Source organism: Patiria miniata, unplaced genomic scaffold (genome assembly GCF_015706575.1).
Source record: "Patiria miniata isolate m_02_andy unplaced genomic scaffold, ASM1570657v1 HiC_scaffold_3, whole genome shotgun sequence".
Taxonomy (NCBI): domain Eukaryota; kingdom Metazoa; phylum Echinodermata; class Asteroidea; order Valvatida; family Asterinidae; genus Patiria; species Patiria miniata.
Genome location: NW_024037069.1, coordinates 33,166,018 through 33,310,196, shown reverse-complemented (window position 1 = coordinate 33,310,196; position 144,179 = coordinate 33,166,018). Strand labels below are relative to the sequence as shown.

General features: G+C 40.1%; 9 protein-coding genes across 9 annotated transcripts; 6 read left to right on the top strand and 3 right to left on the bottom strand.

Moving 5' to 3' along the window:
- The first annotated feature begins 31,441 nt into the window (after positions 1-31,441).
- Positions 31,442-41,750, top strand: LOC119738428 (cytochrome P450 2D3-like). Its single transcript, XM_038213326.1, has 4 exons — positions 31,442-31,914; positions 36,848-36,972; positions 38,406-39,368; positions 40,262-41,750. The coding sequence occupies exons 1-4, from the start codon at positions 31,643-31,645 to the stop codon at positions 40,441-40,443; spliced, it is 1,542 nt and encodes a 513-aa protein (XP_038069254.1). The 5' UTR covers positions 31,442-31,642; the 3' UTR covers positions 40,444-41,750.
- Positions 41,751-44,599: 2,849 nt separating this feature from the next.
- Positions 44,600-55,944, bottom strand: LOC119738465 (tyrosine-protein kinase receptor Tie-2-like). The gene is made up of 19 exons (XM_038213365.1): positions 55,716-55,944; positions 54,902-55,225; positions 54,300-54,584; positions 53,435-53,569; positions 52,608-52,754; positions 52,163-52,300; positions 51,838-51,972; positions 51,077-51,226; positions 50,241-50,573; positions 48,993-49,171; positions 48,412-48,682; positions 48,090-48,203; positions 47,755-47,921; positions 47,532-47,645; positions 47,234-47,304; positions 46,752-46,792; positions 46,260-46,356; positions 46,017-46,122; positions 44,600-45,855 (listed from the first exon to the last, which is right to left on the bottom strand). The coding sequence occupies exons 1-12, from the start codon at positions 55,831-55,833 to the stop codon at positions 48,157-48,159; spliced, it is 2,262 nt and encodes a 753-aa protein (XP_038069293.1). The 5' UTR covers positions 55,834-55,944; the 3' UTR covers positions 44,600-45,855; positions 46,017-46,122; positions 46,260-46,356; positions 46,752-46,792; positions 47,234-47,304; positions 47,532-47,645; positions 47,755-47,921; positions 48,090-48,156.
- Positions 45,781-48,084, bottom strand: LOC119736718 (tyrosine-protein kinase receptor Tie-1-like). Its single transcript, XM_038210730.1, has 6 exons — positions 48,006-48,084; positions 47,755-47,921; positions 47,532-47,645; positions 47,234-47,304; positions 46,017-46,122; positions 45,781-45,855 (listed from the first exon to the last, which is right to left on the bottom strand). The coding sequence occupies exons 1-6, from the start codon at positions 48,082-48,084 to the stop codon at positions 45,781-45,783; spliced, it is 612 nt and encodes a 203-aa protein (XP_038066658.1).
- Positions 55,945-70,232: 14,288 nt separating the features above from the next.
- LOC119736716 lies at positions 70,233-75,693 on the top strand. The gene is made up of 3 exons (XM_038210729.1): positions 70,233-70,527; positions 74,024-74,317; positions 75,378-75,693. Exons 1-3 carry the CDS (start codon positions 70,233-70,235, stop codon positions 75,395-75,397), a joined length of 609 nt encoding a protein of 202 aa, XP_038066657.1. The 3' UTR covers positions 75,398-75,693.
- LOC119736715 lies at positions 75,428-86,669 on the top strand. The gene is made up of 15 exons (XM_038210728.1): positions 75,428-75,512; positions 76,439-76,498; positions 77,090-77,227; positions 77,840-77,974; positions 78,108-78,260; positions 78,423-78,749; positions 79,589-79,933; positions 80,434-80,715; positions 82,300-82,434; positions 82,718-82,864; positions 83,167-83,301; positions 83,824-83,958; positions 84,088-84,237; positions 84,786-85,112; positions 85,982-86,669. Exons 1-15 carry the CDS (start codon positions 75,428-75,430, stop codon positions 86,026-86,028), a joined length of 2,601 nt encoding a protein of 866 aa, XP_038066656.1. The 3' UTR covers positions 86,029-86,669.
- Positions 86,670-91,867: 5,198 nt separating this feature from the next.
- Positions 91,868-104,444, top strand: LOC119736714 (angiopoietin-1 receptor-like). Its single transcript, XM_038210727.1, has 18 exons — positions 91,868-92,165; positions 92,706-92,990; positions 93,510-93,644; positions 94,506-94,655; positions 95,197-95,328; positions 95,795-95,929; positions 97,016-97,165; positions 97,306-97,648; positions 98,379-98,556; positions 98,844-99,105; positions 99,523-99,633; positions 99,837-100,003; positions 100,322-100,435; positions 100,716-100,786; positions 102,189-102,229; positions 102,496-102,592; positions 103,401-103,506; positions 103,646-104,444. The coding sequence occupies exons 1-18, from the start codon at positions 91,868-91,870 to the stop codon at positions 103,718-103,720; spliced, it is 2,850 nt and encodes a 949-aa protein (XP_038066655.1). The 3' UTR covers positions 103,721-104,444.
- Positions 104,445-106,776: 2,332 nt separating this feature from the next.
- LOC119736925 (branched-chain-amino-acid aminotransferase-like protein 1) lies at positions 106,777-108,984 on the bottom strand. The gene has a single exon (XM_038210952.1). The coding sequence runs from the start codon at positions 108,663-108,665 to the stop codon at positions 107,763-107,765; it is 903 nt and encodes a 300-aa protein (XP_038066880.1). The 5' UTR covers positions 108,666-108,984; the 3' UTR covers positions 106,777-107,762.
- A 2,131-nt stretch (positions 108,985-111,115) lies between these two features.
- Positions 111,116-113,912, top strand: LOC119736933 (lactadherin-like). Its single transcript, XM_038210971.1, has 4 exons — positions 111,116-111,357; positions 111,942-112,083; positions 112,875-113,037; positions 113,219-113,912. Exons 1-4 carry the CDS (start codon positions 111,225-111,227, stop codon positions 113,372-113,374), a joined length of 594 nt encoding a protein of 197 aa, XP_038066899.1. The 5' UTR covers positions 111,116-111,224; the 3' UTR covers positions 113,375-113,912.
- A 2,415-nt stretch (positions 113,913-116,327) lies between these two features.
- On the top strand, positions 116,328-126,548 carry LOC119736713 (lactadherin-like). The gene is made up of 5 exons (XM_038210726.1): positions 116,328-116,343; positions 116,937-117,092; positions 117,881-118,016; positions 126,081-126,255; positions 126,396-126,548. The coding sequence occupies exons 1-5, from the start codon at positions 116,328-116,330 to the stop codon at positions 126,546-126,548; spliced, it is 636 nt and encodes a 211-aa protein (XP_038066654.1).
- The last annotated feature ends 17,631 nt before the right edge of the window (positions 126,549-144,179 follow it).

The window sequence follows — 144,179 nt, the reverse complement described above, 5'->3', positions numbered from 1 at the left end:
ATGGTAATAAAAAAAATAATAGACGATTTTGTGACCTCCCCCCTCTTTCTCTTCTGCTTATTTGTAAAGCTTGTCAAACACAACTTATTTCATTCATTGATAAAGCTACCAAACAAACCAACGGTTTGTTCTTACTTCCGCGAGCTTATACATTTGTTATGCTTTTACTTCCGTGATGACTTATCAAGAAAAATGGACCCATCAAAAGAAATACTTTGGATCATCATGAACAAAAAAAGAAAAACAGTCGGACTAAACATGCATCAGGTTTTGAAGAAAAAAACACACACAAGTACACTTATATGAACTGTGCTTATTTCTGAATCTGGCACCGAGAGAGCTGTAACGTCATCATCTTATACAAGCAGAGCGTCAAAGTCTCGCCAGACCACTTTTAGTCAGGTGGCATATTGTCGGAATCGTGACCGACTGGTCCAAGGCACCAAACTTGGCAGATAGATTCTTATAGCCCTAGAGAAGATATTTAGAAGGGGTGACACCTGAAATTCTTTTGGGAAGGGTGCCTAATTTGCATAAATCGTTAATCCATGCCGTGTAATATATTTATTCCCATATTTGGGTATATATTTTTGTTTTTGTTTTTGAAAAGTGTATTTTGGTGATTCTACTTGCATATTCTTACTTCAATAACATTTTGTAAAACATATAAGTGACTGAATAATTAGGAGGACATAGTAAAGAACCTAAATTGCTACTATTTTACCCTAAAGTTACGCGCATTTACCTTTTCCTCAGATATCATCAACTAGTTTCGCCAAACGTGGGTATTGATGAGCTTCAAATTCACAAAGTTACCAGTACTGGCATAGTTACCCTAACAAAAATAAGTGGGAAATCAAGTGAAAATTGATAACATCTTGATGTTTAGCCCAAAAGACCAAAAAAGGGGAGAAAATGTGGTGTCGTAAATTGGGCTAGTAATAATAATAGCATTTATTAGTACTAATTAGTACGGGAAGGGTAACGTGGGGACTTGAACAAGTTCAACGAAATCCCCCTAAATAAGAGATTATTGTTGTTTACAATAATTTTGTCTACGCCAAAACGTTTTCTCAACAATAATTTTGGGAATTTCCTTGAACTTGTTCCAGTGTGTCATGTTAGGCAACCCTTCACCTACTTGTTAGCCTAATTTATGGACACCTCGTTTTTTCCCAGTTTTTGTTTTCTGGGCTAAATATCACAATGTTATCATTGTTCACATGATTTTGCAAAAGGTTTTAATAGGGTAACTGTACCAGTAAGCTACTTGGTGAATTTGAAGTTCATCAATGCTGATGTTTGGCAAGACTAATTGATGATATCTGGAGACAGGGTAAATGCGCGCAATTTTAGGGCATAATAGTAGCCATTTTGGATCGTTACTATGTCCTCATAATTATTCAGTCACTACTATGCTTTGGAAAATGTTATTTAAGTAAAGATATGTAAGTAGAATCCCCAAAATACACTTTTCAAAAAAATAAAAAAATAAAAATATACCCAAATATGGGAATAAATATATTACACGACAGGGATTAACGATTTATGCAAATTAGGCACCCTTCCCAGAAGAATTTCAGGTGTCACTCCTTCTAAATATCTTCTCTAGGTCTAAAAGAATCTATCTGCCAAGTTTGGTGCTTTGGACCAGTCGGTCACGATCTTGACGAAAATTTGATCTAAGCCACCTGACTATTTTATTTTCGAATGTCTTTGTACCAAACACTGACTAGTCTAAACACAGAATTCCGTGTAAGCATGTACCCAATTATTATCCACGTGATCGATTGAACGGAAGCTGAGGTCAACAATTTTTATTTATAATATTTATCAATGTGCAATATAATGCTACTTTCCAAATACTCTTGTGTTGCCTCGATTGGATGCTCAGTCAGGACTTAAAGGAAATGCAAAAATAGGACGCTTCACATGTTGTAGCTCATATACAAGGTCCCCGGATATTCTCGTCAAATCTCGCAGGTTTTCATGTCAACTTACACGCTCTACTGAAGAGTTTAAAAAACGAAGCCTTCTGTTTAAAAAAATTCCAAACTAACAAACATCCCAGATAATCACACGAACACTCAATTTCGAGCCGTTCCATACTTTGTACCGGTATCTTTATCAAAAGTAGAATACCAACTCTCACCTGCTACAGAGTGAACCTTGATGAAGATGAACGTCAAAATAAAAACAATCTGCAAGATGGATCGACGGGGGCCGTTCGATGTCCTTGTCATTTTCCAATGCTCCGGTACAATTTCGTTCAGATTGAGTACTACGCCAAGCGTCCAGACACTTTTTAACAGTACATTAAGCTCAAGTGTGCATCCCTAGACACGAACTGAAACACACCGCGTCGTCAGAAGTATGAAACCCTTGTTCGAGCGCTACAACTGAAAGATATATAATACCACACGCTCCTTTTAAAAGTCGTAGAACACATATGCTACAGCCGATTCGATCAGTTTCGATTCTCGAGTCAGTCACTCAAGCAGGTTAGAGTTGAAGTACAGTGCAACCAAATGACGACATTTGTTTACGTTTAGTGTTCTCACAATGTAGGCGCGCCATTGCGCCCAATTTGGCCAGCCCAGCTTTTGACAAAACCAAATTAAGGTTTGATCGACGTTAGATCTTCCAGGCTTGTGTATTGATAATTTTTATGGCCATGGTTCTACCATACAGGACCCTCTATAATGATACGGATTGCTTGAAGACTACGACAGTGGGGAAATCCGATATGTGAAGGGATGACGCCCTCAAACCCCTGACATTTCAAACATGTTGGAAATCCGACAAGTTGGGGTTATAACATAGGCCTAATTATATATAAAGAGAGCACGGACATGAGTTTTGAGGTGTGCATTTTCCCCTCTGATCACGTGCTTTTGGACGTCATTTTGGGTGAAAGAAATTAGTCGTATTCAATGTTTTAGGCATGATTTACATAAACAAACCCGGGCTGCTGTTAATTGACATGCGGTAATCATTAAGGAGAAAAACAATATGTTGCTGTTGTTGTTGGGGGGGGGGGGTGAGCGAAAGTTAGTCGCTTTAACCCTAAAGGGACCGGGGCCCGCCCCCCCCCCCAACTTTTTCCGCGATAACTTAAAAAAACAAATTCGCGACCCGAATTGTTCTTACTTTTTAGCCTCGAGCCTTGCGCATCTTTTGATACCAAAAAAACCCCATAAAAATCGAACAACGGGTTACCACGCAGCGAAAAAAATTCTGGAATGCGCCCCCCCCCCCCCCCCCCCCCCCCCCCCCCCGGCTGAGAGATGATCAAAATAGCCCGGTTGTCCTTTAAGGGTTTAAGTGGCAATGTCAATCAAGCCTTCTAATGCTGCAATTTAAAATTTATAGTTTAACTTTAAAAGCAGACAACATATTTCATGTGACTACTGCAACATAACCCTGGGCGTCGCTAGAGGGGTGTGAATCCCCTTTAATCGTGTTTTTGTTTCGGGAAAATCATCAAATAATGTGTTTTTTTTGGGGGGGGGGAGGGGGCGGAGCCTGTATCATCTTCAATGGGGGCGCTGTTCAAAGCCGACGATTATGCACAGTAACAGACAATATGTGGTGCTTTTCCGGGCGACACACGCGCGAAAGTAAATCAAAAAAAAAAAAAAAAAAATTCGTAACGGCTGCTGCCAAAAAAAAAAAAGACTCTTTCTTTTAAAGGGACTTGTTCAGAAAAAGGGCACTTCTTAAAAAAATTGAATGAAATTTGAATTGGGCATTTGGGCATTTGAATGGAAAAGGGCAGTCTTGACAACATATTGGGGGGGGGGACCCGCTGACAACGCCTATGTAATCCTATGCTTTCTGCTCTTTTCCACGATGTTCTTCATAACCACATTGATGCATCTAATTACGTGTACAGTTTCGATCAGATGGCAGTTTTTTACTTTAAATTCTATTGAAAATTGTAAACAGTTTGGAGTATTATGTGAGGTGAACTTTTTCCATAAGTTTTCATGTACTTCATGCCCAGCTCTATGACAAGGATTTATATGCTCACACGTGCAATCCCGAGTCAATCTGCAGGCTGTGCTATGCAGAGTTTGCAGTTTTTATTGACATTTATAACACAAAACTTTAAACAGCGCAGTAGAAGAATAATTGCTAGAAAAATGCTCAATCCAAATCCGTTAATTTCTGAAAATCACAGCAAAAACGAATGTTATATATTATCTTCAAACGTATTTCTATGTAAGTTAAACTTATTTCTATTTCATCACCCTAATATATCCCAATCCTACATTCCGAACATTTCTGTCGATTCCCATTCCCTTCCCAAACTATTTAGACTCGCCTTCCCACCCTCCACCATCCATCTCCAACCTCGCCATTTCTGTCTTTTAATGTGTTTTACGTATAAGTGTTAATTATTTTATACACCATTAGGGATTCGTCAATTTTAGCTCCACCAATTCTTAATAGTATATTTTAAATGATACCTTTCTATATTTATAATTTGTGATGTATTAATTTTGTTACAGCTTTTCACAACTCCACTACTGGTGGCGATGAGCCTGATTTAAAGGGAAAATACAACATTTGCAAACATCAAAAAATAAAACTACCAAATCATTTTGAAATACCTGGCTGGACTGTTGGTGAATGACAGTGTAAAGCATCCTGTAAAATCAAGGCCGATCAGCGTTGGGAAAAAATGGCTTTTTTTTTTCAAATACTGGCCCCAATTGACCATCGCACTTGTTTGCAATCGATCACAAACCTATGAACGGGTACGAGCCAGCTAGACTGGTTCCCTGACCTTACAATTCCCCAATATATGTAAACTGCTCTGTTTCTTCTTATATGGAGTCGGGGAACCAGACTACAGGAAAATGATTGTTTTTCTTGGTTTTATAGCATTTTGGAACCCAAAACCTCAAATAAGTCAGTGTAACTATATTTGCTATATATTTCCAACCCCCCAATTCCATCCATTTCTGAAAATTACAGCAAAAGCAAATGATGTATATTCCCTTTAATAAACCCAAAGGCCGTTTTATCTAACATATATATCTAGTAATGAAATATATGCGCAACTGCTATTGAGGCTTGTTGTCAGTTGACCGTGGAAAATATTTTGAAAAGCTTAATCTAGTAAAGCCATGACTGGCCTAGGTTTTAATTTCTACAAAGGTAAATGTCATTGATTAGTACGCAAAATAATCTAAATGTAAATATACGCGCCGAGTATTATGAATGCACCAATTAACAATTAGGACCCCATCTTCAGTAATTCTGTGCGTTAATATTATAATTGTTGGCATTATTTCTAAAACTACATTGACATTTCTTTTATACGTTCCTGTCTTTGCATCTGACTATTTGTTTCGGAATACACAAGGCAATAACTTTCGCCATAATTAATAGAACATCGATAGTCATAGTACAGTGCAGTGAATCAATTCCGGGTGGCAAATGCCCGTATTATGAATAAAATGGAATTGAAAATAAAGTATAAATCCATCAAGGAAACTACATTTTCTCAACGTTACAATAATATTAATAATACTAAAAAAAAGAATTAGTATGCATGCGTCTTGCCACACGATAAATTTGTCACGTGGTCTAATGACGTCAGTAATACAACCCACGTGCACAACTTGCATGATTGCACTCAAGGAACAACACGTATTATTCCTTGCCGCAACAATACTTGAGCGGCAACAATGCCTCTGTTTTAGTAATATGTCACTGTTGAAGTCTCTATCAAATTATATGAAGGTTCTGACGTCGGTGGCGCACCCAGAATTTGGCTTTGGGAGTTCATAATTTCTTTCATAAGTTTGATTCTTTTTCTACAAAAAATTTGTGGCGCTATTTACACCCATATTATACTAATCGAAAATAGGCCACACACAAATCACCACGGTCAAATCGTTGAACTAAAAAAGTTGACAGTGCGCCACTGTTTATCGACGTGTGTGAACATGTTACAATTCCCAATGTAATATGTTACCAGTGTCATTCAGTTTTCACGTACACGAGGACTTTATCATGGCTGTTCATAAAACTGTATAAATCATTTGTACATCTAGAAGAGGAAGCCAAGCTGCTGCCAAATGAAATTCCAAACATTATCTATTCGCCTGTACTATACGAACTGCAATCAATAGAGCAGAAACTTCCAGAAAAAAACCCAGATTTTATAAACATACAAACAATTGGCTACGCTGAATATACTGCTTCTACAAAAGTAAAAACACATTATTCACGAACACAAAACAAATATGCCAATGTTATTGATTTAGATCACATGATGATTGTCAAATGTGCAGCTACCAACAGGCATCTTAACGATGCATGAAGGTTAGCGCTTTCTTGTAATCCATCTCAAGCGACTGAGGTCATCAATCTCATGTACGTCTGTGAAGAAAAAAGTACAAACATTTAAACATTAATCACATATTCTAACCATATTCCTGTGGCCATAAACGAGAAATTGAAAATATATACACCGTCTTTTTGTTTTTAGAAAGTACGATTATGTTGGATTAACGCTTGAACACTACGCAGCGACAAGGCAAAATAATTTCAGATTCTTTTCATTGCGGCAAATTATATTCAGGTTTTTTTTTTGCTGTCAAAGGATTAGTTAAAGCGAAAACACCTACGCTGTCAGTGTGTCTGTCTGCCATCACTTTCAGGGCAGAGGAGAGTTGTTTGAAGGTAGGCCGTGTCTTAGGATCCTCCTGCCAGCATTGTAGCATCAGTTCATGGCTGGAACATGAACACAAATTTAAAGAAGTCTGGATGAAAGTGATAAATACGATATCAAACTATTATTAATCCTTTCACTGATTTACCAAGGTGTGCAGTGAAGGTTTAGGTTGCCGTGCATTGCGCTGACGCATGGAGTTAGTGTGTTATCAGGGGCGGATCCAGGAATTTTCGCAGGGGGGGGGGGGGTTCATCAGCCAAAAAATCTGAAAACGTACACACGTTTTTTTCTCCGGACACTTGGCCGGGGGGGGGGGGGGGCCTGGTACCAATTTCGATAGGGGGCGCTGTTCAAATTCGACGATTATTAACACTCATTACAGAATGGTGTAGGCCCTACTGTATTTTGAACAGGCGGACATTAGACCAAATTATAAATAATTTTACTTTAATGGAGAAGCTGTTGCGAAGTAACTCAACATCGGGCTAATAAATTTCAGTTTCCTCGCCAAAATGTGATTCCTTACCAAAATCTGATTCATTTCAAAATATACAAGTTCTGAAAGAATCCTTTCGTTAATGCCCGTGAGCGAACTTTATTTTCTCACTGACCGCCCTCAGATTATCAGGCATAGAAAAAGTGTTGAAACAAACTTCTTTCCCTAATATGGCTATCTTAATACAAATCAAGAAAACCAGACCAAAACAAACAGAGAAATGAAATTATACTTCAATGTATAAATGTCCTTACATTTCTTTGACACATTTGCTGGGCTTTGGCAATCGATGTCCACTTCTCAATCTGGGTGCGATGTTGTCAGTTCTCAAACCCCCGTACGGAGTTTTCCCTGAATTTTAACAGAAAATGAAAGCGAAGTAACATCCCCACTTAGGTAAAGTGTAGCAATTATGAGAAACTTAGACTTGAACGCGATACAGATTTCCCGAGATAAATTTCGAAGTGACCTCGTTTATCATCCGATCATTCTGGTCCCAAACCCTATATTACCAGATCCTTCATTTTTGTTGTTGGTTAATTCTTGACTAACCATAGACAATGACGGTGAAGACCATTACAAAGATAACTTTTTAAAACAGATCAATCGTCAACAAGAATATCATAAAATTCAAACAAAATATCGTTAGATTCTGTTTTTCTATTTTTTTCCTAATTTGTTTCACTACTTCCTGTGACAAGACGAGCTGGTTCACGTATTGACACAAAGAACTATGCAAAGTCAAAGCTTGATGACATACCAAGGGTCGCGATTTCCCACATGAGAACACCAAAGGACCACCTGATGAAAAAAAGAAAATGGGCACAAGTCTATATTTTAGTAAAATGAAAGCAAACCAATATTTGGGGTTGCTCTTCACTGACGTATTTTATAAACACTGTATACTCAGTGTTGTCCCGAGTGATTATGAGAGGTCTGGGGTTCGAGTCCCACCAGAAGTTTTCCCCCACAATCACTAGGAGGGAACACGTATACGGTGTTTATAAAATACGTCGGTGAAGGGCAAAATCCAATTGAATTTACATCACCCCGACGCAAATTCCATCTTATGAATAAAAAGCAATCCAGTCATGCATTCTCATAATATAATGAGTAGGCCTACTTACACGTCACTCTTGGAGGTGTATCTGTTGATGGTTAAAGATTCAAGGGCCATCCAGCGGGCAGATTGGGACTTCTTCTGAAATTGAATTTTGGGAAAAGCAAAATCTTGTTAACTGTATGTAATGTCCTTATCTACTACAAGAGGAACTGCTTAAGATTGTCCTTCAATTAAATAAAATCGAATATCATTGTTTTCATTTTATGCTACTATACATAGTGAGATCGGAGGTAACACCATTTGGAATGGTCTCTTTTGGGAAGAAGTATGGTTCTGAAAAGAACCGGTTGGTGTGAGACTCTACGTTTCGAGCATACTGACCGGATCGTCAAGTTTTACAACCAACCGATTTTTCTTTAAAAAGAGATTCTTCCACATGGTGTTACCGCAAACCTTATGAACTACTACCATGCAAAGTTTCAAAACTCATTTACCTAGTAACGCATTACATTACTATTAAATTAAATTACCTCAGAAACGTCCACATACACATCTTTCTGACGAGATAGGCCGAAACCAGTAACCTTGGCATCTAGATAGGCGTCAAGGAGAACGTTCTTTGCTGCCAGATCACGATGAATCACCTGTTCCAACCCCCATCCCCCCCAAAAAAAATATATAAAATATTAATTAAAAACATCTTTAATGACTTCAGGAAGGGCCTACGTCTGTTTATAAAACGAAGCCAAAGATGTGTTGACAAAATGAACTAGTTATTTGCAGCATGTATGTAAGCTTCAGTCATCTAATACAATTAGATTTTTTTCAATAATGAGTACATGAGGTTTCGCCTAAGATAGGCAAAAACAGACTCAATAATGTCTATACATCGAGGTTTACCTTTAGGTATCGCCTGTATAATTCTGAGTTCACCCCTACCAAACCGGACTCACATCAAGTCTCCTCGCCATTTCAGCTTTGCTTTTTATGGTTCAACTTTAATCCGGTTCCCAATACCAAATATTTACCCCTGCAGCGGCAACGTATTCCATCCCCTTGGCAATATCCAGTGCGATTTGCACCATCTTGTCCACCGGCAACGACTGGTTTCTGGACTGGATTCCTTTCAGATAGGACAAAAGGTCCCCGTTGGGAAGGTACTCCACGGCCACGTAGAAAACATCTGTTAGTATTAGTTTTGTAAAAAAAGGTTCAGTCTTTTGAATATATCGAGAAAATCGAGATCAAGATTAAGATAAAGAAAAAAAGGGGGATGTGGTAGTGAATTGTGTAACTGTAGCGGTTGAGTGTTCGTATTCGGGGATTGGGAACGAGAAGTAGGGTTAAGTTGGTAAAATTTCAACGCAACAAAGCGTCTAAGGTTTTAGGGAGGCTTGTAGACTGTTGCCGATCAGGTTAGGTGTACACTGTAGAATACAATCCAGATGAAACAGATGACAGGCTTGACGTGTCACATTGGTTGCCTTGTAAAGAGAAAGCACATGGCAGATGGTTTAAGGTATCGCAACACTAGATACAAACAGGTTTCTTTCCACTGCTAGATTATTCTTCCTAGCGCAGTTATTGAGAAATGTTCAAGCCAGGCAAACTATAACATTCATAGTACATGTACCGCCAAGTTCCTAAAACCACCATGTTGCTTTTGCTATTTTCTTTGACCACAAAGTACTCGAAACTGCAAGTTCCTTACCCAGTTCATGTCGGATGACGTGTACACACGCAAATGTTTTGCGGTATTCGGAACGGCTGACGAATAAACACGCAACGTACAAGTCCGGAAATATCTGTCAGCGACCCGCTTGCAGCAAGCGAGGCCACAAATATCAGGGTGTGCCACCCGCAGTTGACGACCTGGACCCGTCTGGCATCGAGGTTCGTGAAAACAACCCTGCACCTTGGTCCGGTCAATGTCAAACACTGTTTTGTCGTTTTACAGTTTTGTAAAACGGCAAACGGTATTACGATAAATACAGTTATTCCGTTTTATCAGTTTCATAAATTTCATTACAGCATAACGATCAATGTTTTTTGTTTTACAGATTTACACAAATAACTTTGCTGAAAAACAGCAAAACGGTCAGTATTCAAAACAGACTGTTTTTTTCTTTTACTTCAGTGTCGTAGTTAACAGTCCGTTGTGCATTTTGTGGCGGTACTTATGGTGGGCAAGGGGATGGAGGGGGACCATGACGGCCACGAAGAAGTGTTACCTCGGCATAATTCGTGCGTGTGTGATTCCTGGCGTGACCCTGACCCCCATCTACTGTAATTCAGTTGGCGGGGCTTGAAGAGTTGCAAACAAAAACATTCAAGGGGGAGGGGGTGGCATTTCACAATGGATACAGGATGGTCCATAAGATGTATGAAGAAGTTTTAGATGTGTTGGAGCAGGGAGCAATTATTGCTCCATGGTTGGAGGAAATTTAAGTCCAGCGCGGCTCTTCAATAGCTAATATTCTCAAATTCTGTTGCGAGAACTAGGACGACATAAAAGTAAGGAGGGCAATTTCACAGCCAGTGACCGTCCCAAGGACACGGTCACATTAACATTCCATGGTGCATTGCTATAATTGCCAACTTAAACCTGAATTTAAAAAAATGGTCGATAAGACTATTGACCGTTTTGACATTGTCATGTTTTTGTAAAGCAACACTCTAAAAATAAAGCAACTAACCGTTTATCGCTTTTTACAATTTACAAAAATAATAAAAAGATAATTGTTTTTTTTTTGTGACTTAAAACCTTTTGACCGTTTTACAAAACTGTAAAACGACAAAACGGTCAATGGTTCGTTGACCGTTTTTGTTTTTGAGGAAATCCAAAACGGTTAAACAAAATAACGGTATGTCCCGGGATTCTCCACCCACCTTCATGCTGGCAAACTGCCAAAATGCTGATGACATTAGGATGCCGCCCAATACATGCCAAGGTTTGGTATTCGTCCATGAAAAGCTGCCGTTCAGCTGAAGATGCATTTACTGTAGTGAAGGAGAGCAATACGTTTCATTGGTGTAAGTTTCATTTCATTATTTATTGTTCATGTTAATGTCAGTCTTTTTTGTATTTAATGAACTTGTCCCGAACATGGAAGGACTGCCTTCTTCAGTCTTTTCTCTTGCTTATCGTCTATTGACATGTACTTTATCCAAATTCACTTCTTCATTGTAGTGAGATACTCAATGTTATTAGAACGTTGTGTTACTTACAGTCAAGTTGTTTGAGGGCAGCCTTCGAGGTAGTGGCATCTCTGATTACTTCACAGAGTCGTACTTTCCCAAATCGACCGTTGCCAAGCACCTCAGTGCTCATCCGCATGTTGTTCCACGGTACGGCCCATGGTGTCGTCCAAGGCGGCAGACCGACTGGCTCGTAGACGCAGGCAGACGCCAAGCTGCTGCGGGCACTCTGAGACACTTGGTCGGTGCCAAACTCCTTACTGTCGAACGCGGCGTTGAAGACTTGTACTTGGTCACCATCAAAACGGCTCTGTTCAAAAGGTGTCAATATCTAAAGTTTCAGCAAAAAGCTGTGTAAACATTTTGAGATACAAATATGAATTCAACTGTAAATCCATCTTGTCCTACACAAATCTATTTTGTGTCACTGTGTGGTTCTAGAAGCACCGATGTGATGACTCGACGTTTTGAACTGCATGCTCTGTCCGTCTGCAGCAAACGTGAGTAGCTGATAGTCGGCTTAGTTAAAGACTGTTGAAGTAGTTAAAGATTGTTAAAGTAGTACTTGTAATTGTTATCAAATGGTTATCTCATTTCATTTTATATTACTGATCTTACTAATCGTATAATCCTCTAATATGGTGAGGGAAAGTCTTCAAAAAGGCTAACTGCTACTGAATCTCAAATGAGTAGGCCTACTCTTTATATTACAAACAGTCCTATTTAGTCAAGAGGTGGCTCGTGAAGTCACACCCCACGATTCCCAACAGTTGTGCAGTTTTTTTGCGACAATATATTCCCCTTCATTTAAGAGATATGTTGGACAAAATAAATAAGGACTCTGTTTACTTTTCGGTAAATCTGGGAAAATGCAAATATGTTTACCTGAAACAAACGGCGCCTTCAATTGTGTCTAAAAAAGGTTAATCGGCGACAGAAGTGTCCTACTTATTACTGAGATAACTCTTAACTATAAGAGGTTACCATTTCTAGTGTATCCTGGTCAGTCTTGTTTCGAAGTTGTCTGTTCAACTTCTGAAATCTCCAATAGTCTAAAGCCACCAGGATGATGATAACAATAACGAGCACGGCAACAGCAGCTATGATGCCACCGTAGAATCCAGCTTGATCTTGTCCTATATTCGACAGTTGTTGTGCTGTGAATAGAAACACATACGATGTACACATACGATGAGCCAACATATCAAATATACAAGCAGAAACAAATCCTTTCAGATGTCTGCTCACAACGGATGTCTTCCAAAATGAATTTCGTGTGAAATGAATCAACATCTTTACGCTTAAAGCAAGGAAAGGACTAACTTCCAAAACATTTTTTTTTATCGTCTCTCAAGGGGTATTGACGTCATCCCTCCACTTCCAATCTTTATCCAATGGGTACTTTCAAATTTCTCAAAGGCCGGTTGTTAACACTCTTTATGAAAGCCGGTATCTGCAGTGGCTGCACTAGCTTTGCGAAATGAGCTCCTCCTGCTCAACCAAACTTCGCTAATTTCGTTCAAAATACAGTCTCAGTTATTCAAACAAAGATAAAAACCAATGCTTTCACCAGGCGAGACAAGAACACGTTTCAAACGTCTTTGGAAAGTGTTACAAGAATCTTTGGTTTTGATTATTATTATTCTGTGAGCACTAAATGAACCTGGCATTAATGCCGATAGTTCACCCAGTTTTGTGTGTGAAGTATTTATCGAAGTACGCTTAGTAGTAATTAATGTACCCACCTCCGGAGGTTGATAGCGACAAGGTGCGGATAGACATCATTGGACTCCTGGGTCCTTCATCCCTTCCTCCCTGTCTGACAGCGGCCACGCTGAACATGTACTGTGTACTCGGCTGCAATGGCTGAACTAAAAAGCTGTAAGCAGCTTGAGTTTGGTCGATCACTGTTGTAGATCCTGCCCAAATCCACGAAGCCGTCGATGAGTGGTAGTAGACTCTGTAGGCAATAATAGGTCCATCGCCTGAGTCATCTGGGTTGATGCCCCATGCTTGCCAACTGACGGTAGCTGAGGTAGATCCTACAGTGACATTAGGTCGTCCCCTCAATGCCGGCACAACTGAAAATGAGTTTGCACAAGTTCACCCAAGGTGTATCAATAGTATAATGTGAGATGAAAGCAAAGGCAAATAAGATGTTAGCCGACTAAATCCAGCTTTGCAAATTACTGTTTTATTTAGTTTTTAACACGCTACCTCGGGTATACAGGATGAGTTAAAAAAAGAAACACAAGTGGCGCCCCCAATTTCTTGAAGAAGGTATGCGTGTAGGGCGTTTAAGATCTAGAATTGTAAAGGCCTAAGAAATAAGCCTTCTAATAGTAAAATAATCTTTCAAATCGCTCATAACTTTGTCCCGGGAGCATAATAAAGGTAAGTAATATTTCAGCAAAATAAGGACAAAATATAAATTAAAAAAACTATGATAATTGTCACTACAATCACAACCTTTATTCAAACACCTTTGCTTCCAATGTCAAAACAACATGCTTTAATGCCAAGAGTTTATAGTCTTGGCCCCACGCCTTCAACTCTGGTAGCCCTGAGACCTATGGGATTATTCTGAAATCGTTTGTATTTCATGGTTTCAGTTTACTGAAATATCACATACCTTAAGTGTGATCCGTGGACAAAAATTAAAATGTGTTATTTGTGTTCGAAACTCCATAACAGCAAAAGTGGGTGATTTGAATGATCATTTTACTAAAAGAAAGTACCTTTTGGGGCTTTTTACATCCTATTGATATGGAAAACGCAACGCGTAGAACCTCCTTAAAAAATAGGGGGCCGCCACTTGGGTTCCTTTTGTAATCATTCTTCAAAACGTAAGATGTCTTTGTTTCCCTCCAAATTCTGTAAATAGTCAAAACGTTCTGATATTGCACATTTATACGGATGTTATGGTTTCGTGTGTGTTTGCGGGGAACATCCTTTGCTCAATTTCTTCAATTAGAAAACAGAGGAGTATATTCATATTCCATGGTTTTCCAATGCAACGAACAATAAATTTACCATGTAGTTTACACCGGACACCGGCGTCATCGGTATGCTGACAGTTTGGGATTCCAAGCCCACCGTGTTGACAGTCCAGCAGCCGCTCCTCGTCCCCATCGCACGCCAGCTCCCAGAGAAGTATGTCCATTGTCTGAGCACCCGAACCAAACGTGCCTCCTGAGATAGCCTCCAAAGCCCTCTTGAAGCCCAGTTCCCGGCAGACCACGGTGGCGTCGTTCATGTCCCAGCCATGATCGCAAACAGTTCCCCAGACCCCATCGGCGTATACCTCCACGCGTCCCTCGGTGAAGTTGGAGCCATCCATCAAACGAACTTGGTGGTAAGATAAAACAAAAACCCAAAATCTCTGTCATGGCTCATTCTACCTTCATGGTTCTGGAGGGACTTCTTTTGTATAAAAAAAAATCATCAAAAAGTCTTCATTAAAATATTTGAGGTGATGTCAAGTGGAGAACATAGAATTGAACACACGATATCATGAAGAAAAAAAACTTACCACCATTGCATAATAGCCTAAGCATGGTATTTCGAAGGCAAAAGAAAATAGGGGAAACAAAACAAAACATATTAGAGGGCCCGTTAAAAAAAGGAAGGAGAAGTAGAAAACTCAGAAATAAGGTCACGGGTAAGGCAGGAGACAGACAGGTTGAACACTGAGTATAGAGGCATTGTGTTACATTTAACAAGTATTGCTAAAATGCGGGATAAATCGAGGAGCCCTTAAGACACCTGTCTCAAAAGAATTTTAAAAAATTGCATTTCTGAGAAGAAAAAAATCCAAGCTGGCGATAAGTCTTCCATTTTAGAACAGATGTGCTCTATCAAAAGACAATTGTGAATAAGATTCTTTAGGAATTTACCGTTATTCACTTTGTCACACACGACCCCGGCATCTTCATGGTGACCGCAGTCGGGCAACCCGACTCCTCTGTAAGAGCATTCCGCCAGTCGATTTTCACTTCCAGTGCAGTTAACATCATCGAGGAAAATGTTGCCAGCCCCCTGGCCAAATCGAGCACTGTGTGTGGCCTCTAGTGCCTTAGTGAAATCCAACTGACGGCAGACAACAGTAGCATCCACTAAGTCCCATTCATCGTCACAGACGGTTCCCCAGACTCCATTCACCAAGATCTCGACCCGCCCCTCAAAGGCACCTGCACCGCCGACGAGTCGGATATTTTCACGGGACCCTTGACAAGTGTAGAGAAAAACACTAGCATGTTTGCATAAAAAATATCCTCTTCAGCTAATTGTTTTCTTAATATTTTTTGGCAAGTTACAGTTTTTCGATTCAGTAATCATTATGCTTCTTTATGAACAAAATAATGTGTGAAAAGATCGGCATTCTGCAAGTGGTAGTGCAATTTATATTATTAATATTTAAACATCTTTTCAACAAATCCGGTATCAGTGAATCAGTTATAAGAAACAGCTCTTTGGTACTAAAACCCCACACTGTTGGCATCCCTGATTTTAGTTTGTGTGCTAAAGCCGACCCTACTGCCACATAAACATTGCTGGCAACATCCACAAATCTCCTATTAAAGGGAATGGGACGGTATAGAATTCCTGAATAGATTGGTTTAGGTAATTTTGAATCTGCTTATTGGTCTGCAACCGTTTCCTCGCACTTACCGAGGCAAATGTCATTATCGAAAGTTTTGTGTGCGCACACTCCATCGGATCCGTGGCAATAGCCTGTCAGTCCATCACATGCAGCATCATTCAGACAATGACATGACCTGCTGCAGTCGTCACTAAAATAGCCAGATGGGCATTGCCCTTCGTAAAAATCACAATAAACAAGAAAACGAATAAATTTAATGTTTTTTTTTTTACATTTGAAATTACAACTGGACATTCAAATGGCTATGATTAACCTTTATAATATTGCACGGCTTGAAGGTTGCTTTTCAAAAGCTTCAGGCCATAATTAAATAGAAGCATAAAGATTTAGCTTCGAGCCGAAACAAAGGAAAAGGAAAAACCAAAGAGTTTTTGTCTTACATGATACACAGGTGATTCCTGGGGCGCATCCTACGCTGCAGTATCCAGTGTCCTTGTCACATGCTGCATCGCCTAGACAACGGCATTTACTCAGGCAGTTCCGACCATAATAATCAACAGGACATACATCTGGAACTGAAATAAATTAGAGGTTTTTTTCTAAATATAAAGAAATTCCGTGTGAACAATTTACTGAATACCAAGGTTTTTTCGATCACAAGATACCGGTTGAGTTTTCAAGGACAACAATTTATTTACGCAGTATTTAGGGAAAATGTTCAAAGTTGCTTCTATTTGAAGGAAGGAGGAAAATGCTATATTATATTCTGTAATAATCAGGTTGGAAAAGGGAGTCATTTTGTTTATAAGGGTGTAAATAGTAGAATGGGCTCTTTAGAAAAAAAAAACGACCTCTTATCCAGAGAAACACGAAACTGTAGATGACCGAGGATTAACATAGAGAGATGAAGGTGCTTTTTAAAGCCGTTTAAGTATGGTGCCTATTGTGATATCCGTAAAGGTCTTCCTGGATTTCCTTAAGGGTTAACTCCCTAGGGGTGTATAAAGTCGTATTGAAATTGGAGAATTCAGGACTGTTAGAGTAAAAAGAACACAAAAGTTATGCACGTACTTTGGCAATTTGTTCCTGTCCATCCTGGGGCACACGCATCATAATTACATACCCCAGTGTAACGATTGCAACCACGAGATGAAAACAAACAGTGACATGTCTCGGTACACCCAGCACCAAACCTCCCAGAGGGACAACCTAGGAAGAAACTCATCAGTCATACATTACAGACACACCACGGTACTTGAAGTATGAATTACGTCTTTCACTGTACTGATTTTTTGATGTCAAAATTAGTAAATTATTATTATTTATTAAGAATTGTATATTAGTTTGTCTTTTTTTCGCCTCCAGCAGCGGGATGGTAAAGAACATTTACAATCTATTAACACTAATAACATAAACTTTACTTTACAGTGGCAGCAAAAGACTAAAATCGTATAAAAACATGAAATGGAGAGGATATGTTGAAGGTAAACTGGGAAGGGGAGGGGTAAGAAATTAAAGGAATATGAACAAACATAAAATCATTTCAAGAACAACGATTGGAATATACATGCATTGACACGAAGTTCGCTGTAGATTTCCCATGGAAAGATGTAGGGGCATGGTGACAGAGTTGGCAAATACGCTGGAAGTGCTGCACGGTCGAGCCGAGGGATGTCCGCTGCAACTGATAGGAATTGATTGTTGATGGCGTCAGCAATCAATTTCTTCTGTGACTGATTGATGCCAGGTACATGGATTGCTGCCTTGCGTGCCTGATTACCAGTCATGACTCTGATTTGTTTATACCACGTTCTGGGGTTGGATTTGTTGCGTGTGTTGTAGAATACGACAACGATAGTAGTTTTTCTTTAGCAGTTAGTATGGATCTTTTCACCGTATTTCTGAACAACTTCCACAATACTGTATTTACCTTGGTGGAGGCCACCTGTCGTTAACGTATGAGTTCTTTGATTTTGGTGGTCATCCACGGTTGATCTTTGTTGTGGAGCTCGATGGTACGGCACAGAATGAACCGTTCAATCATGCAGTGTATTGTTGAAAGTAGTTGATTTCTGGTCAGCCGTGTCTTCTTGAAGCATTTCCCTCCCATTTATGGTTGGTAATCCATTGTCCAAAGTCGCGAATATTTGAGTCGCGAAAAGGTCGAACAACGCGCTTCTGATCAACATTTGGCATTGGTGTGCGTTTTGTTGGTAGCCATTAGTACGCTGTTGTGGTTGCTCATGCCGATCGGGGATGTGATCGTGGGTGTGTCGTAGTATACTTGGACATGTTTCTAATAATCATGTAGAAGATGGTATTGTTGCGAGTTGGAGAGTCAACCACTTTCTTAATTAAGATCATTACCGAATCACAGTTGTGTGATGTAAAGTTTATTGAAATCTCCAAGGAGGGTTATTCCCGCACTCGGATAATGGATTCGTAGTAAGTCTGTAGTATGCACAAGGTGATCAATTAGTGTGTCAGCATGTTGGTTTGCTGGTGGGCTGTATACTGCACCGACTATCACCGAGCTGATAGTGCGAGGGAGTCGCTTCGGTCGTATGTGAATCCAGGTAACTACTAGTTCTGCTGGAATGTTGATATTGTGAACAGGGCAGGCGTTGAGGTCACCGTGGGTGTAGAGCACGACTCCCCCTCCTCTTCTGTCAGCTCTGCTCCGAGTAAACAAGGAGTACCCTTGAATTTGAAGGTGTCCATCAGGTAGGAGTGGAGAAAACCAAGTGTCTGAGACCATGGCAACATGAACCTTTAAGTTCAAAATAAGAAATCTGAACATGTCTATTTTGTTATTGAGGGAGCGATCGAGGGTTATTTAAGACATACTAGTTTCTTATCCAGCTGCTAGTTTACTTACCGTTATTACAATGTCTTCCTGCGAATCCTCTCATGCAGCTGATACCATATGGGTCTGGTAGGCCAACCTGAAGCTGGTGGCATCTATCCATGATGTCTGAGGGGCTTCCACATCGAAATTCACAATTCCGGCCGAAAGCCATATGTGACGAGCAACCTTTTAAATGGTTTGAAAAATAACTATATTGTTTTTTGTTGAAATTAACCTCTTTAATTTCTATACGCATGAACCATCTCCTTGGGGAAATATACTTACACTGTTTCCACTAAAACCATGTTTTTAAAGGTACACAGTCGATCACAGAGGCCACTGTAACTCATCTCTGAGTCACGTAAAGGTAGGCATTTCGGCCTAATAACTGACCTGTTACTTTTACCGACAGTAACCAAGCAATGAGCTTACCTATCAGGCAGTTTGGTCCCATGAATCCTGGTGGGCAGATGCAATATCCTGTCTTATCATCACACTCTCCTCCATTGTAGCACATGTCACAAACACCGTCACAGGCAGGAGGACCCCACCTGCCTGCAACACAGCCTGGAAAAAAAAGCATCAACAACACAAAGTTACCTTTTTTTAGTGGTGGAGGAAATTACTTTGAAAGGTGTGCATTATTGTTACCGATATTTCCCGACATTTAAATATACAGGGATCACTAATACAAAACGAATGATTTATGTAAAAAAGAAGCTTCTCACATCAGGATGTTTTAACGTAGACCGACAGGCCGACAGATGGATGGATACCTATAGAAAAGCACCGCGCGCAGGCTCAACGGTTATAATATAGGGGAAGGAAACTTTTAAGACTATTTTTCTTTTAATTATTTCAATCTTATCGGTTGCTATTATGGTTTCCTAAAAGAAGTCCGAGATGTGCCAGCTGTTCATTTGTTTGTTTCTGGTAACTGTATTCTTTTTTTTTTCATTTATAAAGCTATCACTGTTAATCTAATTCGTTTTTGGCCTAGCGGGCAACTATGCTGAAGTCGTGATTTCGAAAGATCCATCCCAATGCGACGTGACTCCTGAGCCCACCTTCGAACCGTCCATTTTAACGACAATGAATACTATGTTACTATTATACATATTGAAGACCAAACCTCCACACCTAGTCAGGATTTTCTGACGTTATTCCGGATAATTTTCATAAAGTAGCATTGGTTCCTTTCACTCCACTTAAAAGCATTCGAAATTATCTCAAGATATTGATATCTGATACTTTTAGGATGCCGTCATCACGGGATAAATTATCTTAGAAGCTTGACATCAACTTTTAAAACGTATAGTTGATAAAATATATATCTCAGGATATCGACATCGTATTTTCAGGGTTTTGTCATCCAGTGATTTTTTTTTGTCAGGATCGCAACATTTTTGATGGCACTTCTAGCTATTATGCTTCATTATTATTCTTCCATTTTTATGTACATTTGAAAGCTTGCTTACCTCTAACAATGAGTCTAATCAGGGCAAACCTGTTGTCACTGAGTGATTCACTAGAATCCACAACAGCATACACGTCTCCATGCTTAGCCTGGCTGGCAGGTATCGTGATTGAAGTCAGTCCGTAATACTCCGTTATATTGGTAGCAACACCATTGCTGATCCGATGCCAAGAAGCATACTGGGTACTCCCATAATACCTCTGCACAGACAGAGTGGCAATTTCTCCTTTGTTGATTGTCTTCGTCAGTTGTAAGTCATTCCACCCATCGCCCGGGTAATACCATCCTATTTCGAAAAATTGGGTTCTTAAGAATATTTGTTTTTAGGATTAAATGACAAACGTTTTAAATCTCAATGGGTTTTTAATTGTCGACCAATGCCGACATACATGTATTATCACACAGTTTTGTATGAGTTCCATAGCGGACATTGTACACGTATACAACTGTCACGCGTACGTTCGTGATTTATTGTTTTCGTTCATTATCGTTTTCTTGTCCTTTTATTTGTAATCAGAGGTGTGGATGAACACATCTTACGATGTTTTTACTTTTGTCCATTTCTGGACTGCTAACATCTTCTGGTATTCTTGCATGTTATTTTACTATTATACTCTTAAAATAATAAGTAATAAATAAATGAATCAATCAATAACCAATCTCTATAAACAGTTTGACATTTTTTTAAAAGTGTTGCTGGTCGTTTGGAAACATAATTTGGTAACGTTGGATAAACCTTTCAGTCGAAGACGAATACAATCTCGGTCAATACTGAAACATATTAGATACTTCAAAACGGACAGAAACAAAATACTGAAATATACCGAGTTCCCAAAAGGCGGAGGTCAAAACAAAAACCTTTAAAATAGGGAGGTTAAATATGTCAACCCCCCCCCCTTAAAAAGTAAACCGAGGGACCAACTCACTCCTGTAGCTGTAGATACTGCTGTACACCCGAGTCGCCTGGTCTCCCTTAGATCCCTCGCAGTAATATAACCCTGTTGCATTGTCGTTGTTTAGAGGCAACAGCTTGACCTCTTGTCCGCCGAGTTCTCTACTGATTGTACCATCTGGGAATGAGGTAGATGACTCTATCCCAGCTCCTGCTAGACCTAAGGGGAACGGCCTACCGAAGCTCAGAGAAGCGTCTGTATCAGGGTCGCTGCGGTAACACGCAAGGGTGATCGGGGTATAATATGACCCCGCTACATAATAGAATTGTGTAACAATGGTCAGATGTACAGGTTCCTCTGTATATAACAAAGATAAAAAAATGACATCTTATTACATGCTTATGTTACATCTGGTAATATGACAGTACATGTACATTGTTATCATTTGATCACGTTCCAGCTAGCACACAATAGTCCAATAGTGGACCCTATTGAATGAAAATCTGCAAAGATCGTATTGTATTGCCAAAATTACCGGTATTGCCAAATTAAGTCATTTTGGCTCAACATATTCTTTAAGTGTAAAAGAGTGAGAAAAAAAAAATTCATAACAAAAAGAGTTGTTTGCCCTGTAGCTCTTTAAAACAGTAAAAGTTTCAATATATAAAAGTGAAACTTCCACTCTATAAAGAGCCATATGGTGGACAATTATTCTTTTCGGTGCGAGTGATTGTCCGCTCTTTTTAATTTTACAGTTGGTATGAACGTATCAATCCCAAATTTCGGAAGTATCAAGTATCGGGTACCGCCAACAGCCGCAATTTCATGACCTCGAGCCCCGTGCAGCTGAGTCAGGTATAATTGCTGATAAATCTCTGCAAAATCTCCGCCATTTCTGCACAAAGATAATAGAAAAACCAGGTTTTGTGGCTAGGCCAAAAAATAGAGTCTCCGGTATGGAGCTTGCCCCGAAAGTGCTGCGGCGACACGTTTTTTTTTTTTACCGAACGTTTTTTTTTCTCTGCAGATGTCGGCTGATGTGATCCCCTTAAAACTCTTAAAATATCCTTCAGAGTGCAGCTTGAGGTGACTTCAGTAAGGCCATAAGGCTTGAGAAGTGTACTGAGCTAATTAAAAGCGTTTACAAATACAGGTTTCAGATACACGACCATTGCTCCGTCAGTCTGGCTTCCATCAGACGCACAAATACAAATTTACAACACCGTCTGCAAATGGTGCCCGATAGGCCGACTTAATTTAGTTCAAAATATATGGGAGCGCAGATAGGCCACATATAGCTTATACTCGATCGTAACCCCATCTAAAAACACGTTAAAATTGTGCAGCAGCAGGATTCCAGTCAAACCAGTGAGTTTGGCGGTTTTGAGACATCATCTTTCATTGAAAAAACTTTTTCATTTTGCAGACGCGCATGGCTACGGCGACGCGCGCGCATATCAGAAACCGGAGACTTTTTTGGCCTTATAGGCATATAATTATCTGAAATGTATATCGCTCACTTTTTTGCGCAGCAGTAATTCCGTTTTGCCTTATACATGGGCTTTATTTCTACCTTTTTGAAGTACGTACATTGCAAAATTATATCAGCAGAATCCTCATTCGTGTGGGCTAACAACTTTATCTTGTGATGCAGTTTATGACAGTGTAATTTGGACATTTAAAAAGCTGTGATATATAACTCGATAACTAGGACAAAATATATTGTTAGCAATTAGTCAATACTTTTTTTGGGCCTCGTATATGAATATGATCTTTGGCTATGCAATTGTCCAAGAGCAGTAAAAAGGAAAATCATGCCTGCACTTGATTGGTAACTATGGCAATTTCAGCATAACATTGGACCGATGTTGCCATTGTTGTCAGTATATAGGGTCAAGTTAATTGTGCCAATCAGCAAAACGTATACTTGGGCCAATATTGGGTATTATAATTGGCCAATATTGGCCAAGTTCTGCTTAAGATTAGCTTCCAACACTGGATTAGTGCTTTATCCAATATTGGTCCTGTGTGTCTGTGCCGGCTGTTTTTTTTGACTGAATGAACCAGATCGCGATTTCGATCTCGCCACTTTGCTTGGAGTGACAACAATCTGCCAACTTGTATACGAAATCTAAATACATGTAGGCCTTCACATGTACTCGGTATTTCAGAATTCCAGACCGACTTATTTAATAAAAAAACTTTGTTTTATACTGTTTTGAGTGCATGGAAAAGACAGTGTGGACACAGTCCTCACGCTACGTAAGTTTATATAAAGGATTGCACAGGGAACCATTTTTTTATGGGTGATAATGGAAACTGTACGATTCCCGTGGCCATGGTACAGGGATGCGTAGATAGCATAAATCTATTCGGGAAGAGGCAACCTTGCAGTAATAACAGAAGCCAAAATAAAATTAGAACATCTACAGACGCAACAAGATATATCCAAACGTCACACTTCGTCATGGTCATTTTGTCATAGAGCTTCTCACATAAAATTTTGTTGAAGCAGTAATCAGCCGAATACCACCAACAAAAATAAACAATACAATCCATGGGAGCTGTTAAACTAAATCTTATTCGCGAATTTCTGTGCAGCATTATGAAAGGGTCGGTTTTTTTTGCGAGGGATGGTGCCCTTGCAACGTTTGGCATTATTAATTTCTTTTGTTGTTTCCCTCGATACTATTCAATATTTATTAAACAAACACAACATCGCTCCACTTACACCGTGAAAGACTTAGTTGATAAGATGATCAAACAAACCGATGCAATTAGAAACAAAATAAAATAACACGTGGTTTACTTTCAGCTACCTGAACAGGTTTTGAAGTATGTTACTCACATCTCGTGACTGACTGACTGACTGAACACCAGTTGTTCATTATGAATTTCATTTAGTTTCACCCACATTGGATAATTAAAGCAGAAATTAATGTTTACACGCCAGTTTTACGCTCAAAAACTGAAACTTTTTTACGTGCTTAAGCCTCTTAGATGGATTCCTATGTACACAGCAAAAGTTCAGACAAGAGGAAAATGTAACACACCGACGTTTATCAAGCACCATCCAATATTTTCTCAAAGTGGTATTCCACATACTGCCAGTTTTTATTTCCTTGACAAACTATCTCCAAGCGTTGTGTAAAAGCCGCATTGTTTGGTAAAAGTCCCCACGTTATTGCCAAAATAGTTTGTATGCAGTATGCATTTACATGTAGAAGTCTCCTAACTGAGACGTATTCAGACTTACTCGACACTTAGGTTCTACGATATTTTACCTCATCACAACATATTTCTTATAGACCAAGATAGCAACTATAACTTCGAAGTTTTGTTCGTCTAGCTACGATTCCTCCTATATCCCGGCGCACACGAAAGCTACGTGCTGAACAAAAAGTCATTCGAGGCTATTTGCTCAGCACGCAGCTCACAAAATAATCCCGGGGTGCGGTAAATTTTTGATGAGTTTTCTGCCACGCGAGATCGTGAGGCAATTATCTCCCCTTCTCGCAAGGCAAAGAACTCATCGTGTGCGGTCAACCTGAGCTACATGCTGAGCTAAAAAGATTAAATAGCCAATGAAATCACGCAATCTGTAAAGGCGATTTAAAGATATTTTTGTGCAAATGTTTAAAAGCCTGCTGACGTTTGTCCCCATTTTTAAATCATGCGACCGACAAAGAAGGATAATGTGCTTTCATTGGCTAGTTAATCTTTCTAGCTCAGCACGTAGCTCAGGTTAACCTCACATAGGGAGTTTTTCGCCTCGCAAGGCGAAAGGAATCAAATAGGATAGATGTTTTGCCTTATGAATTACTGAAGCGTGACGTCATTAGAACCAGAAAGTGTAGTGCAAGCGAATGGAGTACGCGCGCGTGTTGGTTCACGGGCTGAACTGAATCACGCGCTAAGGGCCCTGTCACACTTATGCGTATCCTAATTCCTTATAAGTTGCGCATTGACATTTGTTTCATACGCAGTCGTACGCACTATACGCACCTCATATCCATCTCTATCGTTTTGTGTAAGTTTTATGTACGCAGGCATACACATGGTATGGCCCAGTACGCTGGATAGTTTTGGGCATGCACAAAACTACGCTGCGTACGCTGTTACGCAAGTCATAAGTTATACATACGCAGCGCATCGGTCCTGCATCGGTCGAGCACGGTACGAGTGCGCTATGTGTTCGTGGGGGATAAGCCTTTTCATACGCAGTAATACGCTGACCTCCCGGCACGCACCCCGTCAGCAAATGAGCCGCCTATATTGGACGTATACATAGCGTACTTGCAGCGCAGATACAACGCACGCTGAACGAACTCATAGCGAATGCCGACGTATTGCGTCAGGCATGCGGTCAGCATAAGTCGGGTGCGTCCGGAATACGCTCAGAATGCGCACTGCATACTGACCTATTCGCAGCCCGAAAAATAATGTGTGCACTGCATACGCAACTCATACGCATCTTAACGCAATGGATGCGCTGAATTCGTTACTTGTACGCTAGATGTGCGTCGCACATAAGTCAAAGTATTCAAAAAATTTCGACGTTTTAAGCGTGCGGCTGCGTATTGAAAATGTTTGATAAGGAACTCATAAGGAATTAGGATACGCGAAAGTGTGACAGGGGCTCACTGATCTCTATATAAAGACTGGATAGCTAATAAAGAGCCGCACAATGTACGAGTTTGACGCCATATTGGTGAGACCGGCTGGTGATCTACAAAGGACAAGTTGCCGTCTTTATAGACAGCATGATTTCTTTTGTAACGTCGCGGTTCACTTGACTTATATTTTGGCCACCACCACTGACCAACTGACCAAGGTTTTATAACTGGAATTTTTCTAACGTCGTGGTTAGTTTTATAATGCCGCAAATCACTTTTTCGGCGTTTTTGAAATAATAATCACTACGGAAATATGTCCCTTTTAGAACATCATAATATGTGTACGTGACCAAAATGCGCGTCAACTGTTGATACAACGCGCGCGTATTTACGCGTAGAACGTTCTTGTTATACGCGGCCATCTTTGTGAGACCGGGGGCGAATTGGTCAATATGCAAAGTCTACTGTGTGAATGTTGTATGCATATCCGCTATCCAGTCTTTATATAGAGATCAGTGCAGGGGCTTAATGACTTATTCTATATCTATGCTTTCACACAAATTGTGTGCGCGTGACGCATAAAAAAAAAACCCGACGGTGGAACTTGTCTTTTTTTGTCCAAGGGGAGGGGTGTTTTGAACCTAAGGGCTGCCTCATCGAAATGGATATACGGTAACAACCTCAAACAAACTGATGTAGGCCCTAAGCTTTAAACAAATATAGAAAGCATGTGAAGTATACTTTAAGCTTCCTAAACAGGTGTTGAAGTATGCGTCTGACAATCTCCTTCCTTTTTTCTTCCTGTTTACTGATTATCTGTATTTCATTTAGTTTCATCCACATTAGATAAATAATTCCAAAGTTAAAGTTTACAAACCAATTGAACTTTGAGGAACTGAAACTTGTAACCTGCTTCAGTCTCGTAGATGGCTTTTCATGTGTTCACATAACAAAAGTTCAGACACCAGGAAAATGTAACACACTGATAATCATCAAGTACCATAATGGTTTTTTTTCATCAAAGTTTCAATTTGCATTTCACATATCGTCAGTTTTTATTTCCTTGACAATATATTTCCAAAACGTCGTGTAAAGCTGCGTTGGTTGGTTTAGTGCCCCCCTAGTTTTGGCCAACAAGTTTATTTGAACACTGTGTGTAGGATGTAACTAAGCTCTCCAATATGTGACTTATTTCAGAATTAAGGTGTGAGTTGCATTTGTTGTTTTACATGGGGGGGGATGAACCTAGAAATTAAACAATGAGGAAGTTGGTAAACGTAGGTCAACCTTTAACTTTACATTAATAGAACAATACGAGCATAGTATACATTTTATGCGACTATCGAATATTTCCTCCACCCCTTCCCCTTTCAAAACTGACAATCCCCACGTCTTAAGTGGGGGCGCCGGGGGGGGGGGGGGGGTTGTCAACCCCCAAGTCTTTGGTGGGGCAGCCCAAGGGAGGGGACAGTGTTGGAAACAATTGATAGGCGCATTACTAGTCAAATAAACCCCCAAAACGCCACAATCATTATGACGAGGGTTGCAAGTTGGTAAGAAGAAAACAGGGACAAGTTTGATATCACATGGGGGGCATAGTATGGATTTGGGTCGGGCCGGAAGGGAATAGTATTTGAAGGAGTTGAGGGCAAGGTTCTACTCGGAGGGGTATATCATACACATATTAAATGCTATGCACACGGAGGGATTATGACAGAACACAAGATGGTCCTCCTAGGGGTAATTCAAAGGCCCGAGATGTTCATTTACTGGAGACCAATTAAAACAGTCAGTATGGATTTTATATAATCACAAATATCACACGAAACAAAAGAGAGATTTGTTCCAAGTCTTAACTAGGTTGCCATACAGTCTGTTAATGCCCTACCCAACCAACATTCCCATCCTTATTTCGATGTCACCTCCCCCGACATTCCGTCTTCTGTCACAAGAGCTGTTAACTCCTTTGTCGAAAAATAAACCGTTGTCCACTATTTCGTCAAAGCAAACCCTGGACATCTTTTTAATGAAGTTTTATTATTTCTTTTTAATAGAAGTAGATAATACATTTATAATACGTATGGAAACGTGAATCTTACCTGTTACACAGTTAACTTTCAACACGATGGTGATGGCCAACAAAAGAGCAATCAGCACAACGGAATGACAGCCGTTATTTCGTATCAGCCCCATTTTGGACTCCGACACTGAACTAAACTGCGTCCCTTCACACGGATCGGACAACGAACGACGTCGTCAGAAGTTGTAAAAGTCTTCTTTGGGCGCCGATAAAATACACACGGTCTGTTTTCGAAATGCACACTGGCTTGAATGAGGATTCGACTCTATGCTCGACTCAGTCATTTGCACAAATCAATCAGTATAGGGAAGTCGAGTTGAAGCACCGCGATTGGTGGATTAAAACACGCGTATTTGTCCATTATATTTTTCATGTAACCTAATTATAAGCTTGCATACATTTGAGTTTGGCGTTCTCACAATGTGAGCGCGCCATTTTGCCAAATTGGGTTAGCCGATATTTGGGCAAAACCCACATTAGTATCTACCTGGCGTTAAATCTCCCAAGCAATCTCTATATAAAATATACACAGGAAGTTCAGAAACTGACTAAAATGCGTTATATTTTTCTTTTTCAATAACCTTGCCATCAATGTGATTTAATGAATTTGCTGAAATTAACGCTTCAGCGGATTGCAATTTACCACCAAAATAATATATCCAAAATATCAAAAATCCTTAAAACACTACCCAAAAACGTTTTTGGTTTAATAAAAGGTGTTTTTTTTTTGGCCCAGCACAAAAAATCGAGGGGGGGGGGGGGCGGCGGAGATTCAATGGCCAATCATCCTGGCTAAAAATGTGGAGGATAAACCCCCATCTACCCATCCTCCGAGGATTTGAGCATGGAGGAATTGTGGAATTAGTAATATTGATAGAATTGTTGCCCTTCGTACAAATTTAAATAAAAACACTTTTTAACATGAAGGCCCAGGGCTGTGGATTTCTCTCAATCCGTCTCTTAGGCCCAAAAAAGTCTCCTGTTTCTGGTATGGAGCTTGCCCAAAAGTGGTGCGGCGACGCGACTTTTTTTTTTCTTCTTCAAAATATGTCGGCTAAAGACTGCAAATGGTGCCCGGCTACATTTAGTGCAAAATATATGGGTGTCCAGATAGGCCACGTAAAGAGTATACTCGATCGTATCCCCATCTAAAAACGCGTTACAATTGTGCAGCAGCAGGATTCCAGTCAAACCAGTGAGTTTGGCAGTTTTTAGACATCATCTTACATTGAAAAAAAAATGCTTTTTCATTATGCCAACGCGCATGGCTACGGCGACGCGCGCGCATACCAGTAACCGGATCTTTTTTGTTTGGGCTTAAAAAGGTGTCAAAATAATGTATCATTATTGAAACGCAAATATAAAACCCAATTAATTAACAAATATGTGGTAGAATAATATCATTTTGTAAGACCAAATAATCTTAGTTTTATTTCGTATTACATGTACTAGCTCTGTACCAACTCTTATTGCTGTACCTGTTCATTATTTACGAACGCAAAACAAAATGCCAATTGTTTTAGTTATAGATCACATGATGTTTGTCAATTTTGCAGCTACCACAAGCGTCTTAACGATACGTGAATGTGAAAGTATTCTTGCAATCCGTCTCAAGCGTCTGAGGTCATCAATCTCATGTTAGTCTGTAACGAAAACAAATACAAGCATTTAATTATTCATATTTTCACCTTATTTCTGTGGCAATAAAGGAGAAGTTTAAAGTTTACGCGGTGTCTTTTTTTGTCTTTACGCGAAAGTACGATTTGGCGGGATAAACTCTTGCACACTATACAGTTGCATGGCAAAATAATTTCAGATTCTTTTCTTTACGACAAATTACTTTCATGTATTTGTTACTGTCAAAGGAATCATTATTTAAGGGCGAAGACACCTACGCTGTTAGTGTGCCTGTCTACCCTTTCTTTCAGGGCGGTAGAGAGTTGCTTGAAGGTAGGGCGTATCCTCCTGCCAGCATTGTAGCATCAGTTCATAGCTGGAACATGAAACATAATTTTAAAGAGGTCTGAATACAAGTGATAAACACGATATCAAAATATTATTGACCCTTTCACTGATTAACAAGGTGTGCAATGAAGGTTTTGGTTGCCGTGCGTTGTGCTGACGCATGAAGATTTTGTATTATACATGTGTCCCACAATGCAACGCAGTTTATTCGCCCGTATACCCCCTCCGCCGGCCTGCAAACAGAACGCTGGGAAGGGCTGATGAATTCACGCTCTGATTGGATAGATTTTGCGTGACCTGTGACCGACAAGAAATCACAACCACGACCTTATGAGGTTTTGAATCACTCTTTTATTCTTATTCATGAATGTCCTTTTATTCGTTAAAAAGCGTAATAATGTAGGAAAATCTGGAAAACTACTTATCTGTTTTGTAAATTTTCAACTCCCGTCAGTTACTCAGGCTCTGTTTCGAATTCACGAAGGGTCGATATGCTTAGTATTTCACGCTCAAAATTTGTCCACATGGTCCGCAATGAAAAAGAATTGACATCCGTTATGGTGTGTGTGCATTTCTATGAGAAAAGTTTCGGATAGCATTTGCGCGCATTGGCTAACCGCGGTCTTAAACAGCTGCAGCCAATTGCTTTATACATAGGTAATGATTAATTACACAGAATGCCATCCCCACTTCCTTCACAAGATTCTGTGAAGCTTATTAGCCCTTCCCAGCACCCTGTTTGCAGGGCGGGGGTACGAGAAAACGCAGTTTACTGTCACTGCACATGGCCATAATAGTCTAACCCTCCCCCCTCCTTAAATGGGTAAATTGTTTTTATTATATTAATGAGTTATTTTTGTTAGGAAATATGTTTTGAGGTAGTTCAGTAGGGGGCGCTGAAATTTAAAATTATTTACCGAATTTCTAATCTGATTCATTTCAAAATGAACAAGTTCTGAGAGAATACTTTCGTGCACTGACCGCCTCCAGATTATCTGGCATGAAAAAGTTGAAACAACATTATTTTCCTTATGTGGCTTTCTGGTTACAAATCAAGAAAACTATACAAAAACAAACAGAGAAATGAAATCAAACTTCAATATAAAATGTCCTTACATTTCTTTGTCACATTTGTTGGGCTTTGAAAGACGATATCCACGTCTCAATCTGGGTGCAACTTTATTTTGAGTAGTCACTGTATCTCGTGGCAAAAGAGGCCTGCAATACTGATGATGTACTGATGTACACATAAACACGCACCCTCCCTCAACATTTTCTTCCCCCATGCGCACACACACAGCGCTTTGCGACAGGCAAAGATCAAAGGTCTAAACCCGAAAATAGCGGGTGTTCTTTTAAAGGCTTATCTCTGGCATAATTCACGAGTCTCGATGTATGATGTTCCGGCCAGCGCAAGAATACCTTCCCAGCAGCATTGGTTTTCTCAAACAGACTTTGCCACGTTTCCATCGTCACATGATCACATTCTTCCCGGCAATATTCTCTTTAATGGGTTAATTTGCATACATTATGGTTACCATAGAGGTGGCCAATCAGGAGACAGTAAAAACCCAACCCGCAGCCTAGCGCCGGGTCTACTACCATAACTTGTATTGAATTGTATACATCGACTCTAGTGCAGACGAAACAAACCACGTACGAACTCAAACTTTGGAATCGAGATATTAGGTGAGTTAGTACAATACTAAAAAATGGCGTTCATCGTGAATATGTTGGCAAACTTGGACTTGTCTGTTGGCCTAGGTACCGTCGTGACACTCGTCGCGTTCGTCTTGACGGCGTTGGTGTACCGACGAGTCGCCTACAACAGGAAATACAACTGGCCACCCGGGCCATGGGGATGGCCTCTCATCGGCTGTAGTCGGTTGATCAGCATCAGCTCCAAACAAACTCCTGCGAATATCACCCGAATGGGAAAACGGTACCACCCGGATTTGTTCACCGTGCCTTTGTTTGCTGGCAAGTAAGTACAACATTAATTTGTGTACGGGAAATGTCTACCTAATGGAAAAGGGGAAAGTTTTCACTTCTTCATGCCCTGACTAAGGCCAGGAAATATGCAATTATTTAATATGTACAATTATTTTATATGGATTTACTTGTCTCATCATACTGAAATAAACACCTCTGCTGTTCAATCCACCGCCATGGGTTAAAAGGGGCATCAGATATAATGTTAATCACAAAACATATAATGTTAAAACAAAACAGATAAACTTGCCATTCCTCATTGTAAATCAGTTGGTCACTAGAAGACAATCATAGACATGATAGAGGACAGCATTCATGATACGGCTCATTTTGTTTTGAAAGCCTCGGCCCGCAAGCTTAGCTCTGAGGTGAAAAATCGGTTTTGTGCTGCCGGCTCGATTTCTGTACAAGTTGTCAAATGTCAAAAAGTCAAAAGCGAGAAATGGTCTTTCTATTTCACATTATTTCGTTTAAAACGCGTTTTGCAGCCCAATTGGGGCGCATTTCAGGATGTAAAGTCCCTTTAATCATGAGCCCGGGGGTCTATTGTTTCATATGCCAGTAGTCTGGACGCGGGTCACCGTCTGTGACCCTCCGTACGTGTAGACACGCATGGGAAAAAACCCCAGGTTTGTTTGCTTGCCAGACTAACTCTTCGCTAAGTGAAATTGCTGACGTCATCTCATGCCCAGCATAGCCGAAGTCGTTTCGGATTACGATAGCCAAAATAGGACAGATGCGCGAAGTAGTCTTGTTCCCATCGGAAATACATTGGCGAAATGAATCTGGCAAGCTTCGTACATTTTCGGAAAAAGGAGGAATTCCTCCCGTTTTAGTCACGTGACGTATATGTGTAATATAATGTATTACTGACGGCTACCTGATCTAAAAATTCATCAGGAATAGTCAGAAACTTTTGGTCTGGGAATCAGACTATACGCGAAGCTGGGGACCAGTAGACTTGTGCAAGTCTCGCGTGCATCTCAACATCCGGGACTGGTTTTGGTCAATTTGAATTTTTTTACGAGGTCCATATTTCAGATTAAAGTCTGTTCTAGCCGCCACTCGTTTCATTAAACTGGACAATTATATATTAAAAGACATTTTCGGTGATTTTTAAGTGGAACAGTTCAAAATTGTAATCTAAATACATGTATTAACGTGGTATACAGTAGTTCCTAGGCCTTACATATAAAATCTGTTCTGTTTTTTAATAATCATCGCTTGCAATTTTAACCACTTTCACCTAATTAAGTACGTTTCTTTCACAAATCGTGATTGCTAGAAATTCACAATAGTATTATGACACATATTGCCCTACTTCACAAGTTTTCCCTATCGAAAATGGCTGTAACTAGCGCTTTGCAGTGTTGTAGGACTCGAGTCCAGGACTTGGACTCGAGTCGGACTCGAGTCACATTTTTCGTGACTCGGACTCGACTTGAGTCACATTTGAAAATGACTCGGAATCGGACTCAGACTCGTCCACGATGACTCGGCTTGGTGACTCGTGACTCGAGTAACGTATTTTTATCAAACGAAAAACATAACTTTACGTGTTTGTGCGACGGACGTAGCATTCGTTTTACTCCATAGACAAAACGAAGCGCCGCAGAAAATCGTACCCAGGGGCCGCGCACACACGCCTGCAATCCAGACCAAATCTCGCTGGGCCCCAACCCCCCAACCCCCGCTCAATGATGTCTCTCATTGCGCGGTGTGTGTTCCATCCGCTGGAGAGAACAACATTGACCGGGGGAGCGGGGGAGTTGGTGACCGTTGGAGGCTAAGGTTATTTCCAAGTGTCCCAACCATTTTGGCCGGGGTTGTATGTAGGAATTACGGTCACCGTCATTTTCTAGGTACCCGTAACTGACCGTCATGTAATAGTTTTTCGATGGTTACCCGTTTTCAACTGAAAAAAAACTTAAGCAACTTAAAGGTAACTATTTTACCTTAAATGTTTTGTGATTTTTTTTTTTACTTGTACTTACGAAAAAATACGTCACACTTTATTAAAAAGCATTGCGTTCAGCAATAGTTTATTTGAAATTGCTTCCATTGGGAAAATACAAACATACAACATTAACTTCCCATAACTGTTGAACGGCCCCTCCTATATTTCATATATTACATTATTTATATTATTCAACGTTTCATCAATAACGATCAACCTGTGAACGCATCCAAATATCTTATCTTTAAAAGGTTCCTTGTTGTCTCTATGCAAGTCTTTGATAGTCCAGTGAGTACACTAAGACGAAACGTAAGAAGTAAATATCTTCTGATGCAAACAGGTAACACAATTCCCCACCTAGGCCCTACCCAACAAGAGACAGATCACGCCACAGTGACTCATAGCACAGACAATGGTTCAAAGATAGCATGATCTAGTTAAAGTGTTTACCACACTGCACAATGATAATTCTGTATGATTAAATAGTGTGTGCCCTACTTCTCTTTTGAAACTTTCAGAGTTTAGCCGACTTCGATCCTTCACACACTTAACCTACTACACGCCTGTGATTTTGCCCCCCAAAATGGGAATATACTATATAGCACCCTCTGGCAGAAACTTCAGGTAAAAAAAAACTGTTTCATTGGATGGATACGGACCTAACCCAGGGCATTTGATATCAAAATATGCAGAAATTATGATGTTGGCCAATCAGAATCAAGATTTCGAGCTCACGCCTCCAACGTTGACAAATCACAATCAACCTTCGCAGCCTGATGGCTGGTTCTTTGCACACACTGAATAAATAGTAAAAAAATAATAGGTAAAAAAGTTGTGTAAGCAAATACACAGTTTAAATAAAAATTGACCAAAAGAATTTAGATTGAAAAAAAATATATAAAAATGTAAATATGTATATTTACACGAGTTGCGTAAACACGTCCGATGTTTTACTTTTCCAATGGTAAACTTTACAAAGTTGCAATGAAAGTTGTCACCCCTTGTGTAAAGATTACCAATTCGAAGGTAAAGCCCGCCATGTAGTTGGGTGTGTTTGCAGTGTGCTATTCGCAAAGGACAAACGCGCTATCCCTCTTCGTACTTTTCGAACAATTATAAAAGCCACCAAGTTCATACGTCGTCGATCTAGCAATCGAGTCGTTGAAAAGTAAGAAATTAACCCAAGCCTAAAATTGACTAACCATGCAGTTGGTGACCGTTGGAGGCTAAGGTTATTTCCAAGTGTCCCAACCATTTTGGCCGGGATTGTAGCGTCTTCACGACGAGCACCAGGACCCGGTGTCATGCCAACAAGTGTACCGTACCAAAGAGTGTCACGTGAACAACTAAAGACAAGTGACTCGTGACTCGGACTCGGACTCGAGGTTTGTGACTCGAGACTCGGACTCGACTCGATGTTGGTGACTCGACTACAATGCTTGCGCTTTGTATGCCGAGCGCGCCCATAAACACATGTCGAGAAGAACCGGCCGGGCCAAAACTGTTTAATGATTAAAATGGCATTACGGCCTTGAATACGCCGAATTGGGCCACAAAACGCGGTTTAAACAAAATGATATTAAAATGGAAAGAGCATTTAAAAGTGGAATATAAACGTCCACGCAACCATCCTTTAAAATCTGGCCGTTTTTGTGTTATTCTTGCGAGAACCATGCAATCTCTGACGAAGAGATTAACCTCCCCAAATACTCCATTGTCAGAAGAGATAGAAACCGTCACGGGGTGGGGTGGCCATGTATATCCGAAATGAAATAACTTTCATCCACCGTGATGACCTAGAAACAGATAATGTAGAATGTTTATGGGTTGAACTCCAATGTAAGCAAAGGCAGCCTGTGGTTATAAGTTCTATTTACAGGCCACCTTCAAGTTCTGTTGAGTTCATAGAAAAACTAAGTGGTATTATAGAATGTAATGTGAATGTAAAGAAATTATTGTAACTTGCGACTTTATTATGATATTGATAATGGTACTTACAGTGTCGCAACCAAGGGGGGGGGGGATCAAATTTTCTCCTTTTTTTGCAATTTTTTTTTAAGTCCTACGATTTGACTTCTCGATAAGATTCGAACAATACCCTACTGAGTGGAAACACGCCTTGGTTACGGCTATTCACAAGGGTGGAGACAAGTGTAATACAACTAACTATCGGCCTATCTCAATACTGCCGATTATCTGTAAGATTCGAGAAAGATGGATACACTCTGCAGTCCATTAATACCTTGATGAATCTGATTCCTTGCTGTCACTCAGGGTTTAGGCCATCACGCTGAACTGAAACTACTTTACATGATTTAACGAACAAATTATATCAGGCTAGGGAGCGCAGGGAAATAACAGGCACTGTTTTTATAGATTTAAGTAAAGCAATTGCCTCTGTTATTTATGACACTCTCCTATATAAACTTGAAAGGCTTAATACGTCAACCTCTGTTATCAACTGGTCCTAAGTGAACGTAGTCAATCTGTGAACATTGAGGGCAACATATCAAAAGCCCTACCAATTAACACCAGCGTACCACAGGGATCAATTTTAGATACACTGTTATTAATTATTTATGCAAGTGACCTACCGCTTTGTATCCTATAGGAGAGTGTAATATTTCCCTGTATGTCGACGACTCGACATTAGCGTGTAGTTCTACCGGTGTTGATGAAAAATTTGAATACAGCACTAGTTATTTGCAAAGATGTACGTGATGGGATTTGCGACATGTCAAACAAGATAGGCCTTCATGTATTAGGAAAGATATCTGTGTTGTTGCAAATGCTATCACATTAGGGGCTAAGGCTAGGTACACCTCCTCCAGTTTTTTCACAGAACCACACTTTTCATCGTAGGCCAAAATGCCCATTAGGCACACCTGTATGTATTTGAGTTTAAAAAGTTGTTAATTCAGCACAGCTACTTTGCTATACATCATATTATTGTGTGGTTCCGTTTCAGACGCATAGTGATACTGAATAGCTTCAAGGCCATTAAAGATGCTCTAATCAGACAGTCAGCCTATACTTCAGGTCGTCCAGAGAACTGGGCATTTAAATATGTCAAAGAGAAACACACAAACCTCGGTGAGTACTCATTAAAAATTACAGGGTGAGTAAAAAATACGCAATTCTGCTAGTAGCACTTTCAAAATCTAGGATATGAAAGCCCAATTCATAAGCCCTTTTTTAGTACAAAAATCATTCAAATCACTTGTGTACTTTTCAGGTTACGGAATTTTAAACGCAAACACCATTTTAAGGTTTTGTCCACGGATCACAAAAAAGGTGAGTGTTCTTTTAGCAAAACGAAAAAAAATATACATTCATCCCTATCTGAATTGTTTACTTTTTGTTAAAACGGTGGTCGTGTTTAATATTTCCGTAACTTTAAAAGTACGTAAGTGATTTGAATAATTCTTGTACTAAAAAAAAGCTTATGAATGGGGCTTTCATATTCTAGATTTTAAAAGTGCTACATGCAGAACTTCACTTAAAAATGGTCCTGACATTTGGGTTTCGTTTTTTTTTACTCACCCTGTTCAATTATAAAGACAGATTTACAAGGGTACACCCAAAGTAAACTTAAACTCAAGAACGACACAGCGATCCGATAAACCTGATAGAAAGAAATTCAAGCAGAATTGCCAATGAAAAATAAAAGCCAGGCAGACACCTTCACCGATTATTAATATAGACTTTCACTGGGCGCTTAAAATACTGTACGGATCTGGAAGAAAAATATTAGGCCAGACAAAACTTTACAAATGACAAAGCTGGTGGCTGATTTGGTTGTGAAATTTAGATTATTCCAAGATTATACCAAGCCCTGAAAAAAATTCATTTTACTCACACTGTGAAAACTCTTTCAAGACAAATTATTTACTACGATTTCCTGGAGAGATTCTCTTCATTTTACGACGGATAAGCCTAACCCCAAAATGTCACTTAACCTGTTTACCAGAGAGGGGGAAACCTTTTGTGGACGTTGGCAAGTCCACACAACGTATCTGAAAACAGGTTTATGTGTACATCCTTTGTTTAGAGGTCCACACAGTGAATGTATTGCTTTTACACACATCCACACATCAACCTACACACACTCATGTGTATTTGCCTGCAATCGGGGACCCCCTATTGTCCCTGTTTTGTTTGTACTAACTTTTTAGGAAGACCTCCCATATGTATTGCACACATCGCCAAATTGGGGACCTTCGTGAATTGGGGACCCTATTGTTCTTTGTTGTTCAACGTCCCCTGTTGAACGCAGAAACAAACTCACGTACAAACAAGTGTGAAAACACCTTCAATCGCGGACCCCCTGTTGTCCCTCTTTTGTTTTGTACGTGATCGTGAATTCTGTACCTTCGGTAATTGTGGACTCAGTTGTTGTTAAACGACCCCAATTAAATGCAAAAGCAAACCCATATTCACTCACCATTGGCCCCAAAATGGGGAAAAAATCATCATCGGTTCACATCGGTTATATTTAGATCCGTGTTCATTTCATCTGTTACCAGGGATGTTCTTTGAGAGATATTCAGCCTCGTGGAAAAGAGAGAAAAGATTCATGGTCCGGACAAGTCGTCATTTTGGCTACGGTATTACCAAGTCTCAAGACTTCGTCCTCCGCGAGGCCAATCATCTCGTTGAATTGATCAAGAAGAGGAAGGGCCAGCCATTTGAATTGCACCCACCTCTCGCTCTCTGCATGTTGAATGTGACCCTCTCTATAGTCTTCAATACCGCTTATGAGGAGGGGGATGAAGACTTTGGAAAGATGTTGTTCAATTTAATGACGTGGTTCGCAGAAATCTTCGCGCTTTACGACCTGGAACCCTTTCTGCCCTTCTTGGAAAGGTTTGGTCTCCACTCCAGCTTGAAGAGAGGCAAGCTAGTTACCAACGCCATAGCTACCTTTGTACGGGACCAAATCGACCAACACAGGGCGACGCTGGATTCAAACCACCCCCGTGATATGGTGGACGAGTTCCTAATCGAAATAGCCAAGAACGACCCGAACGGTGACCTGCGTGATCTTGACGATGAGAAATTCGTGTGGATGTTCATAAACCTGCTTCCTGATCAAGCTGACACTGCCCCGTCGATCTTCAAATTCCTGATGCTCGCTACCTCTGTCTTTCAGGAGATGCAGCAGCGTGTCTTTGAGGAGATCCAGCACGTCATCGGTGATCGGGAGCCTACATTGGATGACAGAGGCAAGCTGCCTTACACCGAAGCGGTCATTTTGGAGGTCCTTCGCATGGACACTCCGTTCTGGCTGTTAGTCCCACACGACACTCAAGAAGACGTGGACATCCTTGGCTTCAAGATTCCAAAAGATACTTCACTCATCCCTAATATCTATGCCGTCCACAACGATCCAGAGCTATGGGGCGATCCTGAAAACTTCAGGCCCGAGAGGTTCCTTGGTGAAGATGGGCAACTCGTCAAGCCAGAGTATCTTATACCGTTCTCAACTGGTAAGTATTGTGTTTTGTTTGCAAAAGATCAATCTCTCGATCAGTATGATTTAAGATACAATCTAGTGAGGTTTGTGGTAGCCCCATGAAAAGAAAATCTTTGTCGTCTCTAGGAAAAAGCTGACTTAAGCTGGCGTTGTCGGCAGCAGAATGTCGGTTCGAATCCCAGTCATGGCACTTGTGTCCTTGAGCAAGACACTTTACCACAATGGTTTGTCCTTGGGATGGGATTAAGCTGTAGGTCATCGGGTTGTTAGTACATGTAACAATACCAAGAATACTTATCCTGGAAAAAGTATAGGGGTTTACCAAAAACAATGTAATCTTACTCTTAATGCTGTCAAAAGGGCGACACTTCCATAGACTTGTTCACAAAATTGTTCAAAATTTATTGACCCCAGCCTATCCCCATTATTCCTTATCCTAACCCACGAATTTTGGCATATTTAATGATTGGACAACAAGCAATCGATCTAACCTATCAGCGACGATAACATTCCTTCTCCCAAATGGTAGTTAAAACAAAAGAGCGACCCCAAATTATCGCCATAATGTGGTGTGTCGCCCTCATGTGGAAAATAAAGCAAAAACAAGCGCCCTTAAAGAGAATTCGTAGGAGTAATAGTACTTAAGAGCATACTGATCAAAATGTCGATTCGTTACACCTCCGGTTCTTTCCAGAACCACCACCGCTCCAAAACGGTATGTCCATGGTGCTACGTTACCGCAAAGCTCACATAAACATTTGATCACTATTTAATTTGTTGTTATTTTATAGCTTTGGTTTATTTTTAATTTTTTTATTTGTTTGATTTTCAATGAGAGTGCATTACACTTTGGAAAGAAAATACAAAAGGCCATCATGAAAAATATGATTATTTTCCCCTATACAGGACAAAGGCAGTGTTTTGGTTCGCAGATGGCACAGAAGGAGTTCTTCATTTTCTACATCTCACTTATCCAGAAGTTCAAGTTCAAGCTGCCAGATGGAGATCCGGTACCTGAATTGAAATCGGTGAGCTTAGTCCATGTGTCCCCTGCTGGATATCGTCTCCACGCAGAGCTCAGAGAATAGACCGCAGTGTCTGTATACATGTATACGTTATGTGACCTGCTATAGGCATAATGAGGAATAACCCCCACAATAGACTTTTCACGTTATGTTCATAATGTCAAAGCGCAAGTCATTGGCTTTCCAATGATACCAAATTTATTTCGGTAGCATCCAAAGATGTGACGCAGGAACTTCAACAGTGTCCTGCCAAGTCTCGCAAAATCCATGTCGAGGAAAAAAGGCTGAAAAAAAAGACACGCATTGCGCCGCCAACGGCAGTAGAAAACGTTCTTTAGCTTTACACTTTTGTGGGAATGTTTTTCCCAACCAAATTGCATGGTTTGAATTTTGGATACCTTGGCTACTAAAAAATGCAAAACTATCAATATCGACTTTGACATGATTTTTCTAGTATATCCTTCTTCATACGTCGTTTACTCAAAACAAGGTTTTTGGGGACATTCCTCATTTTGCCTCAGTTAGTCACATATATGAAGAGGTTGTTACGATTTGTTACGTGTGCGTGCACACGTGAGTGTGCGTGTACAACCACTGCCTTATGGGGGTACTGGAACAATGGGAGGTACCCAACAAAGAATGCCCACCGATTTGCAGGGGAACCGTTTTGGTACCCAACAAGTTGTTCACGAAATAGATATATGGCTTTTACTCAAAAACAAGGAATTTCCAAGATGGGTTGATTTGTTGCAAATGGAGAGTTTTAGAAAAGGGATATTGAGTCCGAATTTCAGCCCAGGAAATTAACTGTGGTTATAATAAAAGCATTCTGACATAAGTGTGCGACGTTGCAAAATGTTAGTACACGAGAACAAAGGAAGTACTCCACTTTGCCTAAAGCGTGTGTGCACGTACTCGTAGCCACACGTACGTACACTTATATTATTTACGTTTACCTTCTACGTTTGCGGTTTATTTGACGTCTACGTGTACGAGTACGTATGGTTTAATTGAGAGATTTGTCGCTTTGTTTTAAGGATGTTTCTAAGCTAAGATGGAAAATAGGAATCATAGTTTGAATTTCAGGTTCTGAATAGGCTAAAAGGACATTCTGGCAATATTTTGAGACTTTCCACATTGACAAAAAAATCAAATAAATCTTCGCCAAACCTTAAAATGGATTGAAATTGAAAGTGCTGAGTTATGATGAATCAACATTTGGTTGATGTTTGTGTTTTTCTGTTTTATATGCTTTTCTTTTTGTTTGTTTTCTGTACAAATAGTTATTGAGGACAATATTCCTCACGAGTTTCACTAATTAATGTAAAGTTTTCATATCTGACTTCGATTAAAAATGTACGATTAGGCCACAAAAAAAAGTCTCCGGTTTCTGTTATGGAGCTTGCCCCAAAAGTGGTGCGGCGACGCGGCTTTTTTTTTTTTTTTACCTGTTTTTTTTTTTTTTTTTGGCTTTAAATGTCGGCTGATGACTGCAAATGGTGCCCGACTAAACTTAGTGCAAATATATGGGAGTCCAGAGAGGCCACATAAATCTTATTCTCGATCATAACCCCATCTAAAAACACGTTAAAATTGTGCAGCAGCAGAATTCCAGTCAAACCAGTGAGTATGGCGGTTTTGAAACATCATCTTGTATTGAAAAAAAACTTTTTCATTTTGCCGACGCGCATGGCTACGGCGACGCGCGCGCATACCAGAAACCGGAGACCTTTTTTGCCTTAAAAAGGTGGCAAATGCATCATTATTGAAACGCAAATATAATATTTTTTTGGCCTTAGTCATTAAGTTAGTTAGTCAGATTAGTCAGTTAAAAAATCCTGGATCCACCATCGTGTATCGTGTCGGTTTGTCAGACCGATAGCAGCTTCTCATCAGATAACATCAAAACAGTCCGTGTTAGCTTGAGTGTAATGTGACTGGTATCAATTGCCTGAAGACACTTGAGAACATGTTATAGAAAGAAACAAAGATTCTGTTATTTCTTGTGGAAATGAGCCACAAAAGCTAGTTATCGCAGCCCGGCAAAATCACAATGCCGAAAAAAAATCTTCTAACTAGCAGTCACCGGTTGAAATCTGACCATCATTGAAACACTCGGCCCGGTATCAGGACATTTGCAATCACAACAACTGTAAGTGTTATATACAATGATCGACATATATTTTTGACTTCATTGTAAAAAGTTTGATTGATATGGGACAAATTCTGGGACAAAGATGTGTTGTAAATCATGTAAGGATGCATGTAAATTGCATGGATGCATGAACTGCGTGTAAATTGCCATGGCTGTGAAATCAAACGAAGAGTGATCTACATGTCTGTCACGAATAACAATAGATTAGATCGATTGTTTAAATATTGCCTTTGTTCAAATTATGAGACGAGACGCTCTTTAGGTTTTGGTTAACATGATTTAACCACTGAACCCGAAAGACCGCCTCATATAAATGAGACCGATTGGCTGGCCTGATACACTTGACTACCTTCGCCTTGTCCAGTGAAGCGCACAGTAAAGTAGTGCTACTTTCATCTGTAAAGGTCGAGTTTGAGCAGTCAAGATCTCCACCGAGAAATTGTACGGTATTTGTTTGGATAAGAATGCATTAACTCCTCGAAGAGCTCGCCGACAAGAAACATTTATGATATTAAAGTAATAAATGTAAAGGATTAAGAACATTAAGTGTCTCTATAGTTGCGTCTTTAGTGTCTTAGGTGTCTTCATTGAGTTTTCAGTCACAAGAGCTGTTATCTCCTGTGTAAAAAAAAAAACAATTAAAGAGGTTGTGGAATGCTCGAAAACATTTCTGTCATTTTTTGGGTATATGTAGCCTAAGGTGTGATGAAATAAAACGACTATTGTTTCCGTCATAAAATGAGTACAAAAGGTACTTTTTGAGAGCTGTTTTTCAAGTCCTGTCATGCCTGTTTCGACCCGAACGTGCAATTTGTGTAAAAGTCGTCGTTGCGGGCAGCAAACAAAACACAGTAAATCGTGACGTAATAAACAGGACTCCCGATGTAGAGTGGCATAAACGAGTCCTATTTATTACGTCACGATCTACTGTGTATTGTTTGCTGCCCACAACGACGACTTTTACACAAATTGTACGTTCAGGTCGAAATAGGACCTGAAAAATAGCTCTCAAAAGTACCCTTTGTACTTATTTCATGACAGAACCAATAGTCAGTTTTATTTCATCACACCTTAGGCTACATATACCCCAAAAATGACGGATATGTTTTCGAGCATTCCACAACCTCTTTAAAACAATATTTGATTGTTTTCTTCAAGTTAATTATAATACACGTGAAAACGTAATACACATAAAAACATGAGTCTCACCTGTTACACAGTGAACCGTGAAGACGATGGCCAACAAAAGAGCAATCTGCACGATGGAAAGACGGGCGTCATTTCGTGTCAGCCCCATTTCGGACTTACCCTTGTACAGCATCGATTTGCTTACTTTCCAAAACGTCAAGTCAGTAGAATGTTTTGTTTTGCTCCGACACTAATGAACTTGAAAACGCACAACGTCGTCAGACGTTATAAAACCCTTATTTGGGTGCCCCAATACTCGTGAACGATAAAAAGCACACGGCCTGTTTACGAAATGCGTAGATCACGAAGGCTTGATAATTCGTATCTGTGCTCGAGTAATGTCATTTGTGCAAATGACACGAGGAAGTTGAGTTGCATTACTGCGATTGGTCGATTAAAACACAATGGTTTAGTCAATTATAATTATTTGCAATGTAACCTATTAAGCACGCATTCATTTGAGTTTGGCTTTCTCGCACGGCAGGCGTGCCACTGCGCCCAAATGGGACAGCCGAGATTTGAGCAAAACCTAAATTAATGTTTACTTGGCGTGAGATCTCCCAAGCAATCTCTCTATAAAGATACACAGGGAGCTCGGAAACTGAGTAAAATGCAGTATTTTTTTTTCGAATAACCTTACCAAAATGTTGATTTAATGCATTTGCTGAAATTAATGCTGCAACGGATTGCAATACAACACTATCCAAGATCCTTTTTTTCAAAATCCTTAAAATACGTTTTTGGTTGAATAAAACTGAGAGGCTTCAACCGTTTGTTTGTTTGTTTTGGTTCGGCACAAAAATCGAGGGGAGGGGCGGAGATTCAATGGCCAATCTTCCTGGTTAAAATGTTGGGGATATTAGCCCCCCCCCCCCCCCCCCCCGCCAATCCTCCCAGGATTTATGCCCGAGTGAAGCATGTTGGATAAATGACATTACTTATATTTATGATACTAATGGTTTTTATTAGCAACGATGTTCCGATCTCGAGTTGGTTTATTATGTCTAGACAGTAAATAACTCGAGGGCGTATGTGTATTTTTTTTTAAATCTACTCTAAACTGCACTACGCGTCCCTCATTTATTTTGGGGATATTTCTATTTGCATTGGAGGGTTAACATGATATCATTGACAAGCGTTAGTTTTACATTGCGTCTGGCTTAATACTCTGCTTAACAGTTAGCAGAAAAGTAGTGCTTCCTATAGCAGAAAACTGTGTTCACCTTAAGCACCGTTTTGTAGATATGCCAATGGTTGCGCGTGCATGCACATTTTTAGTGTTACGTCACTGATTTCTTAAGCAACTTTTTATCCTCGGGGGTCAAGCAAGCTTTGGCTGTGCTCACTGCTTAGTGCTTCGGTTTCCGTGATAATAACCGCGTGCTTGGCAGTGCCGTCAAACTGTGCGTTCAGTGTAATTCATCATTTGGAAAACTTTACAAATGTCTAGATGTTGTCAATATATGGGAAATGCGAAACAATTTTCAAAGTAAGTCTATTCCTGAAATTGTCTTTAGTTTAAAACACTTTTGACTATGCACCTACAAATTTAAGAAAACAAAACGCATAAAAGAACACCTTTCTCAAAGCATTGTCAACATGCAACACTACCACCGATTCAATACAGCAATTGCTTATAAACTACTTTTTAGGCCTACGTTAAAAACCGTGGATAAAAAACAACACATATTACTTTTGACATGATACAAAAAATATACATGTGACCAGTGAATACGTTTTGTAATAGATTTTGTTCTGACCACACGCACTTGTGGTTTTTTACCAACAAACACCATAACAACATGAGTTTAAGAATTTTTAATGATAAAATACAGCAATTAACACCAGATTTATATTAATTTTCTCCAAATGTTAACATCCACCACCTAAAGGTTATATCACATCATATGAAGATGCGTCTAATTATCTGCATTAATGATGGGGAGAACAATAACTTCACGCGTGCTCAATATTTCCGTGAAATACGATTCTTGCCAACAAACATAATTTTGATGGTTAGCGTATTTCTTCATCTCTCCTCGTCTTCAGATTTTATCCTAGTTGTCATCCTGATCAGGTTGGATGGTCAAGTAATGCTTGGACTCAGACATTGGAAGCATCTGCATGTATCTCTGCAAAACAAAATGTTTAAGTTCAATTTAATTAATGTAAATTGAACATATAAGTATTTTTGTTTTACGCCAACAAGTATCACCCACGAGAATCAACATTTTGACGGTGAATAAAGTTTACTTTGTCGATTATTTGCATTTTGTATCAAATTGATACACACTTGCTTGTTGTGGCTGTGATCCATCGTTTTCAGGACCAATGCCAGTTTCTTGAATGGAGGTCGGTCATTGGGATCCTCCTGCCAACACTGCAGCATCAGTTCGTAGCTGTATAAAACACACAAATCACCCACAATGATTGAAGCTAACAAGGTCGGTTTTTGGAGGTATATCAATTTGCATTTACTGCACATATTCAATGATTATATTTTTAAATGCCTGGTTTAATAATTGATAGTTCTTACATTTCGTCATGACAGTTGGTAGGCTTAGGCATGCGGTATCCATTCTCGAACCTTGTCGCCAAGCTAGCAGATTTAATGCCACAGTATGGCGTCGCGCCTGCAACAGTTCACCAAAAAAAAAAAATTATGGAGCTGGTATAACGATACTTCAAAGCACCATATACCTGGTAAAGGGACCCCTTGTTTGGCGTTCTACTTCGATGGATTTAGGAAACAAGTAACTACAAATCAATGCCGACCACTTCCAACTGAAATTATTTTACGACACTGTAACAATCCGATTCCGAAATTCGTCTCACAACAACTGCAGTCAAGGATCACACTGTAAACTTTGTCTTTCTGGTTGTATTTCTGTACGTTTTATTCACAACTAAACTCTGTCAAAATTTCCACAACTACAAAACGCATCTGCTGGCTGAGTGGGACCACCGGTACACCATTAAAATCTCATACTTTTTTATTACTGTCAAAGAAAATATTAACTCAACTTACCCAGACTTGCGATTTCCCATAGGAGAATTCCAAAGGACCACCTGACATTTGTTCACGATGTGAGAAAAAAAAGAGAGTTAACATTTTTTGGCACATTCAATAAAAAAATATTCAAACACTGTATTCATCCACTATCTGTCAAACGAAATCGAGAATAAACATCTTAACTAATTTCATGATGAAATTTAAACCGGACGACAAAGTGTAGTCTGTTCTAGGGTGAAGACGTGGTGATCCATCTAATAACGATAATAAAATTGATTAAGTCATGATCAGATAGTGGTTTTTACTTATTGTACTCATTTTGCGCCTTTACTTGCACACTTCAATCCGACTTCAGCTATAATACAGTCATATCAATTATTACTCTGCATCAATATAATGTTGCTGGGTTGTTTGGGTGGAGAAAACAGCCTGGTCAATTCAAAATTCGATTCAGAATGGTTCATTGTTAATCACCATGATGGCTATGATATACTCACACGTTGCTCTTTGAGGTGTAGGTGTTGGTTTTCAGTGACTCCAAAGACAGCCAGCGTGGAGGAAGAGACACCTTGAGGAGAAGCAGCATACGTTAGTTGAGGACAGTTTTGATTTGATTTTGAAAAAGTGTGATTTTCATTAATCGGTTTATATTACAAAAACTGTTTAAAATTGAGAATAGTAACATGGATGCAATTGTGCGTTAAGAGTTTCAACAGGAAGTCAAAGATGATCGCATACGAACTGGTCCTGCTATTAAGTGTTGAGATCAATAAATGCAACCACTAGTGGGTATACCTTGGATTTCTCGACTATGGCATCCGTGCATCTTGCTTGTCCGAACCCGGATACCTTGGCAACCAGGTTATTATCCAGAAGAATGTTTCGTGCCGACAACTTACGATGGATTACCTAACAACGAAACAAATTGTGTTATTCAAGCGTCAAGAAATATATCTACATTTTCATTCTTATTTGTTTCTTGTGTCAAGAAAGTATTAAATCCTAAACAGAAACTTACTCCAGATGCAGCAACATGCTGCATTCCTTTGGCCACGCCCACAGCAAACTGAAGCAGTATCACAGCCGACAAGGACGAACGACTATCGTCCGCCGGGGATCGTGCATTTCTCAGGTAGGAACGCAGGTCACCATTCGGCTGGTACTCCAGGGCCACATACACAACACCTAGGGTTCAATTAAAAACAATTAAAATTTGCTGAGAGTTGGGATTAAGAAATTATTTGCGTTGATTTAACATCCATTTTTTACGTCTGTTTTGAATCAGTTCTTCCAAAAAGCGTTTGGCTAACCAAAATCGTTTTTCGAAAGGGTGAAAAAAATAAGGCATATTACCTTCAAAGGAGCAAACTGCGAGGATGCTGAGGATGTTCGGATGATCTCCAATTTCGGCCTTGAGAATTCAATATTCTTCCATGAATCTGCGTCTGTCACTTTTAGACGAGTTCGCTGTGGAACAGAGAATAATTATAATCAATGACAGATTAAACAGTCAAGCGTGCCATCTCATCTGAAACAATTCAAACAGTTTTTAATTTCTTCATCGAAAAGGCCTTATGGCATATTCTCGTCCGTCAATTAAAACGTGGAAGAGATACCGGCACTTTTGTTCGGACATATGTTTGTTTTTCGATAGCGAATTGTTGGGAATACTCACACTTCAGCTGCTTGACGGCAGCTTTGGACTGTCCGTCCTCTAACCACAAGGTGGTCAAACGCACCTCCCCGAAGTGACCGGTGCCTACCACTTTGTAACCAATCGACAACCGGTCAATCGGAATGGTCAAGGAATCAGTCCAAGGCTGAGCCACATCCTTGTACGCAGAGTCCAAGCTGCAATCCTTGGCGTTTTCTACGTCTTCACAGCCCTCCACGTGCTCTGACATTCTTGATGTTTCCTCTTTGGCCACGGGATTGTCAAAGACCACCTGTAAACAAAATCTTGGATTTTTATGCCAACAGGTTTGACTTATCCATGGACTTATCACATTTTTTTTACTCGTCTGGGTTATTCCATAAATAACATCGAACAAAGGCTATTTAGAAATTAGCAAAAAACACACAAACGGTCAGCAAGACGAACCCCATAAAGAAAGCAGATTTCGAGAAAGTAGGAGGAATGTTGGCAAATTAACTGAATCATCTCATATACAAGTTGGTGCACTAGTTTAACGCCAACATTGCATGTTTTAACACCAAATGGAGAAAAAATATAGAGGAATGGTTCATCACACTTGCCATGTTGAGGGCGTCCTCTGTGGGCTGATTCTTGGCACGCCAGCGTCTGCTTAGCCTTCGGAATCTCAGATAATCCACGACCACCACGATCAGAATAAGAGCAAAAAGTACACAGACAGCGGCAATCAGACCAACGTTGGATCCAGCAGTTGTCGCTGCAGGACCGACGGATTCCATAGCTGTTAATGAATCACATCACATGGTTGGCTTTAACAAAATGAATTCCAAGTGAACGGGTTTTTGTTCACATGTACCATTAGGGTTGCACATGAAAACTTTACGAGGACTTGGTTCAGGCCATCGGGGTATTTTTTATCGCAGGTAACATATTGTCCGAAGTCCTCAGACATGAGGGATAACTATCACCAACACACGCCCATAATTATGCGTAAATACGTTCCATTGTGGGCCTCATAATTGTCCTTCATTTTGTTCATACACTATAAACTTTCTTGGGGGAAGGGCTCTCATAATTTTTATACACGCTTTCCAGAAGAGCCCTTCGCGAAATAGTGAACGTTATTTAACATGTTGTGTTCGAGGTCCACTATTGCATGTGAATAAATGTATGCACCCATCCCACACGCACCTCGATTGTTTAACTGGCCAAAAACCGTTCATTTAACTTGAGTAGGCCCCAAAAAAATCTCCGGTTTCTGGTATGCGCGCGCGTCGCCGTAGCCATGCGCGTCGGCTAAATGAAACAGTATTTTTTCAATAAAAGATGATGTCTCAAAACCGCCAAACTCACTGGTTTGACTGGAATAATGCTGCTGGACAATTTTAACGTGTTTTTAGATGGGGTTATGATCGAGAATAAGCTTTATGTGGCCTCTCCGGACTCCCATATATTTGCACTAGGTTTAGTCGGGCACCATTTGCAGTCATCAGCCGACATTTGAAGCCAAAAAACAGGTAAAAAAAAATGCCGCGTCGCCGCACCACATTTTTTCAGCTCCATACCAGAAACCGGAGACTTTTTTTGTGTCCTTAACGTACTTGACCTGTAGTTGTAAGTATCAATGTTTGTGGTATGTTTCACTAATGCAATTTACCTGAACTTTTTAGTTTGCTTATTGTTATTTAATCATTTCAAATGGATGCAGGGCCGCAATAGAAACCAGTTTGAACTTGTTTGACATACCCTGAGTAAAGAAATATAAATGAATGAATAAATAGATCAGACAGGGATTCCATTAATAACACGACGTGACCTATGCAAATCGAAATGAAATATCCCAGCCCTACCTATAGGTTTCGTCTCGATAGTCGTTTCAGGGCTCCGTGAACCTTCCCCTCCTTTCCCCTCACGCACCGCGGCCACGCTGAAGTTATACACTGTCAACTGTTGCAAGGAATCAGTCTCAAAGCTAAAGGCTATCGGGGGCTGGTACGACGCCGAAACGTAGCCAGCTCGAATCCAGGAATTAGTGGTCGCTGAATGATTGGAGCGGTAGATTGTGTACCCGATGATAGGCCCATCTCCAGCATCCATGGGGTGAGAGCCCCACGCCTTCCAGAAGACAATTGCCGATGTTGATTGTACTATCACCTCGGGAGGCTGGCTTAAAACAGGTAGAACTCAATAGGGAAAATGCCACAACAAAAAAAGGAATTAAAAATCTAAAAGAAAAGACGCGTCAATCAATGACGAGATTTGTTTTGGAGGTATCACTGCATGGTTGACTGTCAAATCAAGGGCGGAACCGGGGGGGGGGGGGCAAAGGGGGCCATGCCCCCCCCCCCCAAAAAAAAAAAACCCGAAACCAATATTTTGTTTTTTATGTGACATCGCAATAAAGGCAGGCAATGAGTACACCACCATCTTTTCCTCAAAAAAACATTGGTTAAAGTGGTCAGAAATTGCCTCAGATCGCACCACAGTGCATCTAGAATCCACCAACTTTTCGGGGCACTTAAGCGGGCCCCGAACCCCACGCTGTAATTTTTTTGACCCACTTTTTGGGGGGATCAAAAATTGTGTTCTGGATCCGCCCTTGTGTCAAATCACTGTGCTTAAAACTCGTCTGACATAAAGATAGTGTAGGGGGGTAGTTTTGATCATGGTGGTCAAGTATACTTACCAAACTGACATGTTCCAGTCCCATCCGTCTGAAACTGTTGAAGACAGTTCACGCTTGGACGGTAACCAGTGATACCATCACATCTTCTATCATACAGACAGCGGCATCCCTGACTGCAGTCTTCACCAAAGTAACCTGGCTCACATTGCCCTGCGGAACCAAAAGATATATTGCTCTCAATGCGCACCACGTGTGCTTGTGATTATCGTAAAATAGCAGTAGTAACCATCATTTATAAATACCTAAGACAGTTTACGCATTCCTATTGGTCAAGAGCCCGTCACGTGGCCGGTCTTAAATGGATGATAAAGACATGGCTAGCTGGTCTTATAACGCTTTTCCAGTTTCACACTTCACCAGCCCAGCTGCGTTTTGCACGACATCGCACAGTACGCGCGACGCGCACGCCAATGTCCCTATAACGAGTTGTGGAGGGGCATTCCATATTATAGTCAGAGGGGTGCTTCGTAAAATATGATGTAAAATTGTTGAACAAAATGGTTGGGCAACGTCTAGTTTTTGACATATTTTTGGACCGAAAAGGTATTTATGAATGGGAATAAATGTGTGTTCGGTCTGTATTAAACACTGGTTCGGTCTGTATTAAACACAGTCTGGATGGGCGATAATTACCTTCGGCTTCGCCTCGGGTAATTATCGCCCATCCAAACACAAACCGGTCTTAAACAGAGTGTTACAATACCTCCCAAACACACATTTAATTCCTTATTCAAATTCTAATACAGAGATTTATTTCTTACGTGATACACAGGTGAATCCTGGGGCGCATCCCACACTGCAGTATCCAGTGTACTTGTCACAGGCTGCATTGTTGTAACAGTGACACTTACTCACGCAGTTCAGACCATAGTAACCAACGGGACATACGTCTGGAACTGCATGTATAACCGGGAATGATGGCATTTATCAATCAAATCAACCATTTATTTCGCAATGCAATTACTTCGATGGTTATACATGGAATTCTTTTGCAATAACAAGACCAAGCAGCAAGTTCCAAGAACACCTGGTTAAAGAAAAGGAATGATTTTTTTCCTGTGATCCAACGGCTCTTTCGACACTTACTTTGACAATTTGTACCAGACCAGCCCTCCGCACAGCCACCGAAGTCGCACACCGCAGTAAATCGGTCACATCCAGCACTGGTATAAAGACAGTGACATTGCTGAAGACATCCAGCACCAAAGCGTCCAAAAGGACACCCTTATCGGGATGATTTGGTGGACATAGATCAGTTGCAGATAAAAAAAAAAATAATCACAGACAAACAAATGAGAAGTAAGTAAAACGCTAAACTGAGAAATGATAAATCATAGAGATCGGCCTTATTGGGTAGTCACAAATCAAACTAAAAAAAAAGCAACCTTCTCCAAAACAATAAAGAGGAAGTACGCGTTTCCATTCCAACTTAAAGTCGTTTGACACAAGAGTGATTTATGAAAAACCTCGTTGTTTATTAAATGTCCTACTCTAATTATTTCAAATAAAGACTGATGAATGTTACACGTACCATTATGGCATAAAGAGCCACCCAACCCGCTGATGCAGGTGATTCCGAAGGGATCTGGTAAACCAAATTGAGTCTCATAACAACTAAAAAGCTGATCACTAACACATCTATACTCGCAATCCCAGCCGAATGAGCCGATTGGGCAAACTGTTGAGAAAATGTATACATCAGAAACATCAATCACATATCAATCGCGAAACCAGATTCCGACCGAGGCACTGAGCAAGCCCAGTCCCACTAATTCAGGTACTCGACTCCATTTCTGTAAATTGACTCAATTTTGACTCAAATGTAAAAAAGATGACTGAAATTCGTGCCAACATGTTAAATATAGTTACAACGACCAAGTTTGAAAACACTAAGTCTAGACACACCTGGCTTGCCCTAACTGAGTCTAGTAGTATAGGCTATGATCAGATTGTATTGATTGCGTTCTCCATCATATCAATGACTTTGCTATCGGCATTAGAGTTTGGGGAAATTATTGAAAGTTATAGTTTTCAACCAACATTACGAACTGGTAATAAATCGTGGTGGGAAGTTGCAAGTTCTTGTCATTGTACCTATAAATCTCATACCAATGTCGACAGACAGACAAGCCGAAGAGCTCTCCAGCCAGACTGACGGACATAAATACAGACAGCTCGAGATTCGAGACAGAGACAGAGAATTACCAAGCAATAGGCTTACCCATGAGGCAGTTTGGTCCACTGAATCCTGGTGAATAGATGGAATCTCCTGTCTTTTCATCACACACTCCTCCATTGTAGCACAGATCACACCTAGCCCAACAGACATACAGTTCCACCAACAAACAGTGAGCTTACCTGTGAGGCAGTTTGGTCCCATGAATCCTGGTGGGCAGATGCAATCTCCTGTCTTATCATCACACACTCCTCCATTGTAGCACAGATCACAGACACCACCACAGCCAGGAGGACCCCACTTGCCTGCAACACAGCCTGAGGAAAGAAACAACACATACCTTTTTTTGGCGAAAGTGGACAACAATTTTGAAAAGTTGATTCATGTTGTTATTTTTATTTATCCCTATGGCCCAGGAACAATTTTGAAATGGTGGCAATTATGTTGATAAATACGTTTGTCACTTGGAAACGACAGACGTCTTCTGATTTGTTCCTATTATCGAATAACCCTCTCCAGGGGCGGCGGAACCGGGGGGCTGGGAGGGGGGCGTTTGCCCCCCCCCCGATTTTCCCAAGTGCCCCTTTTGTGGCCATAAATGTGCCCCCTCGAACAGTAAAGTGCCCCCTCAAGATACAACAAAAATGCCCTTAAAGTATCTTACTATTTCTTAGAAGTGACCATATCCCAATAATGGTATAGATATTTTTGATATAAACGAGGAATATGAAAATCAAGTCCCAAAACCCATACAATACGGCCTGAAAAAGGGCACATAATGCATATTTAGCATATAATCATTGGTTTTGAAGAGCGTCCCCTATGTTGGAAGATGGTACCAGCCCCCCCCCCCTCCCACTATTTGATTTTACGGAGGGCAAGTGACCGGTGAAAAAACGTGTCGACATTCCAGCATGGGTTTGCAAGTGCCCCTTTTTGGTGATGCCCCCCCCCCCAGTTTCAAACCCGTTCCGCCGCCGCTCGCGGCCGCTGACCCTCTCCATGATGAAAATCAAATTATTGCTTGCACATTTGGGAGTCGCTTACCTCTTACGATGAGTCTTATCAAGGTGAACTTGTTATCACTAAGTGAATCAGTAGAATCCACAACAGCATACACGTCTCCATGCTTGGCCTGGCTGGGAGGTATCGTGACTGCAGTTAGTCCGTAATACTCAGTTGAATTGGTAGCAACACCATGACTGATCCGATACCATGAAGCATATCGGGTACTCCCGGAGCGTCTCTTCTCCACAAACAGAGTGGCATATTCTCCTTTGTTGATTGTCTTCGTCAGCATTAATTCCTCCCAACTGCCTTGGTAAAACCAGCCTAGTGTGCAAATAAGGGAATTTAACCGCACTTGTTTTTATTCCAGGGTTGTACGTTTTAGTTTGCAAATCTGTCAAACATAGGACAAACACGTATTCATCATTCATTTCAGGGTTTTTTTTTTTCAACTCATTCTAATAATGAAACATTGAAAATAATAATTCTGTGGCTACGTCAATGATCCTTATTGACGAACCTGAATACAATTTAAATACGCAACTCCTTTTCCTATCTAGAAGCAAATAGGAAACCGTTACTAAATGAAACAGTAGCGCAAAGTATGATATTAAACACTTCAAAACTTCGGAGTAACTCACTAAGTGCATTTAAGATACTGCCGTACACCCGTGTCGTCTGGTCTCCTTTTGATCCCTCGCAGTAATATAACCCTGTTGAATTGTCGTTCATAGGCAAGTGCTTGAATGTTTGTCCATCGTATTCTGCACTGATTGTACCATCTGGGAAGGAGGTAATTGACTCTATCCCAGCTCCTGGCAGGTGTACGGGAAGCCTTCCATAGCTCAGTCTAACATCCTTGTCGGGACCACTGCGGTAACAGGCGACGTAAATCTCCACATGTGACCTCTCCGAACTGATTACAAATGACGGGCTTGTGACCATTGTCAGATGTAGCGAGTTCACTGTACACAGCAGAATACAGTAACATCATTTTTTTTTTCGATTAACAAAAATTTAATAAAATGAAAAGGGGATGGGCAAGCCGTTTACTGATTTTGTTTTTCGTTGTATGTACGGTGATCTTGTATTCAGTACGTCCCGGTGCTACATTCAGCCTGGTGCTACATTCAGCCTGATGCAAAGCGCGGTAGCTGACATGATAATGCGCAATACAGTGAGTCTACGCCGAAGCCCGTTAGGTTTCATTGGTTCATCAAATGAATGAAGCAGGTCATCAGCAACTGCTTCATAAAAAAATATATGCTCCTAATCTGCACTTGTTTTTGTTAAAACTGCATTGCATTAAAATGTCAAATTGAACGAAACCTAACATAATTAAACGTTTGGACATGCTTCTTAAAATTTGGCGTGCTTAATTAATAGCATAACAACGTTCTACGGGTCATTAAGGAAAAACAATGTGAATGAAACAAACGTTGTTTTAGTACTTACCACTTGCTCCACCAAGGACTAGCAAAACGGCCATCAATATAACAACCCGAATCATGTGTATCCGATGCACACGAATGTAGGCACGAGTGGACGAATTCTCTGAAATCCAACTCGCCATTTTATCTGACGAAGATACGATTTTACTACTCGACACAGCGTTCAGGAAAAGTGAAGCATGTATACCCAGTCAAGCTAGAAAGCTGTTCGTGCAAACCATCTACTGATCAGATTCTGGCACACACGTCTGATATTCGCCGCTAAACGACGCCTCAATGAAAGTCTAATGAAGTTCGGAAGGCCATCAAATGAAAAGACACTGAACAAAGAACTTCTATGAGGAAGGCCAAACCAAAGAGGGCAACAATCTATTGATGGTCAGCTAACCATGGTTATCCATTCAACTCGAATATTGAGATCCCTGGAATGGACTTTCCATTCCAAACCGAGGGATGTGACCTAAAAAAAGAGGTGTATCAAAGCACTAACCAAAACCCCAAATCACAATGGCCATCAACTGCATTTAACCCGTGGTTAGTATAATATAGTATACTTTGGCTATACGTCTGAGACCAGTTTTAAAGCTTCAGATTAGATTGGGAAGCCCGACGATATGAAAATGAAATCCATCAAAAACTTCATTATCCTTTCTGGATACCGACTCACATAGGGTTCGCACTTTGCGTCAGCAAAAATATACATTTTTGGCGAGAAAGGTTTATGAAACCTACAGTTCTTCATTAAACCTATCAGTATTGCGAACATTGTATTCAACACTATATGTATTTACGTATTTCGGTTTCGAGAACTGCATGTTACTATAGGCCATGCCAGGGATCTACCAATAAACAATGTGTAAGTTCAGCCTTGGTTCAGTAATTGTTGGGTGTAAAGGGACGGGCTCAAACCCTATTGGGGAGGGGGTGGGGTGAATTGCACTTATAGTTATTGTGACTTCAATTCAATGTGATAGTATTTACAGAAACACACGGGGAAAAGTGACTGTTAAAATTAAGTGATGCTACTGAGTTGACTATAAGCTTAAAGTGGAGTACCCGTCATCTGAGAAAAGAAAGGTCAGTACAGAAATAGGTCCACGAAAACTGTTCAACCAATTTGTGCACTTCATGTATGTGTGTTGTCACCTAACTGTACATCACCTGGTCAATCAGAAACAACTGTGAGATCCCTTGGTGGGGCTTTCCATTCCGAGATGAGGGGTGATAAGCTAGCTGGATTATAGTACCGAAGGGGCGGGGATCCCATTCCCTAAAAGAAAATCACATTAAGCCTACAATTGTTGACAAAGTCTATATTTGCTACGCCTGACAACAGTTTTACTGCTCAGATCAGATTTAGGTAAACCTGATGATAATAATTACATCCCTCTAACCTGGTTACCTTTAAAACATCGGGTGAACAAGAGGCCTTTTATCGATTACCTGTATACAACATTACAATAACTGATATCTTTTCATTCTTTCTTTGTGTTAATCAGCGACTTTCAGGTGAACTACTTCACGTCACCTAGCTATTATTAGTTTAACCCTACAACTTTTACTCAAAGTTTGAAAAATGCGAAGGTTTAAATCGCAGCCCGTCCCTTTGCTCCCTTTAATGGCTGAATCATGGCTTAACTTAACCATTGTTCATTGGATCCCTGGCATAAAGCTACACTCTTAAAACAGGTTGGTTAACGTAACCAATCATTGGTTGAAAAAAAAAAACAAGTGGTTAATATTTGTCCAACCAAACTTTTTTTTTTTTGGGCCCCCTCCCCGATCCGCCCTTGCTTAAAAGTAGGTATAATTGCTTGTAAACGACGTTAATAGTTGATACCTGTTTGTTGTGGTGTTTTCTTTACGTGATACACAGCGAAGTTTAAATGAGCGAATTTAAGAAGTGACTTACCTTTTCAACACCAATAATTAATTTGCTTGAATTACAAAAACAATAAATGTATCTTACGTGTAATGCCAACAACTGACACAGGATTTTCCTTTAATTATATTTCATATCCCTTTCTTGTTGCAGTCTTTGTTATTCATATAATTGATATCGTCTTTAACCAATATGTTTGTTCTTTTAACCATGGTTTCATTTTTTGGTTTATTGGGTGACTCACATGTAATGCTGATATGATACGAATTGCGTGTATTTTGTAACCACAGTTTTCCCCAGGAAAATACGGTTAAAGGGCAAGGACATTAACGGTTGAACTTCGTTCGAATTTAGCAACCTTTCAATTAACTGAGTACTTAAAAACAGGCATAAATCCATTGTGTTAACTTCATGCATAAAACCAGTCACTCTTTAATTAAAAAGTGTAAGCCCGTACAACCAAAATTCCAATCTAGATACATTCCGTAGCCCGTCCCTTATAATGGCTGACCCATAGTAATCCGGTCAATTTTTAAGTTAACCCTAAAGGGGCCGGGTTATTTGACCATCTCTCAGCCGGGGATGGGGGGGGGCGGATTCCCCCCCCCTAAGATCTCAGCCACCGAGTGACGAAAATGTTTGAAACTCAGAACATGCATAGAGCAACTTTTTCTAAACATATCCAAGAAATTTCATGACTATAGGTCAAAGGGTTTTGGAATCATGGCTAATTAATCATTCATATGTACGAATAACAATTTTGCTCTGTGTACAAGACGTATAGCGAAAAAAATTTCGCTTCGCAGCAACCTGTGGTCTGATTTTTATGTTTTTGGTATCAAAAGATGCGGAAAGCTCAAGGCTAAAAAGTCATAACAGCTCGGGTTGCAAAAAAAAAAAAAATTAGAGGCTATCGCGGAAAATGTTGAGGGGGGCGGATTCCGCCCCCGGCCCCTTTAGGGTTAAGACCTAGAACAAATTGCAACAGGAAACCACTCAAGCGTCAAACGACTTCAAATATAGGCCTTTACACAAACAATATGTGAAACATCTAGTTGTTTCTATGGGAAGGAAGGGTGTTTTTTTTTCAAGCATATTTTAAGGTTAACATTTGGGACATTTCCTCGAACAATCCGTCTGGTGACTTGCTTCGATTTACATGTCTATATAACTTAACGTTCAGGATTCATGACCATATAAGAGTGCAGCAGACGACTGTTTCAAGTCATATTTTATACAAGGCACTCACGGATAGAGTGGAGGATTTTCCGCCTAAAGTGCGCAATAAGTCCACAGACGAGATACGATTATGTGCAAAAAGGGTTGAATGTGTCTAAAACATCATTTTGATCATACACGGATGGAAAACGGTTGGACATGAGTGCGTGGACCGTTTTGAAAGAACTTAAGGAAAAAAATCTTTATTTAAAGATTATTGAAATGATGTGTTGGATTTGGTTAAGAAAATTCAGGAAATACTGAGCTCAGGTTGTGATGCTTACAATACATTTTGTTAGTGCATGAACAATGAAACAGAACATCTCAAGACACTTTGATCACAAAGACAAAATGTCTACGAGGTTGATGAGAAACAGATGTAGTTTTGTACATGAGCTTTGCATGGCGTCACACATTTTCCATAAGTACGGTACAGTAACTTAAACCAGCTAAATTAAGAAGATTCTGATCGAGGTATGAAAATTGATTGTCACATTTGGTTGTACAGTCAAGAGTGAAATGCACTACTCCCGAAAAGCATGCTTGCGTCCCGAAAAACAAAACTGATTCTTGGATGGAACAGACCTCGCGTTGTTATTACTTTAAAAAAAAATCTCATTGGCATCGTCAACCCCCCCTCCCAAGGCTTTGATCTGGGGGCACGTGTATTATTTGTACAGGTAATACACTTGTCACACTGCCTAATTTCTTTTCTCTAAAAACCAGAATTCAGCTAAAATTTCACTGCAAGATTTTAATCCCGATAAGTTGTTATCATTAAGGTTATTTGAGTATACATTTTATTTTTTTTGACAATTTATATGTTATTTAGAAGTTGCTAATGACCTAAATTCATCACAAACGGAATACACGAATCCCGGATTTCGGATATTTTCTCTAATATTAAAAATTGGACTCCGGCCTATTGCCGGAAACACCTGAAATGAAACTTAATTTGTGAATATCCTTTTCCGCCCATGTTTTAAGTAGATTTGTTTATGCAAAGATTTTCCATGAAACACATGGTTTATTGGGCACAAAATAATTTGTTTTAACCAATAAATAATTCGGGCAGCAAAACAAATCTCAAATTTCTTGATTTTTTTTTCATGAAAATATCCTATAATATTGTGCGGCAGTGTGTAAATTACCATAAATTTTAATAATTGATGGACAAAAGTCGTTTGTTGTGATCAGTCGTGTCTCGCAAAGTCTCATACGTATGAGTATTAAACGGACGCAAAAGAAAACATGACGCACTCCATACGACTGTTTACGTATGATGCAAAATTGGTAGAGAAAAAGCGAATAAAAACACTTTTCCACTCCTTTGATGAAATGAGATTTGTACTATTTTAAATGGTGATATTTCCTTAGCGTGATAGCATAAACATGAACTATATTGCAATTTCTTCTAGGTCAGGCCCTGTTTTGTTCCAAATTGACCGGACTACAATGTTCATTGATATATCCTGCCCCAAGCTTAAAGCGTCAGCCATCCCTCTCAATCGAATTCGTTGACACAAGTTGCCGCAAATACGGACCATACAAGCTTGCTCAATGAAAATTCCATTTCTAGAGCTTGCCATTATGATATTCCTCGCAAATAGGATAGCATGGTTTAGAGGGGTGTGATTTTATCAACAGGTTACCTATTCCGATCTGAAGCGTAAATAAAAAACGTTTCAGACGAAGCAACAATATACTATATATATACTACATGTTTATTGTGATCAATTTAAAAACAAGTCGATTCACATTGTGATTTGGGGCTTTGAATGTGGTTTTGATGTGCCTCTTTTTATCCTCCCATCCCTCGGTTTGGAATGGAAAGTCCCGGTCCCCTCAGGGATCTCACAGTGTGTAGTACAGTTGGTCAGGCGATTCAAGGTTGGCCGACTACATATATATTTGGTTGTGAACTTCCTCTTCAAAGTTGTTCGCTCAACGTTGTTCCATAAAAAATTGTGTCATGCAAACCAGCAAAAAATACCTTTTTGCCCCTCTAACGAGTGCAAATCTGATGAATATTCATGTATGGGAGTGGTGGAAATGAATGAGCAGCACAGTTTATTTCAGGCGGTAATGTTGTGTGCCAAATATGTTGCCGATATATAATGATGACATGCATGTAATGCTCGCTTGCTGAGAAAAATACTTTCGTCACTGATAAAGGCCTGCTTGAAATTCAGCCAGGATTGGAGGACAGTTTCAAATCATCAAATCAAAAACACCGTGTGAACAACATGGCGAGGTGCTTTCCAGAAAATTTGACCGCTTGTTTCCGGGTTCGTGGACATCGCATAGGCATCATGCGGCTCGCTATATTGATGGCTTCTATGCTGGTGTTCAGTAAAGCTAATGGCAAGTACCATTTAACTTTCCTTTCCATTCAGATTCCATTTTGCTTTCCCATGATGATTTGCGGAATATTAGTACAACTTTTGCACTAAGGTTGTCCAATCGCACCCGCACTACACTCCTTCCTATGACGAAACACAAAGAGGTCCCGGTCCACCAGTGACTGCAGCTGCGCCAACACACACAGATCGCACTCACGAGCACGTATGCAATTCTGTGCAAATTTTATGTTAGGGTTACACATTCCCGGTTTTTAAGCCGAATCCGGCGCCGCGAATAGCAATTCTTGAGTAAATCGCGAAATGGTTTTTGGCTGCCTCGGGATGATTCTGTTAGTTCGGTGAAAGATTGTTAAAAAGCGGGAAGCCCCCCAGTAAATTTGAACATGTTCAAAATTGTCGGGGTGATTCGGGACCCAATTTCAATTCTTGTTGTATAATATTCATAACTAATTCTGGATTTTCTTACAGCATTCTGGGTATTCTTACAGCATTTCGGGTATTCTTACAGCATTCTTACAAGTTTCGTAGAGTTATTTTTTGGTGTTAACGAATGTATCGAGAAATGTACGAATACTATAGGAATAACTTAAGAATACACTATTTTAATAGCATAATTCTGGATCATTCTGGATGATTCTTGAGTTATTCGTATGTTATTCTTGACAAAACCGTTACAACTCGGTTTTATTCTGCACTATATCGCAATCAGTGGGCTTGGTTCGGTCTGATTTCGTACCTAGTTCTTGATTATATTTGTTTCATTCTTAAGTTATTCTTAACAATCGGCGAATCGGGGCTAATTTCTCCCGATGCCATCAAGAATTTTTATTCGGGATTGATCGGGGTATTCGTGGCAATTATGATTCGGGATTGTGTGAACCTATAGCAATATATGTACACACACAGCTGACGGTAGGACTGTGCAGTTGGCACCACGATTGGTCACAGAGCAGATTTCGGCTCGATCTGATCGGAATACTTCGGGATCATTTTTGGCAAATGTGATTGGCCAAATAGCTTCGAAAACATCATCATCGGAAAGAAGACATGTTCGGCCGTTTTCGGGTGTAGTAGTCAGAATCCGATCAGATCTTCACGCAATGGTAATGAAAAATGTGTTTAAAATCATCAAAACTATCATTTAGGTTCGATAATTTGTATTCAACATGGTACGTAAGTCGGCTAAACATTCAATTTATATTCCACTTTATATTCAACACTTTTAATAGTCCGATTATGCAACCAATTCTTCCATTAAAAAAAAAATTCCCGATATTTCACGTCTTAGCTGAGTTATATTGCAGGCCCACACTGACCCTGCACTCCGCACGCATACATGTACATACACATTTGTTTATGGTGTAATTCGAGGATCTTCTTTTGTTTCTCTTCCCTTTTCCTTTTTTGTACTCTAGCTTTTTCGCAACAGGTCTCATTGGTTTCGTACACGTTTTCCAACCGAGGAGTCCTCGATTCGGTTTCTGACCTCGATTCACCGATGATGTTGCATCCTCGATTTACACCATAAACCAACGCATACACCCACCCACATGTCTGGCAAGAACTCTACTCAATCGAGTCACGAATAATGTATTGCCCTATGTTCTGTATACATACACATGACTGCGCGCCAGGTGTTTCGAAAATTTCGAGAAAAAAACTGCAGGAACCGTGCAGAGTACAGAATTGAGGAAGTTTTTCCTTTCAATGTATATCCCAGCATTTAGGAACTGGGCCGGAACTGGCCCAGTACCGTTTTGCCGGTGTCACATGAAAATCGGACTCCTATGAAAATCGGACCCCTATTTCCCTATTATTGGTTGATTCCTCGCACGTGACAGGTCACTCTCCGGAAACGATCCTAAAAATAGCATAGACAAAGTATCGTACTCACGCGTGCTCAGTACTACCAATGAGTCAACATTTCATGGAGTCGGATATTCACGCTACACCGGTACAACGGAACTGACCCAACCAGAATTGGCCCGGTTAAGGCTTGCACAACGGCAAGGATCAGGGCAGGTTCATGATGCCATAACAAAACAGAAATCAAACCAGTACTGGGCCAGTTCTGTTTTGCCTATACTGGGCCAATACTGGCTGACCTAAATAGGCCCAACACTGGCTTGCACATCGGCCGAGAACCCGGCCAGTACATGATGATAACTGACCCAGAAGAAATTCGATCAGTACGGGACCGATTCTTGGCCGATACACATGATGCCAAAAACAGACCAGTGCTGAGCCACAATTGGTCCGGAACTGGGACAGTAGGATGAGAAAACAGGGCCGAAGGTGGACCAGTTCTGTGTTGAGATTATTATTACTGGCGTACATAATGGTGCATATTGCCTGTGATACAAGAAAGAATAGTTAGACCAAAAGAAATTAACAATAGTTAAACACACATTTCATAACATACTACACTTTTACTGTACAACCCATTTTTTTTATACACAGTGTATTGTTCATCTAAGGATACAGCTTAAAGGTTGCTGCAGGGCGAGAAAAAGTACAAGCATTAGAGGTTGCCTTAATTTAGCAGCCTTGTAGAATCCCAATCAGCAGTCAAGAAATGTAAACATTTATGTCGCCATGCACCATTTTAGCTGATGCCCTATTAAACAAGATACCGAACCTCTCAGAGTCTTTAGGGTTAGTCAGGTTTAATGTCAATATTTTCAGCAAAGTGACCTTGGTGTTTAACTTGTTTAAGAAGATGTTGTCCACTTAATTGTTTGTCATGCTACTTTAATGACCTGAAAATACTGATGTTAACTTAGTCATTTCTGACTCGTACAGATGCACGTATACAGCTTCACGAATGAATGAAAAATTGCCGGTATTTTTTTTTATTTTTACAGTACATGTAATTTAAAGAAGGAAATCAACTCAGGAAACAACGCATGCCTCATTAGCCTTGGTCAATGCTCTCGTCGTTATTCGTCCCGTACGCGGTCAATCGTCGGCATATATCCTCACGCGCTACAGCGCAAACAGCGACCTCACGCGGCCACTATTTTTATGCAAATCAGTTGGAGACGATGTCGAGCCTTGGTTCAATCGTCGGCAAAAGCTTATGTTTTTCTTTACTTTGTGCTAGATTTTCAGCGCACGACCTCGTATGCGAATACAGATAATGTAGGCGGGGCTAATATGTGGAGTGTCCAATCACACCTTGGTAAATCCGGACGTCATCAAATTATTTGCAGCTATTCCGGCTTTTGCGGACGTGACAGGAACCACAGTTTTTGTGCATTGGTGCCGTGTGCAGAGACACACAATGTGTACGTGTATGGATTATGTACGGCGCCACGTTTCACTATGCAAGTTTCCACGCAACGATCGACCAATAAGAAAACGACATTTAAGGTCAGCTAAGGCTATTAACATGATGAGCACCACCCCCAAAACCTCACATGGTCGATTGAACCAAGGCTCGACATCGTCTCCAACTGATTTGCATAAAAATAGTGGCCGCGTGAGGTCGCTGTTCGCGCTGTATTTTTACATGCATGTGCATAGCGCGTGAGGATATATGCCGACGATTGACCGCGTACGGGACGAATAACGACGAGAGCACTGACCAAGGCTAATGCCTCATAATCTTTACCATTCTCATTGATTTGAAACTATTTTCCTTTTATAACTACTGCATAAAGCTGCGACAAGGACCCATCGCACATATCCAGAACCAATAATTGAAATAAAAAAATGCACAATGTAGTTGTTAAATTTCATAAAAATCAAGACTGAGTGATTGAATTTATTTTTAGGAATAACAGTAAAATATAAGACTTAACGGGAAAATAAGCAGGTGGATCCTAGATGTGTCCCTCCATCCCCGTTTTCCTTATAGGTGCAAACTTAACAAGAGATGTATCAATCAACTCAGCAAAATGCGCCATCGCGCATTCATGACTTTATTTTACTCGAATTTATTACACTCGCTAGAAAAGGCAATCAAATATAACATTTTTTTTCTCCAAAACAGAAAAAGAAAAACAAAATGCACCAAAAAAAGAAATTTACAAATTTGCCATGATTTTTATAAGATAACAAGAGAAAACACGTCCATACTTAATTTCTTTTATGAGTGATGCCCTCCTTTTAAAAAAAGTGAGCAAGCATCAACCATTTAAATGATTTACCGTTTGGGTTTACCTTTTTTACTTTATAACCAGAACAATCGGCCAACATATTTAAAGTCTGATGAGGAAAAATCCATTTACCTGACAACTTAAAGGATTTTCTCTTTATGATGTATTTCGCTTTGTTCACCACTAACGTACTGTCTGTGATTAGAACAAAAATGGGATATCGCACACGGACAATGACAGTTAAAGATTCGTCAAACATTATATGGCAAAATAATGTGAAAAATTAAATATATCAGCATCATCAGCTATCACTCGATATCGAGTATGACGTCGCCATCTTGAAGTCAGGTAAGTGCACTGTAGTTGCAACTGCACTGGTGTGAGTACAGACCCATGTGGCTGGAAATTTGCCTTCTGTAGTCACATTGGAAGGAGGGGTGTGGCTGGTCTGGTTGAAGTTGCTGGTGCCTTCTCAGTCACCTGGTTTGCGCTTGCCGGTTGCGTTGGAATTCTGCATCTAATGTGCCTTGCCTTATAGCTTGCGCAATTCTAGCCTGCACTTGGCCATGGTCTCCCATGAACCTATGGGTACATTTGCAGCCTTTAGGGGGTCTTTAAGGTAGTCTTTGTAGTGCAGCTTTGGCCGGCCTCGATGGCGATAACCTTGGGAGAGCTCTCCGTAGAGTACTGCTTTTGGTGTACGCTTTTATGTCCATTCTGACGGTGTGCCGAGCCCACTTGAGTCGTCTTGTCATCAAGATGTTTTCTAAACTATGCATGTTTGCATGTTCAAAGAACTCTGCATTTGTCACATGATGGTCTTGACATTTGATTCCAAGGATCGACCAAACGTGGCGCAGCTGGGTATTGGAAAGTTTCTTTGTGTTTTCTGTAGAGGGTGTAGGGCTCCGCGGAGTAGGGGAAGCAAGGTAACACTACGGCTCTATAACCACTGCATTTGTGGGCAGGTTTGATGCCCCGTTGGGACCAAAGCCTCTTCCTGAGACGACCTGATATCCAGGAGATTCTTGCTGCTATACATCCGCGTCAAGGCTGTTGTCGTTGGTCACTTGTGCTACCGATGCTAGCATTTTTGTCGACGGCGTTCAAGAGGGTTTTGCTGATGTAGACCTCTAGGTTCCTGTAGCTATTTTTATGTTAATTGCGAGGCCGAAACCTATGGTGATATCGGCAAATGTTGTGATGAGGTGCCGTGCTGGATGGTAGGCATGGAGTGTAGTGCAGTGTCGTCAGCGTACAAGAGCTTACGCACATCAGTAATGTACCACCGTTCCCAAAATGCTCGGGCAATCGGGCCATGATCTATATCCCCGGCTCTTATCCCGAATGTCTGACTACAGGATCATCTTTATCCTCATACCCGCACCACCTATACCATTTCAATTCCCAAGACAACAAACTAACAGATTCTTGTCTCCTAAAGAAACCAAGGTCATGCCCCCGGTTAACCTTGCCCCATTCCTTCAATCACCGCAATCAAAGAGATCATGCAGTGCATCAAGCTCATCCTGTGTCGTCTACACAAGTCCATCGCCGACAATGTCCATCTGCAGCCAATCTCCAAATCTACGGAGAAGATCGCGCAGTCAGCACAATCCCTTTGCAAAGACAAGTCCAATCACATCCTCTATTGCTGACAAGGCAGCACCACTTTTGTCGAATGCAGACTTTAACCACAAAGTATGGGATATCGTTGTCTTCGGTTCCATCGTCCTTTTTGCAAGTACCCCGCATCATCCATCGACAAGAGACTCCAAGGCAAACTCTTCATCCTCCTGGGTCCTGGCAACATCTCCCAGTTTATGAACATGCAGGCAACATCCACCCACCAGTTCGAAATGCCCAATCTTTGTCAGACAACCGATGATGTAGGTTCCACTTTTATTGTCTCCTATATCCTTGACAACATTCTTCACGACTTCCTTCACTACTACTTCCACTGATCAGATACATGTTGCATCAACTCGGGGTGGGGGTGGAAACCTTTTACGTCCTGACGAAGAGCAGAACATAGTCCCAGACCTTGAATTTCCTCTGGTGATTTTCAGACCCTAACAGGTTAGTGCCTCTCTGTGCAACCTTAAACATATTTTGTTTTCACATGGCTCCAAAAAAAATGAAGAATAAAGAAAAACAAGAAAAAACAAGAAAGATGAACCACGCTGTTGTAAAATGTATTCATTGTCTTTTTGTCCAATTCAGAACACCATACTCTCTGGGTATTCTTCATCGGAAGCAGTGATTCCAGTGGGACAGTAATTAGTTGATAGTTGCAAGCGTTTATGTTGACTAATAAACCTTCCGTATGTCCGTTACTGATCTGGTACACAAACATCCTGGAATTTGTATCCTTGTTGAGTCATTTCTTTGTTCTCTTGTACTTAAAAAAATGAGTTTGAAAATCTAGTTTAAAAAAATCGGACTTAATTTCCCTTCTATAAAATACTTCAATTTGCGACATATCAAAAACCTTGGAAATTCCTAGTTTTTGAGTAACATTCATTTATCTACTTCGTGATAACCTTGAGGAGAAATATAGAAATTGCCCTATGGAGACGTATATAATCTTTTGTTCCCTATTATACCCATGTCTCCACAAGGTTCCGTGCGCTAAGAATATTCCCATCGCTGTGCTTACATAATATACACAGTTTTTTGATATGCCAACATCTCCATAAAATCATCGCTAATTTCAAAAGTTTACCCAGATGTGGCCACAAAAATGGATCCATCCAACAGGTTAGAGTGGACCACATCCATGTTTCTATTTTTGATGGTCCTTTTCTGTCACTGTCACCAAGACTACAACATCACGAAATCTCTACTTATTGAAATATGTACAAAAGCCTATGTATTATTATATAAATCCCGGTATAGCGACCTCTATAGTCGGTTTCCATGACGATTAAAAAAAACCAAGCATAAACATATACATTGTACTATGTCAAGTTGTACAAAGATTGATGAAAATTTGTCTATGTATCTGGAAGATTGACCTAACACCAATACAAGGGCTAAGAATACCAGAACCTGGTTTCAGCAGGACGGTGTTTAACTCATTCAAAATTTATTTAATTTTCAAATTGCCAAGAACTAACTCTCAAATTAGTTCAACAGTAGTTGGATAATCATAAGAAAGGTGCTGTTTCAGGATTACGTGACTTTCAAAGTGAACAGTACACTGTGAAGACTAAAGATGAGCAGTGGCGTAGCCAGGAATTTTTCAGTGGGGGGGGGGCGCTGGGTGGGGGCTGGAACATTTCATTGGGGGGCGTCATGTAGATCAATGATAATTTCATTAGAAACTCAAAATCTCAATGGGGGGGCGACTGTGGGGCGACAAGGTTTCATGGGGGGGGGGGCTGTCGCCCCCACGGCCCCCCCCCCTCCCCCGTGGCTACGCCACTGAAGATGAGAAATATTTCGGATAATGATTTTCAAAAGAAATGTGTATGTATTTTGTTTGACTGTACACCCTCTGTAGTCCGCTACTGTAACAAGCAAGGTTATTTTTCAAAAGAACTTTTCATGAAAAAAACCTGATTGTGCTGAGTTTGTTTACGATAGGTCAAGGTGTGCTTAGGTAATGGCGATTTGCAGTTTCCTTTCTAACCCTATAGTGCTAATTTGCATCTAAACTCAATCAGAGGTGGTTCGATTAAGTGGTCTTCTCATATAGAGTGCATTCCTACAATTTCACTGCTGCATTCCTATTGGGGACATGCCAACATTTAAAAACATACCGGTAGCGGTGGGTTCTGAAGGGGAAAAGGTTGTGCACTGGGACGTTCCTTAGCCCATACGCACGTCACAAATGTGCCTTCTATTGTTAAAGGTACAGTCCATCATTTGTAATTTGTGCATTTTGTACGTTTGAGGTAACAAACGTGCTCAAAATGTAAAGAGGGATGCTGAACAACAATGAAGATGAAGTTTGAGGTCAGCTTCAGCTGTATATTCCGAGAAAAACAACATTCTAGGATCTTGATTTCAAACCAAGAGTTGCTGAATCATGTTTGAATTGGGCTTGAATTCAGCGTCCGACACACGCTCTCACTGAGCAGATGGCAGCTACGCGATGTCGCGCACCGATCCGACGCATTATAGCAACCGAGGGCGCGTGTGCGTAGTTCCAACGCTTGCACGCGCTTCGCCGAATAAAAAAACAAACAATTAGGCCAAAAAAAAAAGACTCGGTCTCTGGTCAGCGCGCGCGTCGATTTTAATCATGCGCGGAAGCTACAACATCGCCCTCTTTTGCCGCACCTCCTTACATTTTTGTACCAAGGAGCACCAAGGAATGGGAAAATTGCACCAAAGCAAATGATAAAGTGCACCAAGGCAAATAATGGAGGAAACCAATGTATAATGAGGACACAACAAAGCAAAATAGTACCCACCTTGTCTGTACAATTCAAGCTTAAAAAAAAAAGCCACCAACAAAAAAAAAAAAACCGCGTCGCTGCATCAATTCCGGAACTTTGGTCTGACCAGAGACCGACAATTTTTTTTGTTTTTTTGGCCTTAGTTATGAAAATTTCAAACGGTGCGTCTTTAGGCGCACCGTTAGAAAGGCCTTCTTTAGTTAATTTCTTCAAAATGACTGCTTGCCAGAAAGAATAATTTCACAGGGAGTTTAGTCCCCTTACTATCTTTCAACCAAGTATGTTTTTAAACAATAATCACGTCAGTTACTTTTTGAATAGCTGCTATTGATGGACTGTAGCTTTAATGCTCAATGCATTAAAAGGTCACTTAAAGGTAGTTTTCTGTTTACGTAAAACGGAATCACTGTACAAAAGTGAAACGAAATTTCACTGATGTTTGAAGCTCTGAAAGCGGACCAATAATCATTTTTCTCTTGCACTAATTTGTCAGCCAAAAAGAGTTATTTGTTTGTTGCCTTGCTGTATACAGAGGAATCTCTACACCTGACTATGGTCACCCGCAGCTTCTATCGAGTGGATTATAGCAAGCTTATTCTGGTCTGTTACCGAAGTAGTCCTGATACAGACGCTGATCTGAGCTTTGGTAGGCTTCCTGTACATCTGCCAGGAGCTGGAATAGATTCATCCACCTCCTTCCCAGATGGTACAACCAGTGGAGAAGGTGATGGACAAGAATTCAAGAAGTTGCCTCGTTGGAACGCCAATGTAACTGGGTTATATTACTGCGAAGGATCAAAAGGAGACCAGACGACTCGGGTTTACAGCAGTGTCTACAGAAAAGACCGTGAGTGACCCACACGTTTTGAAGTGTTTAATATTGATTTCCTGTACTTTTTAAATGTAATTATCAGTTTTCACACCCTTCCCCCCCCCCCCAAGGGAAGGGTTATATCTTCCGATGATTATATCTTCCTGTTTATGTTACATATTTCGGTAAAGTGCAATAATTAAAGGGGCATTACGTCCTGGAACGCGCTTCATTTGGGCTGCAAAGCGCATTTCAAACGAAAAGTAGGACATAAACTTCAACAAAATCATCCTCTACGAAACTGGGAACTTCTTACGAGAACCATGCCCTAACGAATTTCGGGGGTCAAAATGATGACTCTAACGAGCATTTGGGTGCTAGTCCTGAATCCTGCAGTATTCTGCACCGTTCGAAAAACAACATTGTATATTGGGCACCAAAGGCACGTTTTTAATGGTGTAAATCGAGGATTTTCTATTGTTCCTCTTCCTTTACCTGTGTTTATACTAGCTTTTTTGCAACAGCTCTCATTGAGTGGTCGGGCACAACCCGACCACTCTCTGTTATTGTTCTGGTAAATCTTCTTTTTTTCCGGACAATACTTCTCCGCGGCTTTTCTCCTAAACGGTATATGGTATGAACTTGTAACTTTCAATATATATATATCGACCCTCATCCGAAGTGGTGCATATTACTCTGACGTCATGATTACGTCATCAGGTGTCAAATTACAAGTGATTTTATCTGAAAAAGTGACCAATTACTTTCACCTATAACTTTTGAACTAAACATTCAATGATGTTTGTATTCTGTAAATCAGATTAATGTTTGTATTCTGTAAACCATTAATCGCTTAACAGTTTTTGTCAGAGTACGTGAACTCGCTTGACCTTTACTTCCGGGTCTACCGGAAGGTCAAAGTTAGGTGAATTCAAAATGAAGACGTTAGCCTGAAATCAAAACAAAGCAACATTTCTTCCGAACGGTTCACGGTATGATCACAAAACCTTGTGTGAATTTGTACCGTGTTACGAAGATGTTATAAATTTTGTTACGTCTTCATGACGTCATCAGGTATCAAATTACAAGCGATTTAAGGGCAAATTTTGACAAAATAGTTTGCTTTATATCTTTTGAACTAAATAGAGTATCGTGTTCTTTTTTCGTGAGGTTGTAGACTATGCCGTGAGAAACATTTCGTGTTCCCGGACGCAAAACCGCTTGACCTTTACTTCCGGTGTTACCGGAAGTGCAATAAAAACTGAATATAACTCAAAAGCGGAAGCATTTTACTACAGACATATATATTATGAAAGTGTTTAGTGAGGAATGCAAGATGCAAAAAACAGTGTGATGACGTCATCATCCGAAAGGGCGCCCCCTATCGGCACATAAAATAGAGTTTCCCTTCTTTAATTGTAAAACTATCCGTCCAAATTTTACCAAATCGCCCCTTGACATTCTCTGATTAACCACAGATAACTTGGCAAGGTTTCAAATTCATGACGTCATCGAACTGGAAGTTGCCTTAAGGAGAATTTGAAAAAGATAATTTAATTCTATCATTTGATCCCTGTCATATCTTCGAAGTCCAAATAATGATATCCATTACAATGTTCACCTTTGGATCTCTAATGCTGTGACGTCATCAAACCGGAAGTTAGGTGTTATCAATACGTCATCAAACCGGAAGTTAGGTGTTATTAATACAAACAAATATATTCCCCATATTTTCATACGTTATTTTAACTTTACAATGAGAAATTATCCTCTCTGAACTTCATTAGTATTCACTCACCATTTTTGACTGATGACGTCATCAAACCAGAAATAACTTTTTGTGCACATAGAATGTTTACTGAAATGTATTAAAGGGATTTAATGTCCTGATCCTTTTTTCTACATAAACATATATTCCTAACTTAACTGGGCAGTGTATAATGAAAAGGCTGTCTGCCCGACCACTCTGCGTTTGTAACTAAACAAACGCGAAACTCTAGTTGGTTTTGTATACGTTTTCTTTTGGAGGTCGTCCTCCTTTCACACAAGTTGCTCTTTTTATACCAGCGTTTTTTTTTTTACGAGTGCCGCCCAAATATCGCCACCTTTTTGTCCGATATTGCCTGTGGTCGTCCAGTGTGGACAAGGCCCCTGCGGGAAGTTGGAGTCCCCCCCCCCCCCCCCGGTTGGACTTGATCGAAAACAGACTCAATTCTTTCAAACTGAAAGAATAGTTTAAACGAAAGACCTACCCGTTGAACTAACAGGAAATACCATTTTGTTTGCCTTATTTGCACAATAGGTGCCTGGTATTACTCAGGCAAGTTGCCGTCGATATTAGGTAAGTTTCCCTTTAAGCCGAGCTTTGAAATAGTATAAGTAGACCATCCATAACCTGACATGTTCGGGGAATAAAGGCCATACAGGCGCGGATCCAGGGGCGAAAAACCAGCTCTGACAAAAAAAGAACCCAAAACATAGAAATACTTCAAAAAAAAAAATAATGCGAACCCCCCTGCTCTGACACCCCCCCCCAAAAAAAATAATGGTATAATGTCCGCCTGTTCAAAAAACGGACAGAGGCAGTTTATAAAGGGGGTATTCGTACACCATTCTGTAATCTAGTGTTAATAATCGTCCACTTTGAACAGCGCCCCTATTGAAAATTGTTACAGCCCCCCCCCCCCAAGTTTTTGATTTTACGGACGCCAAGTGTCCGGAGAAAAAAAAACTGTCTACATTTGAGTATTTTGTGTTGATGACCCCCCCCCCCTGCAAAAAGTCCTGGATCCGCCCCTGCAATAATGTTCGTTTAATGCATGGATGGCGTTTTGTGTATTTGGTTGGCAATAATGGTAATCGACAAAGCCTCAAACGATGTTTTCAAATGAACCTTGTCAAAAACTGTAAATACACGTAGCATGTATTTTTCGTAACACTTTACAACGAACCTTTGGAAAAGATACTCGAAATCTGAAAACGTAAATATGTAAAATGCTCGCTGTGAAACTTCGATTAAAAATGCCTGTAGCCCCCTGTATACGTTGGACGTGATCGAAGACACGGTATTGGAAAAGGCCTACCGGTTAATTTAAAAAGAAATACCGGTGGCGTAGCCAGCGAAGGTATTACCCCCCCCCATAATATTTTGTACAGATGGCCCCTTTATATACAAAGGTCCTTTTCTAGTAGTTTTAAACCCCCAGTTTCAACAATATTTTGTACAAAGTGCCTTTTTATACAAAGTGCCTTTTTAAACAAGTGACCTTGTACGAGCGGCTTTTTACATGTGCCGCCCCGAAAAGCGCCACCTTTTGCCCGATATTGCCCCTGGTTGTCCGGTTTTAACAGCACCTGCAAGGGAAGATGGAATCCAGTGCTCCCCCCCACCCCACCCATCCACCCAACCCCTCTGGTTGGACTTAAACGAAACCATATTATTTCAAACCGAGGGAATATTGTTAATCGAAATTTAGGCCTACTCGTTAATTAAAAGGAAATGCCGTTTTTATTTGCCTTATTCACACAATAGGGGGCCGGCGTTACCCAGACAGGATGGAGGAGGATTTGCTGCTGACGAAGACAATCAACAAAGGAGAAAATGTCACTCTGTATGTGCAAAGTTTTTACGCATGGAGGAAAAAATATGCTTCTTGGCGTCGGATCAGGGATGGGGTCGTTACCAATTTATCTAACTATGATGGAATGGAGACCATAACGATACCTTCAAGCCAGGCTAAGCATGGAGACGTGTATGCTGTCGTGGATTCTCGTGAATTCTCACTCAGTGATAACAAGTTCGCCCTGATTAGACTCATCGTAAGAGGTAAGCAACTCCCAAATGTGTGGACAACAACTTGATGTACATCGTGGAAAAGTAACTCAATAAATCTAGACAAATTCAAAAGATATCTACAGGTTGGAGAAAACACCTACGTTTCAGAGTCATTCCTGTCGCCAAAGGGGGTCTCCTTGCATGCACCCAGTCGATTTCTTAAATAAATACAACTAACATTTGTGTATACCTGAAGGTGTCTAGTAAACAGGTTTTGCTGTTTAAACATGTGAACATGGGGCTTTTTTTCGAAAAGTTTGAGGCCGACAGGATTTTCATGAGTTTTGTCCTCGCAACTGACAGAATTCAGTTATTAATACATGATGTTTGGTCACGAGAGGGCGTTTTACAATAGATACATTATTCAGAGGAGAGAATGCACATGCAAGCGAGAAAAAAAGCAAGAAAAAAGATGGTTTATTTCACACGATTTAGCCCGTCTGTGACCCACATGTATTGGAAGAGATATTGACCAATTAACGATCCCAAAGTTAATTAACAAATTAAAAAGAGAATAGCTTATAATTTATATATCTTATAATTTAGTTTATCTGCTTGTCTATGTAAAAAACATCCCTACTATGTTCACGCACTCTCTCTCTCTTCCTCATGGATGCATTCTACTGTGTGATATCGCAATCTTGTGACAAAAGCTATAATAATATCTGAATTCTTTCAGTCGCGGGGACGCAATTCAGCAACTTGGATTCACTTAGAAAACTGGGTGCATAGGACCCCCGTCCCCCTACTTGGCGATTGGACTAATCGTGCTTCCCCATTTTTTTCTGTAAACGGTGGTCGGTCATTGCAGTGAGCCCAAATAATGGAAGTTAAGTTAATAAGGAAATATAATATCACATATAAGGAATAAAATCACATTTACTTGTTGTTGTTCTAATGGAACTAATTGAAGTTCTCCTTCATGAGCGCAAACAAATCCTTAAAACCGTTTTAACACAAAAATAACAGAAATATAGTAACAACGTACTTGATCAAAGTGATATCACGTATCAGCCACAATAACATGCATGTTGGTGGTTCTTTTCTTTAGGATGTGTTGCAAGCAAGTAGGGTCCTCCTGCCTGTGACGGTGTTTGTGACATGTGCTACAATGGAGGAGTGTGTGATGATAAGACAGGATATTGCATCTGCCCACCAGGATTCAGTGGAGCAAACTGCTTCACAGGTAAACTCGTTGTATGATCTCTCTGCCTGTCTGTCTTTTTGTCGTTCACGGTATCGAGCTGTCTGTCGAGCGGTGTGTCTAGGCTATCGGGCTTTGGGGCTGGCTTTGTGATTCGTGTTTCAATAAAGGAGTTTGTGAAATTGCATCTTCCCATCAGAATTTATGGAACCCATTTGCTTCACAGGTAAGCTCATCGCATCTTATACCTGGATGTAGGAGAAGAACAAAGCCCAAGTACAAAAACAGTATAGACTCAGTTTAGGCCAAACAAAATAAGTCTCCTGTTTTTGGTATGGAGCTTGCCAAAAAAGTGGTGCGGCGACGCGGCTTTTTTTTTTTATCTGATTTTTTTGCCTCAAAATGTAGGCTAATGACTGCAAATGGTGCCCGACTAGACTTAGTGCAAATATATGGGAGTCCAGAGAGGCCACATTATTAAAGCTTATTCTCGATCATAACCCCATCTAAAAACACGTTAAAATTGTGCAGCAGCAGGATTCCAGGCAAACCAGTGAGTTTGGCGGTTTTGAGACATCATCTTTCATTGAAAAAAAAACTTTTTCATTTTGCCGACGCGCATGGCTACGGCGACGCGCGCGCATACCAGAAACCGGAGACTTTTTTGGCCTTAGTCAAACTATTAAACGTGTAAGGTGACTGGATACTTATTGGCTATTTTTACCACTTCAGTAAAATCAAGTCGAGTTGCGGAAACTACGAATTAAGTCAAGTCATCATAACACTCTTGTGGGATACTTTGATTGATGAGTCGGAATCTGATTACATAATTGTGTTTTCGACGAATGTTTGTTTTTCAATAGTTTGCCCAACAGCTGCATACTCAGCAAGTTCATTCGGCTGGGATTGCGAGTTTAGATGTGGCAATCATGAGCTTATTAGTATGTGCTCTGGTTCCCAGTTTGGATAACCAGATCCATTCGGCATCAGCTGCATCAACGGTTATAGTGGATTAACATGCAGCGATGGTACGTATGACTTCCATCAATCTGGATTGAAATATTACAGAACGTAATTCACAACATATTGCTTTTCCTCATCATTCGTGTTTAAGCGTGTCAAACGTGTCTTTTCTCTTTTTTCCCTTTTCTTGGGGGGGGGGTGTATTTTTACTTTTGAAAACCCCTACAGCGAACTCTGTACTTCCTGTCAAATATGCTATCTCGAAGAAACAGATTTGTGACTACCTAACACCTAATAAGGACTACCATGGTACAGTTCAAGCTCATTGCAGTGCAAAAACAAATACAGTTTGCGTACTTTTCTAGTGTGCTTTGCTCACTTGTCGATTTCCTCTACCCAATATTCTTTTCTTCAATATTCCCCAATAATATTCTTATTCAATTTTCACAATATTCTACACCCTATTTTTGAATTTTACAATCTACGTTGGTTACCAATTTGCACCATTCAATATAACGTTTTTATTAAATCATGCTATTGATAGCGCCTCATAGACCTTACACTATAAACAAACAAAAACAATATCCTTTTTGTGACCGCATTATTTGTTTTTTCTTTCTTCCGTGTATCTGTATTCACAAAACAATCCAAATAAGTTTGTACATCGGGGCGATTTGGTGCTGGGTGTGAACAGGAATGTCACTGTCTTTTGCCCGACTTGGACTGTGACCGATATACAGGAGTGTGCCACGTCGGTGGCTGCGCGGACGGCTGGTCTGGTGCAAACTGTCAAAGTAAGTGTCTAAAAGAACCGCTGGGTCTTTTATTTCATTTTTTCAACTGAAGAAAAGAGTGCGTGTAAATATACAGCAGGTGGTATAGGGCCATTGGCTTCAACGTTTCCAACTGGTGGTCAAACGATGTCTCAGTGAACACGCTGTGAGTGTACCAAGTTTCACGAATTCTATAATTTGACGAATTCGAAAATGTTATGCCTAATGCTGGCAGTGCGTAGGCCTTCCGTTGAATTAACCATGAAATTTATGGTGGAAGAGCTAATTGTTATGCATTTGGTAAAATCGTAGAGAACATCATCATTTGCAACTCCGAGAAAAAATAACTTTGTGTTGGGAGACATATGCCCGTCTACGGATCATCGCCAATGCTTATACCAGATGGCTCTCGTGAGACCCATCCCAAATTTCTCCTCTTTTTCCCCAAATAAAATACCTTTCTCTTCAACTCTTCAGCTAGTTCACAGCACTGCATCAAGCTCTGCGCCACCAAAAAAAAGCATCACAAGTCAGATCCTAGAAATCATATAGAAGGATTTCTCTTAAACATCGAAATAAAGGCCCTTGCAGGTATCTTTCATAAGAGATTTGTGTTATTATTGTCTCATATAGTTCCAGATATCTGCCAGGTTGGTTATTATGGTAGTAACTGCCTGAGGAAATGTCATTGTCTAGGCGATGCAGCATGTGACAAGTACACCGGGTACTGCAGCGTAGGATGCGCCCCAGGATTCATCTGTGTGTCACGTAAGACCAAAAAAGTGTCTCTTGCATTGTAGATTGGTAGGAATTACAAGTAATGTTATTGTTTTGGAATTATTACGCTGTGAAATCGTTGTCGGCTGCATATTGAGATTAATCGGTGCTTGTGGTTCCGCAGGGCAATGTGAGGCTGGTTACTTTGGTGAAGACTGCAGTACGGATTGTCACTGTCTGGATGACGCAGCATGTGATGGTATCACTGGATCATGTCCAAGCGGTCGGTGCCTCGGTGACCAATTTCAGACGGATGGGACTGGAATTTGCAAGTTTGGTAAATATCGCCCGAAGACATCACGTTACAAGGACAAACGTTTTCTCAGCACCGATTAGTAGTTTAATTAGAAACGCAGGAGGGGGTTCCGTCAAATAGATGCCGCCACCTTTCCACCTCTGACGTCACATTTGTTTTGCATGTTTATTTTTTTCCATTTAGTTCTACCTGTTCTTAGCCAGTCCCCTGACGTAAGTGTGAACTATACTTCAGCTGTTGTCACCTGGAAACCGTGGGGTTCTCATCCCATGGACTCTGGAGATGGGCCGATCATGGGGTATAAAATCTACCACTCCAACTACTCCAGTAGTTCTTCGACTCGGGCTGACTACCTTGCAGTGATTTCCGAGACTCCAAGCTCATTCCGCTTCGAGATCGAATCACTGCAACAGTTGTCCGTGTATAACTTCAGTGTGGCTGCGGTGCGTGAGGGGGAAGGAGGGGAAGGCCCGAGGAGCCCTGTCACAACAATCAGGACGCAACCTCGAGGTATGAGCGAAAAGTCTGTTTTATGGACGATAAACAAATAGGTAGCAAAACGGGCAAACCTGCCAAAAAATCATGAATCGGGTTCCTTAATCACTCTGCGTACTCTGCTTACTCATTGATCACTCTTATCACTTGATCACTCTAAGAAAACAGCAAAGCTATAATGCAATATTGTTATGATGGTTATGATGCAGTTTTAAGACGTAATTTCCGCGTGGCGGGCGCCCTGGCCTGTATGCACAATCCCCGGTCAATGTGACAGTGAAATCATTTTTGCCGGAGTAGCTCCTGTAATTCAGCCACGGTGAGACCAAGCGCGATTCAGCACCGAGATATTTGGTGGATTGTACCCCGAAGCACACGGTTATTATTTTTTTTTTGGCACTGCTGATTCCCTTCGCCCTAGCGCGCACGATGCGGAAGCAATTTTTTTAAGGTTTATTTTGTGCCCCAACAAACCTAAAAATTAATGCCTATGACGCTTTTATGAATTTTTCCGAAGAAATTGAGGGAAAATGACAAAACAAAATTCTGGACCCCTGTACATTTTCCATGGGCCGCTTTGGCTTTTTGCAGCCAGGCCCATTTTATGCGGATGCGTATATGAACTGTGGTTATGAATGATTATGTGATTTATTAGTAAAAAGGTCAAATTGACCACGGAGTCCAGGAAAAGGTACGAGTTTGCCTTAATTATATAGTTAATGTTAAATACAAAAAGATGACTTTCCAGGTATTTTTATATTACGTAAAACGAAATCAATGTGCACACGTAAATTATATTTAAACATCTGAAAGCGGACTTATAATCGGTTTCTTTCCTCTTTCCCATTTATCAGCATCACATACTGATTTCTTGGATACAAAGGACTCTCTACATCTGACGATGGCCACACACTTTTTTCACCGAGCAGGGGAATCTAACATTATTCGCCTGGCCTGTTACCGAAGTAGTCCTGATACCGATGCTGATCTGAGCTTTGGTAGGCTTCCCGTACATCTGCCAGGAGCTGGAATAGATTCATCTACCTCCTTTCCAGATGGTACAACCAGTGGAGAATTTGATGGACTTAAATTCACGCAGTTACCTATCAACAACGTCAATGCAACAGGGTTATATTACTGCGAGGGATCTAAGGGAGGCCAGACGACGCGGGTGTACAGCAGTATCTACAGCAACAACGGTGAGTTACTCCCATGTTTTTGTACTTGTTCATTTATAGCCGTTTATTTGCCCCAAGCCCGGGTAGGAAAGGGATATATCTTCCGATGATTATATCTTCCCCTTTCGGTTGTATAGTTCGGTCAAGTGAGATTATTAATGCACGTTTTATATGCAATTTTGCGTTCGTTTCATGTTTGACTTTTTTTTATGGTCGATGACTCCATGTAGCCCAAAAAGGTGTTTCCAAACGAACTTTTCTCAAAATGTAAATACATGTTACCTGTATATACAAATATTCCAAACTCTTATAACGAACCATGGAAAACATACCTGAAACCTGAACAAATATAACGTGTAAAATGCTCGTTGTGAAACTATGATTAATAAATGCATGCATGCCGCTATGTTTGACTTGATCGAAAACATACAGTATTGCAAACTGAATCAAAAGTTAAACGATCAGGCTTACCCGTGGAATTAAAAGGAAATACCTTTTAATTTGCCTTATTTGCGCACTAGGATGGTATTACCCAGGTAGGTGGAATGCGTTACTACTGACGAAGACAATCAACACGGGAGAAAATGCAACTCTGTCTGTGCAAAATCGCAGAGGGTGGACAAGTCATGCTTCTTGGCGTCGGATCAGTGATGGAGTCGCTACCAATTTAACTGACTACGATGGAATGGGTACAATCACAATACCTGCCAGCCAGGCCAAGCACGGAGACGTGTATGTTGTATTGAGTTCTCGTTATTCACTCCGTGACAACAAGTTCAGCCTGTTTAGACTCATCGTAAGAGGTAAGCAACTCCCAAATGTGTGGGGAAAATATTGATGTCCATTGTAAACAAGTTACCGATAAGAAATCTGCCATATATCATTGGTTGAAACACATTTTGCCAATAGGGGTTAAGGGCGGTAGGCTGGGGTAGGGGTGGGGGTCCCCATGCACCAAGTTGATTTCTTAATGGAACCAGCATGTTAATAAAGCTGAAGGTGGGTAGTAAACAGATTTGATGCTAAAAAATGTGAACCCTGGGGCTTTTTTCCCCAGACATTTAGATGCCAACGTGAACATCGTACTCGCAACGGACAGAATTATAATGTGTCCAAGAGGGCGCTTTCACACTGTATAATACATACATCAGAAGAAGCTATAAGGGTGCGAGTAGTTCACCCGGATCGACACGCGTAAAGGCAGACGGGTTAGCCACGACAGCCGGGCTAATCGAACGCTCAATTTCGGGTCATCACGATCCTCACGTTACGCCCGTATAGCAACAACCGTCATGGCCGTAGCCACTGATAGAACACCCGTTTCAGATTGGGGTTTTAGTTTGAGATTTAGAGCTTTTCAGTCAACTGCAAAACTCAAGAAAGCTTGGCTGGAGTTACAGCCTCAGAAGTCGCAATGAACTCAAGAAATGATTAAGTTCAGACTTCAAATAAAGTTATTTTAAAGTCCACTTGAGATTTCCGCCGTCCGGCCGTCATAATTTGTCCGCCTCTTGGTATGAACAACCGGCATGCGTGACGTATTTTCACCAGTGTCTCTGCTTCACGAGCAGGGTCTTTGGTGGCTGACCCGGGTGAGTCAGCCCTGGGAATGACGTTAGAGCTAATCAACTACGGCACGGGTCGCCCCGTGTCGACCTGGGTGAGCTAAACGAACGCACCCATACATTCTTGCAAAATCATACATTCAAGCGAAATATATGACACAAGAGGGCGCTGTTTAAAATACGTACGTCTCATGCAAAGTTTTGTACTTGCGTCCCTTAAACCTACATCAAACAGGTGCATTTTAAGCTTCTGTACTGTATGTTTCCGTAATTATTTAACATAACTATTTAATGCATTAATGTAGGGAAATTAAAAGAAAACCCCCAAGTCGACCCCCTTGAAGTTTGTCAGTGGCGAGGAAGAAATTCAAGGTGGCCGTCAAATGCCGCCAAAGGTCCCCAAAGCCCCTGCCTTGAATTCGTTTTTCAACATCCAAATTTGTTAACTAGACCCCATTAGGATAACAAACAAATTAGTTTCATTTTGAATACTCGGTGAATGCGCCGACCCCCTGGGCGACTGGGCTAAATGTGGTCCTCGTTAACAGTCACTAGAGTGAACCCAACAATTGGAAGTTGAGTTAAATGGATAAGGGGTTAAATCACCTTCATATGAAGTTTCTTTTTGACCGAAAATGCATCATTTTGTTTTTTTGTTGATGTAACTAGTTAAAAATCTGCTGTTATATTTCATGATCTAAAAAAGAAAAACTCAAAAGAGAGCAAGTGTGTGAAAACAACATGAATAAAGTTGTAGTGACAACATAGTTTTTCAAAGTGATATCATGTATCACCATATTTGTTGTTGGTTCTTTTCCCCAGGCTGTGTTGCAAGCAAGTGGGGTCCTCCTGCCTGTGACGGTGTGTGTGATCTGTGCTACAATGGAGGAGTGTGTGATGATGAGACAGGCGATTGCATCTGCCCACCAGGATTCATGGGACCAAACTGTCTCACAGGTAAGCTTTTGCATGTTTTACAGTGACGGTGGAAAAGAACAAAAATACCACAAATACCCAAGTAAATACCACCATTCAGGGCATCGATTCAGGTGAGCACTCAAAGCAGACAGTGACTAGTGGCTTTATGGTCGATTTGTTTTAACACTTTAGTAAAATCGAGTGTAGTTTCATAAACTACGAATTCAGTCGAGGTATAACAACACTCATTAGGAGTCTTTAATTGTTGAATCAAAATCTGATTACACAAATGTGTTTTCGACGAATATTTGTTTCTCATCAGTTTGCCCAATTGGCTCTTTCGGCTGGGCTTGCGGGTATAAATGTGGGAGTGGTCAGCTTAATAGCTGCGCTTTTTCCCAGTTTGGACTACCAGATCCCTTTGGCATCAGCTGCATCAACGGCCATCGTGGATATGAATGCAGATACTGTACGTATGAATTCCTACGCGAGAATAAAGTATTACAAAGCTCTTCCGAAATCCATCGTGTTTAAACTTGTGTTTCAAAGTTGTTATTGTTGTTGTTTTTTCTTCTGTCGATTTCTTCTATACAATATTTGTTTCTATCTACACAATCCACTGCGAATCCCGATTAGCATCATTCAATATAAAGTTGTGATAAACAAATTCTGTTGACAGCGCCACTTATCGGTCTAATACAAAATAAAAAACATGTGACCGTATTTTTTTTCTCTTCCGTGTATCTGTGTTTACTAAATAACCTAAATAAGTGTGTTCTTCGGGAAGCTTTGGTGCTGGATGTCTACAGGAATGTCACTGCCTTTCAGCTGATGAATGTAACCGATACACAGGAGTGTGTACCAACAGAAGCTGCGCGGAAGGTTGGTCTGGTACAAACTGTCAAAGTAAGTTTTGAAAAGAACCGAGGGTCTGAGAAACAATCCTTCTTATTTATTATTCTGAAAAAAAAACGTTATATAGGTGGAATGGGACCACTGGTGTCAACGTTTTTAACTGTGGTCCTAAACAAACAAATACAAGTTTTACGAGTCCTACGATTTTGACAACTCGAACAGGCAGGGGGATCACATCAACCTGCAGGGCACTCTTCACCTTCATGCTATATTTGCATGTACACATATATGGGAATCCGCGTTTTATGTTTAACAAATATGTAAAAAAAAAATACCTGCAGTTCATGCGAACCATTATATTTACGTGAAAATGATGGTGGGGGAGCAATTTTATAAAGCGACACGGTGCATGGTAAAACATTTCCAAATGCAATACGTTTCTCTTCAAGTACTTCCACGAAGCAGTCTGCCGCAATGGCTCAAGCTCGACTTCACAAGAACATCCATAAGTCAAATCCAAGAAACCAAGCTTATGGATTTCTCTTAAACATGGACAGTTTTCTCTCATTATAGTTCCAGATACCTGTCCTGTTGGTTATTATGGTCTCAACTGCCTGAGTAAATGCCATTGTCTAGGCGATGCAGCATGTGACAAGTACACCGGATACTGCAATGTAGGATGCGCCCCAGGATTCACCTGTGTGTCATGTAAGATAAAAATGTTACCTGCAATGTGGATTGGATGGGATTCTAAGCAAGATTATTGTTTGGGAATGATTACGATGACAAATCGTGGTCAGTTACATGTTGGGATTAATCGGTGTTTTAATTTTGCAGGGCAATGTGAGGCCGGTTACTTTGGTGGAGACTGCAGTAAGGAATGTCACTGTCTGGATGACGCAACATGTGATCGCATCACAGGATTCTGTCCGAGCAAGAAGTGCATCGCACCATTTCAGACGGATGGGACTGGAATATGTCAGTCTGGTAAGTATCACATGAATTAAAGTTTTGCATCAACTTGACCTTATCACTTGAACTGGGTAAGATGCACCATTTTGGACGTCTAGCGTGGCCCCCATCGATGGATCTAACTGTACGTGTACATTGCAAATGACTCATTGCATTGATCATCTTTGGATGGAATTTTCTCCAACACGTCATCAGTTAACCCAACAAAAATATGTACGAACAATGAAAGATGATGAAATAAGCTTTAATTTGATGTGGGTCTCAAATACCTTTGGAGAGTTACGAGTATTTTTCCTGAATTTCGGAAATGTGCGTTTTTATATCATAGGGGTCTTTGACAGCTTATCTACTAGTAAACGTCCATTATGGCGGACGTTTGGGTGACCACTGACATGTGACGTCACGTAAAATTCCTCAATACATTAGGGTTACAAGAACGGGGCTTTGATCAGTGTCGATTGCTAGTTTAATCATAAACGGAAGATGGGGTTCTATCAACAGAACAATATGTGGCATTACTATTCACAGTACATATGTTTCGCATGTTGATGTTTTTCATTCAGTTCCACCTGTTCTAAGCCAGCCCCCTGAGGTAAGAGTGAAATCTACTTCAGCCATTGTCACCTGGAAGGCATGGGGTTCTCATCCCTTGGATGCTGGAGATGGGCCTATTGTTGGATACAAAATCTACCACTCCAACTACTCCAGCATTTCTTTGACTAGTGCTGACTACATTTCGGCGATTTACCAACCTCCAAGTTCTTTCATCTTCGATATCGAATCGCTGCAACAGTTGACAGTTTATTACTTCAGCGTGGCCGCGGTGCGTGAGGAGGAAGGAGGAGAAGGCCCAAGGAGCCCTGTCACAACAATCAGGACTCAACCTCAAGGTATGAGCGGAAAGTCTGGGGCCAGACTCTTTTTTCTTTTAGATGACTGCGCAATAAAGGCAGGCAATGAGTACACCACCATCTTTTTCCCCGGGCCCCACACCGTAATTTTTTTCGGACACACTTTTTGGGGACCCAATTTTGTTTTGTGCCCCCCCCCCTACACAAAAATGTGTTCTGAATCCTCCCTTGATAGAGAGTATAAACAAATATGTAACAAAATGGGCAAACAGTCATTGCCAAGAAATCATGAAAGGGGTTCATTGATCTCTTTGCTTGCTTTACACAATAATAATAAACAATGGTGTGATCCATGACAGCTGCATATGAATCGGACGGTGTTTCGGCAAAAACAACGTCGGTCTGATTGTCGCTGTCTGTGTGCTCGTAGCTGAGATTGTGACAATGGAGTTCCAATAACGGCCTACAAACGGGCGCCCTAAACATGTCAATTGTGATGGACGATACCTCTCTGTATTTTTATACGCAATTAGGGACATTGTAACGACGACATAGTAGCGTCAAAGAAATGCACCAGTTGCTTGTAATCTCAGTAGATTCAGTTAATTGCTAACCTTTCTATCGTCTCCAAATTTAGGGGGAAAAACACTTCCTTTAGGTTCTACAAGAGGACCTTTATCTAACTATCTGATGTGTCTCAAAACACAGTGGCAAATCTAAAGATAAGGCTAGGGGCTCTAAAAAAACCCTCTTGGGCCGCACAAAAATAGAGACAATATTGCATTGTGCAGAAAATACCCCCCTGATAGTTACCCCCCCCCCTCACTTGATCCAATCTATATCCGCAAATGATTAGTCAACTACTCTCTGATATAATCATTACGGGTAATGTTGTTTTGTACATGCAGATACTACCCAAGACCGAGTCCTAGCATTACCTGAACATACAACCTGATCAGGATGACAACTAGAATGAAACCTGACGACGAGGAGAGAGAGAGAGAGAGAGAGAGAAAGGGCAAGAGAGAGGGGAGACAGATGAAGAAATGCATACATCATTATACACATTCAAGAATCATATTGTATTGCGTATTTAGCTTTAAGTGTTGAACGAACTAACTTTAAATAGCTCATCGCCAACGCCTTTGTAAATGAAAGCTTTTCATTTATGATAATAATGTAATCTGTGAAAACGCTGCATTTTGGTGAATGTCAAGATTTGAGAAAATGAACATCTTAAATCTGCATTAGACCTTTTAAAGCAAACTAATTTGAGCTTGAATGTTTCGTGTTGTTTTGTTTGTAAAAAAAAAAATCAAGCCCAGAAAGGTGCTAATCTTGCTTGAGGAATGAAATAGACATCACAACATTTACCACGCAAAGAGTTTTCACAGGTCGCATCGCATGTATAGCGATTATGACATTTACTCAGAGAAACATTTATTATTGTTCGTTGTAATAGGTTTAAGTTACATATAATCCATTTTTATATACATGTATTAGTGAACATTGAAGTGGATTTAGTTGGCTGTAGCATGATAATGTTGGCATTTGAAATTGAGTTGAAGGTATGGAGATTTGAAAGATCGGTTTGTAACAGAGGTATGCTTGATTTTGTTTTGAAACAGTAAAATGAATGTATTTCAAGTGTACAATATTTTTCAAATGAAAGGCAACTTCAAGAACAATACTTGTTCAAGGAATTTGCCTTTTCCATGGTTTAAGTTCTTGGTTCATATATGCCTTTTATCCGTAGATTTTGTTTTTGATGCAAGCCAAGTCTGATGTGTACGTCAAGTTGAATTCTAATAGTTAACAGTTAAAGTGCACGTTACATTGACCGTTATACTCTAATATTATTTGAAATTATGTTTAGTATTTGATGAATTATACACAGATCAGCCTACACCAGATTCGTTGTAAAACGTATGCCAACGGTCCTGTGAGGAAATAGCGCGATTTAACACTGGAAAAGTGGGGTTCGTTGTGGCGGCATGAGTAGCTTGACCTATCACAGTACGATTGCCTCTATCTTGACAGCTATCTTTGCAGAAATGAGTAAAATTCGTAAAGACACTTATAACAAACTAAACAAGCACACATACTTTTTGGGGGATTTTTAGTTGGTTTTTTTTATCAGTTCTATAATAGAATAAATTCTGGCATGACAGTTTGAGCTTGTAAGATTTGGTTTTCTGTTGTTGACTATTTACGTTTTAATGCAATGTTTTGAAGCCATCAATATAGCGAACCGAATGATGTATATCCCATGTCCCTAAACCCTAAAATGTGCCGTCAAATTGTCTGACATTCTCCTACCGATATAGCCCTGAACTTAAGTTATAATTATGATTTTCACACATTTGGCAGATTCTATATAATAGGAGAATCATTGGCGCGGTTAGCAAGCAGTCTCGTGCGGTCAACATGTAACTTAATACCATCTATAGATTGTAATCAGTGGCGTAGCCAGGAATTTTTCAGTGGGGGGGGGGGGGCGCTGGGGGGCTGGAACATTTCATGGGGGGCGTCGAGCAGGGGCGTCAATCGCTTCTCAAAAGTGGGGGGGGGGGGGACATACCTTGATCATAACTGATGCAAGCGCGAAGCGCAAAGCCCTTACGGTGTGGGGTTCGGGGCCCGCTTAAGGGCCCCGAAAAAAATTGGATTCTAGATGTTCTGTGGTGTGATTTGAAGCAATTTCTTACGACTTTCCGCCATGCTTTAACTAATATTTTCTTGGCAAAAGATAATTATTTGAAAATCGTTTTCGAGGTTGGAGACATTGAATCAGCTATCGGTATTCTGAGCTATTGGCGTGGGGTTCCGGGCCCGCTAAAGGGCCCCGAAAAATGTTGGATTCTAAATGCTCTGTGGTGCTATCTGAGGCAATTTCTGACCACTTTAACCAATATTTTCTAAGCAAAAGATACATTGTAGTACATAATAGGGCCCATAGCGTCATGTAGATCAATGATAATTTTTTTCAGAAACTCAAAATCTCAGTGGGGGGGGGGGGGGGGGCGACTGGGGGGCGACAAGGTTTCATGGGGGGGGGGGGGGCGGTCGCCCCCCCCCCCCCCCCCACACCACGCCCCCCCGTGGCTACGCCACTGATTGTAATGTATAATAATGTTTGGCGAAGAACAGTAAAGCGTTGCACTACTTCTCAATCCGCCACTCACGGATATGATAATTCATTACATCTGCAAATGTAATAAGGGAAAGTTGAACAAACGACCACAGTCGAAAGGAAGCTCAAAACCATGAGAAAAACTATCCCCAAGAATACATCTTCGAACACTGTGGGGACCATGCAGTGGCGTATCCAGAGAGGAGCGGGGGAGGACACTTGCCCCCTGCCCCCCCCCCCGGCGGATTTTTGTGACAAATATTGTTTTCAGCAATTATTTCATTAAATGGTTAGAGAGTTTTGACATCAATCCCACAATTCAATTCAATATTAAATTCAATTCAATTCAATATATTTAGTGTCCACGTTAAAAAACAGAGAAATTTGACATCCACTGGCCAAATACAAGTACACACAGTCAATATCAAAACTATATAAATTACAAAATAAGAGAAGTTTGAAATACAAAGCAACAAAAAACCCGCACACTAAACAAATGCACCAGCCAAATCAACGCCCACCGGTCACATGGGACATCATAGACAACACCAGGCTGGAAGGATGCAGAGAGAAAAAACACCCAGTAGCCTTCCTACCCCCGTAGCCCCCCGTGACCAATCAACGCTGCCCCGACCAATCCATTCCAAGAGTGCGAAAAATACGTTACAAAGACCATGGTAAAAAGTGCTAACAACCCTTAGTTAGACCCTGCTTGCATTGTCGTTGAACATGTGAATAGCATTAGGAACAAACCCGCTCAAAAACCATTACAATGTGCCGTGAAAATAGGCATATAGGTTGTATAATTTGCAATGTGCACAATAATGGTCAGTTTTGAAGAGCGCCCCCATTTGGAAAATGGGTACCAGCGCCCCCCCCCCCCCCCCCGCATTTTTGATTTTACGGAGGCCAAGTGTCCGGAGAAAAAACATGTCTACATTTCGGCGCAGATGTGTGGTTGTCCCCCCACCCCCGCATCAAAAGCTGGATACGCTACTGGTGAGAACCCTAGATGGGGCATTCCATTCATTGAAGAGGAATGTTCGGGGAAAAAGAGACACATCAAAGCCACCTCCAAAGCCCCGAACCAAAATAGGCATCGACCTGTTTTAAATCGTGGTCAAACATTAAAACTTTCACAAGAAACCTACACTCAGTTCTTTATTGAACCAATTAACAATTATTGTAGACACTATATACTGCGCTATGTATTTACATTTTCCGCGTTCAAGAACTGGATGTAGCTTTATTCCTTATACAGGTTATGCCAGGGATCTACCAATGAATAGTGGCTAAGTTTAGCCATAGTTGAATCATTAGGGGTTGTAAATGGAAAATATTCAATTCAAAAAAAAATTGTCTTTTTTTATTTAAAACGGCTCAAATTACAATCTTTCAAATTCGTAGACCCCTCAAAAGTTTTCTCACGTCGTATGTTTTAAATCAAAAATCATAGCTGATAAGCTTCATTAATAATTTCTGAAGGGAACAGGTTGTGTACATTTGTAATGATATTGTCCGCCCCTAAAATATTGAATAGGGTCGCACGTTTTTCATATCATAATTTCCTCGATCCCCTTAATCCTGAAAAGAGGGTCGCATGTTTTTCTATGAATACTTTTCCCGAACTCGTAAATTCTGAAAAGCTGGATTGTGCATATTTCTAATGATGCGGTGCTATTTTAATGAATGCCATTTATTTTGAAAAACTGTATTTTTCTAAGTATGATTTTCCCCTGATTCCGAAACTCTGGAAAGGGTATTATTCCTACTATGTATTTTTAATGATGATGTTGCCGACCCCCTCAATTTGGAAAGGGGATCACGTGTATTTCTAACGAGGATTTTCCCTGACCGCCAAATTCTGGAAGGGGGAATGTCCGACCTACTAAATAAAAAAGGGGGTCGCCTGTATTTCACATGATAAAATTGCCCGCCCTCCTAAAATTAGAAAGAGTGGTTGCGTTTATTTCTAAGTGAAAATTGTCCGCATCCTTTAATTCAGAAAATGGAGGTCGCGTGTATTTGTAATGATAATATTGTCCTACCCCTATATTAAGAATGGGGTTTGCTTATACTTCTTATAAAAAAAGGTGTCCTTCCCCCCTGAATTTCGAACCGGAGACGTGTGTATTACTTCCGAACTGAATTTGCCGGAACTTGTCTAGTATTCGTAGATAGATCCCTGTCATATAGCCCTTCCTCAAAACCGAAACGAGTCAACCCATGCAAGGTGCCACTTTAAATGCGCACAGTTCTATATGACGGATTTAGCAAAGAAATGTAGGTTTCATAAACCTTCGACCAAAATAGCTTTTTCTAAAGCTTACCTCGAGCATGAAATCAAATGGGATTGTATGGCAAACGGATAGGGTGCTTCGAGGGGTGTGTTGCTCATCAGGTTTCGCAAATCGGACCTAAAGCGTAAAGACCATTTCAGAGGTAGCCGAACTAATGCTACAGTTTAGATTGTGATAAACTTGTAAAACAAGTCGATATCCATAATAATTTGGGGGCTTTTAATGTGGCTTTTAATTTGCCTCTTTTTACCCTCGCATCCCCCTTCAATTTGGAATGGAATGCCCCCACAGTAATCTCACAGTGTGTGTTACAGTTGGTCGGATGCTGCACGGTTGACTGACTACAAATATATTTTTTCCCCTTTGGTTTTGAACTTCCTCTTAGAATGTGTTTGTTCAACGTTCTTTCATAAACAAATTGTTTTATGCAAACCAGCTAAATGTACCTTGTTGCTTCTCATACGAGTGAAAATCTGATGAATATTCATATTCGGGAGTGGTAGAATTCTGAGTGCGCAACATAGTGTGGTTCATTTCAGAAGGAAATATCAAGCTTGTGTACCAAACATTTTTGCCGAATCTAATATAGTTATGACGTGTATGTAATCCTCGCTTGCTAAGAAGTATACATTCGTCACTGATAGGCCTACTTAATATTCAGCCAGGATTGGAGGACAGTTTAAAAACGTCAAACCAAAAACGTTCAGTGAACAAAATGGCGAAGTGTTTTCCAAAAGAAATGACCGCTTGTTTCCGGGTTCGTGGACATCGCACAGGCATCATGCAGCTCGCTATATTGATGGCTTCTATGCTAGTCTTCAGTGAAGCTAATGGCAAGTACCGTTTACTTTTCTTTTCCATTCAGATTTCATTTTGCTTTCCCGCGATGATTTGCGGAATATTAGTAAAATAGTTTTGCAATAAAATGTACGCACATTTAAAAATTAATGTAGTTTTAGAGAAAACAGTAAAAGACACAATGCAAAATTGTTATGAAGCAATTTAGACTTACTGAATCCATTTATTTACTTTTAAATCATATTTACGCCGGATTGCAAACCTTGGACCAGATCCAAAATTGTGCACAATCCAGAACTGTATACTGCGCATGTTGGTCACCAGTTTATCATTACCCTGATTTGAGCAAAGAGCCTTAGGAAAGATATTTGTTTGCTTTCTATTTAATTTTGAATACAAAAAAGATGACTTCCTGAGTATTTTTTTAACATAAAACGAAACTACTGTGCTTATTAAGTGAAATATGTTGAAAGCGGACAAAAAAAACGATTTTTTTCTCCCATTTATCAGCATTAAAAAGTGATTTTTGTTCGGTGTATGCAGATGACTCTCTACATCTGACAATGGTTACACGCTACTTCTATCGAGCGGGGATATCTGGCCAAATTAGTCTGGTCTGTTACCGAAGCAGTCCTGATACAAATGCTGATTTGAGCTTTGGAAGGCTTCCCGTACATCTGCCAGGAGCTGGGATAGAGTCATCCACCTCCTTCTCAGATGGTACAATCAGTGGAGAATACGAGGAACAAGAATACAAGCAGTTGCCTCAGAGCAACGCCAATGCAACAGGGTTATATTACTGCGAGGGATCAAAGGGAGACCAGGCAACGCGGGTGTACAGCAGTGTCTTCAACTACTACAGTGAGTTAATAGCCTATTGATTTTTCAAAACGTTCTCATTTATTTGCCGTTTTTCTATTCGCCCCTGGATGGAAAGGAATATATCTGCCGATATTTATATCTTACCATTATCTTGGACGCTATTGGGGATCAAAATCAATTTCTGTTCTATAAGCCCTATTTCGGTTTATAATTGCAATTATTATATTAATGCATGTATGCAGTTTTGCATACTTTTTTCATGTTTGGCAATAATGGTCATCGACTGAGTCCAAATTGATGATTCAAAACGAACCCTGCCACAAATATTAAAGACATGTAGCATTCATGTAGTATTTCTAACTGTATATGAACCAAGGGGGGATCTGAAACCTGAAAAACTCTAATATGTAAAATGCACGCTGTGAAACGTTTTTTTTATAAATTAATGTTGCCCCCTAGGTTGGACTTGATCGAAAACATATAGTATTGCAAAGTGAAACATAGTTTTAACGAAAGGCCTACCCATGGAATGTGGAATGAAAAAAAATACCGTTTAAATTTCTCTTAATTACATTATAGGTTGGTATTATCCAGGCAGTCGAAATGAATTACTGCTGACGAAGACCATCAGCAAAGGGGAAAATGTCACTCTGTCTGTGCAAAGTTACCGCGCGAGCACCACATATTATGCGTCATGGCGTCGGATCAGGGATGGGGTCGTTACCAATTTAACTGACTACGATAGAATGAGTACAATAACGATACCTCCCAGCCAGGCCAAGCATGGAGACGTGTATGCTGTCGTGGATTCTCGTTATTCACTCAGTGATAACAAGTTCACCCTGATAAGACTCATCGTAAGAGGTAAGCAACTCCCAAATGTGCGGAATAAAATCTGATGTACACCGTGGAAAGGTCACTCAATAAGTCAAGACAAATTCAAAAGAAATATTAAAGGTCCATATTAAAGGTCGACATACCATATTAAAGGTCGACATACTTATAACAGGAGAAATACCGAGGTTCCAAAATGTGTCCAGTCGCCAAGGGTTTCCGCGGCCCCTTGCACACAGTTTTCTAAAGGAAACCAATATGTTTGTTATCCTTTATTTTGATGTTGCAAATGTAAACACTGGGGCTGATACATGGCGACCACTCCTTCATCGCATACCCACGGACCCCATCCAATCCCCAGGCATCATTTCGTTTCTGTTATGATGTAACTTATTTCACAATAATTCATTATAGAAACACACGCATCAAAACTGTTTCAATACAACATGAATAACTTGGTACATGTAGTAACAACGTACTTTTTCAAAGTGATATCCTGTTCCACTATAACATGTATATAACATGTATATGTTGTTGTTCTTTCCTTAGGCTGTGTTGCAGGTAAATGGGGTCCTCCCACCTGTGACGGTGTCTGTGATCTGTGCTACAATGGAGGAGTGTGTGATGATAAGACAGGAGATTGTATCTGCCCACCAGGATTCATGGGACCAAACTGCCTCACAGGTAAGCTCGTTGCCTGACCACTGTCTGTTGGTGGGGCTGTATGTATGTTGGGCTAGGTGTGTGATCTGTGCTACATTGGAGAAGTGTCACTGTGTGATGATAAAACAGAAGATTTCATCTATCCACCAGGATTCAGCGGGTGAAACTGCCCCACAGGTAAGGTCACTGCCAGATCAATGTCCGTCTGTCAGTCGGGATGTCGGGAGGGTTGTCGGAGTGGGTTAGTGATCTGTAATACAATTGCAGTGTGTGATGACAAGACAGGAGATTGCATCTGCCAACCAGGATTTAGTGGACCAACCTGCCTCACAGGTAAGCTCAGTGCCTGTCTGGTTTGTCTGTCGGTTCGGTTCTGTCTGCGTGTGTGATATGTGTTACAATGGAGGGGTGTGTGATGATAAAACAGGAGAGTGCATTGCCACCGAGATTCATGATGCTAATTAACTGCCTCACAGGTAATGTCACTGCCTGATAGGGTGTCAATGGGAGTGGGGTTGGCAAATGTCCCCCGCCCACCCTCGATAAAATGATAAATTGAGGATATGCTAAAGAAAGTACAAGGATTTGGGGGAAATGCCCTTTCCCCTACCCGAATTTTTTTTGGGCGACGCCTATGTCAATCAAAACAATCTAATCAGAGCAACGACTCAATTTAGTCCAGCCATTTAAAGGTACGAAGTCTATAAATGTGTCTTTTCTCGATATTCTTGGCCACTTAACTCGAGTCGTGTTGCAAAAACTACGAAACCATGCTATATTCTCCAATACACTCATTATAAAGAGTCTTGGCTGATAAAGTAGCAAACTGTTTACTTAATGGGTTTGTGATTTATTATTCTGACGAATACTTTTTATCAACAGCCTGCCCAACAGGTTACTTTGGCTGGGATTGCGAGTATAGATGTGGCAGTAATCCATTTATTGGCTCGTGTAGTAACGCTCAGTTTGGTTTACCAGACCCCTTCGGCATCACCTGCGTCACTGGTTATCGTGGCTATGCATGCAGTAATTGTACGTATACATTTAAACGGTCTTTTATAGAAATATATTAGCAGTAAAAAAATTCACAACGAAGCTTTCCTAACTTACTCTGGACGCGTTCCAAAACGTGTCTTTTTTTAGTTGAGTTGTAAAGTCACTTACATTTTGAAACAAAATCCCGAAAGCGAACTCAGTGCTATCTGTCAAATAAGCAATCTCAAAGAAACATATTTGTGCCTACCTGATTAAGCCGACCCTGGTTAAGTACAGTTTATTGTATTTTAGCGCAGTTCAAGCTTATTGTAGTTAACACGATTTTGATGAAAGACAAAAACCGTTTGCAATTTCTTTCTAGTGTGCATCGCTCACTTCTCGATTTCTTCTACACAGTATTTGTCTAATTATACAATCTGCATCGATTTCCAATTAGCATCAGTTAGAAAATAAAGTTGTATAATTACACCGATATTTTAACAGAGCCACTTAATACTACGGGGAAATGATTTGAGAAAAATATGATCGCATGTTTTTGTCTTCTACGTATGTGTGTTCATCAAACAATCTCGATTAGCTTGTCCTTCCGGACGTTTCGGTGCCGAATGTCTTCAGGAGTGTCACTGTCCAAGCAATGACTGTTACCGATATACAGGAGTGTGTAGCTACGCTGGCTGCGCGGAAGGATGGTCTGGTACAAATTGTCAAAGTAAGTTTTAAAGAGAGCCCATAGATCGGGAACAACTGGCTTTGGGGTTGAAAGACATTCGCTCGTCCATCATCTCGGATCATCGCCGTTTTTTTATAACAAATGGCTCTCGTGAGACTCCCCATTGCCACTAAAGTGTATTATTTGTTCTGCCAAATACAATACTTTTCTCTTATACAACTTCCACGGGGCACGGCAGTCTACAACACCGGCTCAAGCTCTATTTCACAAAAACATCCAAAGTCAAAGCCAAGAAATGAAGCTTAAGGATTTCTCTTAAACATCGAAATAATTGCCCTTGCAAGTACTTGGTACTTGGTTAGTTTCCTCCTAAAACATCCTCTATGGATCTTGACCAAGAGGTCACGGGGGGTGTCGGCATCTAGGTCTCAGTCACGATGTGGTTATTGTGATTTTCCCTAAAGTATCTATCGTTATAAATAAGTGCTGTAATTGTCTCATATAGTTCCAGATATTTGCCCCGTTGGTTATTATGGTCTCAACTGCCTGAGTAAATGCCGTTGTCTAGGCGATGCAGCATGCGACAAGGACACTGGATACTGCAGCGTGGGATGCGCCCCAGGAATCACCTGTGTATCAAGTAAGACAAAAAATGTCCTCTGCATTGTAGATTGATTGGAATTCAAGTAAAGACTTGAGGTCTATGTCTGGTCCATGAACAGAACATAGATTTTTTTCTTCTCGCAATTTGACAATTTGTAATGTTTATGTTTCTTTCATCCATTTGCAAAATGCAAATTAAACATTTAAGAAATATTTAATAATATTTCATTCAATAATAATAACTTTAAATTCATTTAATTTGTTTCAATAAATTAATCGATGTCATCGTGACGTCACGTCGTAGTTTACATATTTATATTATCTAGCTTCCCAACAAGTTCATGACGAAAAAAACCTTCGCTTATGTGTTTAAAAACATACAAATAACTAAGTAAATAAAAAACAAAATAGATTCAACAAAATAAATTAATAATCATAAAAAATTTCTCACGTCACACATTTGTCACATTTTTGTGCAAATATCTATGACCTCACAAACTTATTAACAAAACAATTTCGAATAATAGCATGTTTTGTTGATGAGATACGGCTTTAAGATTCAAAAATTCAAAAATCCATATAAATCACATGCTGACGTCATCATGACGTCAACTCAAATTTTGCCAATAACATCCTGGTATACCATTTTACCAAGTTGGGACTAAATCGGACTGACAGTTTTCTAGATATATACCATAATCAAAGATGTCGTCATCGTGACTTTTTTCAATTATTACCTATAACACGTCCATGTCTACATTCATACCAAATTTCAACCCAATAGGACTAACAGTTCTCTAGATATAGGGCTTTGAAATATGCACCTTTAGGATGCCGTCACATGGCCTGTGATGACGTCATCACGTTTCGCAGACCGTCTATGGGCTGTGGTCTTCCCTTAAGCCAAGTGTGGTTAAGACACAATGTTTACAAATGATAAAAGTAGTGTAGAGGAAAATCGTGTACAGAAGTCTGTATGTGATTTGATTATAAGAAGAAAAAAAGAAAATAATTAAAACAAGCAATCCTAACAAAAACAAAGGCTTTTATTGTTTGGAAATAATTACGATAATAAATCGTTGTCAGTTGCATGTTGAGATTAATCTGTGCTTTGATTCTGCAGGGCAATGTGAGGCTGGTTACTTCGGTGAAGACTGCAGGAAGGAATGTCACTGTCTGGATGACGCAGCATGTGATGGTATCACAGGATCCTGCCAAAGCGGTCGGTGTCTCGAACAGTTTCAGACGGATGAGACTGGAATATGCAAGTTTGGTAAGTATCGCCTGAATACATCAAGTTACTAGGACAACATTTTTTTTCAGCGTTGATTGTTTTTTGTTCAGAAACGGTAGATGGCTGCCATCAAATAGATGCCGCCATCTTTCCACATCGAATGTCACATTTTGTTTCAGTTCTACCTGTTCTAAGCCAGCCCCCCGAGGTAAGAGTGAAATCCACTTCAGCTGTTGTCACCTGGAAGGCGTGGGGTTCTCATCCCATGGACTCTGGAGATGGGCCTATCATCGGGTATGAAATCTACCAGTCCGTCTACTCCAGTAGTTCTCAGAATCAGGCTTTCTACATTTCGGCGATTTACCAACCTCCAAACTCATTCAGCTTCAATTTCGAATCACTGCAACAATTGACCGTGTATAACTTCAGCGTGGCCGCGGTGCGTGAGGGGGAAGGAGGGGAAGGCCCGAGGAGCCCTGTCACAACAATCAGAACTGAACCTCAAGGTATGAACAAAAGTATGTTTAATGGACGATAAACAAATAGGTAAAACCAGAAAGCACTAAAAGAGCCCCAAAGCTGAACAGTTCCCACAATATTGTCAGAACACCACAAAGAAATACTCGCATATACACTGGACTTCCATATTTTATTGCACATTTAAAATGTGAAGGATTGCTCATACACATTGTATTCTGAATTGATTAAAAATAGCATTTTTGGTCGCCTTCCGCTAATCCGTCCTGGTATGTTGTTAAGTCGTAATACACCGTGTTTATATGCGGCCTGTGGACCATGCAGCTGCTACCTGACAAAGGCCGCTGTGCAGTAATGCGTGTAAACCGGTTAAGTGAGGCATGATAATCCCGGCGTCAAGGGGTTAATGTGAAGTTAAAAGCAAACTGAAAATCCTTAACAAAAACCCTGGATCCAGACCCAGATACGGATCACTTCCAAACTCTAACCGATTTGCACTTGTACCAAGGACCATCTCTAAAAGCATTTCATGACAATCCGTCCATATATTTTTTAGTTATCTTATTAGCAGACAAACCAACCAACCAAGCAACCAACCGAAACAAGCAAACCAACGCCGATGAAAACATAACCTCCTCGGCGGAGATAAAAACGGGCAGACAGCCATTGCCAAGAAATCGTGAAACGGGTTCCTTGATCTGCTTGCTTTATACATTGAATGTTAATAAACATTGATGTGATTCACAACAGCTGCGGAATCGGATAGTTCGGACAGTTCCCCTTCGGCAACAATTGCTGGATCCAACCTTGGTCTGATTGTCGCCGTCTGTGTCCTCGTTGCGGTGATTGTGATCGCTGTGGTTGTGGATTATCTGCGATTCCGAAGGCTCAGCAGAGGTTTGAGTTCCAAAAATCGGGCCGAGGGTGGCGGTCTGAACATGGTAAGTTTGATGGTCGATTCCTCTAAGCTAATTGGGGTCGATTGTAACGATGAAATGTTACCGTGAAAGAAGGCACCGATTTGCTTCTCAGTAGATTTACTTAATTGTTTACCTGCCTATCATTTCCAAATTAAGAAGGGAAGAAAAAAACACTTTTGAGGTTCTCTCTACTACAAAGTGTGCCTAAAAGTTAGCTATCGAATATTTTTTGTCGATATTATCAAGAATTGAAATACACTAAGAAAAAAATATGATAGATGGAACCTGTTGGAGTAATTTTTGTTATGTTTTACATACAGACAGTCTATGACAATCCAATAGCAAAAGAGGAACCAGCAAGAATGTCCGTGCACATGGAGGGCTATGAAGACATGGGAAACGAGGATGCCAGCTCGGCATACGAGAACGTGGCTCAGCCTTGGTCGGAGTCCTTGATTATTCCAATTGGCCGGCTGTCGATTGGTTACAAGGTGATCGGCACCGGTCACTTTGGGGAGGTGCGTATGGCCACCGTGATCTTAGATGACGGGCAGTCTAAAGCTGCAGTCAAGCAACTCAAGTGTGAGTATCTCAAGCAATTCTTAAAACGGAGAGGCAACACAAGTACAACCTCATTTACATTTAAAAAAAAAACCAGTTACTAATAATATGGAGAGCGAGCAACAGAAACGGCTACTTACGATATTGCTGATAGGTTGCAAAGCGCCCTCTATTATCATGCATGGAGCCTGTACTCCTATAAGATAATACATTTCATACGGTTTTAATAGTCAAACAGCTATTTTTGTCGACTGTTACACCTGACATTCATAAATACCTAAGACAATGTACCCATTCACTTTGGCCCGTCATTTGGCCGGTCTTCGCCTCGAGTCATTATCAGCATTCCAGTCTCCAACCAGCCTTAAACATAGTGTTTAACACCTCCCAATTATGCATTTATTCCCTTATTTAGTGTGTACCCTGTCTTTTTCTTAGCGAACTCGTCAGCGGGTGATAGGCACAGATTCATGGAGGAATATCGAACTCTATCCGACATTGGAGCCCATCCTAACATCGTCAACATTCTCGCCGTTTGCTTCGATGAAGGTCGTATGCACTACACATTCTAATATATTTTCCCGCTAAAAAATAGGACACATAATGTCAGCATACAGTTCTTTTTGATGAAACGTTGACATGCAATTGGTGTCAACAAAGCAACACATGTTGTGTGTGAGGCATATATCCGTTTGTGATGTTTTAAAACAAGAACACATTTTGTTTAAAAGCGTGTTTAAATTGAACCCTAGGTATTGTGTATGTGGCCCTGGGGTACCAGCCAAATGGTGACCTGCGTTCCTACCTGAGAAATGCACGATCCCCGGCGGACGATAGTCGTTCGTCTATGGCGGATGTGAAACTGCTTCAGTTTGCTGTGGGCGTGGCCAAAGGAATGCAACACATTGCTGCATCTGGAGTAAGTTCCTGTCATGATATCAAATTCATCAATTAATTAAGAAAGATTTGTGTTGAATATACTTCTTTGTAATGTCACAATGTCTATTTATAATGATATAGTGGAGAGGTACGCATAATTATATATAAATATAACCAAAAGTTGGTACCCAACACTAATATTTTTCCATTTAAATTTGTTTGCTATTATTATTTCTTCTTTGGTTTGGGATAAGGGGGTGGGAGTGTAGACAAAAGAAGACAGCGGGAGAATTGTTAAAAGTTAAATGTCATACAGGCGACAATCTTCGCTGCTTAACTTGCGGGGTTTTTTTCTCAGGTTATCCATCGTAAATTGGCTGCACGAAACATTCTCCTCGATGACAACCTGGTTGCTAAGGTATCTGGGTTTGGACAAGCAAGATGCGCGGAGGCCATAGTCGAGAAATCCAAGGTACTCACTAATGACTTAATTGATTTCGATGGCGACACAAACATCAGTATAGCGCATCCGTGGTCGTATCTTTAGGTTCGACATGTCATTAACTATCACGCATGTGTAGTGAAGCACTTGAAATTACAAGCTATAGCTTTTTATCACATGTAAAATTTCTACAATATATCATCCAACAATTCCACGGTCTGTTAAGAACTTGACGACCTGATATTATTTTAAATGTTTAAAAACAACTGACAAAAACAATTGTGCCACCTTTTTTTCTGCTTCTCTCAAGGTGTCTCTTCCTCCACGCTGGCTGTCTTTTGAGTCACTGAAAACCAACACCTACACCTCAAAGAGCGACGTGTGAGTATATCATAGCCATCATGTTGCACAACATTGATCGAGCTTCTGAATCGAAATTTCGCGGGGAAAAAACACGCTGTTGCCCACTCCCAAACTACTGAACCTATGAAGGAGAATATGCAACTGATGCAGTTTAATGTAGTAAATGAAAAACAAGTCCACGCGCTGAACGTGTTTTAGTATAGTACGGCCGATAGGAACTGACGCTTGATGCATAGCCATGTCACGGCGTGGACTCGATGTAGGAATGAGCCTACTTTTCCCACAAAGAGCATGATTTGGTGCACGGTGGAGGAGGACACCTGGCTTAGCGCGCCTCGCAATCCACGCACAATACGTGAAATGTGTACATTGTACTACACTGAATCACCATTAGGCAATGCACTATGTATGTAGTTTCACTGGATGACCAGTTGGCACAAAATTCATATGTGCTTATTCATACAACGCCTGAATAAATCCCTCTCTACTCATCGGTCCGTCGTCTAGCAAACGTCATTGAGTTATTCATCCCAACCGACGCACCGCAAAAATAGAAGTTCATTGCGCGGTCACACTTTTGTGGCTCTGACCAATCGGATGACGAGAATTGTGTTTCAGGAGTTGTTAAACAAAATAATGAATGTTTCAAATTCGTGCAATGGAAAGAAACATTACAGAAGACAGATCAGTGACGGATGGAATTTTCCATTCCATTCGGCATTGCCTCGTCGAATGGAACACTCCATCTCTCTCATGAAATTATTCGTACCATTGCACTCACAAACATTCATTATTTGTATGATATCTGCAGAATGGAAGACTTCAGATGCTTGGGTGCAAACACAGCAGTCTTTCTCAAATTGGTTGCACAATGTGTAAGGTGCATGTGCACTTGTTAGAAAATCACTCTAAAAAATCATCGTTGAAAAAGACTGGTATGTTAGCTGCCACAGAGCGTCTCAAAAGTCAATTAGTAATAAGTGCAATCGGATCAAGACTCTCATTATTGTTTAATGTTGATACATTACTCGTCATGAAGAGTTGCTTTAGAAATAAGATTTTTTCCCTGAATTTTACTCGGATAATTTTTCTTCCAACTCAGTGTTAGGTTTTTCCCATTCACCGACGTATAAACACCGTAGACTTAATTACCTCCCGAGTGAAAGTTGAAAAAAAAATATTTGGTTGGGACTCGAACCCACGACTTCCTGCTTTCTAGTGCAGATGTTCTACCACTCGACCATCCAGTTTGCGGGATCGCTTAGCTGATTCAAATCAGATGTACATGTAGCAGCAGGTGCTTCAGTTAAACTTTTCATGAGATGAATTTTTTTTTGCGACGGGGTGATGTAAAAAAGAATAGATAAATTTAAAAAAATACATCTAATGGATAGTCTTCTTCCTTTCTTCAAAATGCCAGGTGGTCCTTCGGAATTCTCCTCTGGGAAATCGCAACCCTGGGTGAGTTACTTTGAATAAAAGTAATAATCTTTGTTAACAATAATTTCAGAGACATATTTACTTTTATTTTTTTTGGTAAAATTTGCTGTGAAATGTTATGAAGCTTGAATGTTTGCTTATGATTTAGCTGTTCACTCTTTCATAAAATCCGTTGAAGTGCATAACAACATTGAGGGAACCTTTAACCAGGTGTACGGAAATATGAAGTATTGTGCTCCCAGCTACGTAAACATTGACTATTTTTCTAATGTTGTAAACTGTTGCAGGTGCGACTCCGTACTCCGGCATCACATCTGCTAGCTTGGCGACCAGATTTGAAAATGGATATCGCATGCCTAAGCCATCCAACTGTGATAGCGAAATGTAAGAACAGATTCTCTATTGGGCTGATGTACCGCCTTAGCAACAAAAGTATAACTGCTCTGGAGAAAACTGTTTAAAAAAAGAGCTCTTGTCATGCTTAATTGATTTGGAAACAATTAACTTGCAACCAAATTATCCACAGTGAAGGTTTTATAATATTTTCTATTTAACCTTGTGCAAGTGATGCAAGTTTAACTGCTTAAAAAAGGAGCTCTATTCATGCTGAATTGATTTGGAAACAAACGAACCTGCAACCAACTTATGCACAGTGAAGGTTTTATTATTTTTTCTATTTAAACCTAGTGCAGGTCATGCAAGTTTGCTATGTGAAAGGTCAACTGGGTTATTTGAAGTAAAAATCTTGGATATCGTACTTTTAAAGCAGAAGTATCTTGAAAGCATTCATAACAAAATGTGTACGTATGACGAAGATTTCAAAGTTTGAGTTTTTGGCCATCATGAATCCAAAGTTCATGTTTCAATGTGCTATATTTTTAGTAAGCAACTGAGGTAAGGCCGAATATTCTGCCACCAATGGAACACAGTTAATAATTTTGAATGAGGCTTTCAAGGCCTTTATTAAATGGTATGCGATATTTATAGTTCACAACAGTGGCCGATCTAGGGGAATGGGGTGGGGTGGGGTGGGGGAGGGCTAACCACTCTCCCATGTATTGCACAGCAAATGACTGCTACCCACCCCCTCCTCTTCGCAGGTACGTCTCCCATCCCCTCGTTCCCCCCCCCCCCCCCGCCCTGACAAGGTCTCTCTGATAGAATCGTAAATTTGTTGAGTTTAATTCTACAGGTACGAACTGATGTTGCAGTGCTGGAAGGAGGATCCGAAAGACAGACCTCCGTTCAAGAGACTGGCTTCAGTCCTCGGCACGATGGCTCACAGCCACAAACAGCAGGTGCGTGAAATAAGAATGAAATATAATCGGTTTTTTTGTAAGTAGTTCTTTTGTGACACTGCAGATCTCTTGTTCATTAAAACTGAAATATAGAAGAACCAACGTAAACTTGGCTTTATTTAAACATTTGCGTTCGCAGAGATACATACAGATGCTTCCCAAGTCCGAGTCCCAGCATTACTTGAACATCCGACCCGATCAGGATGACAACTAGGATGAAATGTGAAGGTAGAGGAGAGAGAGATCTGAAAATATGCCTAAATCATCAAAGACTCTTTCGCAAGAACCATGTTATGTGGATGTTATAATTAGCTGCAGTATGTGTTGAAAGAGCTAACATGTTAAAGCGCATCGCTAACGCCTGTATAATTTGCTGTAATGTGATCTGTGAAAACACTGCATTTTTTGTGAATGTCAAGATTTTAGAAATAGATCTAGAGTACACTCAATTAACTAGTAATGTTTGCCTTTTTTCTTCTTCTTTTTTTTTGAAAAAGTAAACTAAAGGCCCAGGAAATTAAATCGCTAGTCTTGTTTGTGTTATAATAACAGGTGTCACAACATTTACCAAAATGCAGATTTTTCAAAGGCCACATAGCTTTTGTAGCAAGTTATGATAATTTACTCAGAGAACATATATTGTAGCTTGTTGTATTAACTTTGCATACAATTAGTTAGTTGTTATACATGTTTAAGTGAGCATTGGAATATGTTTAGGTGGTGGTATTATGTTGAAGTTGAAAGTTTGGACAATTAAAATTTTGAAAAAGTTTGTAAGATGCTTGTGAATACATTTTTAGTTCAGAGTAACATTAATACATTTTGAAGTGTACAAAATGTTAAAGATTACTTCGGGAACTTCTCGAACAATACTTGTAGAAATAATTACCAATTTAACATATATATGACTTGAAGCTTAGCATGGCGGATGACATAAATCATAAAGTTTGCGGGTAACACCATGTGGAAAGATATCTCTTCTCTGAAGAAGTGTGGTTCTGAAAAGAACCGGTTGGTTGAGTGTAGAACTCGACGTTTCGGACAGTGTGCCCCGTTTGTCCTTAGAAGATTGAGTGCACTGAGTTGAGGACGGACAGCGCAAATTGTCCGAAACGTCGAGCTCTACACTCAACCAACCGGTTCTTTTCAGAACCACACTTCTTCCAAGAAGAGATATCTTTTCACATGGTATTGCCCACGAACTTAATAATTGATTTGTACATAGTTAAACTTTTAAATTCAGACATGTTTTATCCATACGTTTTGGATTCAAGTCAAGTCTTCTTTGTACTCTAATTTGAACTTGAATAGATAAAATTAAAAGCACACATTACTGTGACCATTATATTAAAAATTATTTGAAATCATGTTTAGTATTTGAAAACAAATTACACTCATTTCAGCCAGTGTCAGATTAAGATATAAACACTATGTCAACGGTCCTGGAAGACATATACGGCCAAAGCCACTGGACTCTCTATTATTAGTGGTTCAAGTTCCAGGTGGATTTCCTACGTACGGGAATATGGGCCGTGTTGTTGCTGGTAAGGTACCGTATACGGACAGCAGCTGAACTCCGCCGTCACCGAACTGGACATTTGTTATGTTTTTTATTGAATGAAAATTCAATATTTCAAGATTAAAATTCGGGTTCTGTGGGTTAATCTTTTTTTTTTTTTTTAAATTGAACATTTTGAATGGCTTGTAGGGCTTAAGCATGATTTAACATTTGATTTATCCGGTTTTGGAAATCGTGTTTGGCCTTTTTTTTACAATGTATTTGGTCATTTCGTTTTGTTTGTGTTATAATGATTATTGTGTTAATTGTTCATCTTTTTAGTAATTGATCAATTAAGGTTTTTTTTTCTGTTTTCATAGTTTTATGTATGGTGTACATTAGACTATTATGATCATTATTAGTAAAGACTTGGTTTTATTTTGATATACATTTTGATATGTACATATTGAAACACTTACGTTTTATCTTTCGTTTACAATTTTGGTGGATTTCATAAATGGAAGGCGGTATAATAGTTTTTATTATTATAATTATTATTAACATTAGAAAACTGTCGTTCATTTTCGCGGTGTGGGTATAGCTTTATTGATAGTAGTGCGATTGCCTTTATATTCAAAGCTATATTTGCAGAGATATATAATGCGTGCAAACACTCGTAACAGACGGTGCAAGAACACATTTTCTTTGCATATTGTACTGGTTTCTGTTCAGTTCTGTAGTATAATAAAAAGCTGCATGGCGCTTTTAGGAGATAAAAGTTTTCCGAGTCATTTGATTTCATTCTGATTTCAACGAACCCGAAAATTGGCCGTCGGATTTTCTGCAATCCATCTCGCCACTAAGCTCTGAGTTCAGAATAATTATAAGACTTACACACATCGCACCGAGCATATTGGACATCGAGCATCATTAATGAAATTAGGAAACAGTCTGTTGCTTTTATAGCCGGCAACGCTGTGTCTGAATGCTATTACAGATTGTAATCTGTACAGATGCGAAGAAGGTTAAAGTGCGACAACGGACCAACTTTTAATCGGGGAACGTCTCACAATTCCGACCTTACAAAAAAATATTACATCTGCATTTGTTATGTAAAAAAGTTTACCAAACCACCAGATCTGAGAGGAAGTTATGTATCATAGGGGAAGAAATATCCAACCATGCATATAATCCGACAGCAACTCGGATATTTTGTGAGATCCCTGGTTGGGACTGTCCATTCCACACTGAGGGGTGTGAGGATAGAAGGAGACACATCAAAGCCACATCCAAAGCCCCGATCAAAGTGGGCGTCAACTTGTTTTAAAGTTTGTTCAAAGAATACATGTATTATACTTTTTGCTACGTCTGACAATGTTTGTAAGCTTTAAGATTGAATTTGGGAAACCTGACGATGGAAATCACATCCCTCTAACCTTGTCGTGTCTGCTACCACATCACATGGAGGCCTCTCTTTTGATTGTAAACATTGGCGACATTTTGTATGGGCTGCCGTAAGCGCATAAATTGAAGCCGTAGTTGGCAACATATTTTTCCAAAAAATTCATCATAACGCCGTCAACACATAGTAAAAAGGCATGTGTAGGAATTATTTTGTAGCTGTGTTGAAAATGTTGTATTTTCAAGTATCAAATAACATTTTGGTGATCTGTAATAACTCTACTTCATTTTTGCAGTGTTGGACCTTCCATAGTTTTGCAGGCCGTAGTTGGCAAAAATGCAGTTTGCCAACCAAGCGCAGAAAGGTCACGGTAGGATTTGTGAGACCACCATTTCTGTACTGAACCCGCGAACAACCTTTGTGCACATTGTATTCGACACCATGTATTTACCGGTGTGTGGGCTGGATGTGGATTATGCCAGGCGTGAACAATGGGCGAGTTCAACCATGGTTCAACCATTGTGTGGACTAAAGGGGCTGGTTGCAAAAATATGTCTGGTTTGAAATACACTAATCATAATTTGATTTCAATTCCATGTGATAGATTTGGCACATTGGAGAGAATGCATTTTTTACTGTGAAACGATGCTACGCTCGGAAGTATGTTTTTTTTTTTTTTTAAGTTCAAGACATCTTTACCCCCCCCCAAAAAAAGCACCACAAAACAATTGGTACATAAGCAAATTTAAAGATTTTTGTAGCACTGGGTTTATATTTATTTTGTTACTTACTTATTTATTTTTGGGTCGAAAGTGTTAAGTATGATGCAGCAAACTATTTGAGCAATGTACTCAAAAAAATGATTGCAAATTAATACCATTTTTCTTCACACATCAAATTTTAAACGACTTTTTCTTAATACTCTGTGAGATGAAAAGATAATGGAAGTAGAAAGTAAAGTACACTTTTCGGTAAACCAATAAATAGTCCGTTAAACATGCACGTCTTGGTCCACGCTGGATTTGGACTTTCTCTTGATTCATCCTTTCCCTTGATTCAGCCTGCCACTAGTATGTAGCGGGCGCTGTCAACAAGATGATCCAAAACCGGTCTATCGTAGGAACTTCGGCACTCCCATCCAAGAACCTTCGAGCATTCTACGCGATATATTTAAGCCAAATAGTTAAACATAAATGAAAATGAAAATTCTACCAATTACTCAAATACCATAAAGCATTAAACTCATTCAAACGGGAGAACAATCAGTTAATTATGCTGCTTAAGTCATGCATCTGCTGTTTTAGACTTTTGGAGCATAGCTAATTTTCTGATCAACTAATATTAAGACCTTGAAGCTTAAATCCCAGGTTTAATTCTTTCACGATGCAGTCTTTCGTAGTAATCCAGGCTGTACTCAACGCACGCCTGGACATCATCCGGTAGACTCGCCAGATCAGGTAGCGGGGAAGTCTTCACGAATCCCACGCTCTCAAATGCTCGCTTGTAGTAGTAGCCCTGCATCCTGTTGGATGCTCCGATTGAATTTGACATTATCCAAGTTTTGGTGATGTTATCACCATCGGCTTGCCAGGACAGCAGCTTGTCGGAGTACGGTATTCCCATCTTGGAGCAGTAGGTCGACAATATTCCCGCCGGGTCTTGTAGCAGATCGTCGGCGTCCAGTATGACCGGCGAGGGGTCGATGTTCTTCCCGACATACTCGAACAAATCGAAGAGCTCCTTGTAACCACAGCCGGGAGGAAATGCTATTGGAGGCAGGGTCCGCATGTCAGGAAACTCACAACCCCACATGTTGGCGAGATACGTCTTGTAAGATCGGAAGACTCTGATGGGATGACGGATTAAGAAGCTGTACTTGAATCCCCTAGGCAACATGTCGTATCTGCCATGCAGGTACTGGGCTTGGTCTCGACACAGAAGGAGCTTCTTGTTGGGGTAAGATGCTTCCAAGACCTCATCCCGAATCCACTGGTAGGACAACAAGGTGTAATCTATCCCGGATGCCTTGTCCCGTTGTACCTCATCAATCAGTCTCCTTGTAACGTCCAGGATCTGGCACACCGTCGGGTTGCTCGGATCTGGTTCGGGAAGTTCTCCATTAACACCCATGTAGTGCCCACTGGCGTACAGGTGGTTTACAATCTGGATGCCGTCCACGTAACTCAGACACTTAACAATGGCCGTGGAGACCGAACGAGGGATGCTCCACAGAAACACACGATTGGGCTCGTCTGCCATCTTGTTTTTATGCTGCCCCTTTTCATTGTATGGTTAACAAGTTATCATCTGAATCAACAAAGGTTTTTGCACGAGCCTCGTGGGGGTGTGCACATTATAAACAGGTTAGACAGACATATCTTCTAATCTTTTGTAATAAAAGACTCCAAGCTTCAAACTCCAAACTCCAAACTCCAAGAACCGTAACGAATTGTTATACCTGTCACGGCTGTCGCGTACAAGTACAAGAGCAGCTGTATAACGTTTTCAGAACCGTATTGGTATTATTAACCCGGTTAACGACATCGCCATCATTATTTACATTCTACTGTTTTCTTTGTCACCAACTCACTGGCAAGTGGTATGACGCCAACGGCCTTCGTGTTTTGTTGCTCAAGTTGTTGGGGTTTGCGGGAGGGGGATCGTGCCATCTTACAATGAGGGCGATGTTCAAAGTGGACGATCATACACACTATGGGACAATGTATGATGTTTTCAGGGAGGCACACGCACGAAATTCCCCAAAAGGCACTCGTTACAGCCGCTAGTTAAAAAAAAAACATCATTTTATTTTTAAAGGGCACTTTTTTTTTTTTTTTTTTTTTTTAAAAGAGCACTCGTTAAAAAGGCACTCTTTAAAAAAATATGGGGGGGGGGTAATCACTTGCGAAAAAGGGCACTTGAATAAAAAAAGGGCTGTCTTTACAAAATATTGGGAGGGGGGGGGGTTAAATACCCCCCTTAACCCCACCCCAACCCAGATGGCTACGTCAATGTGTATGTCTTCTTTTCGTAGCAACTTTCAGTCTCACGTGAGGCAATGTACAACGAAGGTTTCATAGGTTTTGCTTCTGCAAGTCGGTTCAGACAACGGCCTCGTGCCTGGCGACGGACCCTCGGTACTGGTCGCCGGCCCGACATTTTTTGTGGGTGTCGTGGGTGGGTGGAGTAGACGGAGACACCATCTGACTATTGACGGCGCTGTTAAAAACAGACGACCTTGGATACAATCATGTCAATAGGTGGCGCTCTTCGTTTCGGCATAGTTGCCCTTAGACACGATTTGCCGGGGGACTATGAATAGGGGACGACATCCCTCCTCTTGCGACATCATTGCCTTGTTCTGTTTATTGATTTGATGTTTGCTTTGAAAACTGAGGTTCTTAATGCCGACTGAAAGAAATTATTGTCGGGAACAAGCATATTTTAGTACCGGATTTTATAAACAAAAAAAAAACAAAGGGCTAACGCATTAATCACAGGCTAAATTCTGCCCATAAATCAATATTGGTTAATTGTAATTAAAATGCTACATTAACCCTCACTGTTATGATTTAAAAAAATAATAATAATTTACATTGAAGATATACCAATTCAGTTTCCACTGCATCTCTTTTTGTTCAAAACAAATACTCAGCAATATTGATGCCGAACAAAATGCCATCCCGCAGAGGCAAGAAAAACCCTATAAATAAACGAGCAGATGTTGCATAAAAACCAGGGTCGCGGCCATCCACGTTGATTTTATTTTTAAGTAGCCTTTTCTTTTTTTATTATCTACTTATGCATATTTTGTTTCTGCTCTGAGCTTGTGTATTCTTGGATATAATATCTTGCCTAGGTTGCGGAGAAACTGTATGCAACTGCTCAATGAACCTCAAACCCCCAGAAAATGGAATGATGTTTTTTAGGATCATTAATTTTGTAAAAAAAAGCTTAACTAATAACTACCCTTGAGCGGTATTCAGGAGGTCATTAATTTCTGGTTGAGCAGAGGAGGAGGTGGCTTGAAATAGAAGCACGGTGTCGCCCCGCATACCAACCTCATCTTGGGTAAGGCCAACAAGCCAGTTTTGTCTGAAAGTGTTACCAAACCCTTAGTGCATCTCTCCGAAAATAGACATACATACCTTGCATAAATGGGACAACAGTTACGCCTCTGTTTGGGGGCATTTCTTAAGCATTAGGCCTATGATAATTCTTTGTCATAGTTAAGTGATATATTATATTGAGCAAAATATTAAAATGTAAGAATCATCTACTTGACATTTAAATGTGATACTTCAGGGAATTTACATTTATTAACCCAGACGTGCCTGATTTTTGGGACATTTTCAGTCAGCTAACACTTGTGGATGTGGATCGCTTTTCAGATTTTTGATAAACTGTTAAAAAAAATAGTATTTGACGGAAAAACGTCGACCGCCAGGGAGGATAAACTTGAACTATGCCTTACCACTGGTCTTCGTTTATTTCAGCTGAAATTAGTCGTAAACAATTTGATTGGCAACACAACAACGAAAGAATACCAACAGATGTTTTGTCTCCATATTGTCGGTAAGTTTATAGCCGATCTATCCTTGGATAATCTATTATTTGTTATGACCTTATCACGCGATTCCGAGCCATCCACGGAGCCCAATATAAGCGCTTGCTAACGAGGGACGGACGCAGAATTGCTGTGACGAGCGTTGCGACATCACGAACTAAAATTACGCTAAAACACGGCTGATTTATTGAATTTCATCCGGAGTTCGATCGCATTTGATAGTTTTTGGTCCACCTCTGCCGATTGTCATCATGTCTTCCATTGCCGCCTGTCTGCTAATAATGCTGGCGGTTGGGTTCCTGGTGGTTGAAAACGACGCTTCGGTGCTCCCAGAACTAAAAACGGACGCCTTGGTGACCAAAGATTTTAATCTTCAAAAGAAAGGTAATGTAAAGCTCTATCAACTTGAACTAGCTCATCTGCCGCGGCTAGTTCGGCTTCGTGCTTTTGGTACAACCAGTAAAAGTCCACTCACTGTCAATAAAAAATGTGATGGTAGCTTATCGTCTTCAAGGCGTGCCTACTGTACGGAATGGGTCTCATTGTTTAATTGTCAGCGTGGAGCAATTCTTAGCAAACACGAGGGTGACACTGATGTAGATAAGTCTATTAAAGGGCGGCCAAAGACGTAATGCCAAGTTATTGCTATCCAAATCCAAATCTTGCGCGTGGTGAATCAATCAGATTAGCGAATTGATCTTGCCGATGAAGCAATGTGTCACTTCGTGATATTTTTTCCTGCAAATCTCAAATTTTATTTGTGCATGGATCTGCCTTTATTCAATGAAAATATCTACCGTAGATGAAAGATATAGATTTCCTGAGACCCTTACCTTTAGTCACTAGACAATCTTAAACTCTTAATGTTGGCAATCGCTCGCCCGAAAGTACATGACACCAACTTGGAAAATTGATACCATGCAAGGAGATGCAGAAACAGAATCATTAGCAGTTTTATTCAACGGCAGATCCCTGTGACTCTCCTGAGAAGCTGGGACTTGAAGACGGCGACATCCCCGATGAAAATATCCAGGCATCATCGAATGCCAGGAATCGCCCTCCTTCCAAGGCACGTCTGAATGGCCCGTCGTTTTGGAGCCCAGCTTCTGGGTAGGTGCTTCTAATTGACCTGTATAATCAGTAGATAAACTAAAGCCTCTTGGCGAGTCACATTCAGATATCCCGTCTGCTTATGGAACCCCATATGGACAAAGCATGGGCCTTGATGCACGAGTTGGAAATTTTTGTCGAGTTCCTTGAATAAATGTATTTTATTGATTGTTAACTGTTGAAAGGAATGGCACCAGACTCAATGGCGCTTTTTTGTGTGTAACTTTATTTTAGTCCCACGATTTGACTTTGATATGATATGTGATATTTTTTCGAGTAGTATGATAGGGGTGTAAGTGGCGCCACCACGTCAAAATAGGTGTCCCCCCCCCCCAAGAAAAAAAAATTCTACAGCCAACAATTGTGGGAAAAAAATTGAAAACATTTTAACTTCTAAACGATTTGAAAAGAAAAAAAAACCTTGTGAGCCCCCCCCCCTCCAAATCATAGAAGCTCCACTGGCCAGACTTTTTATGCAGGCATAATCATTGCTGCCCTATTTTACTGAAGTGTGTTTGTTAATCTGACTTGAAACATTAGGGAATGTTTGATTGCATTTGTGTTTGTTTGAAGCAACAGGATTTTTCAAAATATTAAGGAGGTTTGTAACTGTACCCACCCTGTGGATAATACAAATTTTGACAAAACAGGAAAAACGTATACACTCAGCTGCACCAACGGTGAACTATTGGGCACACATTTCACGTGAATACCAAAGTTTAGTAGCGAGTATTGCGGAGAAAAGCCTTCTCCTCTTTTAATTTGTCTCCTTTTGTGTATGCTCACGATAGCCCCGGCGCTTGGATTGAGGTGAGTCTTCTCCAATCTACCGAAGTTGCTGGTGTCATCACACAAGGCAAAGCGGTATTTTTTGTGAATACCTTTAAGGTGTCGTACAAGCCCCCGTCGTCATCTAGGCTGGTGTACGTCACTGAGAGCAATGGCAGTATCAAGGTAGGGCTTGAAACAGGCTCAAAGTCAGTGGACAATTTAAATTTCAAGCTGTTGGAGCACGAGTGCTCATTTTAGTCATGTTAACAGTGCAGTTTGGCTAAATATCCATCGCCTAGCTTCATTTACTCTTACGATTTAGTTATTCACACTAATTCCTTCTGTTTTCTGTTATTCTTTTCAGTTGTTTGATGGCGGGGACCCTTACACTGCTTCTACCCCACGTACTCATGACTTCGACCCGCACGTCAATGCGCATGCTGTCCGCATTGTGATTACTGCAGTACATGTAATGCCTGGGCTTCGGTTTGAGGTGATTGGTTGTCCGATAGATGCATAATTTATAACATTGAAAGGATGGTTGATGACTCACTATTTGTTTGTTCTTATGTTTGAAAGTGTGTTGTTGAAAAGAAAGAAATGGAATAAATTGGGGAGAAAGTAAAGTTCATAATTAAAGTAGTTTTGAAATGATTCTTTGACTGGCCAAGAGTGAAACTCCAAGTTGTTTATTTTGAAGTATAACACCGGTGAGTTTTGTGATAGAGAATTGGTCGCTTAATTTCCTAGTAAGTGGCTCTACTACGTTCGATGAAGCGATCGACCTTCAGCTTAATTATCGAAAAGCTGGAGTCCAATGAACCTTGTGGCTGAAAGAGAACTCAGCACTTAACTAGATTGTGTGAAATGTTAAATGCGATTGCGTGTGTCGAATTCAGTGCATTTATTCTTAAAGAAATACAAATCGCTATCACAAATCGTTGTAACAAGAGGAAGGCAAGCCTTTATTAAGTTGGTCCCATACGAATTCGATCTGAAGCCCCTGTCACACTTTTGCGTATCCCAATTCCTTATGAGTTCCTTATCAACAATTTTCAATACGCAGCCGTACGATCAAAAACGTCGAAATTTTTTGATTACTTTGACATATGTGCGACGCACATCTAGCGAACAAGTAACGAATTCAGCGCATCCAATGCGTATGAGATGCGTATGAGTTGCGTATGCAGTGCGCAAGTTCGCCATCTGTGAGTTTCTCATAAGTTACGAATAAGTACAATGCGCTGCCCGCTCGCAGGACGAGCGGTACTAATTCGTGCAATACGTCGTTATGTATACGTCCAATATAGGAGGTCAGCGTATTGCCGCATATGAACGGCTTATCCCTCACGAACACATAGCGTACTCGTACCGCGCTCGACCGATGCGGGACCGATGCGCTGCGTATTTATAACTTATGACCTGCGTAACAGCGTACGCAGCGTAGTTTTGTGCATGCCCAAAACTATCCAGCGTACTGGGCCGTACCATGCGTATGCCTGCGTACATAAAACTTACATAAAACGATAGAGATGCATATGAGGTGCGTATTGTGCGTACGACTGCGTATGAAAGAAAGTCAATGCGCAACTCATAAGGAATTAGGATACGCAGAAGTGTGACAGGGCCCTAAGCGGTCTTGGCGAGTATATGATTTTTATGGGGGTCAGTCGATCGGTCGGTCGGTCGGTCGGTCGGTCGGTCGGTCAGTAGTCAGTAGTCAGTCAGTCGGGGAGGAGTCAGTCAGTCGGGGAGTCAGTCAGTCGGTCAGTCAGTCGGTCAGTCGATCGGTCGGTCGGTCGGTCGGTCGGTCGGTCAGTAGTCAGTAGAAAGAACTTGGTGGGGGGAGTCAGTCAGTCGGGGAGTCAGTTAGCTGGGAAGTCAGTCCGTGGGGGAGTCAGTCAGTCAATCAGTCAGTGAGATGGGTACTGTGGGGGTTGTGGGCAGGCCCTCTGGGACCAGCGAAGTTAGGTCGGGTCCCAACGGTATGTTGGTTCGGTAACATTTCTTAAATTATTTTGATTTCATGCAAACATGAACTTCTGTATCATGATGAGTGCTGGTTGAGTATAAGTTGACCTTTATTGGACTAGTGGACCTTAATATAATCTAAATAATTTTCCTGGCTGTAGCCTGTTATATTGTCTAAAATATTTGTAGGAATTTCGCAAATGGTTTAAAAAGTGACAATGTGAAATAAAATCATGATCGTGCATTTGATGTCTTCTATTTCAATTCTTATTACAGGTTCAGGCCCGGATCCAGGATCGTTTTAGACTTGGGGCAAAAAAGTATAAACAAAGGAATAGTGAAAAAGGAACACTAGCAAATCCTCGATTTACACCATAAACAAACGTGGGTGTCCGTCCGTACATAGTGATTAGTTTTGAGTACAACCTCAAATGGCAAAAACCTTGCGATTAGATATTGTACAAAGCAATTGTTCCATGACGGATTGTCTGAACAATAGCTCTCGGTGATATTGCGGGCCTCCGTGGTAGAATTGATAGCGTGCCGGGATTGGTCAGTGGCCACACTGACGCTGTCAACTGATCGATTGGAGCGCCAGTCACCAAACTTGATCTTGGTTCTGGTCATTGCCCGTGATGTCGCCATTGTTTGTTAGTAAATGGCTAATTTTGTAAAGTACCGCTCTGCAAACAATATGCAATCTGTATTAAAACCCCTGAAGGTCAGTGCCTTCATCTTCCCCCTTTCGTGGCAAGTATACGTAGCAAGTGTCAGTCTAGGTTATGTAGAAAGACTCAGAGTTGTACTCTGTTCATGATAATGAAGAGGACCACAGTCGACGGATAGTTGTCCACAAATTTAGCAGACCACATTTGCGGAAGTGAAAAATCATGTTCCGGTTTTTTGTTGTGTCATTCCTTGCAACCATTTGTGGTAAGTTTGATTTAGTTAGTGAAAACATCTCATTTTCCCTCAGAAATTGCAGTTAATGCTACGCAGTTATATCGAGTCTTGTAGAATCGGTTAACACCGCCAATTTCAAGCGTTATCGCTCGTTTACAAAGTCGGACGATATTAGTTTTGCTTCTTCTCCACACACATTTTTCTATTCAGTCTGATTGTTTTGTTTGTTTGTTTGTTTGTTTTTTTGTTGTTTTTTTAAACTCTTGATTGCCCCTCAACACACCGGGATTGTGCACAAAGGAACGGGGCAAAGGGGTGGGGAGGGGCACCAACAGTTTTCAATTTGACACTGGGTTTATGTTACAATTTTTGGGATCAGCTCCATAGTTTAGTAATGGTTAATAGTATAGGTAATCCTTGTAATTTTCAGAACGAACTGTTTTTTTTTCTTTGTTTTTTGAACAGCTCTTTATTGTTCTCACCAAACCGGGATTGTGCACAAAGGAGAGTGGCAAAGGGGTGGGGGAGGGGCGCCAACAGTTTTCAATTTGACACTGGGTTTATGTTACAATTTATGGGATCAGCTCCATACTGTAGAAATGGTTAATAGTATAGGTAATCCTTGTGATTTTCAGAACTGGGAATAGACGTGTCTATGATTGCAATGATTCTTGGTCACTCAATCTCGTCGCGGTCCAAGGCTGGATTTTTATTCCCCTGTTTTGAAGCCCAGCCTGTGACAAACGCGGTTAAAATTGCCGCAATTGAGGTTTGTTGTAACAAGATAAATCAAAGTCAGTCTTGGTAATATTGACAGCGCTACCCAGGTAATTCTGAGCATACCTCATTATTCAGGTTGAGTTCATGTATGCTCGCAATGTCCTGGGTAGCGCTGTCAATATTGCCAAGACTGAATTCGATATATCTTGTTGACCTCGCTTGTAACGGAGCGACGAATAAGGGGAATAAAATCAAAAACCAGTTTTGGACCTAGACTTAATCATATCCGACGTTTTCGAACTACATTTAGTCTTCGATTATAAAAGCATTGTTATATCACATTTTTCTTGTCTCTGGATTCATGTGTTTTAAGAAATATGGCTTTTGTTTAGCCAAATCACTTCACTTAGATTTCAGAACAGAATTTATATCACCTCCAAGAAGTTTGCATTAAATGTGTTTTCTTGTGTTTTTCTTTAATTCGATAGTTCTAGTATTCATGGACTGTGTGGAGAGCAAGGCGAGGGTTTGTTTCTTCGGTCAACCACCGGAGCTGGATGCAGCAGACATGCACCAATGGATGGCACAGTTCATGGAGTTAGTACGGAAAGGATGCCCAAGACAATGCGGTGATACTGCGAAGGGTAAGTCGAAATAAATATTTGCTAACGGGCTTCGGGCTGCGGTTCTACGGGGGGGGGGGGGGGGGGGGGGGGGCTGTAGCTCCCCCAAAATTTTGTCTAGCCCCCCCCCATAAATTCCGTAAAAAAAACAAATTGCATTAGGAAAAAGAAGGATTGTAATGTACATGCGAACGGTCTCCCCCTAAAGAAGAAATAGCCGTGACAAGGGTGCATTAGTTAATATAGTGTGAATGATTTTAGGATTTTATCTGCGCTCTCCATTGAAAATATGGCATGAGCCCCCCCCCCCCCCCTCCCCTATTGATTTTCGGAGACCTAAGAGTCTGGAAAAAAATAACCGGTCTACATTTCAGCACGCCTCCCTGGAAAATATTCTGGATCCACCGTGCTAGCCCCCCAAAAAATATTGGTTCTAGAACCGCGCCTGATGTAACGTTTATCAGGGGTTAATATGGAACTAAAATAACCAATTTCAATGAATAGGCTACTTCAGATGTAATGACACAGGTTTTTCCCCCACACTTTCCTCCGTAAATGTGAGACATTGAATTTATCCGATCCAGATACTGAAGATATGTTAACTTTACAATTTTGTACCACTAAATACCAGCTTTCTTAGAACAAAACGTACACCTTCACATATTGCCTCTGCATGTTGTCTTTATTGAAATCATTACTAATTTAGGGTTCAAAATGGAAAGAATACAAGAAAACCGTAAAATCGAATCAATTACTCTAGATCCGTTGACGTCTCTTTATCATCCATGGTTTTATTTTGATCTTGACAGCAGATAGTTGTCAGCGACTGGGTCTAGAAGACGGCACCATTCCCGATGAGCGTATCCGATCATCAAGAGAAAAACTCTGGACTAATGCTTTTCAGGCACGACTGAATGGCCCGTCGTTTTGGAGTGACTCATACTGGTAGGTCACTGGTCTTTAATGCAAATGGTTCCACTCCCTAGCAAGCGCCGTCAAACCATTGCGGTCATACGGGCGCTATCATCAACTTTGTTACCGAGCCCCGGCAATTTCCAAGTATCTTAATGCTAGGTTAATACATTCCCAATCTTAAAGCCGAATCGCCGCGAAAGCAATTCTTGAGTAACTCGGGAAATGGTTCTTGGCTGCCTCGGGATGATTCTGATAGTTCGGTAAAAGATCGTTAAAGATCGGGAAGCACCCCCACAATTGTGGACATGTCCAAAATTGTCGGGGTGATTCGGAAACCGATTTCAATTCTTGCTTTATTCTTGTTGCATTCGTACCTAATTCTGGATATTCTTACAGCATTCTGGATATTCTCACAGCATTCTTTCAAGTTTCGTTGAGTTATTTTTGTTGTTAACAGCCCAGAATCATGCTGAATTATTATGAATGTATTAAGAAATGTACGACTATTATAGGAATAACTTACGAACACACTAAATCGGCATAATTCTGGGTCACTCTGGATAAATGTTGAGTTATTCATAATTATGGGTGTGTTTTTTTTACACAATCGCTACAATTCGGTTTCATTCTGCACTAAATCGCATTTTTTTTTTGGTCCGAATCGGTTTCCAATTCGTACCTAGTTCTTAATTATTTTTGTTTCATTCCTAAGTTACTCTGACTAACAGCAAATCGGGGCTTATTTCTCTAAATGCCATCAAGAATTTTTATTCGGGATAGATGGGGGTATTTGTGGCAATAAACGCGCTCTACCACTGTGGTGCTTTGACGGCGATATAAAGGGATCAGAAGGCAAAATACAGGCTTGAAACAAGGCTGAGCAGTGTAAGACAGTCTCTGTTACTTGAATGGCTCCTCACCAAACAGCCCAGAAGCCTCAATTATATAGTATTGACGTTTCGCTGATACATCAACTATGTAGTATGCTTCACTTACTATAGATGTGCTTATATAATACAGACTCAGTTTTGCGTGGTTACCATACCACGTGGATCGCAACGTTTAATATTAAATCATGAAAAAAAAACATTCCCCTCCATTGACTTGTGCGCTTGCTTTTCAATGACAACTAGAAATGTGTTTGTGGACAAACACTGAGCTGTTTCGACCGTTTTATTAATGAAGAAAATATTAAAATTTGAAAAATTCATTAAAAACAGACGATGACGTCATGATGACGTCACTTCAGATTTTGAATGCTTTTATCTATACCTACCTACCCACCAAGTTTCATAACGATCGGACATACCCTTATATGTGAATCACAAAACACGTTTTTGATGACATCATGATGACGTCACACATTTTATGAAATTTTGTGCATGTGTCTTTCAACTAACAAACATGTTACAAAAAGAATTTTGAATTTACCATGTTCCATTGATGAGGTTTGAGTAAAATAAGGTAAAAAAATTGCATAATTTATATAAAATCATCGTGACGTCACTGCAATTTTCGTCTATAACACTTCCCGGAATACTTGCATACCAAGTTTGAACCCAATTGGACCTCTGGTTTTGTACATATAGGGTCTTAAAGTATGCACCTTTAGGATGACGTCATGTGACACGTGATGACGTCATGATGACGTTATGATTCGGCATACATCTTCAGATGGTTGTTTAAGTGTGTGCCTGGTTTGAAGTCGATCGGACCATATTTTATATAATTTTTGCAAAATTTGAAGAAAATATTAAAATTTGAAACATTCATAAAAATCAGATGATGACGTCATGATGACGTCACTTCAGATTTCGAATGCTGTTATCTTTACCTACCTACCCACCAAATTTCATAAAGATCGGACATATTCTTATATGTGAATCAAAAAATCACGTTTTTGATGACGTCATGATGACGTCACACATTTTATGAAATTTTGTGCATCTATCTATGACCTAACAAACCTGTTACAAAAAGAATTTCGAATTTACCACATTCCGTTTATGAGATATGAGTAACAGGTCCAAAAATTGAATAATTTATATAAAATCACATGATGACGTCATCATGACGTCACTGCAATTTTCGTCTATAACACGTCCCGGAATACTTGCATACCAAGTTTGAACCAAATCGGACTTCCGGTTCTGTAGATATAGGGCCTTGAAGTATGCTCTTTTATGATGACGTCACGTGACACGTGATGACGTCATGATGACGAAAAGTTTCGGCACACATCTTCAGATGATAGTCTAACAGTGGGCCAGGTTTGAAGTCGGTCTGATTTGAAACAAGGCAAAAAGTGACTTGTAGAACGAAAACACGTGTTATCCTATGGGAAAAAAAGTGGAAAAAAAAACTAGAGATCTATGTCTGTTTGCAACAGAACATAGGGCTTTTCCGCATTATGATTTTTTTTAATCAATAATACGTCTCTGACTATGCATGAACATAAAGTCTGTCAAAGTTAGCCGAAAATCGGCTAAAACAGTCACTGTGGTTAGGATTTGAACTCAGTAACACGTGCCCTGCGGGCTTACTGACATACGATGTATGTGCGTATGTATGGTGGCCCTGAAGGGACATCGCATATCGCAAACGTGTGCGCATACGTATGCGATGTCGCGAAATTTATCGCGAATGTGTGCGCACACGTATGCAATGTCGTGAAACAATTCGCGAATATGTGCGCACACGTATGCGTTGTTGAGAAATTTATCGCGAATATGTGCGCACACGTATGCGAATTTGTTTGCAATGTCGTGAATTTTGTTGCATACCTTGTCGCATACCTTTCAGTAAAATTCCTAATGAACTGGGGAGTTGTAGCAGCTAGTCTGGAATCTAGACGTACTGTTAGATATAAATAGGGTCTGACTAATAAACCTTCGCGCGCACGCTGTTCCTCGTGCAATCGTTACTACAAGTACTGTCGAGCACAAACTTGCTACTTGCGCAAGTTTGAAACTTGCGCGCGCAAATTTCAAAGTTGCGCAAGTAGCAAGTTTGCACCTCCTCAATTTTGTTTACCAAAGAGCACCAAGGAATGGGAAATTGTACCAAGGCAAATGATCGAAAGCACCAAGGCAAATTATGGAGGACACTAATGTACATGAGGACACCAAAAAAGCATGAAAGTTCCCCACCTTGTCTGTACAATCCAAGCTTGAAGAAAAAAAAAAAAAACTAGAGGTTTATGTCTGTTCAATCAACAGAACATAGGGCTTTTTCGCATTGTTGATTGTTGTTGTTGATTGTTGATGTTGATTGTTGATTGTTGATGTTGATTGTTGATTGTTGATGTTGATTGTTGACGTTGATTGTTGATGTTGATTATTGATGTCGATTGTTGGTGATGTTTCTGATGATGATTGTTTATGTTGGTTATTGATGTTGATTGTTGATGATTGTTGATGTTAATTGTAAATTGTTGATTTTGATTGTTGATTGTTAATGTTGATGTTGATTGATGATTAGTTGATGCTGATTGTTGATGTTGATTGTTGATGTTGATGATGTTGTTGTTGAATGCTGATGTTAATTTTTGATATTGATCTTTGATGTTGATGTTGTTGATGATTGTTGACGTTGATTGTTGATGTTGATTATTTATGTCGATTGTTGATGATGTTTCTTGATGTTGATTTTTGATGTTGGTTATTGATGTTGATTGTTGATGATTGTTGATGTTAATTGTTAATTGTTGATTTTGATTGTTGATTGTTGATTGTTGATTGTTGATGTTGATGTCGGTTGATGATTATTGATAGTTGATTGTTGATAGCCGATGATTTTGGTGTTGATTGTTGATTTTGACTGTTGATTTTGATTTTTGATTTGTTATTGTTGATTAGTTGATGGTGATTGTTCAATGATGTTTATATGTGTTTTCAACTATCGCATTTTTGATGACGTCATGATGACGTCACATTCTTTTCAAAATTTTTTGTATATACTTATTCCCTGTCAAACCAAATACAAAAAGAATTTTGAATTTTGCATGATGCGTTCGTGTGATATGGCTTAAAGGGTCCAACAACTCATAAAATCATATAAAATCGTATGATGACGTCATTATGACGTCATTTCAATTTGTACCTATAACACATCCTGGTCTACCTACATACCGAGTTTCAATACAATCAGACTTACCGTGCTGTAGATATTGGGCTTTGGAATATGAACTTTTAAGATGACGTCACGTGACCCATGATGACGTCATTATAACAATACTTGGCGGTGCTCATTATTCTTTTGTGGACTTAGCCTGTACCAAGTTTGAAGCGACTTGGATGAATAAAAGTGTTAAATTTCGTAATCAGAATAAAATTGTAAATATTAAAAAAATCGTTAAAAATCTGTCGATGACGTCATCGTGACGTCATTTCATATTTTGTGCACTGGTACAATTATCTACCCACCCACCAAGTTTCAGTACGATCGGACATTCCCTTATATGTGTTTTACAAAATCGCATTTTTGATGACGTCATCATGACGTCACACATTTTTCAAAATTTTGTGCATAAACCTATTGCTTAACAAACCTAATACAAAAAGAATTTTGAATTTAGCATATTGCATTCGTGAGATATGGCTTCAAGGTCCAAAACGTCAAAAATCGATATAAAATCACACGATGACGTCATGATGACGTCACCTCAATTTTTATCTATAACACATCCCGGTCTACCAATATACCGAGTTTCAACCCAATCCGACTTATAGTTCTTTAGATATAGGGTCCTAAAGTTTACACATTTCAGATGACGTCACGTGGCCCATGATGACGTCATGATGACGTCACTTTTCCATGCACGAGTTCACTTTGGGTCTTGACTCTGTGCCAAGTTTCATTAAGATTGAAGTATGTTCAGGGTCAAAAGTGGGGTCCAGAATGAAACATGTGCAAAGTCAATGGGATTTGGGATAGAAGAACAAGAAGAAGAAGTAAGAAAAAAAAAAATCAGAACAGAAACAAAGGCTTTTTCGCTGATGGCGAAAAAGCCAAAAAAAAAAAGGCCGCGTGGCCGCGTCAATTCCGGAACTTTGGTCTGACCAGAGACCGAATATTTTTTTTTTTGGCCTAAGATATATCAGTTTTGTATAGGAAAAGACTTGTGGAGAAAGCTGTGTACAAAGTCTATGAGAAAAATTAATAATTCATTAATCCATAATAAATCACTTGATGACGTCACCATGACCTCACTCTTCAGGACACATCTTGGCTATAGGGACTATGCTTATGCCAACTTTCAATGATATCTGACAAAGATTAATGCCAAAAGTGCTATAATACGTCACTGTCTATGCGCATGCATGAACATAAAATCTGTCAAAGTTAGCCGAAAATCGGCTAAAACGGTCACTGTGGGCAGGATTTGACCTCAGCAACACGTGCGCTGCAGGCTGACTGACATGCGATGTATGTGCCTATGTACATGTACAACGTACGTGCATGTACATGTACATGTACATTGTGTCCTGTGCATGTTTTGAAGCAGAGGTATTGTCAACGTGAAGTTTTAAGCGTGTGCAGGGTATGTTCGAGTTCGCTTATCGCCTCGAAACTTTAAAATGTTTTAGACCTACCCTTAAATCTACAATTAAAGTAAAAACTAATATAAAAACTGCCATGGTTGATTTTTCAGGAATTTTCTAAGGAAAAAGGGTCTTTCCATTATAACTTCCGGTCTGATGACGTCATTCGCCTAAAACTTCGCACACGTCTTAAGGTGGTCAAGGTCATTATATACACCAATATTTAGGCGATTCCGACAAACTTCGCTACAGACATCTATTCAAAATACATTTTTGCTAATTTTCAACCTGTCGCTAGAGGGCGCTCGAAGATTGCATGACGTCATCGGTAGATGATTTGAAGAATACTATCAGCCAAGAGACGAACACCGTTAAAAGCAAGTTCATATCTATTACCACTTTTAAATAATAAGCCACTTCCGGTTTGGGCCTTTTTCGACCGGAAGCAAGGGTCACGTGATTGCACGCACACTAAATGAAATGAAGACCTCAACCTACTCTACCACTTGCCGGCAACAGAATGCTGCGGACGCGTACGGTTGATTTCTTATGCATTTTTAAATATTAAAAGTGTCACAATTTAATTGCCTATAAATAAACACAGGATGACGTCATCATGACGTCATCATTCCACAATGTTGTTTGAATTAGGGTCTTTGCTTGGACAAAGATTGGTGTTAATGAATTACTGGCAAAGAGTCAAAAATGCCCTTTGAAAATCGACAATTATTTTTTTAATTTCTGTGTACAAAGTCTATGGGAAAAATTAAATATTCAAAAATCTATAATAAATTAGTCGATGACGTCACCATGACGTCAATCTTCGGGACACATCTTTGCTATAGGGGCTATGCTTATGCTAACTTTGAATGATGTATGACAAACATTAATGCCAAAAGTGGCGTGTAGAATAAACGTGTACAAAGTCTATGGGGTTTTGGGAAAAAAAGAAGAAGAGGAAGAAGAAGAAGAAGAAGAAGAAGAAGAAGAAGAAGAAGAAGAAAGAAAAAAAATCAGAACAAAAAGAAAGACTTTTCCGCAACAATGCGGAAAAGCCAAAAAAGGGAAAAAAAAAATAACAAAAACTAGAAATTGTGGTTGTGAACAACCACAGAGCTGTTCCCAATATTGATTATCTGTTGGACCCATAGACATATAATTAGAGATCTATGTCTGTTTGCAACAGAAGATAGGGCTTTCCGCATTATGATTTGTTTTTATCAACGTCCCTGACTATCACTATGCATGAACATAAAATCTGTCAAAGTTAGCCGGAAATCGGCTAAAACGGTCACTGTGGACAGCATTTGACCTCAGCAACACGTGCGCTGCGCGCGGGTTGACTGACATACGATATACTTATGTACAACGTACAATGTACGTGCATGTACATGTACATGTTTTAAAGCAGAGGTATTGTCAACCTGAAGTTTTAAGCGTGCGCAGGGCATGTCCGAGTTTGCTTATTGCCTCGAAGCTTTGAAATGTTTTAGACCTACCCTTAAATAGACAATTAAAGTAAAAACAAATATAAAAAATGCCGTGGTTGATTTTTCAGGAGTTTTCCAAGGAAAAAGGGTCTTTTTATTATAACTTCCGATCTGATGACGTCATACACCTTCAACTTCGCACACGTCTTAAGTGGGTCAAGGTCATCATATACACCAATAATTAGCCGATTCCGACAAACTTTGCCACAGACATCTATTCAAAATACATTTTTGAAAGTTTTCAACCTGTCGCTAGAGGGCGCTCGAAGATTGCATGACGTCATCGGTAGATGATTTGAAGAATACTGTCAGCCAAGAGACTAACACCGTTAAAAGCAAGTTCATATCTATTACCACTTTTAAATAATAAGCCACTTCCGGTTTTGGCCTTTTTCGACCGGAAGCAAGGGTCACGTGATATCACGCACACTGAATGAAATAAAGACCTCAACCTACTCTACCACTTGCCGGCAACAGAATGCTGCGGACGCGTATGGTTGATTTCTTATGCATTTTTAAATATTAAAAGTGTCACAATTTAATTGCCTATAAATAAACACCGGATGACGTCATCATAACGTCATCATTACACAATGTTGTTTGAATTAGGGTCTTTGCTTGGACAAAGATTGGTGTAAATGAATTACTGGCAAAGAGTTGAAAATGCCCTCTGAAAATCGACATTTTTAAAAAAAAATTTGTGTACAAAGTCAATGGGAAAAATTAAATATTCAAAATTCTATAATAAATCACGTGATGACGTCAGCATGACGAAAAGTTTCGGCACACATCCTCAGATGATGGTTAATAACTATGCTGAGTTTAAAGTTGATCGGATTTAAAATAATTGCCAAAGTGGCTTGTACTATAAAAACGTGTACAAAACCTATGGGGAAAAGTGGAAAAAGAAAAAGAAGAAAAAAAAAAAAAAGGAAAAAAAAAAACTTTAACGAAAACAAGAGCTGTTCCCAATTGAAATTGGGAACAGCTAACAAGAGCTGTTTCGGCGTGTTCACCGAAACAGCTAATGAAAGTTTTTTTGTTTTGTGCGCTCATGATAGCCCGCTCTGTTGGATTGAGGTGGATCTCCTCCAAACGACTAGGGTTTCTGGCGTCATCACACAAGGAAATGAATTCTCCTGGACCACATATCTTGTGACAGAATTTAAGGTGTCCTACAAGCCCACACCTTTATCTGGCTACGAGTACATCAAGGAAAACAATGGTGATATCAAGGTAGACCCTACGGTATAAATGCTTCATTAACTACACGAGTAATTGTTATTGATTGAGATACAGCTGGGTGTACCTTTTCGAGAAGAAAATGTGATTGTATTTTCTTCACACCGTTTTCTTCTGTTTACCTTTCTTTTCAGTTGTTTGATGGCGGAGATATCGACTCTGCTTCTACCCCACACACTAATTACTTCAACCAGGCCATCATGGCGTCTGTTATTCGCATTTACCCTACTCGTCGCATCGTTAGATACGCGCTTCGGTTTGAGTTGATTCAATGTCCGATGGATTAATTACATGTGGACTGATATTCATTATTGAAATTTTTTGCAAGAAAAGTGGAATATGAAACATATATAAGCGTATTCCTGTTTTGGAATAAATCGGAGAAATAAAAGCGATTCTCACTGGCACCCTTGAACAAAAATATTGAAATAACGTTGAACCGCCAGCATTGGATTGGAAAACCCAGTTCAATTCGGGCGATTCACAATGCAGTGCGCCACCAAGAGTTCGCCATGGAGAGTTCATTTTTCAAGTTTACGGTTGACAAAACATGGCCCATTTGAACGAGTGTCAGAAGAAAACTTAAGCTAGTTTGTCATAGATTGGGGCATAGCACTCTGCCGCCTAACAAAAGAACTCCATAATGATAAAAAAAGAGAAGAAAAGGGCAAACATATTATTCAAATCATACTTTTCTGGCTGGAAAAACTAACAATTTCAAATGTCCCGCGCTGCGGATTTGTCGACCATCTCCCACAATGCACTGGGAAAAATGAACTCTCCCTGGCAAACTCTTGTTCCTGTCTGTGTTATATTGTTTGAATAATTTGTAGCAAATGCGCAAATGGCATAAAAAGTGACAATGTAAAATAAAAATATAATAGAGCATTAGAAGTCTTTTAATTATTAGCTGGGAAAAATGAACTCTCCCTGGCAAACTCTTGAAAAATGAACTCTCCCTGGCAAACTCTTGTTCCTGTCTGTGTTATATTAATTATAATTACAGTTGGTGAATATATTTCTGAGAATTTCCAACCATGCATTGAATAAACTGACATGAAAACACCCTTGTGGGTTATTTGATTTCATTGAAACACAAAGAAAGTACACTCCAATGTTTAACGGGTAACGGAACGAATTAGTCCGCTCTTTTCTCAGACACTAATGTACTTGTTTTCATTTTTAGCTGTTTCGGTGACACACCGAAACAGCTCTTGTTTTCGTTAAGATTTTTTTCCCCCTCCTTTTTCAGACTTTTTCTCCATAGGTTTAGCACACGTTTCTTCCACCAGTCCACTTTGCCTCATTTTCAAATCCAATTGATTTCAGACTTAATACATACTTAGACCACCACCCACAGATGGTCCTAGAAGAAATTCGTGACCGTGACGTCATCAGGTGTCGGGTTACGTCACATTAAAGATGCATTTTTCCCCATAGGGTTTGTACACGTTATAAAACGCTCCACTTTGGCACTTTTGTAAATCCAATCGACGTCAGATTTGGCACACACTTAGACTATTACCCACAGATGGTCCTAGAAGAAATGTGTGATCGTGACGTCATCAGGTGTTGGGTTACGTCACATTAAAGATGCATGTTTCCCTATATGTTTTGTACACGTTTTAAAACACTCCACTTTGGCCTCTTCGTGAATCCGATCGACCTCAGACTTGATACATATTTAGACCACCACCCACAGATGGTCCTAGAAGAGATTCGTGATCGTGACGTCATCTGGTGTTACGTCACATTAAAGATGCATTTTTCCCCATAGGGCTTGTACACGTTTTAAAACATTTTACTTTGGCACTTTCGTAAATTCGATGTACTTTAGACTTGGCACACATTTAGACCATCACCCACAGATGGTCCTAGAAGAAATTTGTGATCGTGACGTCATTAGGTGTTGGGTTACGTCACATTAAAGATGCATTTTTCCCCATAGGGTTTGTACACGTTTTAAAACATTATACTTTGGCACTTTCGTAAATCCGATGTACTTTAGACTTGGCACACATTTAGACCATCACCCACAGATGGTCCTTGAAGAAATTTGTGATCGTGACGTCATCAGGTGTTGGGTTACGTCACATTAAAGATGCATATTTCCCCATAGGGTTTGTACACGTTTTAAAACATTATACTTTGGCACTTTCGTAAATCCGATCGACGTTAGATTTGGTACACACTTAGACTACCACCCACAGATGGTCCTAGAAGAAATTCGTGATCGTGACATCATCAGGTTTAAGGTTATTTCACATTAAAGATGCATTTTTCCCCTTAGGTTTTGTACACGTATTTCTTCAAATCATACTTTGGCACTATATGTCTGATTGACTTTTCACTTGGCAGATGACATTTGAAGTGACTTCATCAAGTGTTCATCACGTGTACAGAGTATTTCAAACATCCAAAACAGCTTGTGTTTGTCCACAAACACATTTCTAGTTGGTTCCTACTGTTGTCAGCAACCATGACGATTTTATTTTTGCGATTATCCTACCCTTCATATATTAACCAAACCTCCCAAAATGTCATTTCTCCTGCGCGACTGTCGTATCCTAGAATTTTTCACCTTCTGTTCTAAATTTGTGTTGTTTCATTTCGAGTTCTTCCCGAACTGTTCCGGTGTCTGACGTCAACCGCCTTTTCCTCTTTCATAATGAGAATTTGGGGGCCCAAACGCGCAAAAGATCACTGTGTGTGAGTCAGCTCCACATCTTGTCCAATTTGACCTTGCGATTTGCACACCACACGCAACACGCTGGCCAGTACCACATAGGATCCTCCATTCTCAATAAAAGGTACATCGTGCACACTGAGGGACACGTCCTTCCGTATACACCACATACATCTAGCCAGCAGCCTTTGTGTAACTTTTTTTGGCATGTCAACGATCCGTTCACATATATTTTGTCACAAACCACGAGTGTTCAAACACATAAAGTATGCATTCAATGACATTGTTAAATGAACAAGAAAAAAATGGACAAAGGTAAACAGGTTATAAGTTAATGCATTAAGTAAAGCTTTGACAAGTCCATGAACATGTCACAAAAGTGAACATTGACGCCTAAAAAATACACGTCAAACTTAAACGAAATCAGTGGTCATCATGTGCATGTAACATAGAGCTGTATATACAACTCTGTCATGTACACGTACATACTGCATGATAATCCACGGCAAACATGGTAATACCTCCCGAGTCAGTGGAACGGCCCAACACAACAATGCGGGCTTAGGTCACGTGCTCTCACAAGACTGACCTCTGCAACAAATCCAGTCTTTCGGGGAAAACTTTGATGAAACAATGATCAGTGGTTTCTTAACCAATAAAATCGAGCTTTATATGAATGGAAAGAGAACTTCATCCTCTTTACAAAACTGCTACCCCCAGTGTTCTCTGATATTTGGTTCTCCAGATACATTGAGATAGCCAACTGAAGGTCTCTCACAAACGGTCATTTTCTGTTCCGCTCCATAGACAATTGCCTCATCCCTCACATTTTCAAGAAAAAAAAGATCAGTGGTTTTTCTGCTTTTCCAAGCCGGACATAGATAGACTTAAAGCCAGAAGAATGAATTTTCATAATCTGCAACCCCCAGATTTGTGCGACTGTCCTTTATTAAGATACAAGGAATTTAGTGTAGAAAATTGGGTCATCTTGTGGTCATTTCCCACGTTAAAGCTTGTGTGGACATTTGAGCGGTTGAGCAGATGCGCGCTACTTTTCATTATGCAAACTCAATTTATTTTAAGCAGCCGACGTCATATACCACTCTTGTTGTACGCTTCAAGCGAAAACGCAGCCGTTTAATTCCTTAAAGGGCTTCTATTTTAAAACTAATTACCATGTCGTCAATAAAGCGATTAGTTTTGAGTGCTCCCTCAGACCATCCCATCAGACTCAGTAAAAGCTTCTGCTGCCTCCGTGTAAGGCCAAAAAAAAAAAAATAAGTCGGTCTCTTGTCAGCGCGCGCGTCGATTTTAATCATGCGCGTCGATCTTTTTTTTTTTTCCAAAATGTTGCGCGGTAGCTCCAACAGCGCCCTCTATTTCCGCACCTCTTCATTTTTTTTTACCAAAGAGCACCAAGGAATGGGAAATTGCACCAAGGCTAATGATCAAAAGCACCAAGGCAAATTACGGAAGACACCAATGTACATGAGGACACCAAAAAACAAAATAGTACCCACCTTGTCTGTACAAGCCAAGCTTGAAAAAAAAAAAAAAAAAGCAAAAAAAAAAAAAAAGCCGCGTGGCCGCGTCAATTCCGGAACTTTGGTCTGACCAGAGACCGAATATTTTTTTTTATTGGCCTAACATCAGAGTAGTTATTTGGTTTTGTGTTTTTCAACAAATGCTGAGAAAACACAAAATTCACCACAGTTTGCTCACCATTTGTTATGCTGACCACAGCCATCGCTTTAAATTTGAGTAACGGTATACCAAGCTTTCAGAACAGACTATCAACATGTCGCGATACTTAGCCGCTGAAGTAGTCTTTGCCATCACGTGTGGTAAGTCGACTTAATTTTAAGACATATTTCCTTTCGTTTTTGTTCAATTTTCAATTCAAAACATCGTCTTTAACTGTTTGTCTCTGATAAGTTTCTTGCATACACCTTGTTAACGGTTCATTTCTGGTTTTACAACCCCCAAAAAATGTCATGGCACCTTCTGTTATCAATTCCTAAACATTTCCTCTTTTTGATGCAAATTTCATATCATATCAAAGTGTCAATTTCAATCAATATCAATTTCATATCACTGTGTCACCTAGTCCAGTGTGTGGGGTACATCACGGTACATGTACATAACTAGCCTACCTGCCTATTAATTTTAAGAGATTCTCCTGGAGCATTTCTTTTTGGCTATTGTTGAATTTGTAATTTTGTTTGTGCATTCCTCATACTCATAGGCCTAAGCCGTCATGTTTTGGTTGATGCAAATTTGAGCTCGGCTTGGAATTTAACTCAGATATTTTATTAAATGGGAATTAATCCCATTTTCATAGGTTCTTGCCAGCAGCTGGGTGTTGTACATGTGTAGTGTCAAGTATTTTTTCAAGACCTTAGATACATGGGATGGTTCTGTCTTGAACTCAGTAAATAAGGCAAACAGAAACGGATTTGATTTTAACTTCAAGAGCAAAAGCACAATTTTATTTTAAAGAAAAATCAAATGAAGAAAAGAAGAGGAATATTTACAAGAATATTTACAAAATAATCAAATTAAATCAGAGGAACTTCCACATTTCAAGAACGCAACTTAAGAACGATCCAAAGAAGTCAGGGTTTCTCTGAAGATGACAAAATATAACAGAATTCAACTTAGGCAAATCAAAAGAAACTTCTCAAATCAAGCAAATTAAATCGCAGGTTAAATTAGCAGGTTAGCTTAGCAGGTTAACTTAGCACGGCATAAAAATTAGCTACTTTGCAACAACACAAAAAAAAATATGAAAGCTCAATCCAAGGGTTGGTTGTTCCCACCAGGGAAAATGGTTATCTATGAAATGTAAAATAACCCAAAACACTACAAATCTCTGTTCTTTTGTAATCACACATGAAAATACAAATTGATCTCAAATAATGTCTAAATAAGTAGATTCAGATTACACGTATAACTAAACACGATTCAAAAATCAGTTTTTGATAATAAAAAGGAACTTACAGTAACTCTCGGGGAGTGTACTCTTGGGTCAGGCTACTGCCGTGTGACGTCTGGTCATATACAGCTAAAGAGAGGGTCAAGCAAGTACTTTTACATGTACTTCTGACTATACGTGGCTCTCGGCCTCATCAGTTTAGGTTGGCCGGCCCGGTACCTGCGGTGGTTGCTTCCACTCGCCTGCTGGTTACGGGTGGCGACGACCCAACAAAACTTCACACAACAACTCTTGGACACCTCTCTCTCCCAAACGCACAAATGGTTCTCTCCCACACTCTACCTTACGCTTCAAATTTATAACACGTTCAAAAAATGTGCTTTCAGCTGGACTTTCGAGAACATATTAACTACTTCAAACGAATTACCATGGAAAAGACAGTAAATTACCATAACCATTTATTTCGAGGGGCGTCTTCCTACTGGTACCGTCGAATCAAAGAGATAATTGGCCTGTGCTACCTATCAGTGTTGTAGGTCTCGAGACCGGTCTCGGTCTCGGTCTCGGTCTCGAGACCACTTTTTGCCGGTCTCGGTCTCAGTCTCGGTCTCGGGAGCTGTGGTCTCGGTCTTGGTCTCGGTCTCGGTCCCCTTTGGTCTCGATATATTGGCTGGTCTCGAGTCGAGACCGGCCAAAAAGTGAGGGGGCGGATTCCGCCCCGGCCCCAGTTTTGGATTAAGTAAAGAATCAGTTGAGGGCAAATGTGACTGCAGTGTGATGCTGATAGACATGTCTCTCTTCACTTTCTAGTGAGTGAGGCATAGTCCAACAACCATTGCTCCTTTTCTTATTTCTTGTTTTTATTGTTGGATGGTTTGTTGAAACAAGCACTTTATAGCCATCCTCATTGATTCCAAATACAACTGGGATTAAAATCTTATGAATCAAGATTGAAACATTATTCTTACCGTCAGATTTTTTGTTTTGAATATGGGGAACAATTCAACTCTTTTTCCCCAGAAATATTGGTGATTTTTTTCTATTTTTCTTTTCAATTTTTACTTTATTCGTGAAGGCGGGAAAACGTTTTTTTTTTTCCATTATAGTTATTAATGGATATTCATCAATTCGTAGACCGTTAAATTGCTATTAGTGGTGGACAGCTGCATTTTGTGATCTCTTTATTAAAATAGGCACGACTTGGTTATTATTATATTTTTTTTTATAAAATGGAGGGTGCCATTTCTTTTTCTTTATCATACTGTCACTTTATTTTTGACTTGCCATGTATTCACCTTTTCATCTGTGATAAACACAAATTGAGCTACTGCCATAGTCACACAAAAATAGAGTCTAATTGCCTGTCTTGTCTCCTTTCTAAATGTCAATTGCGTTTGCATGAGTCGAGAAGACTTTTGTTCCATTAATCGCTAAATGCTGTTTACGGCCATCACAATAAACGATTGAAATATTGGCAATATGTTGTACTTGTAAATTACTAAAATATTCAATTAAATCGCCCGGCATAGTAGCCGATGCGGGTGATACGCTGGTACAAAACACAAATAGGCGTGCGCACGCAGCCATGAATCCTAAAAGTACATCTCGCCCACCACATTCAGTTTGTGACAGCGCCCTTCTATTGTGTCGGCCATATTCTCAAATAGGCTAATGGCGATGATGACGGCGGGCAGATTAACAGAAGATAGATCAGGCAAATAGGGTTCATCGATCTTCTATAGTGTATGTAATGGTATTGACATTACACACAAATAAAGTGGCATTTCATTTCAGCCTAAGCCAGGCCTCTCTGGCGACCACCTCTCAATTTTTGGGTCTACATGTACAAGTCTATATTCCATGACTGAAATTTTAAAAAATAAATCAAAATTTTCTTGCTCCAAATTTTTTTGAATCAGGTTTACAAGGAGGTCCAATGTAAAATTAAAGCTGCTTTTAAATATCCGTTAGTAGTCATTGCTGAAACCAAGGGGTGGCTGTGGAGTTTAGGGTCCTGTAACAATTTAGTTTAGTTCCTATAACAGATGAAACATCCACCTGTAACTTTTTACTTTTCAAATCCACCTTTAACTTTTTACTTTTGTCAAGTTTCAACATTGCAAAAAACTAGTACAAATTGTCGTACTCCTATGAAGTTGGAGTTTCTTCATCAGATTGACACTTTATAGTAGTTAAACAATATTATATTTAAAAAAAAACATATGTTTTTAAAAAGTGGCAACAATATATGGAGTTCATCAAATTAGGTTTTCCCCTTCTTTAAATTAGGTTGTTTCCCTTTTTTTTTTAAATTGATTGGACAATAACAAATTCTGTTGCCATGCTGTAATTTATGGTATGAAGCAAACATGAAGAGCACTCGCATGACACAATTAAGCAGGTACAAGTGATTCCTAACTTTCAATCACTTCCTTCACATCCCCATCAACATCATCATCTCAAGGGCAGACTGTTTAGCTGTAATTAGTGTCTTGTTTTTTTATTTAGATTATTGTTATTTATTATCCGCGGTCTCGGTCTCGGTCTCGGTCTCGGACCATTTCGGTCTCGGTCTCGGTCCGCCTTGAAGGGGTTGGTCTCGGTCTCGGTCTCGGTCTCGCAACTTCAGGTCTCGGTCTTGGTCTCGGTCTCGGACTATCCGGTCTCGACTACAACACTGGTAAAGATCTATAGTGAAAATGTGTCCCGAAGAGTGACGTCATAATTACGTCATCGGGGGTCACGTGACGTCATCTTAAATGTGCACATTTAGTCCGATTGTATCCACAGAACTGTAAGTCCGATTGGGTTGAAACTAGGTATGTAGATAGACGCGTTATATAGGATGCGTTATCGATGAACATTGAGGTGACGTTATGATGACGTCATCAACTGATTTTATATTGATTTTTGACCGATATTTCATCAACATAACAAGATAAATTCACGATTGTTTTGTTATATGTATAGGCATGTTACATCATACATCAATGTACACATTTTTGAAAAAGGAGTGAATTCACGATGACGTCATTAAACTGAGTTTTTTTCAAAACACATATAAGAGACGGGCCGATCGTCCTGAAACTCATTGCCGGATAGGTAGATGATGTCTCAAGTAAGCAAACTCCAGAGTGACATCACGATGAAGTCATCTGTTTATTTTCTAGTGATTTTTTAAAAATATTTACAATGTTATTCCGCTTACATAATTTTACATTTTCTTTCATGGGATTGACTTCAAACTTGGTGCACATCAACACCGCAATGAAACCATTGTGCATTGACAAGTGTTGTTGAGATGATGTCATTGCGGGGCACGTGACGTCATGTTTAGTTTGTGCATTTTAGGCAAAAAAGTCTCCGGTTTCTGGTATGGAGCTTGCCAAAAAGTGGTGCGGCGACGAGGCTTTTTTTTTTACCTGATTTTTTTTGCTTCAAATGTCGGCTGATGACTGCAAATGGTGCCCAACTAAACTTAGTGCAAATATATGGGAGTCCAGAGAGGCCACATACAACTTATTCTCGATCATAACCCAATCTTAAAACACGTTAAAATTGTGCAGCAGCAGGATTCTAGTCAAACCAGTGAGTTTGGCGGTTTTGAGACATCATCTTTCACCGAAAAAAAAAAGTTTCACTTTGCCGACGCGCATGGCTACGGCGGCGCGCGCACATACCAGAAACCGGGGAAGTTTGTCTAGGAACTACGGTATTTTCTTGCATATAATTTACCTCACTGCATATGCACAAAGATATAACACAAAGCATATGAACATATGTGAGTTGCTCATGCAAAATCCTATAGACTTTGTACACGATTTTTTACGCGTCACTTTTTGGCATTGATCTTTGTCGTACTTCTTCAGAATAGGCATTGTCTCTATAGCAATTTTGTGTCTCGAAGAGTGATGTCATCATGACGTCATCATGTGTCACGTGACGTTATCACACGTGTGCATATTTTAAAGTCCTTTATCTGCAGAACTGTAATTTCGATTTGGTTGAAACTCCGTAGGTAGACCGGGATGTGTATTACGTAAAAATTGAGGTGACGTCATGATGATGTCATCGTGCGATTTCGAAGAATAGGAACCTTACCAATATTCGTGATGCGTGAAAAATTGACAGATATTGCAACTTTCAAAAGTGCACCTAGCCAGCTCTATTTTTCCATATAATGTGTTGATGGACGAATTTCAATATAAAAACAGGGAATTCGAATGATAAATGTTTTAAAATAGCCGGGAAAACCTATATTGACATTTCTTTGCAAACATATTATCCATTGTCCAATATCCAAATAAAACATGTACCGGTACAAACATATTTGCATGCCCGACTTAATGTCCAATATTCAAACAACAAAATGGACCTTGTCGATACAAACGAATGTGGATGTCCAATGCCCAATATCAAACTAATGCTATATTTCAGGACAGTGCAGCCTAGTGGTTGCAAAAGGCGATTTCTACAGGTTACGGAACACTTTGAAAATTAATATCTCCAGTTTAGAAGACAGTATCTTCATGCAACTTTCAGGATTTATTTCCCTTATAATGAGTATGTGCTAAAAATCCTTGTGGTATGTTCATTACTTTTCGTTGAAATTTGAGAAAAAAATTGGCCTGGCTACGTGCACTTTTTAAAGTTGTAGCTCTCGCGTTTGCAATATCTGTCAATCTTTTAGCCTCACGAATATTACTAAGGTTCTCATCCATTATAGTGTGCAGTAAACAATTGCATAAAAGCCTTGTTCACGAGTTATTAATTGATAAATATCACCCTTTTAGCCGGCTTCCATTGGTAGATACCGAGGCCCACTCCAAAACACGCCGAGTGACGCTAATGAATATGCTAATCTACCGTACGTTATTGTGTTGCTTGGCCGAAATCGATCAACCGTTAGCGCCTAAGGCAGAAAATCCTAGTCCAAATTTTCCTTGGAAATAGTTCTAGGTATAACACCAGCGTTTGCAACAACAGATTAAGCTGAATTTCGGAATATACGTACATTATATAAGTGTCTAACTACTTGGGAAATAACAACTTGAAAAGATTCTCAGAGATTGATATAATTACATAGATATGGGGAAGTTTGCGAACGATTTCATCCAGAGTTGAAGGTCAGCTTCACCAGTAACCACTATTGACATTTTGGCATTGATGACGGCGATTTTTTACACTGACATTAAGTTTAGAATTTCTTCTTACGTTATACATTAACTTTTCAATCATACTGAACATATTTTCTGAGAAGCACAACGTTGAAAATGCCATGTTTTGGGGGTGCATGAATGTCACTGCTCTGGTATAGCGTCTAAGTACGTAGTCGGATAGGCTTTGCCTAACAACAGCGGACACATTGCGTTAGCAACCATATCGTCACCGTTTTCACGAAGAGCCACATATGTCGACTTTGAAGAAAAAGCGTTTTCGAGATAATCGCAAATGAAGTTTTTTTATATTTTACAACGCTTATCATTCGAATTTTCCCGTATCTAATATTCAAATTTCTTCCGTCAACATTGATTTAGTGCGCTTCCAATATTTAATTTCGTATTTTGTCAGACAACTTGAAATTCAGTTCGAGCAAATTAATGGTTTATCGATTCGTGGCCTTTGACATTTCTTTTTTTTTGTCATTGTAAGGATTTTCCTTGTCTTTTGTTTATTATACATAATGTTGTATTGTTGATATTGGTAATCTTTGCTTTTTTGGTAACCTTTCTTTGATATGAAATGAGGGAAATGATTTACACTGCACCTGACTAAGTTACTTGAAACCAATTTTAAGTTGATTGATAAAAGACGAATTTGATCTCTGAATGCTGCCATTTTGCAACAGCCTAGACGAATATAATCCATAAAGACGAAAATTCTCCACCCGGTGTATCAAAAGGGTTACCAAACTTTGAAATTGAACTGTGAACGACTAAATTGGTTTTGGTAAAAGGGTGTGAGTTTTGTATCAGACGAAATGGAATGCTACATTTGGAAAATTCGAACAAAATGATGTTTTTAAATAGCCGGAAAAACTTATGTTATCACCTCCATGAATTTTGCAGTGAATGTGTTCTGTGTGCTTATAATTCGATATAGTTCTAGTATTCATGGACTGTGTGGAGAGCAAGGCGAGGGTTTGTTTCTTCGGTCAACCACCGGAGCTGGATGCAGCAGACATGCACCAATGGATGGCACAGTTCATGGAGTTAGTACGCAAAAGATGCCCGAGACAATGCACTGATGATACTGCGAAGGGTAAGGCGTAATCAATATAGGCTACTCTGAGTAAAATATCCTCATTACAATTTGTAACACTCAAAACCAGACTCTTTTGTGGCATAGCTTAAAGGAAAGATATGACCCAATATCAAAAAAAATGTGCACGGATCGCTTGTATTCGATATTCAGGAGCGGTTTTTTTTATATTTGCTCCTTTCATTCCTTTAATGTCTTGAACAAATCATTTTTGGATGAATTGTATATTTTAAGAAATGTATAGTGGAACAATTTCGATCATACCAGTCTCTTTTCCATTTCTAGAGAGGGGCACAATCTAATGCAACTTCTGATAGTAGCCGACCGCCATGAAATTTGACATTTTTTCTCACGTTGATCAATGGTCAATATGGCACTTAAATGGGCCATTAATTTCAATGAATAGGCTACGTCAAATGTAATCAAACAGGTTTTTCCCCAAACGTTTGCATACATCCTGCCATCCAGACCTTTGGCCCTTTAGTGTCTGAGAGTATTTAAGAAATGTTTGTCACAAAAAAAATTGTCAACACTAAATGTCAGCTTCACATATTGTCACTGCATGTTGTCGTTATTGAAAATGCTACTTATTTAGAAAAAAATGGAAATATAATGAAAAAAAAAACGTACAACCAACTCATACGTATATCCTTCAACTGTTTTATCATCCATAGTTATATTTTGATTTTGATAGCAGATAGTTGTAAGCGACTGGGTCTTGAAGACGGCACCATTCCTGATGAGCGCATCCGAGCATCAAGTTCAAGTTTAAACCAACCTGCTGCCCTGGCACGACTGAATGGCCCATCATACTGGGTCGCGATATACTGGTAGGTCACTGGACCTGAATGTAGCTGATTTCGATCCCTGTTAACGCCCTCAACCATTGCGGTGACAGGTGCGCTATGAACAAAATAATTTACATTCATGTTGGAACTTTGGCACCGTATCCCGACATTTTCCAAGAACCCATTAAGCGTGTTTGAGGCATGCTCAGAATCTCTTGGATCCAAGTGCCAAAGTTTCCAACCGGATTTTGATTCATCTTAGTAATGGTGCCCTCTATACCACTGTGGTGCTTTGACGGCGCTAAAAGGATCAAAATCCAAATACGGCCTTGGAATTAGACTTGAAAGAGTGGCGAGTCGTTGCCACTTGAATGGCTCCTTACGAAACAGCTCAGTATCCTAATTATATTATTAACGTTCCGCAAATACCACTAAAGTATGCTTCACTTACTATGTGCTCTTATAGACCATTTTTACGCCTGGTTGGAAAACTGCATTTTTGCCAACCACAGGTTGCAAAACTATGGAAAGTCACACACCGCAAAAATGAAGAAGAGTTATTGCAGATAACCAAGGTATTATTTGATTGATGGAAATACATCATTGTCAACAAAGCTACAACGTAATTCCTAAAAATGCCTTTTTACTTTGTATTGAGGGCGTTCTGGAGACTTCTTGTGGAAAAAAAATATGTTGCCAATCACGGCTTCAATTTATGCGCTTGCAGCAGCCCATATTAAATGGCGCCAATGTTTACAAACAAAAGAAAGGTCTACAGCTCTTCAGATTCGGTCATGCGTAGTTAACGTACCACCTGGATAGCAACGTTTAATAATATAATTCTTTGCATTCACAGGAAAATTATTTCCCCTCCCTTGACCTGTGCACTTGTTTATCAAGACACTGATTAAAGTCTCTTTTGGTTTGTGTGCTCATGATAGCTCGCCCTGTTGGATTGAGGTGGATCTCCTCCAAACGACTAGGGTTTCTGGCGTCATCACGCAAGGAAATGAATTCTCCTGGACCACATATCTTGTGACAGAATTTAAGGTGTCCTACAAGCCCACACCTTCGTCTGGCTACGAGTACATCAAGGAAACCAATGGTGATATGAAGGTAGGCATGCAGTATAAGTGCTTCAATAATTACATGAGTAACTGTTATTGAGCAAGATACAGTTGTAAGTGAGTTCCAATCGATTGTGTAAGGTGTCGTCAAGAAATTCTTCAACAAAAATGAGTAACAAACAATTGACACGACGATTGACATTCCCATTGTTAATGGCGAAGCCATAATTCATAACAGCAGGTGCACTAGAGAAGCAAATATATCCGTCTTGTTAAGATTTAATGGAAAGTTATTTACTGCCGTATCTTGGTGTACTTTTTTGAGAGGAAAATGTATGTATTCTTTTCCTTTACACCGTTTTCTTCTGTTAACCTTTCTTTACAGTTGTTTGATGGCGGGGATATCGACTCTGCTTCTACCCCTCATACTAATTACTTCAACCAGGCCATTATGGCGTCTGCTGTTCGCATTTACCCTACTCGCTACACCTTGCCCGGTAGACTTGCGCTACGGTTTGAGTTGATTCAATGTCCGATGGATTAATTTCATGTGGAGTAATGTTCAGTATTGTAATGATACGTGGCCCACTCTTTTTGTTTTCGAAAACAATTGAATATGGAACATCTTTGCATATCCTTGTTTTGGAAATAAATGGGAGCAATTCCACTAGCACCCTTGAACAAAAGAATGGAAATAACGTCGAATACCCAACATAGGACTAGAAAACTCATTTGTTAGAGCACCGGTACGGTATTCCGGAGGTCGCAGGTTCAAACCCCGCTTCTGTCAGTTTGTTTGTTGAATGTTCTCCTATTCATATATGCACCTATGTTCAATGTCTGTTTGTGGTTTATTCGAACGTTAGAAATTAGAGCGCATAGTAGTTTTCGTTTACTTCGTATAGCTAGAGAAAACAGACAGAGTTTGGTATCCGTGTTGTTCATTTTAGAATGAACAAACGGATAATTTTGTTAGATATTGTGGGAGTTGGTGGATTGCAATTATAATCAATTGGTTGTATGTTATACTTTCTCATTACAAGTTCCTTTATTGAAACAATAACAGACATAGTTACGATGTTTTGTCGTTCAAATCTCTATCTCAGGTTGTACATAATGTAAATAATTATGCTGCACGTTCATTGGAACATAAACGATTTACACTCTACTAGTGTTGTATACGTTCTCGGTTTTATTTGTCTTGCTTTAGACTAACATCCACTGGATAGTTCTATTTTGCATCGTCCATGCACAACGTTAAAGGGTTACTGGCACCTTTATAGCACACACTTGCACATTGTGCACCTATTATGATGGCACACATTCACTTTTACCTTTTTTGCTGAGTATAATATATACTTTATTGAGCTACGTTGTTGTTTAATTAATACATGATAATTGCATTCTGAGTGATTGGTGATGATTAAAAGCATTCATTAAAAGAGCTATCATAGTCATGTAATTCTAAGATGCTAAGCAGTTGGTTCCTACTTTAATATACGGCGTCCCTCTTTGTCTTTACGACTCTCATATTGTTTTGCCTCTGAAGTAGGGTCAGTCGGTCGAGAAAAAATCTGATGACGAAAATGGCACTTGCACTCATTTGGATTGCCTAATTAAATGATGACAAGTGCGTGTGGCATGGGACTGGACAACCCAGTTCAATTGCTGAGCACCGGTACGATACTCCAGAGGTCGCAGGTTCAAACCCCGCCCAAGTGGCATATGTAAACTTGTCTATCTATGCACCTATTATTGATTTCCCTGTGGTTTATTGGAATGTTAGAAATCAAAGCGCATTAGATTAGGTTTGATTCGTACACCTGAGAAACAGAAAGAGCTTGGTTAACACGGAGGTGTTGTTCATTTATGGAGTGTATAAAAAAGGGAAAATGTGGCTTACATGTCAGCAAATTGTTAGTTTAAGTTTTAACGAAATAGTTTAGGTCACAAAAAGTGAAAGTCGGTCGGTCGGTCGGTCGGTCAGTCGATCGCTCAGTCGATCGCTCAGTCGGTCCGCAGTTAGGTTGGTTCCCAATGATAGTGGGTTCTGAGATATTTCTGAAATAATAGCATGCAAACATTAATTTCTACATAAGAAGTGCTAGCTTTACATTGAGTACGCTTAATTGTTTGACTTTTTTATTGGGCTTAGTGGGCTTTAATCTAAATAATGTTCCTGTCTGTGTTATATTGTCTGAATAATTTGTAGGAAATGCGGAAATGGCATAAAAAGTGACAATGTAAAATAAAAATATAATAGAGCATTAGAAGTCTTTTAATTATAATTTTTAATATTAATTATAATTACAGTTTGGGGAATATATTTCTGAGAATTTCCAACCATGCATTGAATAAACTGACATGAAAACACCCTTGTGAATAATTTGATTTCATTGAAACACAGAGAAAGTACACTCCAATGTTTGACGGGAAACGTAATGAATTAGTCCGCTCTTTTCTCAGACACTAATGTACTTGTTTTCATTTTGGTTCCTACTGTTGTCAGCAACCCTGCCGAGTTTTCTTTGCGAATATCCAACCCTTAACCAAACCTCCCCACATATCATTTCTCCTGCGCGACTGTCGTATCCTAGAAAGCTTTCACCTTCTGTTCTAAATGTGTGTTGTTTCATTTCGAGTTCATCCCGAACTGTTCCGGTGTCTGACGTCAACCGCCTCTCCCTCTTTGCAAACTCATTTTTTTTTGCAAGCAGCCGACATCATATACCACTCTTGCTGTACGCTTCAAGAGAAAAAGCGGCCGTTTAATTCCTTAAAGGGCTTTCATTTTAGAACTAAAGACCATGTCGTCAATAAAGCGATTAGTTTTGAGTGCTCCCTCAAACCATCCAATCAGACTCAGTAAAAGCTTCTGATGCCTCCGTGTAAGATCGGAGTAGTAGTTTGGTTTTGTTTTTTTCAACAAATGCTGAGAAAACACAAAATTCACCACAGTTTGCTCACCATTTATTATACTGCCCGCAGCCATCGCATTAAATTTTAGTAACTATCAGCTCTCATAGTCACGTAATTCTAAGATGCTAAGCAGTTGGTTCCTACTGTAATACGGCGTCCCTCTTTGTCTTCATGACTCTCATATTGTTTTGCTTCTGAAGTAGTGTCAGTCGGTCGGGAAAAAATCGGATGACGAAAATGGCACTTGCACTCATTTGGATCGCTTAATTAAATGATGCCAAGTGCGTGTGGCATGGGACTGGAAAACTCAGTTCAATTGCTGAGCACCGGTACGATACTCCAGAGGTCGCAGGTTCAAACCCCGCCCAAGTTGCGTATGTAAACTTGTTTATCTATGCACCTATTATTGATTTCCATGTGGTTTATTGGAATGTTAGAAATCAAAGAGCATTAGTTAAGGTTCGATTTGTACAGCTGAGTAAACTGAAAGAGCTTGGTTAACACGGAGGTGTTGTTCATTTATGGAGTGTATAAAACAAGGGAAAATTTGGCTTACATGTCAGCAAATTGTTACTTTAAGCTTTAACGAAATAGTTTAGGTCACAAAAAGTGAAAGTCGGTCGGTAGGTTGGTCGGTCGGTCAGTCGATCGCTCAGTCGATCGCTCAGTCGGTCCACAGTTAGGTTGGTTCCCAATGATAGTGGGTTCTGAGATATTTCTAAAATAATTTGATATCATGCAAACATTAATTTCTGCATAAGAAGTGCTAGTTTTACATTGAGTACGCTTGATTGTATGGCTTTTTATTGGGCTTAGTGGGCTTTAATCTAAATAATGTTCCTGTCTGTGTTATATTGTCTGAATAATTTGTAGGAAATGCGGCAATGGCATAAAAAGTGACAATGTAAAATAAAAATATAATAGAGCATTAGAAGTCTTTTAATTATAATTTTTAATATTAATTATAATTACAGTTTGGGGAATATATTTCTGAGAATTTCCAACCATGCATTGAATAAACTGACATGAAAACACCCTTGTGAATAATTTGATTTCATTGAAACACAGAGAAAGTACACTCCAATGTTTGACAGGAAACGTAATGAATTAGTCCGCTCTTTTCTCAGACACTAATGTACTTGTTTTCATTTTGGTTCCTACTGTTGTCAGCAACCCTGCCGAGTTTTCTTTGCGAATATCCAACCCTTAACCAAACCTCCCCACATATCATTTCTCCTGCGCGACTGTGGTATCCTAGAAAG

What these genes read in the sequence shown, in the direction of transcription:
- LOC119738428 (XM_038213326.1), top strand. Translation starts at nt 31,643, where the DNA reads ATGGCGTTCATCGTGAATATGTTGGCAAACTTGGACTTGTCTGTTGGC. An exon ending in GTGCCTTTGTTTGCTGGCAA is followed by an intron (nt 31,915 to 36,847) that starts GTAAGTACAACA and finishes GTTCCGTTTCAG; the next exon opens with ACGCATAGTGATACTGAATA. An exon ending in AGAGAAACACACAAACCTCG is followed by an intron (nt 36,973 to 38,405) that starts GTGAGTACTCAT and finishes ATCTGTTACCAG; the next exon opens with GGATGTTCTTTGAGAGATAT.
- LOC119736718 (XM_038210730.1), bottom strand. Translation starts at nt 48,084, where the DNA reads ATGCCTTATTTTTTTCACCCTTTCGAAAAACGATTTTGGTTAGCCAAA. An exon ending in TACACCTCAAAGAGCAACGT is followed by an intron (nt 46,123 to 47,233) that starts GTGAGTATATCA and finishes TGTTTTATACAG; the next exon opens with CTACGAACTGATGCTGCAGT. An exon ending in ATCACAGCCACAACAAGCAA is followed by an intron (nt 45,856 to 46,016) that starts GTGTGTATCAAT and finishes TTTGTTTTGCAG; the next exon opens with AGATACATGCAGATGCTTCC.
- LOC119738465 (XM_038213365.1), bottom strand. Translation starts at nt 55,833, where the DNA reads ATGGCGAGTTGGATTTCAGAGAATTCGTCCACTCGTGCCTACATTCGT. An exon ending in GATAAGACTCATCGTAAGAG is followed by an intron (nt 53,570 to 54,299) that starts GTAAGCGACTCC and finishes TTCTTTCCTCAG; the next exon opens with GCTGTGTTGCAGGCAAGTGG. An exon ending in GGGACCAAACTGCCTCACAG is followed by an intron (nt 52,755 to 53,434) that starts GTAAGCTCACTG and finishes TTTTCTCAACAG; the next exon opens with TTTGCCCAATCGGCTCATTC.
- LOC119736716 (XM_038210729.1), top strand. Translation starts at nt 70,233, where the DNA reads ATGGTCACCCGCAGCTTCTATCGAGTGGATTATAGCAAGCTTATTCTG. An exon ending in CAGTGTCTACAGAAAAGACC is followed by an intron (nt 70,528 to 74,023) that starts GTGAGTGACCCA and finishes TTCACACAATAG; the next exon opens with GGGGCCGGCGTTACCCAGAC. An exon ending in GATTAGACTCATCGTAAGAG is followed by an intron (nt 74,318 to 75,377) that starts GTAAGCAACTCC and finishes TCTTTTCTTTAG; the next exon opens with GATGTGTTGCAAGCAAGTAG.
- LOC119736715 (XM_038210728.1), top strand. Translation starts at nt 75,428, where the DNA reads ATGTGCTACAATGGAGGAGTGTGTGATGATAAGACAGGATATTGCATC. An exon ending in AGGATTCATCTGTGTGTCAC is followed by an intron (nt 77,975 to 78,107) that starts GTAAGACCAAAA and finishes GTGGTTCCGCAG; the next exon opens with GGCAATGTGAGGCTGGTTAC. An exon ending in AATCAGGACGCAACCTCGAG is followed by an intron (nt 78,750 to 79,588) that starts GTATGAGCGAAA and finishes CCCATTTATCAG; the next exon opens with CATCACATACTGATTTCTTG.
- LOC119736714 (XM_038210727.1), top strand. Translation starts at nt 91,868, where the DNA reads ATGGTTACACGCTACTTCTATCGAGCGGGGATATCTGGCCAAATTAGT. An exon ending in GATAAGACTCATCGTAAGAG is followed by an intron (nt 92,991 to 93,509) that starts GTAAGCAACTCC and finishes TTCTTTCCTTAG; the next exon opens with GCTGTGTTGCAGGTAAATGG. An exon ending in GTCTGGTACAAATTGTCAAA is followed by an intron (nt 95,329 to 95,794) that starts GTAAGTTTTAAA and finishes TGTCTCATATAG; the next exon opens with TTCCAGATATTTGCCCCGTT.
- LOC119736925 (XM_038210952.1), bottom strand. Translation starts at nt 108,665, where the DNA reads ATGGCAGACGAGCCCAATCGTGTGTTTCTGTGGAGCATCCCTCGTTCG.
- LOC119736933 (XM_038210971.1), top strand. Translation starts at nt 111,225, where the DNA reads ATGTCTTCCATTGCCGCCTGTCTGCTAATAATGCTGGCGGTTGGGTTC. An exon ending in TTTTGGAGCCCAGCTTCTGG is followed by an intron (nt 112,084 to 112,874) that starts GTAGGTGCTTCT and finishes TGCTCACGATAG; the next exon opens with CCCCGGCGCTTGGATTGAGG. An exon ending in AGAGCAATGGCAGTATCAAG is followed by an intron (nt 113,038 to 113,218) that starts GTAGGGCTTGAA and finishes TATTCTTTTCAG; the next exon opens with TTGTTTGATGGCGGGGACCC.
- LOC119736713 (XM_038210726.1), top strand. An exon ending in TTTTGGAGTGACTCATACTG is followed by an intron (nt 118,017 to 126,080) that starts GTAGGTCACTGG and finishes CGCTCATGATAG; the next exon opens with CCCGCTCTGTTGGATTGAGG. An exon ending in AAAACAATGGTGATATCAAG is followed by an intron (nt 126,256 to 126,395) that starts GTAGACCCTACG and finishes CTTTCTTTTCAG; the next exon opens with TTGTTTGATGGCGGAGATAT.